At 36.5% G+C, this 144179-nt stretch overlaps 8 protein-coding genes, 1 long non-coding RNA gene and 2 pseudogenes across 14 annotated transcripts; 5 read left to right on the top strand and 6 right to left on the bottom strand.

Annotated features, from left to right (window-relative positions):
• Positions 1-40869: 40869 nt before the first annotated feature.
• LOC122038915 lies at positions 40870-56326 on the bottom strand (annotated as a pseudogene).
• Positions 56327-69557: 13231 nt separating this feature from the next.
• LOC122038916 (phosphoglucan phosphatase LSF2, chloroplastic-like) lies at positions 69558-72103 on the top strand. Its single transcript, XM_042598889.1, has 4 exons — positions 69558-69901; positions 70472-70677; positions 71314-71484; positions 71706-72103. Exons 1-4 carry the CDS (start codon positions 69643-69645, stop codon positions 71907-71909), a joined length of 840 nt encoding a protein of 279 aa, XP_042454823.1. The 5' UTR covers positions 69558-69642; the 3' UTR covers positions 71910-72103.
• A 347-nt stretch (positions 72104-72450) lies between these two features.
• On the top strand, positions 72451-74744 carry LOC122038917 (probable protein phosphatase 2C 73). The gene is made up of 5 exons (XM_042598890.1): positions 72451-72835; positions 73330-73614; positions 73732-73849; positions 73957-74180; positions 74257-74744. The coding sequence occupies exons 1-5, from the start codon at positions 72584-72586 to the stop codon at positions 74689-74691; spliced, it is 1314 nt and encodes a 437-aa protein (XP_042454824.1). The 5' UTR covers positions 72451-72583; the 3' UTR covers positions 74692-74744.
• LOC122038919 lies at positions 73152-74388 on the bottom strand. 3 transcript variants are annotated; one of them, XR_006127966.1, is made up of 4 exons: positions 74248-74388; positions 74014-74128; positions 73721-73810; positions 73152-73594 (listed from the first exon to the last, which is right to left on the bottom strand). It is a non-coding gene; the product is annotated as an uncharacterized LOC122038919 (long non-coding RNA). The 3 variants fall into 3 exon arrangements; XR_006127967.1 differs by lacking the exon at positions 73721-73810 and having other exon boundaries at positions 73152-73577; XR_006127965.1 differs by lacking the exon at positions 73721-73810.
• Positions 74745-75163: 419 nt separating the features above from the next.
• LOC122038918 lies at positions 75164-76159 on the bottom strand (annotated as a pseudogene).
• Positions 76160-77160: 1001 nt separating this feature from the next.
• Positions 77161-78959, bottom strand: LOC122038920 (ran-binding protein 1 homolog b-like). Its single transcript, XM_042598891.1, has 4 exons — positions 78728-78959; positions 78488-78639; positions 78277-78402; positions 77161-77606 (listed from the first exon to the last, which is right to left on the bottom strand). Exons 1-4 carry the CDS (start codon positions 78877-78879, stop codon positions 77416-77418), a joined length of 621 nt encoding a protein of 206 aa, XP_042454825.1. The 5' UTR covers positions 78880-78959; the 3' UTR covers positions 77161-77415.
• An 8305-nt stretch (positions 78960-87264) lies between these two features.
• Positions 87265-89922, bottom strand: LOC122038921 (metal tolerance protein 1-like). Its single transcript, XM_042598892.1, has 2 exons — positions 89660-89922; positions 87265-88612 (listed from the first exon to the last, which is right to left on the bottom strand). The coding sequence occupies exon 2, from the start codon at positions 88610-88612 to the stop codon at positions 87326-87328; it is 1287 nt and encodes a 428-aa protein (XP_042454826.1). The 5' UTR covers positions 89660-89922; the 3' UTR covers positions 87265-87325.
• A 216-nt stretch (positions 89923-90138) lies between these two features.
• On the bottom strand, positions 90139-95128 carry LOC122038922 (internal alternative NAD(P)H-ubiquinone oxidoreductase A1, mitochondrial-like). The gene is made up of 8 exons (XM_042598893.1): positions 94712-95128; positions 94326-94548; positions 91558-91718; positions 91354-91419; positions 91099-91262; positions 90841-90955; positions 90594-90773; positions 90139-90371 (listed from the first exon to the last, which is right to left on the bottom strand). Exons 1-8 carry the CDS (start codon positions 95126-95128, stop codon positions 90219-90221), a joined length of 1479 nt encoding a protein of 492 aa, XP_042454827.1. The 3' UTR covers positions 90139-90218.
• A 2616-nt stretch (positions 95129-97744) lies between these two features.
• Positions 97745-114930, top strand: LOC122038923 (protein CTR9 homolog). Of its 2 annotated transcripts, none has more exons than XM_042598894.1 (24): positions 97745-98036; positions 99715-99781; positions 99905-100099; positions 100936-101036; positions 102640-102726; positions 102805-102921; positions 103011-103074; positions 103225-103439; positions 103558-103642; positions 107755-107855; positions 107976-108068; positions 108698-108769; positions 109790-109882; positions 109999-110250; positions 111205-111285; positions 111357-111515; positions 111698-111793; positions 112434-112535; positions 112636-112743; positions 112812-113036; positions 113495-113761; positions 113851-113922; positions 114238-114534; positions 114690-114930. In XM_042598894.1, the coding sequence occupies exons 1-24, from the start codon at positions 97893-97895 to the stop codon at positions 114843-114845; spliced, it is 3249 nt and encodes a 1082-aa protein (XP_042454828.1). In that variant the 5' UTR covers positions 97745-97892; the 3' UTR covers positions 114846-114930. The 2 variants fall into 2 exon arrangements, with proteins under 2 accessions (XP_042454828.1, XP_042454829.1); XM_042598895.1 differs by having other exon boundaries at positions 108701-108769.
• Positions 114931-121493: 6563 nt separating this feature from the next.
• Positions 121494-132398, top strand: LOC122038925. 3 transcript variants are annotated; one of them, XM_042598898.1, is made up of 5 exons: positions 121494-121648; positions 121743-121906; positions 123647-123989; positions 124951-125044; positions 132286-132398. In XM_042598898.1, the coding sequence occupies exons 2-4, from the start codon at positions 121743-121745 to the stop codon at positions 125014-125016; spliced, it is 573 nt and encodes a 190-aa protein (XP_042454832.1). In that variant the 5' UTR covers positions 121494-121648; the 3' UTR covers positions 125017-125044; positions 132286-132398. The 3 variants fall into 3 exon arrangements, with proteins under 3 accessions (XP_042454832.1, XP_042454831.1, XP_042454833.1); XM_042598897.1 differs by lacking the exon at positions 132286-132398 and having other exon boundaries at positions 124951-125225; XM_042598899.1 differs by lacking the exon at positions 132286-132398 and having other exon boundaries at positions 124842-124955.
• On the top strand, positions 132286-135954 carry LOC122038924. Its single transcript, XM_042598896.1, has 4 exons — positions 132286-132398; positions 132493-132659; positions 134448-134790; positions 135760-135954. The coding sequence occupies exons 2-4, from the start codon at positions 132493-132495 to the stop codon at positions 135823-135825; spliced, it is 576 nt and encodes a 191-aa protein (XP_042454830.1). The 5' UTR covers positions 132286-132398; the 3' UTR covers positions 135826-135954.
• Positions 135955-144179: the final 8225 nt, after the last annotated feature.

Consider the following 144179-nt stretch of genomic DNA (forward strand, 5'->3'; position numbering starts at 1 on the left):
CTCCCTAAATGGATGATTGCATATGCAATCTCTATACATTATCAAATATCAAAACTCAAACATCAAGACTCAAGCCTGAGCCAATTCAAGCTAAATCAATCTGATCAACTTTGACTTAGAAAAATTACACCAACAACTTCCATTTATTTTTTTGTATTATGAGAACTCAATGAGTTGTTCCTATGAGACAAAGCAGAAGAGACTATTAAGACAGTGAGTTGTGAAATTTTATGTTCAACATTAGAACAAGATTCTCTTTTCATGTTTTTTCCTCCCTAATTAGCATTTTAACTAGATTATATATACATAGTTCACAATCAATCTCCACTTTCCCAAGTACTTTTAACACAGCAGTTATTGTTTCCTTAACATTTGCGTCAACAAACATGATTATCAGAGAGAATACATGTTTTAATACCAACCAACCTCTTATTATATCCATTTAATAACATACTATTAACACCAAGGAAAAGAAAGAGATTATACACAAGTCTCTTGCCAATACAAATAGTGTAAATATACAAAATTGTAAAAGATCAGTTATATATGGCTGGTTACCTCAGGGCCATCCAATATGGTGTCCCAAATACCAGTTTATTATTATTATTATTATAAAGGTTATATGTGAATGCTGGAATGTTATGCACAATGGCCAATGGCAAATGTATTTTCAATCTGAGCAATATAGACAGCCACCAATGGTTCAGGGAATGTTATGCTGGAATGTTATTATAATCATAACACAAGAAGTCATATGACCACTATAATAAAGCAAGAGACATATTCTATGAAATCACAAGCAAACCTGAGCAATATAGACAGCCACCAATGGTTCAGGGAATGGTCCCAATTTATTAGGTTTGATGATGTTAGCGAGAGAACCATTTTCCACATACCTGCAAGAACTCCATCAAGTGAATGTGGGTGTGACTAAAAAACTCTACTATAATAGACACTGTACATATGAAAAGGAGGTTATATGTCTTGATGGACCCAAGATATTTCACGATGTTTTGTGATTGAGATTCTATAAGTAAAAAAAAAAAAACTTGAACAAGATCACTTGCAACAAGATTCTAACGAACCAATTTAGTATCAAAATGAAATTGTAGGCTAACTAAGAAGATTTATAAAGCTTATTTGAGTCTACATTATGAATTTGGACAAACATTTTGGATCTTGAAACACATCAAGTTAAATGGACAAATCTCTCAAATAAGTCAGGCTGTGACATATAGTATGGAATGGACTAGATCCTAAGCTTGATGAGATCATCCAATGAGAAAGGATTATCTATAATGCTAACATTGTTATTAGGTCTTGCATGCCACCAACCAGGGAAGAAGATACAATGGCATAAAAAACTTGTTCAAGGATATGGAATAATATAGAGGAATGACAGATAGTGACATAATATATTCAGTTTTGGTCTATATATATATATATATAGTCAGTATGGTATGGTATGTTTCAAAATGCTGAGGAGTGTGTTGCTGCACTTAAAGCTAAAGGCATACAAATTGTCTGCTAACCTTTCCTAGTATTAGCAAATGCATATGCACCGTAGGTGCGATGAATGTCAATCATTTGTTTAAATTTGTCAGTTTACATGAAAAGAAATTGTTAGCCTGTTAGTGCTGTTAATGCTTTATCTTTCTTGGTTTTTGCATGATCTTTTGAATCTTACTATGCTTGGGGAACAAAAAAAAATTGAAAAACTTATTGTACTATGTAGATAATTAGTTCAAACATGGTGAGGGAGTTGGCGTGGAGGGTTCATGATCCTAGGAATGCATTTTATGTTCCTATCCTGTTCTACCGTCCAATGGCTCCATCACAATAACAACATCATTTCTCATCCCAGCTATTTGATTGAGTTCCGATGGATAGGGTTGTGCAATTGGTTTAAAACCAAATCGAGCGAAATGATTAAAATGAAATTGAATAAATCAAAAAAATTTTAACCGACCAAACTTTTAAAAAAAATTGAACCGACAAATATCAATGAATTTAGTTTTCAACCGAAATAATCAAATTTTGGTTAAAATTTAAATAATCAAAGTTCGGTTAAACTATTTTTATTAACCATGATAATTCTTAAACTATTTTAAAAATTAAACTAGTATGGTTAAACTATTTTAAATAACTGAATATTGAAAGTTCGATTAAACTATTTTAAAATTTTAAATATGATTAAATTGGTTTAATTGAATTTTGATTTTTAAAACCAACTGATTAAATTTATATAACTGATATTTTAAGGGGAAAAAATCTGAATTAACTGAATTGAACTTTTAAATTCAGCTGGTTATTTCAATTTAACTGACTTTTACTCCTTAGCTATGGGTGATCAACAATCACTGGGATAGGGTTTAGGGCAGATCTAGAAATTCAAGAAAAGACAGTTATCTAATTATAATTCTATATCATCAAACCATATATCTCTCAAATTGTAAAGAAATTAATTTATCAAAAAAAAACTGAGAGAGTTATATCCATATATATAGGTAGAGGGCATTATCTGATAAAACTACTTCAAGCACTAACAACCCCTCACAATAAAATATTATACTTGGAACTAAGGGTGAGCAAAAGTTCAATTAAAATATCAGTTATATCGGTTTATCAATTTGCTTTCGATTTTGAAAATCAAAATTTAGTTAAACCAATATTTTCAATTTAACCAAACTTTAAAATAGTTATTTAAATTTTTAAAATAATTTAACTAAACTTTAACCATTCGGTTATTTAAAATAGTTTAACCGAACTAGCTTAATTTTTAAAATAGTGTAAAAATTATCATGGTTAATAATAACAGCTTAACAGAATTTTGGTATATGTTTTGGTATGGGAAGTATGCGATTTAATAGTTTAGTATACAGTATATCGTATCGATATCAGAATTTGAATATAAATAGTATAAAATTTATATTATACAGAAAATCAATATGCTATCAGTATGATTTTTTTATAAATCGAAGTTTTTGATACAAAATATAATATAAAGTTTCGATATCGATATATATGACTGGAGTAAAATATTGAAAGCTTTGGTCAAAGTTGTATATCCCTTTACAATTCATACATGTATATTTTTATTACTACTTTAATTGTATTAATAAAAAGTTTAAATTATTTTATGTTTTTATAGAATATTTATTTATATTTAATGTTGATCAACAAATTAACATAATCTTTAAAATTTTACTTGAGACACGAAGGAGAAAGAAAATAAAAAAAATATGAAAAATTTCTTGTGAAGTTTTTCTTATATTTACTTCTATAAATTGCTTTTTTCTATTTAATTGATTCCCTTTCAATTGGTTGAATTTCTTTCAACGTGATCAGGATTGTTCCTCACGCAACAATCCATCTCCATATAATAATGCTGGGTGAAGATGGATACCACCCTCTTGTCATTGGATTGTAACTTTTACTTCTAATTTTTCATTGACAAAAGTCAATCAGCTATTTGATGAAGATCCGATCACTTTATGGCCGCCGACATTGGGAAAGCATACATCAGCAAAGGGGGCATCTGTGCTTGGCGACGTACACTTAAGCCCCAATTCTTGCATGGGGTTATGAATTTGGCATGGTTGAACAGAGTTAAGCGGCCGGAGATGAGACTGAGGAGTTCATTGGGGAGCATCGGTCAATTTGGTTCTGCGGACCAATCAAATGATTCGAAGAGTTCACCGAGGATCATCGACCAATCTAATTCCATGGACTGGTCCAAAGGTTCCACCAAGGAAGCTAGCTCATTTAAGTTCTACTCTGTTTGTCTAGAGCTCGTTAGGTACGGTATATTAGTATTGAAACCTCATATCATATATTGTACTAAAAATTTCACTATAAAAAAATTCATACTGATATTATATTAAAATTTCGATATATTGATACTTCAATATACAAAAAAATATTATATTTATCAAAATTCCTGGATGAATTAGTCAAAAAAAAAAAATGTGATTTCCAATTAGGTGAAGGTAAGTTTACTTGTAAGAGCATCCATTTCAGTTTCCCTATCAATATCTCTAAAATTTAAGGTAAATCATCAACTTTATTAAATTTAGAGAATCTCTTTTTAATGCATGGTACACCAGCTACTCTATAATTACCATATCTTTATTTATTTATTATTATTTCTCTCTCCTCTATACTTTTTTATTATTCATTTAATGTTTAGGGTAGCGTTTTCATTCCCTAAATTTAGGGAGTTACTGTTCATAAAATCTAAATTTAGGAAACTAATAGGGTATCTGATAAAGGGATTTTTTAAGGTAAAATGTAAAATTTAAGGTAAAATGTATATTTAGAGTATCTGATGTGAATACTCTAAGATGTGGTGCTAGTCTATCTTTTGTATCTATTTGCATGAAATATGTGGATTCTTATGTATTATTCTTTAATACTAAATTGTTTTGGTATGGGAGGTATGCAATTTAATAGTTCGGTATAAGGTATATCGTATCGATATCAGAATTTGAATATAAATAGTATAGAATTTATATTATACAGAAAATCAGTATGATATCAATATGATTTTTTTATATATCGAAGTTTTTGATACAAAATATATTATGAAGTTTCGATATCAATATATGACTGGAGCAAAATATTGAATCCTTTGGTCAAAGTTGTATATCCCTTTACAATCCACCCATTGACATTGACATGTATATTTTTATTACTACTTTAATTGTATTAATAAAAAAAAATAAATTATTTTATGTTTTTATAGAATGTTTATTTATATTTAATGTTGATCAACAATTTAACATAATCTTTAAAATTTTATTTGAGAGGAAGGAGAAAGAAAACAAAAATTATGAAAAATTTCTTATTGTGAAGTTTTTCTTATTTACTTCTATAAATTGTTTTTTTTTTCTATATAATTGATTGACAAATGGATTTATGAATCTGATAATTAATTATTTTTTAATTATTTTGTATTCATCCAAATCAAATTGAAAATAATTCCCTTTCAATTGCAGTTGAATTTTTTTTCAAGGTGATCAGTATTGTTCCTCACGCCAACAATCCATCTCCATATAATAATTTTGGGTGAAGATGGATACCACCCTCTTGTCATTGGATTGTAACTCATTACTTCTAATTTTTCATTGACAAAAGTCAACCAGCTAAAGATCCGATCACATTATGGCCATCGATATTGGGAAAGCATACGTTAGCAAATTAAAGGGGTCATCTGTGACGGGTCGAGGGCGAAGGTGTCAATGGCGAAGAGGTGATGAGTGAATTGATCGGAAGAAATACGCGAGACCACAAGCCAAGCAGGCAGGCTAAGATCTTAGCGGTGTACACTTAAGCCCCAATTCTTGCATAGGGTTATAAATTTGGCATGGTTGAACAGAGTTAAGCGGCCGGAGATGAGACCAAAGAGTTCATTGGAGAGCATCGACCAGTTTGGTTCTACGGACCAATCAAATGATTCGAGGAGTTCATCGACCAGTCTAATTCCATGGACTGATCCAAAGGTCACCAAGGAAGCTAGCTCATTTAAGTTCTGCTCTTTTTATCTAGAGCTCGTTAGGTACGGTATATTAGTATCGAAACCTCATACCATATATCGCACTAAAAATTTTACTATACAAAAAATTCATACTGATATTATATTAAAATTTTGATATACCGATATTTTAATATACCAAAAATATTATATTTATCAAAATTCCTGGCTGAATTAGTCTAAAAATGTGATTTCCAATTAGGTGATGGTAAGTTTACATGTAAGATGCGGTGATAGTCTATCATTTGTATCTATTTGCATGAAATATGTGGATTCTTATGTATTATATTCTTTTGTTTGATGTGACTTTCTCTACATCTAGATGCAGAGCAACTTGAAGATAGACAATTGTTGAGTCTGCTTCTTTTTCATATGTTTTCTTTTCTAGATTCATCTCGTTGAGCTTTAAATTATGTTTTGATGGAGGAATCAAGGGAGGGAAGAAGAGAAGAAGAGAAGAAGAGAAAGGATAAATCATGTTAATTTGGAACCTTTAATAAGAGTGGGTGAGAGAATTAAACTAAATAATTATGTACTATGAAATTTAATTATCACAAGTAAGGTTTCATATATGAAGTAGTCGGGCTGACTGTTCAAGTTTGACCTAATTTGTTTTTGTAAGGATGTTAGATTATATCGTATCTTGTTTGGAAGAAATCTTAGTTACTTAAATAATAACTAATTAATTAACATTGTAACAATGTAACTTTGGAGTATTTGAACATCTGATAAATAACGGTTGAATTTTTGTAAGATAATTTTGTTCTCTTTCGCTTGATCCTTAACCTCTTAGAATGTGAAACCTAAGGAATTATATTACATCAACTTATAAAGAGTTACAACTTGAGATGTCAGAAAATTTTCATTCTTGAAATTATCGTATACATGAGGATTTCATCTTTATTTGGTTGATTTGTACTGCTGTAATTCTTACATATATTTTACTGAAAAAAATAAAAAAGTCTCATCAGTTCTATGGATAGATTCTGATTTGTAGAGTATTTTTTTAGGGAGTTTGATAATAAGCCAATGTCTATAATGATAACTTCTGTGTTACTCATGTTGTCTTAAACTCGATCATCAATGTTTCTCCGAGTGACATTTTTTTTTTGCCTCTCCCTCGTGTCGGTGAATGTTAGCCGTGTTGGTGCTGCTTCACCGGTGTCACTCCTGACAGATATTACCAAATTTGATTTCCAAATCACCTACACATATGGCTTGCTAGAGGCATTAGTAGAAAATATATAGACATGGACCATGTGCCTTCAGGCTCTTGAAAATTTAAATCGAACACAATCCAAGCTTTAATTTTATCTACCTGAAAATTTGTGTCCAGCTACTTTAATCACTTCAAAATTATCCATGTTTACTGCTGAATATTTTTTAGTCTTCCCCGTGAATTAAGCCTTATGAATTAATAGATAATTTTCTTTTTAAATAACCCTATATATATATATATATATACTGCACAGTCATGTACTATGCGGACGTACAGGATATCAATCGGTTTTCTTTTAATATTTTAAATTAAAAAAATAAATATTTCTTTATATAAATTTCTAATACATTAATATATCCCTTTAACATATTACAATACTCAATAAATACTTAAATTTATTTTATTTTAATTTTTTTTAAACCAAACACTATAATATAATTGGAAAGTCTGAACTCTATAGATAAAATCTAAAAAAAATAACTTAAAAACTATAACCCAAAGTTTGAACCCTAGAAATAAAATTTACAAAAAAATATTTTATTAATTTTTTTATTCAAAAATTAAAAAATTGAAAAAATAAAACGAGTGATATCCTGCGCGCGCATAGTCGCGCCTGTACGGGCAAACAGGATATCAAAATTATATATATATATATATATATATATATATATATATATATATATATATATATATTATTTAACAAATATTTATTTATTAGTTAATGTGTTTGTTTTTAAATAATAATTAAAATTGTTGAGGGATTACTGAGTTAAACTAAAATAATCACTTTCTTCTTTCCGTATTATCATAAAAAAAACATAATTAAAATAATTTATTTCTTTAATTTTGATACTTTCAATCTTATAAATGGATTGTTAATTTATTTTTTGAAATAAAATTTTTTTATATAAATACGATATGCAGTTTGATAAATTCAATTTTATCAAATAAAAACCCTATAAATCAGAGTATGTGAAATTTGAGAAGAAAAATCAATATTATTGAGAAAAATGTAGAAAGAAATCTTGAGATAACCCTAGAACAAGATTATAAAGTCCGAGCCTTATCGCAGCCACATGAACATCAACATCTCTCTTAGATTCTCCTCCCATGGCTGACAGCGGCGACAGGACTGGTCACCTGGTCTCCCGCAGCAGATGATTTTAGTTCCACAGGCAGAGCCCTGGCTCATGCTTAACGACAATCTCGCGGCAATCCATCCGCCATCACTATGCCTTTGACGAGTGAAGGAGTACACCCTCCTCGTCTGTATCATTTCCTATTTGATCCCTTTGAATTTCATATTCGAAATTGTGAACGGATTTATTCATTAAAAAGAATCGATTATATACATTTCTTATGTACCCATATATTTGAATCAGATTTCGGATCAATCTATATTGATTAGCTATTTCCATAATGTTGTTGCTAGCAAATACCCTTATTTTTCGTTTTGGATCTTCCAAATCATTTCCACAGTAGATCCAGGCCGATTTTTTGTTGGACAATTTGTTGTCGGAGATATTAGGGAATTAACTGAATTGAAATTATATAAAATCAATTTTAACTTATCTGTCGAGATGACCTGAGCTGGTAATCTCAGGCTGCTAGCGAGGGTTGATTTTTGCTAATTGCTGAGTGCAGACAGAGCACCGAGTTTGAGCAGCAAAGTCTGAGCGGGCGAAGTGGTCAAACGGGCGAAGGGACCAAGGCCTGCGATGGTCGCAGTTTCCTTGAAACAGATTCACCCTACCTCCAACTGTGCTTCGAGGTTTTCTCAGATCGTCTGTCTCCCAGGATACAATGACAAAACCACGAACGCAACCAAGCACTGGTTGTTCGTAGCGAACCGAGAATGCACCTAAGTGCTATCACGAGTAGTTCAGCCGAGCGGATGCACGACTAAGAGAAGAATCAGAGAACGGAGGTGGAGGAATTCTCTTGCTTTCGTTTTCTTTCGCTTTCACTTTCTTACACTTCTTTTCTTTGCTCAAGATCCAGCCTCCTTATATAGGAGCTCGCACTTTGCTTACAACAAATTATCAAATTATAATCATTTAATGTAGCAAAAAGATATTCAAGTGGCAATATGTTGGTTTATTCTTTTGTGCAAATTTTGCCTTGGCCGGTCCAGCATTCGACATGCGCAGGTCGTGCTCGCACACGAGTCAACCTTCGTTCAATATAATCCGAGCCCTGAATTTGCACCCACCCCTACGCAAGAGAGTCTCTCCCCATGCATATGTTTACAACATCAATGCATGTGTCATAATTTAAACCAACAATAAAATTAAGAGACTTCTAATGTGGGACTAAATACATACACAATAGAGTTTTTTCGTCTCCACCTCTTTATTTCATTCACATTTCCGACAATTTTTTCTGATCATTCGATAAAAAAATTCATTCTCTTCATAAAAAAGAGGAGGTAAAACCAATAAAGATTTCTTTTTCGATTTATCTCCGGAGTTGAATACTTGATTCTTTTTCGCCAATCCCGATCACCAGCATGCAGATCGACCTCCCTCGCATCCTCCCCTCCGAGGACACCCACACCATCAGCGACACTGCAAAGCGCCTAATCGGTTTCCTGATGCTGAAACTAGTGAACGAAGAGCAAGTTCGGCGTGGAATCAATGATAGCAATTGGTATATGGAACAATATCACCTCAAAGCAATTCCATCTACTCATCCTTACATGAGAATCTTTTTTACCCGCTACGATAATGAGCAATGGTTCGATCTAAGGAACCCCATTTCAATTGAAAATATGGTCTTCCATAAAGGTAAAATGTATATGAACACACTTTCAGAAGTGTGTGTTTGTGATCTAGATGACGCCCAAATGGCGAAATGCCTAGATTTGGAGCAGTATGGAGCAATACATCGTGATGGTCTGCACAGACTACTCGAGGGTTTTGATTTCGTCGAGAAGCAGTGAGCGTGGACTATGAGCAGTCTGGCGTGGATGTTGACCGTGTGGACTCGAGGACTCCAGGAACTGTCTGCCTATATACACTAAGAGTGCGTTTGGTTCAAGTTATCATATATAACTTTGGTTATGTGATTATCAGGTAATCAAACATAACCAAATATTGTTTGGCAACCTAGGTAATGCAACAAAAACTTATTTGTTTTAAGGTTTTAATGAATACCCTAGTTTAATATTTTACCGTATTACCCTCCGTTACAAAACCAACTATACATATTATTATTATTATTATTATTATTATTATTATTATTATTTATTTTTTATGTTTTTTTACTTTTCTTTTTCCTGTATTTTTTTTTTACTTTTTTATGTGTTTTTTTATTTTTTAATGTTTTTATATTTTTTTTTATTTTTTACATTTTTTTAATTTTAATTTTAATTTATTTATTTTATTTTTAAAATTTTTTAAACTTTTTAAATTTTTATAAATTTTTTATTTTTTTAAAATTTAAAATTTAAAATTTTTTTATTTTTTTTAATTTATATTTTTAATTTTTTTTTAAATTATTTATTTAAAAACAATAAATTTTAAAATATTATTTATTTTTTTTACATTTTTTAATATTTTTTTACATTTTTTCTCTTTTTTTCATGTTTTTTCTTATCGGAGGATATTTTTGGTAAAAAAATTTGTTAACCTCGGAATCAAGAAAAACTTTAGTTTTATAAGGTTTTCCGATTCCGGACTACATGACCTTTTTGCTGATGTATCGGGCATGGAACATTACTCGGGAATCATCGAATACCTAAACCAAACAAGATTTTTGTTGATAATCTTAGATGGATAACCAAGGTTATCAAAAATAACCCCGAACTAAATGTACAGTACATGAAATGGGAGAGCAAGAGAATAGTCAATAAATAAACGAGGAGTCCTAGGCAAGGTTATTCTAACGATCGAGTCAATACAAAAAAAGGAGAACGAAAGTAGATGCGTGAGTCGACATGTGCGCATACCTCCACTAATGGAGAAGAACATATAATGTGTATGTAATCTCCACATTAAATTAGACTTCAAATCACCTATCTAATCAATGTGCTTATCTCATATCCTACTGAGGGGTATGACGTATCTCTACCAAGATACATATCCTTTGATCTCTTGACAAGCTCAAGTGTAGCATTAATAGTGAAGTGACCTTTCAAGGTAGGGAGCCCATTGGGTTCATGGGCTAGGAAGCCCATCGGACCAACGGGCTAAGCATCCACTTGGCCCGTTGGTGGGGTGATGGGTGAGGCACAGGGAGTCCCTTTGGGAGTTTTTCTGATCAACGGTAGTCGGTCGGGAACTATCCGATCAACGGTAGTTGATCGGGAGAGGATGGGGAGTTGAGCCCTGTGGATGTTTAGTTGAATCGAAAAGTGGATCCCTAGGGAGCCTGTTTGAGCGGGAAAAGACAAGTGTGGAGCCTTGTGGATGTTCGGCATAACTAGTTATGGTTTAGAAGTAGGCCCCTAGGGAGCTTGTCCAATTGGCGGTAGTCAATTTGGAGAGGACGAGGCACGGAGCCCCATAGATGTTCGATAGAATCAGGAAGTGGATCCTTATGGAGCCTGTTACATGGATGTGACTGACTGGAAAACGGGGTCCGAAATAGTTTTGAAGGGACCTACTGACAACTTGACGGGCTTCGAATTCCGCTCTAGACAACTTGATTTTATTTAGAGAAGCTTTCAACATTGTCTCGACTGCTTAAGAAGAAAGAATTTTCAATTAGAAATTACAAGTATAGTGCGTAGTCTGAAACTCACCAAAAGAATTATGTAAAGGAGCGGGAATGGGATGTAGGAGATCGGTGACCGGCTAGAAGGGGATTGAATAACGAAGTTACCCCCAAGTCGATTACTTCTCTACAAAAGGTTAATGCGTAGCGGAATATACTAAAGCAATGAAAAATAATAATGTAAGAATACAAATGCTAACAAACTCGATATAACATGGTTCGGAGATTGCTTGCTCCTACTCCACGGCTTATCCTTGGGGTGGACGATCCCTTAATCCTTGGGTGGATTCGTCCTCGGCAATCTCCGGCTAAAGCTTTCTCCTTCTCGGTGGAGCAAACCTCTCACAAAGGTCTTTTCCTCTTTACAAGATGAAACTTAGGTTTGGAGAGGAAGAAAAGATTTGGAAGCTTTGGCCAAAGACTTGGGAGTTATTCAACAAGCATAAGTAACCTCCTTCATGTTAGGATGTATACTAAAAGTCTAGCTTTTGGTATAAACATTTATCTAGAAAAAACAATCACATTGGTCAAATGTCTACATTTATGATAAATGTAGTTGTTCAATTAATTTATATTGTCGATAACATGGTGTGTGGTGTCACACACAGAGGATCATGTTATCAGTACCTTATAAATTATAAACAGTAGCTCACGACCATGATGGAAAGGAATAAACCATTGGAAGATCGTAGTGTAATTAGGTATTAGTTTATCTTAACTATATAATTACACTAGTACACTTAGAGTGTATTGAGTAGAACCATTAGAGGTCGTTTCTTTTATACTGACTTTGTAAAGGAACAAAGACCTCAGTTATTATGGAAGTGTGTGCTCTCAATCCTAATATAATAACAAGCACATATATTTGATATTTATTTCTTTAATTTATCAATGGGTGAGATTTAGTTCGATAAATCAATAAGCCCGATAAGTTGGGAAATGATATCACTTATAGTGTGTGCTGTTGATTATAGAAGGAAACTGTGTCCTAGTGATCTAGGTTGAGAATGTCCCCAAGAGGAGCTCATAAGGATTGTCATGTTAAACCCTGCAGGTGGACTTAGTCCGACATGACGATGAAGGAACAAAGACCTCAGTTATTATGGAAGTGTGTGCTCTCAATCCTAATATAATAACAAGCACATATATTTGATATTTATTTCTTTAATTTATCAATGGGTGAGATTTAGTGAGTTGTCAGTAACTTACTTAATTAGTGGACATTCGACATCTTAAACACAGGGAGACTAACACACTCATAATAAGAAGGAGCCCAAAATGTAATTTGGGATTGGTGCGGTAGTTCAATAATAGTTCTCTAGTGGAATGAATTATTATTGATAAAATTAAGTTGTGTGTTCGGGGCGAACACAGGATGTTTAATTTTATCGGGAGACCAAAACCAATTCCTCCTCTCGGTCCCTATCGTAGCCTCTTATTTATAGAGTACTATACCCAACTATACCCACCTTCTATACCCACCTAAAGGGGGCCGGCCAAGCTAGCTTGGGAATCAAGCTAGGGCCGGCCTAAGCTTGGTTTATGGGTGGCCGGCCCTAGCTTGAACCCAAGCTAGAGGGGGCCGGCCATAATGAAATTAAAAAGAATTTTTATTTTTATTTTTATTTTTATTATGTGGAAGATATAATTTATTAAAGAGAATTTAAATTAAAATATCTCTCTTAAAAGGATCTACAAAAGATTAAAGAAAGAGATTAGATCTCTTTCCTTATTTGTAGATTGGAAAGATATTTTATTTTCTCTTTGAAAATTATTCATATGTTAAAAAAATTAAAATTATAGAAATTTCTTTTTATCAACCATGAAGGGATTTTTGAAAAGAATTTTTTTTTTTAATTTCTGGAAACAAATTAGGAAGTTTTAATTTGTTGATTGAAACTTGTCTAATTTGTATCTCTATGATGTGGCCGGCCATTATAAGTTTAATTGGGAAATTTTATTTTATTTTCTCAATTAATTCATGTCAAGGAAAATTAAGGAAATTTTATTGTAATTAAATTTCCTAATTTACCAAGGCTAAGGAATATAAAAGAGGGGGTTGGGGGTGCTTTCATAAGGCATAACCTCTATTATTTTTCTCCCTCTCTTATTCTTTGGTGTGGCCGGCTATCCTCTCTTCCCCTCTTCCTCTTTGTGGTGGCTGAAACTCTCCTTGGCTTGGAGCTCTTGTGGTGGCTGGATACTACTTGGAGAAGAAGAAGAAGAAGGAGAGAAAGCTTGCATCCCTTGGAGCTTGGTTGGTGTTTTTTCTTTATCCTTGGTGAAGCTCTTTTGTTTTGGCCGAACCTAGCTAGGAGGAGAAGAAGGTGCATTGGTGGTTTCTCATCTCGGAAGATCGTTGCCCACACAACGTCCGAGGTTAGAAGAGGAATACGGTAGAAGATCAAGAGGTTTTTCTAAAAGGTATAACTAGTATTTTTCCTTTCCGCATCATACTAGTTATTTTTGGAAATAATACCAAATACAAGAGGCTTACGATTCTAATATTTCGAATTTATTTTCGATGTAGTGTTCTTATGTTTATTTCTTTTCCTTGTGATTTGATTGTTCCTTTCGGTTAACCTAAAGTTATTTTAGGAAATTAAATATTAGATTTCCATAAAAGGTTTTGTCTAGTCGGTGGTGGTTGCTCCCATATCCAAGAAGGTCATGTGTCTCGTCACGTCAGTACTGGGAACCAATTATGGAAATTAATATTTAATGGAATTAATAACTTAAGGTGATTTGGGTCGAACGTGTTAAGTTCCGCAGGAGATCCAAGTCAAAACCTAAAAAAACAAATAGATTAAGTTTTGGATCAAACGTGTTAAGTTCCGCAGGCGATCCAAAATTTAATTTAAAAGAACACATGGTAGCTAGGAAAAGGTTCAGACCTTTGTACAAAATTTTTGTACAGTGGAACCTCTAGGTTTTCCGAGTAGCAACCAATAATTGGTATCAGAGCTAGGGTTTTGCCTCTGTGTATTTGGTATTAGTTTAATTATACACATGTCATACATAATTTAGGCAGGTTAATAGTAGGATGTGCTAACTTTGTGGATGCAGGATCTAACTATTATAGCTTATAGTTATTATGTGTGTGATTGGACCCTTGGACATGTCAAGGGCATTTATTGTGTGTACATGATTGTATTATAAAATACAGAAGTAGCTGTATTTAGTTTTATTAGGATTTTATTTTTTGATCTAGTTACATGTACATTCCTTTTATGGAATATAGGATCGATGGATGTAAATTTTATTTTATGTTCGATCTAGTTTACATGTACATTCCATCGAGAAATATAGGATCGAAAAATGTAAAATTCTATTTATATCGCGGATCGAATCTTGCAAGGCGTGGAACCTTTTGAGGATCAGAGGCGCAGCAGAACAAGGAGCAAGATGGATGCGACAACTAGACCCGGTGGCGGTGGCCAAAGATGGCAGCAGCTAGGGTTGGCGACACACGGAGGACAACAATAGATAAAAGTCATAATAGTTGAAAATTAGTTTTTCTATTTATTGCTTTTTATGCTGTGTTGTGTGTGCTTGTTAGTATGCATGCTAAGTAGGCTAGCATAGTCAAAATTCATCACTTTAAATAACCAAGTGGGGGAGGGATTTATTTTAAATAAATTTCACGGTCTCCATTACTGGTTTATAAGTGATGCAACAAGCTTGCGCGTTGGCTCTGAGTGCCTTCCTCCATATCGGATGAGCTTGTTTGCGGATCACTAGCTTAAACTTCCATTTTGGATGACTATAGGAAGTTAATTAAGAGCGTGTGATCTTCCCCATCGGAAGGGACACAATCTTATTAACGGACTTAGTGTCAAGTAATGGTATACACTTAGGCACGTCTAATAGTATCCTCCCCATCGGAGTCACTGCTATTATTTGTGTGACCGAAGAAAACCAACTATTGATTTGTCAAATAAATAAGTTGACAAGATAATAAAATTAAAAACCCCTCTTACAAATGTTTGATTTTGTATACGTCCACACTATCGTGGCATACAAAATTCACGGTGTTTGAGGTAATTTTATTTGTCATAAAGATTTATTGACAAGATAATTAATGGGTAAACCCCTCCTCTAACAAATGTTTAAATTTTGTATACGTCCACACTATCGTGGCATGCAAAATTCACGGTGTTTGAGGTGTTGGTGAATTTAAATAATATTGTTTGAGGAATCAATGTTATTTTAAATTCAAAAGTTTTGACCAAATATTTGATTAAAGAAAGATCAACTATTAATTTTATTCGTCATAAAGAAAAGTTGACGAGATAATAAAATTAATGGATAAAATCTCCTCTTTGATTTTGTATACGTCCACACGATCGTGGCATACAAAATTCATAGGGATTTTAAAGAATTGATCTTGACCAAATATTTTTGTGATTCTTAGGATTTAAAATGTTTGTCAATCCCCTAGTTGTTATACTATAGAAAAGACTTAGTAGTCCCAATTGTAATGATTGGAAATAGGACTTGGACATTAAGATAGACTGTCTTCTTAGAACTAAGAACAATTTAGGTGTATTTAATTCATTAGTTGAAACATGTCTAGTGTTATCTACCAGAACCTGGAGTGTAGATACAGATGCCATTAATCATGTCTGCAATTCATTGCAGGGTTCCAGGAAACCCGACAACTAAATGAAAATAAAAAAACACCGTCCACATGGGCACTACTGCAAAAGTAGCAGCTGTTGCAGTGGGAGAGGTTTATTCTCTAATAGGAATAAAATTTGGATTATTAGAAATTGTCTTTACATACTAAGTTTAGAAAGAACCTGATTTCAGTTTCTAAACTATTATAGAATAGATACTGTGTTTATTTTGATAACAAAGTTGTTATCAAGAAAAATAGGGAAGTTATCTATTCTGGTATGTTGGTTGACAATTTATAATCCAATAACTCTCACGATGCAACAAATGGAAATTAGTAACACATCTTCTAACTTTAAGAGAAAGCAACCTTCGGAAATGGACCAGTTATATCTTTGGCATCTAAGGCTAGGTTATATTAACTTAAGTAGGATTTATTGGTAGCTGATGAACTTTTGAGTTCATTAGTAGTGGAAATCTTTCCAACCTGCGAGTCTTACTTGGAAGGAAAAATAACCAAGAAGCTTTTAAGTCTAAGGGGTATGGAGCCAAAGATATGTTGGAATTGTTTCATTCTGATTTGTGTGATCCTATGACTATCCAGACAAGAGGTAGTATCGAATATTTCATCTATTTTATAGACAACTATTCAAGATACAAATAATTTACTTAATGTGCCGCAAGACTAAGTGCTTTGATTAGTTCAAAGAGTACAAGGCTGATGCGGAGAAACATCAAAGTAAAAGTATCAAGACACTACGGTGAGATTGTAGTGGCAAGTACCTCTTGGGAGAATTTAGGAGTCACTTATCAAAAGTAGGGATTCAATCCCAACTAGCTGCACCTAGTACACCCTTACAGAATGGTGTAGAAAAAGGAAGGTATAGGACTCTTATGGAAATAAGTAGATTGATGATGAGTTATTTGGAAAATTACCAAATTCATTTTAAGGATATACTCTGGAAATGGAAGTGAACATAGTACCTTCCAAAGTCAGAACTCTCTACTCATACAGAATTGCTAAATAGGCATAAGCCTATTTTGAAGCATATTCGGATTCGGGTAGTCCAGCACATATGATGAAGAGAGATAATGATAAGTTGGACAGGAATTCACTTGTTTGTGGGTTATCCTAGAGAAATGAAAATAGGTTTATAGTCTTAAAAATCAGAAGGTCATTGTTAGCATCAATAACCGATTTTTAGAAAAGGACTATGTAATAAACCATGTGCCCATAAGTAAATTTGTTCTCACGGAAATAATAAAAGACATGTCTAATCTAGTACCAACTATACAAGATGAGATACCACAAGGAAACTGCAACACGTATCACAAATGATACACAATTGCAGAAAGTGCCTCGTCGTAGTGGGAGGGTTGTTAGGCAACCTAAAAAGATTCATGTTTTGGGAGAGTGTTTGGACTCGATCTCTAGAGGACATGAACCTGATCTCCGGACATATGACGAAGCACTCCAAGATAAAGATGCAGCATCTTGGCAAAGAGTAATGAATAATAGAATTAGAATATATGTATTTTAATAAAATCTGGAAACTTGTAGAACCACCAAATAGTGTAAAAGCCTTTGGGTGTAAGGTCCATAATAGGAAAAGAGGGATAGACAGGAAGGTAGAAACTTTCAAAGCAAGGCTTGATGAAAAAGGAAACTTTTTCACTGGTAGTCATGCTTAAGTCTAGCTCAATCAGTCTATGGACTGAGGCAAAGCTTCAAGGTCTTGGAACATCCGGTTTATTAAAGTAATCCAGACCTATGGATTTATTTAAGTAACCGGATAAGTCTTATGTATACAAAATGTATGATGGAAACGTGGTGGTATTTCTTGTACTATACGTAGATAACATTTTTGATAGTTGGAAACAATATCAAAATGTTGTCAGAAGTAAGGGTATGGTTGTCCAAACAATTCGATATGAAGGACATGGGAGAATGAATATATTCTTGGGATCAAAGTAATAAGGGATCGCAAGAAAAGAATATTTTACTTATCTCAAGCTTCATATATCGGAAAAAATCCTTGCTCGTTTTAAGCATGCAACACTCCAAGAAAGGTTTCTTACCTTTTTAGCATGGAGTAACTTTATCTAAAGAAATGTCTCCGTAGACATCAAAGGAGATAGAGGAAATGAAGGTAGTTCTTAATGCTTCGGCTGTTGGAAGCCTAATGTATGCTATGCATGAGATCAGAAATCTGTTTTGCCAAGGGCATAGTTAGTAGATATCAAAGTAACCCTGGACAAGGACATTAGACTGCAGTAAAGCATATATTGAAGTACCTTAGAGGCACTAGAGATTATATGCTAGCTTACAAGGCAGTTAATTTGGACCCTGTGGGTTGCACGGATTTTGACTTCCAGTCGGATAGGGACAATAGTAAGTCAACCTCGGGGTTTTGTGTTTACTTTAGGAGGTAAAGTCATAACTATGGAAGAGTGATAAGCATAGGTGTTTTTCTGGACTCCACCATAGAAACTGAGTATATGGCAAACCTCTGAGGTAGCCATAAAAGCTGAATGACTCAATAACCTCAAGATAGACTTAGATATGATTTCTGATTTGCCCAAAGATTATTACAATTTATTGTAATAATATTGGTGCAGTAGCAAACTCGAAGAAACCATAAGTCTATAAGGCAAGTAAACACAATAGAGCGCAAGTACCACCCAATACGAGAAATCGTATAAACGAGGAGAAGTTGTTGCTACCTAGATTACATTAGGTGATGGCCTATAGATCCTTTCACTAAGGTCCTTAAGGCAAGAGCTTTTGATGGGCATGTTGAAGGGTTGGGAATCAGATGTATGGCAGCAGATATAGCAGCTTAGTCTTTTAGTATAAGTGGGAGATTGTTAGGATGTATACTAAAAACCTAGCTTTTGGTATAAACATTTATCTAAAAATAAGAATCACATTGGTCAAATGTCTACATTTATGATAAATGTAGTTGTTCAATTAATTTATATTGTAGATAACATGGCGTGTGGTGTCACACACAGAGGATCATGTTATCAGTACCTTATAAATTATAAACAGTAGCTCACGACCATGATGGAAAGGAACAAACCATTGGAAGGTCGTAGTGTAATTAGGTATTAGTTTATCTTAACTATATAATTACACTAGTACACTTAGAGTGTATTGAGTAGGACCATTAGAGGTCGTTTCTTTTATACTGACTTTATAAAGGAACAAAGACCTCAGTTATTATGGAAGTGTGTGCTCTCAATCCTAATATAATAACAAGCACATGTATTTGATATTTATTTCTTTAATTTATCAATGGGTGAGATTTAGTTCGATAAATCAATAAGCCCGATAAGTTGGGAAATGATATCACTTATAGTGTGTGTTGTTGATTATAGAAGGAAACTGTGTCCTAGTGATCTAGGTTGAGAATGTCCCCAAGAGGAGCTCATAAGGATTGTCATGTTAAACCCTGCAGGTGGACTTAGTCCGACATGACGATGAAGTTGAGTGGTACTACTCTTGGAGCTAGATATTAATTAAGTGAGTTGTCAGTAACTTACTTAATTAGTGGACATTCGACATCTTAAACACAGGGAGACTAACACACTCATAATAATAAGGAGCCCAAAATGTAATTTGGTATTAGTGCAGTAGTTCAATAATAGTTCTCTAGTGGAATGAATTATTATTGATAAAATTAAGTTGTGTGTTCGGGGCGAACACAGGATGCTTAATTTTATCGGGAGACCAAAACCAATTCCTCCTCTCGGTCCCTATCGTAGCCTCTTATTTATAGAGTACTATACCCTCCTATACCCACCTTCTATACCCACCTAAAGGGGGCCGACCAAGCTAGCTTGGGAATCAAGCTAGGGCTGGCCTAAGCTTAGTTTATGGGTGGCCGACCCTAGCTTGAACCCAAGCTAGAGGGGGCCGGCCATAATGAAATTAAATAGAATTTTAATTTTTATTTTTATTATGTGGAAAATATAATTTATTAAAGAGAATTTAAATTAAAATATCTCTCTTAAAATGATCTACAAAAGATTAAAGAAAGAGATTAGATCTCTTTCCTTATTTGTAGATTGGAAAGATATTTTATTTTCTCTTTGAAAATTATTCACATGTTAAAAAATTTAAAATTATAGAAATTTCTTTTTATCAACCATGAAGGGATTTTTGAAAAGAAATTTTATTTTTAAAATTTCCGAAAACAAATTAGGAAGTTTTAATTTGTTGATTGAAACTTGTCTAATTTGTCTCTCTATGATGTGGCCGGCCATTATAAGTTTAATTGGGAAATTTTATTTTATTTTCTCAATTAATTCATGTCAAGGAAAATTAAGGAAATTTTATTGTAATTAAATTTCCTAATTTACCAAGGCTAAGGAATATAAAAGAGGGGGTTGGGGTGCTTTCATAAGGCACAACCTCTATTATTTTTCTCCCTCTCTTATTCTTTGGTGTGGCCGGCTATCCTCTCTTCCCCTCTTCCTCTTTGTGGTGGCCGAAACTCTCCTTGGCTTGGAGCTCTTGTGGTGGCCGGATACTACTTGGAGAAGAAGAAGAAGAAGGAGAGAAAGCTTGCATCCCTTGGAGCTTGGTTGGTGTTTTTTCTTTATCCTTGGTGAAGCTCTTTTGTTTTGGCCGAACCTAGCTAGGAGGAGAAGAAGGTGCATTGGTGGTTTCTCATCTCGGAAGATCGTTGCCCACACAACGTCCGAGGTTAGAAGAGGAATACGGTAGAAGATCAAGAGTTTTTCTAAAAGGTATAACTAGTATTTTTCCTTTCCGCATCATACTAGTTATTTTTGGAAATAATACCAAATACAAGAGGCTTACGATTCTAATATTTCGAATTTATTTTCGATGTAGTGTTCTTATGTTTATTTCTTTTCCTTGTGATTTGATTGTTCCTTTCGGTTAACCTAAAGTTATTTTAGGAAATTAAATATTAGCTTTCCATAAAAGGTTTTGTCTAGTCGGTGGTGGTTGCTCCCATATCCAAGAAGGCCATGTGCCTCGCCACGTCAGTACTGGGAACCAATTATGGAAATTAATATTTAATGGAATTAATAACTTAAGGTGATTTGGGTCGAACGTGTTAAGTTCCGCAGGAGATCCAAGTCAAAACCTAAAAGAACAAATATATTAAGTTTTGGATCAAACGTGTTAAGTTCCGCAGGCGATCCAAAATTTAATTTAAAAGAACACATGGTAGCTAGAAAAAGGTTCAGACCTTTGTACAAAATTTTTGTACAGTGGAACCTCTAGGTTTTCCGAGTAGCAACCAACAATTGGTATCAGAGCTAGGGTTTTGCCTCTGTGTATTTGGTATTAGTTTAATTATGCACATGTCATACATAATTTAGGCAGGTTAATAGTAGGATGTGCTAACTTTGTGGATGCAGGATCCAACTATTATAGCTTATAGTTATTATGTGTGTGATTGGACCCTTGGACATGTCAAGGGCATTTAATGTGTGTACATGATTGTATTATAAAATACAGCAGGAGTTGTATTTAGTTTTATTATGATTTTATTTTTTGATCTAGTTACATGTACATTCCTTTTATGGAATATACGATCGATGGATGTAAATTTTATTTTATGTTCGATCTAGTTTACATGTACATTCCTTCAAAGAATATAGGATCAAAAAATGTAAAATTCTATTTATGTCGCGGATCAAATCTTGCAAGGCATGGAACCTTTTGAGGATCAGAGGCGCAGCAGAACAAGGAGCAAGATGGATGCGACAACTAGACCCGGTGGCGGTGGCCAAAGATGGCAGGCGCCTTCATCAAGTCTGAAGGCGCCTTCAAGCTTGAGGCGCCTCCAAGGTGGAGGCGCCTCCAGTTCTGGCTTGAGGCGCCTTAAGCTCTATTTCCAGCATCCTTTCGCTTTGCTTTGACTTCCGATGTTCCGATCTTTTGGGTGATTACGGCCAACCGGAATAGGGCTCACCCGAACTCAATTCCCGACCTTCTCCTCGAGCAGTCTTCGTCCCTGACTTAACGTCCCTCGAACGCCACACACTTTCTTCTCGCCCACCGGTGTACTCTTCCGCAGCTCTCTCGTCCTTCAGACGCACCAAGCCCGTCGGCTCCCTTCCCATGTCGTCCTTCTCGCTAGCTGCGTCTTCCGCTCGACTTCCTGTGCTCCTAAGCTCCTGCACACTCAGACACAGGGATCAAACACAAAGCAGGACCTAACCAACTTGGTTGATCACATCAAAACTACCACGGGGTCCATCAATCTCCCCCTTTTTGATGTGCATCAACCCAAGTTCAAGTTAGGGTAAAGATAGACAAAAAGTAATTTTTAAAAGAAAATTACTAAACTAACATATTTTAGCATAAATTTACAATAAATAAAATTACAACTACTTAATAAAGAGTTAACCAGAATTTTTCAAAAATCTCTCCCCCTAAACTTGTACTTCTCTCTCTCCCCTTTGATCACAGCAAAAACGGGATAATAAGATAAAAATGATAAAAATATTTAGCAAATTTTAAGTTAGAAAACAGAATTTTTAGATTTTTTTTAAAAATAATTTCTAAGTCAAAATTAAGTTTTAGAATTTTCAAGATAATTTCTAAGTCAAAATTAATTTTTAGAATTTTCTAAAAAAAATTTAAGTAAAAATTTCTAAGGAAATGTTAAAAAACTTTTCAAAGCATTATTTAATTCTAATTTTAATGATTTTATCAGAAAATTAATTAAACATTTTTATTTCGATATTTCGGCTTCCAGGTCGTGGCGAGACACTAGGCCTTCTTAGTTATTGGAGCAACAACCACTTCCTTAGACAAAACTTCCATAAAGAAACTCAAAGTTTAATTTTCTCACTGTAAGCTTTTAACTAAAAGAGCAATTTAAACTAGCAAAGATTTTGGAACCCAATAAAGGTTCCTTCCTACAGGGTTGATCAAAAACTTAGGGGGTACATATCCTTTAGGTATTCTTTTAAGTTGGCCCTGATGTTTTCTTATATACCAGTTCAATTTTCCATAAATTCTTAATTTTGAGTTTGGAAATTTATTTAAGCATGCATCATTATCTCTCAATTTCTTAATTTCAACTTTTAATTTTTCATTTTCTAATGTTAGATTATCATACATTTCTAGTGGACATGCATTTGCTAAGTTCAATTTCAATTTAGAATTTTCTTTTTCTAATTTGAATAAGTCTTTAGAAAGACACTTAATAAAGCGAAAAGACTGAGTCGGGGTTAGATTGCGTACTTTACTTACCTGACTCGGTGATGCTCCCCCTTCATCGTCGCTTTCTTCGCCTAAAGTTCCTCCCCCTTCATCTATGCTCATTTCTGAGCTTGACTCTTCTTCCAGCTGATGGCTTGCCACTAGCGCTAGCCCCGAGAATTCTTCAAGGTCTGATTCGGAGGATGAGTCTGACCATGTTGCCTTCAGGTTCTTGTCCTTGGAGAATTCTGGCTTCTTGTACTTGACCTTTTCCTTTTCTTTCTGCTTTTTCTTTAATTTCGGACAGTCATCCTTGATGTACCCTTCTTCGTTGCAGTTGTAGCACCGAACCGTTCTTCTTTTTCGCTCATGTTTCTGCGATCTAAATTTGTTAGATTTAAAAAACTTATTAAATCGTCTTACCATTAATGCAGTTTCGGATTCGTCGATCGAGGCTTTGGAGTCATAATCGTTTGTTCTGGCCTTCGAGGCAATGTTCTGACTTGCTTTCTCCACTTTAATGGGCTTTGCAATCCGAGATTCGTGAAGTTCAAATGTAGAAAATAAAATTTCAAAAGTACTTACCTCGAAATCCTTAGAGATGTGCTACGCATCTACTAAGGAGGCTCACTCTGGAGTTCTGGGGAAGGCGTTGAGTGCGTACCGGATTGAGTCCCGGTTCGTTACTTCTCCAAGATTGGTTAGTTGCGTGATCAGCTCTTTGATCCTTGCTTGGAGTTGCACTACCTTCTCGCTTTGGTTCATCCGGAGGTTCGTTAATTGGGTCCGGAGGATGTCGCGCCTCGCTAGCTTAGCTTCCGAAGTACCTTCGTGAAGCTCCAAGAATTTTTCCCAGAGGTCTTTCGCGAAGTCATAGCTTCCGATTCGACTTACCTCTTGTGGTGGTAGCACGCTAAGTAGGTGGAATTATGCCTTTCCGTTTGCGACAAAATCAGCTTGCTCCTTCTTGCTCCATGTGTTTTCTTCTTTATCTTTTGGAACTGCATAGTCATATTTCATAATTAAACAAATGTCAAATTCTGTCTTGAAAAATACCTCCATCCGGCGTTTCCACGTCGCGAAGTCTCCGTCGAACTTCGGGGGATGAATATTTGCTCCGGCCATCATCTTGATCGTTGTGCTTCAGTCGGTGGTTAGTCCTTCTGAGGCGGTCTGGCTCTGATACCAATTGAGGGTGCAACGGAGGCCTGCAAGTGGGGGGTGAATTGTCTGCACAAAAAAAAAAATTATACCCTCCTCAGATCTTTCAACTCGAAAGTGCAATAGCAATAATAAAATAACTAAAACAATAAAGCTAAACAAAAGGACAGAGAAGACAGGGAGTTAACCTGGTTACAATCAAGAAGGTTGTTAATCCAAGGCGATGAAAAGCGCGCACTAGAAAAATCTCCTTCTCTGAAGGCGGAGAAGCCTTTTACACTCTAACAGCTCAGAACTATTGCAAGGAATTGATTACAGAGTTGCTGGAACAATTGATACTGACTTCCTAGCTCCAGGGGCCTTTCAGGGGCCTTTAAATAGCCTCTGGAAATCTAATCTCGAGGGTCCAAGACGCCTCCAACAGGGGTCCAAGGCACCTCCATCGAGTGGGCGGATAAAACTTTATCCGCAGTGCAAACGGTCACTTTTGACCAGTTGAAGGCGCCTTCACCAAGTCTGAAGGCGCCTTCAAGCTTGAGGCGCCTCCAAGGCAGATTGAGGTACCTCCAAGTTGGAGGCGCCTCCAATACTGGTTTGAAGCGCCTTAAGCTCTATGTCCAGCATCCTTTTGCCTTGCTTTGACTTCCGACGTTCCGATCTTTTGGGTGATTACGGCCAACCGGAATATGGCTCACCCGAACTCAATTCCCGGCCTTCTCCTCGAGCAGTCTTCCTCCCTAGCTTAACGTCCCTTGAACGCCGCGCACGTTCTTCTCGCCCACCGGTGTACTCTTCCGCAGCTCTCTCGTCCTTCGGACGCACTGAGGCCGTCGGCTCCCTTCCCGTGCCGTCCTTCTCTCTAGCTGCGTCTTCCGCTCGACTTCCTGCGCTCCTAAACTTCTGCACACTCCGACATAGGGATCAAACACAAAGCAGGACCTAACCAACTTGGTTGATCACATCAAAACTACCACGGGGTCCAACAGAAAGAAGAACAGTATCAAAAGTCAAAGTAAGAAGAGGACGGAAATCAACAGGAGAACTAAGCTAGGATGTGAAACGAATGCAATGTCTCCCAAACCTAATTTATAAAAGTAGGCAACGCACAAAAACCCTTGGATCAGATGAAGGGAATTTGGAGACCGTTCAATGAAACATAAATTACGGGGAAACATAATAATCATTACATGAGGATATGTGCGCAGTTCTCCAAGCACCAAGGTCACTTTATATTAATGTGATATAATCTCGAAAGTAAGGGTATCTCTAAAAGCTCAAAAATCGAGAACAATAAAACACGCTCCGCATTTAATAGGCGTGGTCATAATTAAAGTCCATATCTCAAAAGAGCTGCTCTCGAAGATTTGTCCTGACCACGTGTCATAAAGGTATGGGAGAAAAGTTACAGTCACATCAATCCAATCAGTCGGATTAGTACCTCCTTCGACGAGTCTAAAAAGGGAGATTAGTGATCTAGTGGTATTCTTTAGAGGTCGCGTGGCCAATAAAAACAATAATTGTGCCAAGGGGGCGGTCAAGTCAACAAGAGAAAAGGCCTGATTTCCGACTCCTGACTATCTCACAATTTTCGGCTATCATATGGCTCACGGTCCCCGGCTATCATCTAGCTCCCAACTCCTGACTACCATCTGGCTCACAACCCTGGCTGTCATCTGGCTCCCTACTTCTGTTTGGCTCAAAGCCCCGACTACCGGTTGGTTCTTGATTCCTTGAGGCTATCCAGGGTAGTTGTTGTAGAAAGAGTAGTGTTGGCCTCACTCACATTATGGCTATAATGGTGGGAGAACATGGGCAGTTATTTTGGAAATAAATGGACAGTAATGACCCTTCAACTGAGGAGGATATGGTAATGTTTGAGGAAAATATGGAGACATGAAAAGAATGATTCATTCCTATAAAAGGGGGAGATACAAGGAAAAATTATGCACACATACATCTAGAAAAAATCCTAATTTCGGGGGCACCTCTTCCTCATCTTTTCGAAGCAAGCTGACTTGGGTGTTAGAGTGACAATGTCGGAAGCCCTCCTAGCAATCTTCCTAACCTGTCTCATAGTGCAAATGTTAATTCCACTGATGTAAGAGGAAGGACACCACTTCACTTAATCATTATTTTCTTATAGGCAGACACTCTTTAGCCAAACTACTACTGACAAGGTGAGTTGCCCAATTCATATACTTTGAATTCATGACAGCATCTTATTTGGTGCGACAAATTAGTGAAAATTAGTGAATTCCTTTGTTAAATATTTTGAGACCTCAGTCTATATCCATCTTAGGAGAATTTTGGGAATCTCTATGAAGGCAGTTTTTAATTATGCATAAACTCTGCACCATTCCTCCCTTTTTGCCTTTCTCTGCATTTTCTCACTAAAAAATTGCACAAGAGGTTATCATTACTGATCTCAAGTTCCAGAAATATTTTCTACAGAAAATTATAATAAGATGCGATATTGTATTATTTTCTTAACTTGGATACATCGACGTACCTCAGCTGCATGTGTTAGATGAATAAATATAGTGCCTCTGTTTGCTATTACTGATTCTTATAGAGGGGGAAAAAATGGCTTTAAATTCTGTTCACCTGGCTAACTGTTTTATTAAAATGCAGGGGAGCTGACCCAAACGTGACAGATGAAGATGGTAAAATTTTTAGTTAATTTGATTTATTTTTGGTCGATTATTTGTTTCCTAAGACATTTTTTTATGTTTTTTTTTATTTTCTTAAAGTAGAAGTCAGATAATATATTCCTAATTGCTTTCTTCTTTTGTAAGGAAAGTCTGCCAATATATTTGAAATATAGTGGTTCTCTTTTCTGATATTGTCTGCAATCAATGCATAAATATTCTTGATAGAGATTTGATCCTGTTCTGATTACCATATAGTCAAAGAATTATGAAGATTTGTTGGAATGTAAATAATAATTATAAAAAATAACAAAATTTATTGGTATTTCTTCTCAATTTGGCCTGTTCTATCATTTTCTTAATCTCAACCCATTGACTCTAGAAGAAATCAGAACAATAATATATTGTATGTTTATCAGTGTTCTAAAAGATGCCTAGGTGGTGGGCAACGATCCACCGCCCCGCCTTTTGCAGAGAGGCATCGCCTAATCTGCTTGCCAGGGTCGCCTAGGCAGGGGCTACCAATTAAATTTTTTTTATTCTGATTTTAAGTTTTTTTTAAAGAAAAAACTTAAATCCCTAAATCGATTCCTCACATTTAAATTCCTAAAATTTGCATCTCCTCATGTTTCTCACGCTTCCTCATGGCCCGCTTCTACCCAATACCTGTCCCCCGAGGCTTTGACTACCGGCAACAAGAGGCACACTCTCAAGAGGATCACGTCGCTCTTGCCGCAGGCTCCTCCTCTCTTCTACCCAACGCCCTTCCCTCTACGAAGGCTTCAACAACTACTACACCAACCATTTCCCTCTACGCCTTCAACAACCATGATTTCGGTGGAGATTAGACATCTTTCTCCTCGTCTCAACACCACCTCTCCAACTACTTGATTTCCGTTTAACCATTTTTTGTTTTCGAGCTCGACGAGTTGATGCATTCGCTTATTTCATTCTAAAATCAACGAAATCCCCATGTTGTCTTTGAGTGGGGTGATGTAGTTCACTCTTTGATTTGAGTTTGGAGGTTTGAATTGATAATTGATAATTGATTTTTTGAATACTTAAGAACCATGCTTGACTCAAATGATTTTTTAAAATTGATATTTATACTTTTTGACTTAGTGCAGTAAAATATTGAGTACTATATCTTCTGAAATATCTAATTTAATATCGAAAATTTATACATTTTTGAAACGTAATTCGAATGATGTTGGATGGGAATTTGTAAACTTGGTGAATCCTAAAAAATTGGATAAGTTGAAATGTAAGTTGTGTGGAAAAATTACTAGCGGTGGAATTTATAGGATCAAACAACATGTTGTTAATATCAAGAAAAATATTGTCCCATATAAAAGTATTCGGATGAGGATAAAGTGACGTATAAGAATGTCATGGAAGAAGCAAGAACAAAAAAAAAAACAAAAGAATATGAATGAAATGAAGGTGAGAGTAGAAGTTGTTCTTGAAGAATATGAGGAAGGAGTCTTGGGACAAGAAAAAATCCGCCTACTCTTGGCTCTATAGACCGATTTGCATTCGTCATTGATCTCGATTCTTCATTGAATGAAATAAGAAGACAAAATAAATAAATAAATATATATATATATATATATATATATATATATATATATATATATATATATATATATATATATTTATTGATGCACTTTGGAGGCAAAGGACATATAGTGTGCACTAATTTTAACTCAATGGGTGTATAAGTCCGATATTCCTTTTTATATCATTAACAATGAGAGCTTCAAAAGGTTTGCAAATGCAGTTGGTTAATTTAGCCTGGGTTATCATCATCCAACTCATTACCTATTAAGGCAACCCTTATTGAAGGAAGAGGTAGATAGAACTAAAAGTCTATTAAAGAAGCAAGAAGAATAATAGGCTTTGAATGGTTGCTTAATTTTCACCGATGCTTGAACCGACCGGTAAAGAAAAAGTATCATGAATTTGTATGTTAATTGTAAAAAAACACAACTTTCCTTTCTTCTAAGAAAACATTTGATGAAGCACACATCAGGAATTATATATTTGAATATGTAAACAAGTGCATTGAAGAAGTTGGGTCCCAAAGTATAGTTCAAGTGATAATGGACAATGCTTCAAATAATATGGCGGCAAAAGATCTATTGAAGGAGAAGAGGCCACATAGATTTTGAACTTCATGTCAACTCACATCGAGAATCTTATACTTCAAGGAATTGAAAATCAACCTAAGTTTAAAAGGGTGATTGAAAAAGTAAAGGGTTTGACAATTTTTATTTATGCACATCACAAGATGAGAAAGTTTATCAAAAAAGGGTCATAGTGAGGTCAGGAGTAACATGATTTGCAACCACTTTTCTAATTTTGCAAAGTTTGATAAAGAAGAAAAGTGAATTAAGAGTTATGATTGCTAGTGAAGAATGGAATGTATGCAAATATTCAAAGAGTGCAAACGGGAAAGTGGCATATAATACTGTTTTGAGTGTCTCTTTTTAGAATGGGGTAAGTTTTTACTTGAAGGTGTTTGCTCGTTTAGTTAAGGTGCTTCGTCTTATTGATGGGATAAGAAGTCATCTATGAGTTTTGTGTACGGAGAAATACTTAGAGCGAGAGAGGAAATTAAAGTGACATTCAAAAATCAAGAGCTTCACTATCATCCATTTATTGATATTATTGATGAAAAATGCGTAATCAGCTTTATAGTCCACTATATTTGGTGACCTACCTCTTGAACTTTTATTACTGCTTCAATGATTGGAGCATAGGAAGTGAAGAAGTGGTTACGAATGAATTTTTCAATTGTGTTGAAGCATTCTTTCCCAATGATATGTTGGTGTGGGAAGCATCCGACGATCGAACCTGTATTTTTATTATGTCAAAGGGTTCAAAGTTAAGTTGTCTTGTTATCTAACATATTTGAATGAGTTTTCAGGAAAGTCATAAGTGTACTTAGGTAAAAGTCATACCTGCGGTTAGACAAGTGGAAAACTCGAGGGGGTGGTAACCCTAGGTCCTAGGGGGTGGTAACCTTAGATCCTAGGGGGTGGTAACCCTAGGTGGAAAGTCTTGGCGGGTTGAAGGCTTCGGACAAAAACCCTAGAGTCGGGGACTCTAAGTGGAAAGTCCTGGTGGTCGCGGACCAGGTAAAAAGACTGGACAGGTCATGGAGCGAACGTTCAGCAGAAAGTCCTGGAGCCTCGGGAGCTGAGCAAAAGTCTAGTCGGACTGGAAGATTGGTTGGCAACAGGTAAACTCTCCTGAGAGGAGTAGGTGAGGACGTGTTCCCCGAAGAGGGAATAGTAGGCGTCGGTTAGACCTAGAGTTTCGACGAAACTCAAAGTCAGAACCGGACAGTCAAAGGTTGTCATAATTTCATATTATATATATTATTTTTTGCCTCGACTAACTTTATTTAACAGAAAATAAATGTGCTGGAGAAAGCTGGTCCGGGTGCTTGGAAGGGGTCGGGGCGCCCGGAACCCAAAAGTTATCGCTAAGCTGATGTGGCTCGTGTGGAGTGGCCGAGCCACATGGTCCAGGCGCCCGAAGGGGTTCCTTGCGCCCGGAATGGCTTATAAAAGCAGCCTCGACTAGAAGCTTTAATACAACACAATGAACGACTGTCGCTTCTCTGAATTGCTCAAAAATCGCTTCCACGACACCCGGAAGCTCCGACGACGATTCTTCTAGAAGATTTCCTCATACAGAGCTATCGGTATTATTTTCATTTAAAAGTTCCTTGTACTACAATTGTATTACTTATGTACTCATTCAAATTGATTAGTCATTGCCCATTGAAAGCACTCTTACGTGCGGTCTTTGGAGTAGGAGTCGCCACAGGCTCCAAACTAAGTAAAAAACTTGGTGTTTGCGTTGTGTTTTATTTTCCGCTGCGTGTTTTACTTTGAGTTTTCTGAAATGAACGAAATAGCCACGAGTGTTATTCACCCCCTCTAGCGCTTTCAATCCAACAATTAGTATCAGAGCGGGGTCGCTCTGAATCGGTACAACTACCGTTCGAGCAATTTTTGTTTTTTCTTCCGTTTTTTCAAAAAAAAAAAATATTACGCCTTTCGTTTTTCCCTCCAAAACTATTTTTAAAAAATTCATTTTCATCTTTTCACTATTGGACAATATTAGCGAAATATCGCATTTTTAAAAATTTGTAATAATATTTTTTAAAATATTTTTATTAATTTTTTTTAAAAAAATTACTATTTCTATTTTTCTCCAGCACTATTAATCCAAGACCAAGTCATGGAATATTTGATTCTTTTTCTTTTTGTGTGTGAGAGTTTCCTCTTAAATGACCTATCAAGAAGGCTATAGCACAGCCCACCCGTCGCTCTTCACCGGCGAAGACTTCGGCTACTGGAAGAGCTGAATGGAGTCCTACCTCCAAACCCAATTTGAGATGTGGATGATCATCAAAACCGGCATCTCACTCACACTCGATGGCATGAGAAAACCAGTATCATGCGAGAACTGGGACGCAAGTATAATAAAGAAAGTCGAGGTCAACGCCAAAACAACATGTACTCTTCAATGTGGTCTAACAAAGGAAGAGCTGAACTGAGTTGGTCCATTCTCAAGCGCGAAAGAACTATGGGAGAAGCTAATCGAGCTGCACGAAGACACCTTCGATACGAGACATAATAAGGTACGCACTCAATGCCTTTCCGAGGAATACTTTGTGGGCATCCATGGTAGATGCTTACAAATTATCCAAGAATCTTTCATCAATTAAGTTAGATGAGTTATTTCAGAATTGGAATTGCACGAACTAACTAATGCACATCCAGCCAAGAAAGGATTGCTTTGGTTGCAGGTACAAGCGGAACCCGGGAACCAAAAGCAAAGCGCAAAATCGAACCCAAGTCCGAAGATGAATCAGACTCAGAAGATGATGACGACGAGATCACAACTGAGATCGTCAACCTAGTACACAAGCTCTACAAAAAGAAGAAAGGATTCATGAAGAAAGACATCAAGAAGGCAATTCAGTCCAAGACAGTGCAAGCCAGTCCAAAAGTAAAATTTAAAGTTACCTGCTACGGCTGCAACCAAAAAGGACACATCAAAGCCAACTGTCCGAACCAGAAGGAAGCAAAGAAGCAGAGGAAGAAGAAAGCACTACAAGCAGCATGGGATGAGTCTTCTTCAAAAGACTCCGACGAAGAACTCAAACAGACAAGCTTCCTCGCATTGACGGCCTGGGAACAACTCGAAGAATCAAAAATCAAGAGCGAATCGGAAATCGAGTCCGAGCAAAGCCACGGATTCGTATCTGTTTCCGAAGGGCCTAAACCCACTGTAAGTATTTCTCAATTAAGTAAACTGCATAATTTAGTTAATTACCTTATGCATAAATTAGCCAAATCCAACCTCCGAGTTAAGTCACTCCAAAAGGAGGTAACAATCCTTAAGGAGGAGACTAAATTGAGCCCTTTGACTGAGTCAAATCAAATTGGAAGTTCAACTCAAGTCCAATAACTTGAGGAAGAAAATTCCAATTTGAAAACTCAAGTTAAAGAACTGAAAGATACGTTGGAACGGTTCACATTAGGTTCCAAGAATCTTGATCTGATTTTTGGAAAACAGTGAGCTATGTACAACCGATTCAGACTTGGGTTTAATGCTAAACGGAAATACAAGTCTTATTTATCCCTTGTAAATATAGCAAATAGAAAAACAGTCCAAGCATGGGTCCCCAAGTCAAACTTGGTTAATCAAGTTGGACTTGGACAATATTGGGTGCCCAAGGATCAAGCCCACTACCTTGATAGACCTTATTGATGCTATGATCCAGGAGGAGCCAATAGAAAGACTATTTTTATTAATAAATAGATTTGTTTGATGATTGCCTTTACTACTTTTTTATACATGCTTAGATTAGGCTAGATAAGGACCTAGGCGTGATTTACACTTGACTAGTTAGACCTAAGGGTTTCAAAAAGAAAATTAAATATCCAATTTTTTTGAAAGGCTTTGTCTAGAAGTGGTGGATGATCCCATACCCAATAAAGCCTGGTGCCTCAGTACAGCCGGGAAGTCAATCTTTGAAATGAATATTTAATTGACTGATTATAAAACTTGAGTCTAACACAATTGTAAATCAATCTTTAAATTGAAATTTAAATTTAATATTAAATTAATCATCTCACAAAACTATTAAGGTTCCCTGATTGAAAATCTAGAAAAATGGTAAGATGAAGTTAGGTTAAAATATAAAGTAGTTAACCAAACCCAAATTAATTCAATTAAGTTAACTTAATTAATTTTAAAATCTTATTTAAAATCATAATTACTTTCAAATTTCAAAATGTTAATTACTTTCAAATCATAATTAAATTATAATTATTTTTAAATCATAATTCTAATTATTTTCAAAATCTTAATTAATCTTAAAAGGATAATTAATTTCAATTAACTCTTAATCAAAGTAAATTATATTCAAATGATAATTATTTTTAAATATTATCTAAAAAGTTTTAAAATTACCCAAATATAAATGTTTTCAAATTCAAACCTAATTCTGAAACTTAAATACCTTTTTCAACATTTTGAAATCCTCAAATTCAAACTTAATAATTTTTAAAATCCAAATTTAACTTAAATTATGTTTAAAATATACTTCAATATCATAAATCTTTTTCAAAGTTAAATCAACTTAACTCCGTTTCACACAAACTCATAAGTTGAACATGCTTGATAACATAGAATAAGTAAGATGGAAAATCAGGAAAATAAATAATAATCTTTATGTTTTTTGATTTACATGCTTGGACTCTAGGATTCTCAAACCAAATTTATTTAATTAAATTTTTTTGGGCATTAATTAAGGGGGAGTGAAAAATGAAATTTAATTTTAAAACTATTTTTGAAAAGACTAAAATTAAGTATTTGGTAAAGTATTTTTCAAAGAAAACTTTTACTTAGCTAAGTTTTTAATATTTTTAAATGCTAAGTATTTATCAAAATCTAAGTACTTCACTAAGCTTTTGTCATTTTTTTTTAAAAAAAAAACTAAGTACTTAACTAAATTTTGATCAAATTTTTTTGAAACTAAGCTTTTATCGAATTTTTTTTCAAGAAATTCTGTTTAAAATTAAATATTTTATCAAAATCTTTTTAAAGTTAAAGTTTTTTTAAGCTAAGTTTTTATCACAATATTTTTAAAGCTAAAAGTATTTTTGTTATCAAAAGTTTTTTAAAAAAGCTAAGTACTTAACTTAGTTTTTATCAATTTTTTTAAACTAAACTTTAATCAAAATCCTTTTTATGCTAAGTTTTTTTAACTAAGTCTTTTTCTAAACCTTTATAAAGCTAAGTTCTTATCAACTTCATTTGAAAGCTAAGTATTTGACAAAATAATTATTTTCAAAGCTAAAAATTAGCTAAGTTATTCTTTTGGAAAAAGCTAAGTATTTTTAAAGCACTTATTTTCAAAAGCTACGTTTAGCTAAGTTTTTTTTTTTGGCTGACTCACTTTCAAATGCTTAAAAAATTAGCTAAGTTTTAAGTGCTACCCTTCAGGGGGAGCTTAAAGTTAAAAAAATAAATATTTTTCTATGTAAAATAAACTTCTCTCTACTTATTATTTTTTATTTATGTCAAAGGGGGAGAGAAAAGTCAAAGTTAAGAATTTAAACATAATTTTTATGAAAGGGGGAGCATAAGGAAGTTTTTTTCCAAATCATTGTATTTATGCTCATGCTTAAACTCATTTATTATTTTATTATGCTTTACTTAACTTTGAATCGTGTTTCCATAATAAAAAATGGAGAGATTGTTGGTGCGGGAAGCATCCGATGATCGAACCTATGTTTTGATTATATCAAAGAGTCCAAAGTTAAGTTATCTTGTTATCTAACGTATTTGAATGAGTTTTCAGGAAAGTCTTAAGTGTACTTAGGTAAAAATCTTAGCTGCGGTTAGGCAGATGGAAAACCCTAGGTACTAAGGAGTGGTAACCCTAGGCGGAAAGTCTTGATGGGTCGAAGGCTTCGGACAAAAACCCTATAGAGTCAGGGACTCTAGGTGGAAAGTCCTAGTGGTCACGGACCAGGTGAAAAGACTGGATGGGTCGTGGAGCGAACGTCCAACAGGAAGTCCTGGAACCTTGGGCGCTAAGCAAAAGTCCAGTCGGTCTGGAGGACCGGCTGGCAATAGGTAAACTCTTCTAAAAGGAGTATACGAGGACGCATTCCTCGAAGAGGGAACAGTAGGCGTCGATTCGACATAGAGTTTCGATGAAACTCAAAGTCAGAATCGGACAGTCAGAGGCTGCCATAATTTCATATTATATATATTATTTTTTGTCTACACTAACTTTATTTTGCAGAAAATAAAAGTGCTAGAGAAAGCTGGTCCGGGCGCCTGGAGTCGGTCCAGGCGCCCGGAACCCAAAAGTTATCGCCAAGCTGATGTGGCGCGCGCGGAGTGACCGAGCCACGTGGTCCAGGTGCCCAAAGGGGTTCCGGGCGCCCGGAATGGCTTATAAAAGCAGTCTCGACCAGAAGTTTCATTACAACACAACGAACGACTTCCGCTTCTTCGAGCTACTCAGAAATCACTTTCACGACGCCCGAAAGCTCCGATGATGATTCTTCTAGAAGATTTTCTCATACAAAGTTATCGGTATTGTTTTCATTTAAAAGTTCCTTGTACTATAATTGTAATACTTCTGTACTCATTCGAATTGATTAGTGATTGCCCATCGAAAGCACTCTTACGTACGAGCCTTGGAGTAGGAGTCACCACATGCTCCGAACCAAGTAAAAAACTTGGTGTTTGCGTTGTGTTTTATTTTCTGCTGCGTGTTTTACTTTGAGTTTTCCTAAACGAACGAAATAGCCACGAGCGCTATTCACCTCCCCTCCCCCCCCCCCCCCCCTCCCCCCTCTCTCTTTAGCGCTTTCAATCCAACATGATATTGATAGTCAAAGTAAGATAATAAATGTGGAGTTGTTGAAGTATATCAACAAAGCAAGGGGATTTGGAAGAGCATTGGTAATGGTGGAATGCATAAAAAATGATAAGAAATATAATACGGGTAACAACTAAGTAATAATTGCTTCCTTTATTTTGTAATTTTTATTGCCTGTTTCTTGATTTTGCTTATCATTATTGTTTGATTTATTTTTATTTAATTGGATGGAAGTATCTTTTTGGAAAAATTTTTATGCAATTTGCATTAACAGTCTAACTCAAGTTTTGATGAATGAAAAGCGAGTTAAGTTAGGTGTTTTCATGATCTAATGCATTAACCGAGCATGCAGAAATTGACGAATCTAGGGAACCAGATACTAGGATGAAACCCAACTAGGTCTGAGGACCTGATAGTTTGTGCGAAGCCTAGATAGGTCAAAGGGTCAACCTGATATCTGGCGGGAAGTCCGGCTAGGTTTGTAGGGCATGATAGCTGGCAGAAGTCCAGTTAGGTCTATAGACCTAACAACTAACGAGAAGATCTGGTGGATCGAGAGACTAGTCGATAGACTACAAGTTGGTAAGTGAAGGTAAGTCATTGGGAAAAGTGACTCGGTGAGGATATGTCCCGGTTGAGGGGACAGTAGGTGTTGATCCAATTTAGGTCCATTTTGGATCTCTAAACTGAGACATTAACTAGTTCCTGTCCTTGAAGGACATGAACTAATTATTACTGCTTATTATTATTTGTCCTAACTTTGTTTTATATGTTAAATGTTTTAGTATTGAATTGACACATTTTGCAGGGCAAATGAAGCATAACGTGCCTTGGGTGAATAGTACCCAAGGCGCCTTCAAGAGCTTTGAAGGCACTTGAGCATTATTCATGGAAGGTGCCTTCAAAGGCTTGGAAGGCGTCTTCCATTGGATACAATCAGACTTCATCAATGATAAGGAGCGAGCTATACTGGATCAGATTTTGCACATTGGATGCGCCTTTAATGTTATGGAAGGCACCTTCCATGATCAATAAAAGAGCATCTTGACCAAGGCTTAACACACATCACTTTTACTATCTACTGTGCATCCATTTGAAGTTTTGATTGCTCCGACTTACTGCTGCTACTTCTAAGAAGTCGGTCTACCACCAAGCTACTTTTTTGAGTCATCTGATCATCTCCGGTAGACCAACAGCAACACACCAAGCACTCTAACTTATTGGAAACATTTTATTAGTGTTGCATTCTTTATACTACTGCTTTAAAAGGTAAGTGTAGGCTGTTACACTATTCCTATCTTTTGTATTCGATTACCTATTTCAACGGTTTCGGAAGAGGCATTTAGTGGACTACCCATCAATAGGTTCGCGGGACTTTAGTCTTTGAGTAGGAGTCACCGAAGGCTCTGAACTAAGTAAAACCGACTAAGTTTTTCTTGTGTGTTCTTTTAAGTTTAATATTTCCACTATAATTTTATTTTAAGTTTTTAAAATTACTCTGGTTTCAAAGAACACGTGAGTCACCCCTCTCACGTGCTCACGATCCAACATAATGTACCTAAGTTGTAAAAGATGGCTAAAAGAATCCTTTCTTTAACAACAAGTTCTTTTATTTGTGAAAGAAATTGAAGTACTTTTGAGGAGGTAAGTACTTAATTACTTATTATGTATAATGTACTACTAATTATTAAATGTCTAAATATGTATTCATATTAATATTTTGTTTAAATGTAAATCCATATAAAGAAAAGAAATAGACTAGATACTGAAAGGTTGAATAATTTAGTCTATATTCAATTTAATGCTAAGATCATAAATAAAAAAAAAACAAAAAAAAAGAGTTGATGTGCTATTTGTTAGTGAAGCAACTATAACATAAGGATGGATTGTTGATGGTAGAGATGAGGATGATACAACAAATATTGAAGATGTAAGAAAACTTATGAAGAGGATTTTGTATTGGATAAAGAAGAGGAAGATGCTATGGATTTTGAGTTTCAATCTGATACAAAGGAAGTGTTAGTGAAATATAGAGATAGAGGAAGAATTAGGGAGATAGGATTATACGAGTTATTTTGTATATTTTTATTATTTTCATTGTATGTTGATTAAATTATTAATTTTAGATATTATAAAATATTTTAGATATTTTTATAATTATTTAAAATTAAAAAAAATGCCTGGACAATTGGCGATGGATGACCGTCTGCCTAGCACTTTTTAGAACATTGATATTTCTCATAAAATTTTAGTAGTTATTGTATCAATTCAAAGGACCAACCGATGCAAAGTTAACCAAAGAGTTTAAGTGTTTTTCGAATGATTCCAACAATCACTTCTTCTATATATAGAGTTATCAAGAAAATGAGAAACAAAAATCACTATGAGAGATTATGGAAAAAAGTAAAAAACAATTAATATAAAAGAACACCTTAATGTGTAGAATTCTACCTGTATCTTCTTAGTGTAGTCCAATCTCGAACTTCTTATAGTATTTAGATTCTAAATTCACGAGAAAAAAATATGAATGTGATGCTTCTTATAGTATATTTATGAACTGGCCTTCGAATGACTTTTGATAAAAAGACACAGACAAAGATAAAACAAGTGAATTTAAGCAATAACGGCGTGAGAATCGAACGCATCAAATTAGAGCGTGCAATAACGGCAAAAAATCATCAGGTCAATCTATAATCGTGAATTCTGTTCTTAGTTGCAGATTCCATTCTTCGACTTTAAAATCCGTAGAAATTGAATCCAAATGGAGATGAAGTGGTCGGGCATCCGGCTCACTTTGAGGAACTACAACGCGCTCATCGGTGGATTTTTGCGGAAATGTCAGCTGTTGATGGCCAATCGCATGCTTGTTGAGATGAGCAAGGAGGGTGTGGAGTGGAATCGACAGACAGAACTGCTTCATATATCCTCTTGGATTCCTATGTCAGTCAATTCTCGCTCTCTGGAGGACACCTGGTGGATGGGTTCTCGGAGTGATGAAGGCAAAACGAATTCGATTGGATTCCTCTGCGTATATCGAAATCATTAAGCTTAATTTATATGGACAATGACATACGGAAGAAGGCAATGAATCTGGTAATGAAGATGCGTGAGCTTGGCATTGTGCCCGTGAGAATGTACAATGATATATATGATCAATACCTTACCTTCTGAGAGTATGATCAATTGGATGAAACAGTCCAGGTATTTGACAAAAGGTACAGTAGGGACTGAAGCTAGACATCACAACTTGGAACATGTTGATTAGGTTGCATTGCAAGGCTGGAGACTTGAAACACGCACTTGGATTCTTTACTGAAATGCAAAAGCAAGGGTTATACCTGATCCTAAGATCTTTCTCACTATCATTAGTTGTTTAGGAGAGCAGGAAAGAAGATGGGATGACATAAAAAACTTGTTTAAGGGTATGAAATAATATAGAGAAATGGCAGAGAGTGACATAATATATTCAGTTTTTGGTATGGTATGTTTCAAAATGCTGAGTAGTGTGTTGGAGCACTTAAAGCTGAAGGCATACAAATTGTCTAGCATTTTTTGGAGCACTTAATAATCTCATGCTTTCTATTAGTCAAATTGTCTGAAATTTTGATGCTTTCTGCAATTTGTATTGCTTTTGAAATTCCATGTCATTTTCGACTTTTGGATCTCTCAGATAGTTATCATTTTCTCTATAGCTTTCTTGCCTGATTGTTTCCATCTAGCATCCTCCAAATACTTGAACCTTGTACAAAATTTAGCACCATTTGTGGATTTTACATTTATGGATGGTTGAATTTGATATTATGTAGGTTCAGAATTGTAATTATTAGGGAACTTCCTCCTTTGCATTACTTGAAATCATTGTCTATAATGTCACCCTCTTGCAGGTGAAAACTAAGCTCAGGGGCCATCAGAACAAGATAACCAGTCTTTCATTTTCTGCTTCATTAAATGTTCTCGAGTCCGCTGGAGCTGATGCTCAGGTGTGCAGATAAAATGTCATGTTCACTTGTCGGTTCAAAGTTCTATTTTAAAGTTGTATCTTCTAACATCTTCACTTCTAGTGTATCTTCTAACACCTTCAGTTGTTGGTCATATTCAGCATTGTGTTTGGAGTATAGATGCCCGGGAGATGAAAAAGGCGTGCTTTATCCACAAGGGCACGGAACTAGGATATTGGTTCAGTCTTAGCAAATTGTGGGTATCATCGACAGACATGTTGCGGATAGCGCCTCCCTCAATTTAGTTCCGAGGACAGGCCTGAGGCCGAAGCTCTTCGATTCGCAAGCCATGACATTGTTGCATGGCAGGACAGCGGTCAACTCCAACTCACAAATCACAACGAAGTCATAAGCCAAACATACATTGAGCCATTGGAGTCCAAATATTGGTATACTATCAGTCCAAATATTTGGACCCCAATGGCTCAATGTATGTTTGGTTTATGACTTCGTTGTGATTTGTGAGTTGGAGTTGGCCGCTGTCCTGCCATGCAACAATGCCATGGCTTGCGAATCGAAGAGCTTCGGCCTCAAGCCTGTCCTCGGAACTAAACTGAGGGAGGCGCTATCCGCAACGTGTCTGTCGATGATACCCACAATTTGCTAAGACTGAACCAATATCCTAGTTTCGTGCCCTTGTGGATAAAGCACGCCTTTTTCATCTCCCGGGCATCTATACTCCAAACACAATGCTGAATATGACCAACAACTGAAGGTGTTAGAAGATACACTAGAAGTGAAGATGTTAGAAGATACAACTTTAAAATAGGACTTTGAACCGACAAGTGGAATATGGACAGTTTTATCTGCACACCTGAGCATCGGCTGGCCCCGAGCTTAGTTTTCACCGCAAGAGGGTGACATTATAGACAATGATTTCAAGTAATGCAAAGGAGGAAGTTCCCTAATAATTACAATTCTGAACCTACATAATATCAAATTCAACCATCCATAAATGTAAAATCCACAAATGGTGCTAAATTTTGTACAAGGTTCAAGTATTTGGAGGATGCTAGAGGGAAACAATCAGGCAAGAAAGCTATAGAGAAAATGATAACTATATGAGAGATCCAAAAGTCGAAAATGATATGAAATTTCAAAAACAATACAAACTGCAGAAAGCATCAAAATCCAGATAATTTGACTAATAGAAAGCATGAGATTATTAACCTGCTCAATCTGAACATTATAGATCAAAAACTACAATCTTCCATTCCAACAGCAATGATGTCATTATCTCCAGGATTAAATACTAAAGACGTGGCTGCCGGTGGGGGTTGGCATAAAGTGGTCATAACCTGCAAGATATGTTTCCATTTAGTTTCTCCAAGAAATAAAAAGATGTTACCACTCCTTTCATTGGTCATAAAAATACCATTTGATGGCTGCCAAAGCTGAGGAGAAACAGATGCAATTGACTGAACAAGCAAAACAAACAATCATCACTAGGCTTATAGCAAATAGATAATTTCTTACAACTGTTTCTTTCTGACCTCACCCGGTGGATTTGGTTCATCGCGTGGCCACTTCCAGAACTTATGCACAGCATTGGAACCAAGTGCTAACAAAGTATGCCCAGAATTGGTGTTTATCAATCTCACAACCTGGAAGAGAACACAACTGAATAAGTTGCCCGGCACCTAATTGGAATATGAAAGATAAGTAGAAAAATAATGATAACCATTGTAATACTGGACAGCATTAAAGAGAACACATTATCAAGACTAGAGAAGATGGATAAGTAGAAGAATAACAACAAGATGATGAACAAACTAGCATATAAGGCAGCAAAATGAGGAATTTTCAAATAAATTTCATGCGACATAAAAACATACTTTGCTCACTGCTGATGTTGAATTGGGCAACCGGAAAGCTTTAAGATGCCAAATATCCACAAGCCGAGCTAGCTTCCAGTTTCTGTGTTTTTTGGCTTTTTTAGATAACCTTGGCTCGACATCAGCAGCACTAGTACTATCCATAACAGTCTGCAGATTTTGCTCATGCCATATAAAATTTTATAGACCATGGAAGTGTGGTTTGTCAAAAAATTTCCATTCTAGCAGCCTACCACTGAAATTTGAAACACAATATTCACTTTGAGCAGTTGCTGAATATTACCTTCACGTTGGAATCAGATTGTTCATCAGCACTACGTGAAAACTCAAACTTCTTTAAAACCTGTTGTCTGACAGCATTTGCCAGGATTTTGATCCCATTATCACTAGTTGTAACAGCAAGTAATGAACCATCTTTCTGGGATCTCGGTCGAGGAAATGCCTGCCATGGAGAAAGAGTAGCGTACAAACTAAAAGTTTGAATTGCAAGAAACATACAAGAAAAGCTAATGTAGATTAAGCTACTAACAGGAAGTCCGCCATCTGCATCAGTAGTAGTCAGTATATTAGTGTTATCCATATCCCAAAGGGTCATAGACTCATAGTGCCATCTTTTGATTTTACCATCAATTGAAGTTGAGAAGATAAACTTCACAGAGAGAAATAATGAAACAATATAAGCAGATGGATTTGGATAAATAAACTATAATTAAAAATTTTGCATCGCAAAAATCACAAAAAGAAACAGTATATAACAGAGCAAATACATACATGGATGGCGTCCTTGAAGTGAGGACAAACAGAATAGACAGGGGCTTCATGACCTTCAAATGTATACAGTTTCTGTCCAGTTGAAGCATCCCACGCCTATTCATCATGCCACAGAAGCTATTAAGAACATACAATTCTTTGATCAACAACATGGTTTAACTCACTTTAATTGCCTTGCATCACCACAAGTAATGATCGAGGGAGTGTTCTTGTGATAGGAAAAGGCAATGCCATTAACACCACCTACATGAGCATCAATCTGCAGAACACGATGCTATCAGCATCATCATATGGTCGCCAAACACCATAACTATTAACTGACCTCCAATTGTTGTTGTAGTACTCCATCTAGATCACAAGCAAATGTCTGAACTAGATGCTTTGAAAATGCAACACCCATAAGTATCACAGAAGAATAACAAGAATTTTAGATTAATGTTGTGACAATATATCCACCCAACCAATGGCCCTATTTGAACTTGATCAAAATAATCCAACTATTTTTTTTTTGCTTCGGCATACCGAGAATGAAACCTTCAGGATTCCACAAGCATCGGTTGATAGATACGGTAGCATCTTGTATGAGTGTTGCCTGCAAGTAGGAAAAAAAAAGTGACGACAAGTATGAAAAACACTATGAGATTTAAGAAAAATGGCATGTTCATGTTCTTAGTCAGATCAAAAAGCGTTCAGGGCTGGGTTTTCAGCTTGATGAATACCAGCAAAGGCAAAGAACAAGTTCTAATATCCCATACTTTGAATTTCCTTTGTGCTAACCTTATTTCACATTCAACGTCCCAAACCCCAATGTCACCAACATTTGTTCCAACTGAAAGAATATTGAAAGGATATATATATAAAAAAGATGAGCATCAAATGAGAAGCTCAAAGTTAAAGGAACGGAAGATGAAGCTACCTAGAAGAATTGCATCGTGGATAGGGTGAAAATCCAAGCTCGTCACCTTTGAACCTTGATTAAAAGTTCGTACCACTGTCCTGGGAATGTCATCTTGAGAATAGATATTGTGTTGATGAGTTACACCAGAGAATGACACCTAAATGATAAAACTATATATTAAATTCCTAGAAAAAAAAAGCATTCAACTTTACAGATAAAGGATCCCAGCCCTAACAACTGTAAGAATTATATCTTTTGTACCTCATCTACTTGGCTTGTTTCAATTTCTTTCATTGGACATTTAGAATCTGCAATGTGATAATCAATTCCAAGAGCACCTGTGGGAAGACACGGGTGGTTCACAAATGCAGCTGCAATATCACATGCATGGTTTGATTTCAGCACCAGTCACTACACTTTTTGATCGCATGAGGCATGAGCATCAAACAACCTATACCTGCATTCAGAGGCTGCACCAAACCTGAGGGGCCAGGGATTACCACAGGCTGTGGCAATGAAGGGTTAGCATTGGTCATCCACCCAGCAATGGAACTTGCAGGGGCCAGGGGGAGAAACAACTGATTGAAAGGGATAAACAATGGAAAGAACCATAATGATCAGCAATCATATTAGAAAGGAAAATACTATACACAAGCGGATGAACATAATCCACTTACACTATGAACATCCATTGGAGGAAACGCCCCGGTCTTGGTAACTTACCCAACAAGTTGAGCGTTGGTAGGAGGAGGTGGCCGTGGTTCATTTGTAAGGGCAGCACATGAATGATCAGTAAACAGTGTTTTAATTTCAGGGTTGGGATGTGGATTATTGCAAAGCTTGTGCTGCCAATTGAGACTAAATGACGGGCATAAGTCAATAAATAATACACTATTACAATGCATTTCACAGAATATGAAACTTAAAATGGGAAAATAAATAAGATGCAGCAGTTCCCATAACCAATATATTGGATAGCACCAGAATAGTATATACATTTTAAGCACCCATCAACTTGTGACAATTTAAGGAGGGAAAGAAAAATGATGGGTCCTATTAACAAGTTCAATGCATGAAGAATAGCAAAGATGTCAAACATCAAATAAGAAAATGCTTTCATTGGTAGAGTCCAATTCTATTGAAAAATCCATGGAAACCAAACAAACAATACATACACATAAGAAATATTGAGTGGATCATATACATTAGCAATCTTTGGATATATCAGCTAATCAAAGTAATCGTGCAATAAGGATAAAGTAACTTTACACCTTTGGATGATTAATAATCTCAAGCGAGAAGTTATAAAAATTAGAAATGTTAACTTATCATGAATCAAAAGATTAGCTTTGATAAGTTCCTTAACTTCCATAAGCATCGTAGTTCTCGCTGACTTTATATCGTCATACTTAGAAAACTACTCATTCTGCCTCTATTGATTTTTAAAATGGAAAACAACATGAATGACAAATTAAGTTTTAAATAAAATCATATAAGCTATCCATCTCTATAATATGTTACCTGTCCAAAGACAACAACATGGTGATTTGTTTGTCGAAAGATTCAAAATCTTTCAAATTCTTAACAAAAATATTAACGACTTTTACCCTGTCATGACTGAAGACGAAATTTAAAAATGCTCTAAAAAGTTCCAGCTAAATCCGGACATCATGACCAAAAATGAAACAATGAAACTTTCGACAAGCAAATCACCATCTACATATTATTTAAACTAGGGGTGATTCATTGTTTCATTTTTGGCCATGATGTCTGGATTTAGCTAGAACTTTTTAGAGCATTTTTGTATTTCATCTTCAGCCATGACAGGCTAAAAATCGCTGATATTCTTGTTAAGGATTTGAAAGATTTTGAATCTTTCGACAAGCAAATCATAATGCTGCTTTCTCTGGATAAGTAACATATTCTAGAGATGGATAGCTTATGTAATTTTACTTAAAACTTGATTTATCATTCATGTCGTTTTCCATTTTAAAAATCAATACAGGCAGAATGAGCAGTTTTTGAAGTGTGACGATACAAAATTAGCGAGAACTACGATACTTATAGAAGTTAAGGAACTCATCAAAGCTAATCCTTTGATTCACGACAAGTTAACATTTCCAACTTTTACAACTTCTCTCTTGTGATCATTAATCATCCAAAGGTGCAAAGTTATTTTCTTCTTATTGCACGGTTACTTTGATTAGCTGATATATCCAAAGATTGGTAAACTATCGTGAAACCACTTAGATATTTTTCAACTTCATCCCATTCCCCTCCTTGAACAAGATCCTCGAAGTGCTTCATGTTGAACTAGAAGCCGGAATCCTGCCCCAGCCTACAAGATAACCAGACATTTAATTAAAAGACCAAAAGAAATTAAGAACTCCAGGTGATGTGCGCGAACATACCTGTGAAGAGTTTTCTTGAATTCCGCATCATCAAGAAATTGAAGTATAGGAAAACAAGCTCCCTCCTTAGAGAAGAAGACATTTCGGCGTCCATATAGACGAAGGACGCAGCTCTCCTCCGAACACAAAGCGCCGCAGATATCCAATCGCTGGAGAAAAACCCTAGATGCTCGTGCTTCGGGAACACAGCGAAGCGCCAGAGAGAGAAAGAAATTAGAAATAATCTAATTTTAATCCCGCCACGTTTTATAATTATTATGGTTAACGGATCTTTAAAATAAAATCCGTTAAATTTTATATTATTTTTAAAATATTTTAATAAATTAATAATTTAAATAAGGCCCACTTCAGAGCTTGTGTTAGTTTGTTCAACATCTCCACTCCATCAGTCTTTGCTGCGGTTGCTGTTGGACGTTATACTTGGCAGACGAAAGGGTTCGTCCCTTTCGCCGCCGCAAATGGCAGTTTGCTGGAAACGCCAAGGAGACGAAGGGGCGTCCTTTCCCCTTCGTCTTCCTCAGCCTTCTTATAAAAGGCGTCCAAGGCAATAAGATTGGAGAAAGGTTGATGCGAAGGTGTTCAGAGAAGAGAGAGCTGTGAGGTGACTTGGTCGAGCAAAGGAAGAACATCCAGAGCGGGATTTGGTTTGTGGAAGAGTCCGAGAAGGTTCCGTGTGGTGATCTTCTCGGCGACAGCAGCAGCGACGTCTCCGGCGGTTCATCGGCGACTTCATCAACCGGCGTTTTTATTGCGGTTCTTCGGGAGATCAATGTGAGTGTTTATGGTTTCGCATCGTTTTATTTTATCTTTGTATTGTTTTAGTTTTCATGCTCTCAAAACTACCAACAATGGTATCAGAGCATGCATAGTTTTGAAAGCATGGAAATCGACGCGAAAAAGCTCGCGTTTTTCTTCTTCTGTCGCGAAGAAGACGATATTGTTCATCAATTGAATCGATTGATCAATCGATTCAATTGGGATGAATCGATTGAAATTGTATTCCAATCGATTCAAAATCGTAACAGAGAAAAAAAAATTCACAGAATCAATTCAACACTATGGATGAATCGATTAAAAGATACTGTGCATGTGCTGAATCGATTCATTAATCGATTGAAAATTTCAATCGATTGAAGAGAAATTAAAATCACGTACAGTGCTGTTTGACGAAGAAAAAAAATGAACTCAATCGATTCATGAATCGATTAAATGCATGAATAGTTTTTTTTTTTTTCTCGAAGCACAGTATATCATGCACATGAATCGATTCAAGAGAAGGTATAAATCGATTCCAGAGTGAAAATAAAAAAAAAAAAAAGGCATGAACAGTATGTTTAATGAAGCACTGTGAAAAAAAAACAAAATCGTGTAAGAAAGAAAAAAAATGTATGCATGTTGATTTTAATTTTCCTTCTTCACGATATGAACAATTAAATATTTTTATTAATTAAATACATATAGATATGTATTATTAATTAATAAATATATTTAATTAATTTATGGTTCAATTTATCGAAAATAGAACCCTACCAACTTGATCGATCAAACCCCGGTCTGGTTTAAATTATTAGTTAATTTAAGTAGACCAATTTGATTCAATAATATCTAAAGCTAGTTCAAATTATTTGTTGGTTTAACCAGCTTAGTTTATTATTGAATTAATTAGGGTGATATTGATTATTGAAGTTGAGCTGATCAAATATGACCGGATTAGTTCCGTTGTGTCAAAATTTGATCAGAAACATTGGATTTGTTCTAATGAGTCAGACTTAATCCAATGGGCAATTGGACGAGTCAAACGAACCTGAGTTTGATTAATAAGTCTGTGATTGACTCAAATGGGCTTAAACGAGAACAGAACATAGGTCCAATTAGATTAGTTCTAATAAGGACAATAGACTAGGTTTAACATCCAGACTCCTGATTGACCGGTCTAATGGGTCAGTCCACTTAAACTCCTAAAAATCGAGAAGATTTGTTTTTCTTGATTTATAATGATGGTATGCCTGTATAAATTGAATTAAACTGGTTTTGTACTGGTTAGTCGGTTTTGTACTGACTTATTTAAATTCAATTTTTCAGATGGCACGGACGATTACCACATTGACTCGTCGCGAAGTGCGGCGAAACCAGCTCCGAGAGGAGATTCAGGAGATAGAGTATAAGTCTGCTTATGGAGTTGACGGACATGTTAGACGGCTAGATAGATTATTTTGGAAACTTGAACAAGAAGAGTTTCCAGTCCTGGACAGTTATAGGATCTGGGCATTGATGCATTCATTGCCAGAGTATCCCAAGATAATAGCAGACTATGTATGGGGGCGTCATCAAGGGCGTGTCACATATTCAGTACTGTGTGAGGAACTACTTCACCATATGGGTGAAGAAGAGCCTGAAGAGTCTGAAGAGAACCAGGAGATGCTCAAGGAAGATCCAGAAATGGATCTAATGGAGAATCCTGAAGCTACCCCATCTGAGATTATCCCAAATGAGTCCAGGTTAAAAGGGATAGTGTTGGCTGCTATACTAGTGTTTGTCCTAGTGGGAGCAGTGCTGGCCTATCTAGTTTATTAGTGTTCTGTTACTGTCGTTATGTACGAACAGTGTTAGCTCATCTAGTTTTTGAGTCATGTAATAATTTCTGTTGTTTTGTACGAACAGAATTATGTAATAAAAGTTATGTTATATGTTAACTAACTTGGAAATGATTAGTTCATTTCATGATATGATTAGTTCATATAAATATGATTAGTTCATATAAATATGATTTGTTCATATAAATATGATTTGTTCATATAAAATGATTTGTTCATTAGTTGGGATATGTGTAATATAATTGATTAGTGTTGATTAGATTAGAACATACAAATGATGAGTGGAAACAATGTTATCACTTGATTTTGTAAACTAACTCTAATTTACACTGAGTCAATAAATAGTTGCACATATATGAATTACACTGAAATAATAAATAATTTGTTTATTTATGTAGATCATGGCAACTAAAAACATCATAGCTGAACTCAATAAGGGTGAGAAATTATATGGGGATAACTACAAAATCTGGCACCTCAAGATACAATATGTTCTTGAGGAACAAGAAGTTCTGGAGGCTATAAACCAAATTATGGAGGAACCGGTTGATGGTTCTTCAGATCAGCACAGACGTGACCTTGATGCCTATAAAGCATGGAAAAGGAAGGACTCCATTGCTAAGGGCATATTGATTAGTTCAATGATAGATGACCTAGTATTTGAGTATGAGCCATTACCATCGGCTCATGCCGTCTGGGTAGCCCTTAGAGAGAAGTACAGTGGAATCAGTCTGAGTAAGCTCCGTCAGCTAACTATCAAGTTTGATAGTTGTAAGAAGCGCTCGAATGTTACCATGGCCCAACATCTCAGGGAGATGGGTAACACTGATTCGAGAGTCAAGACCGCAGTTATACGTTGTCGATGAACAACGAGTTCAGTAGCTATCCGTTCCCTTCCGATTCTTGGGAACGATGAAATAGAACCCGACCCATAGTGAGAGTATTAAGACTTTCACGATGTCTCACGCCGTGGAACTTGAGGCGAGAGGATTGAATCATGATTTCGGTCAAGCTTTGTGGTCAAGGTTCTGGTTAAGAATAAGAACAAGTGGTTCAAGAAAGGAAAGGGAAAAGGAAAGGAGGTTAATGTTGTTGCTGCGAAAAACCAAATCAAGAAGAAAGGAAAGAAAAATGGACAAAACCTAGGAGCAAGTTGACCGCTTAACCGTGGCAAGAAGGGTCATTTTGCTCGGATTATATCGAGCCTAAAAAGGTAAAAACAATTTTGTCTTCTTTCCACGAGCAATATAGTGTTGTTAGCTGATTCGTATCCTTTGTGGATTGTAGATTCAGGAGCAACGAATCACGTAGCTCGTGATCGAGCTACATATGTGGAGTACCGTCGGGTACCAGCTGGCAACCAATGGATATATGTAGGAAACAATGCAAGAATAGAAGTCAAAGGAATTGGCACTTGCAAGCTCAACCTACGTGGTGGAGGCACCTTGTTTTTACATGATGTCTTGTACGCTCCTGAGATTCGACGGAATCTGGTTTCCGTTATTTGTCTTCTTGATTTAGGTTACAATGTAAATTTTTATAGCCGTTGTGTGGAACTTCGAATTAACTCTGTGTTAATTGGATATGGTTATGTAACAAATGATTTTATGGTTCTTGATGTAGAACCAAATAATAATAGTTGTTTTTCAAACATTGCTCTTACTAGTAATGCTGATGTTAATGATGAAATTTGGCATGCTAGATTGGGACATATAGGACAAGAACGAATGAATAGATTAGCTAAGGAGGGCCTATTAGGCACTCATGCTAAGATTAACTTGTCTGTATGTGAGCATTGTCTTGCTGGAAAGACGACTAGGAAACCGTTTGGTAAGGCTATTAGGGCTGAATCACCATTGCAATTAATTCATTCGGATATTTGTGGTCCAATGAATGTGAAGGCTAGAAATGGGAGTTCTTATTTCATTACATTTATCGATGACTTCACACGTTTTGGTCATGTGTATTTGATTTCTCACAAATCTGAAGCATTAGATTGCTTTATTCATTACTCGAATGAAGTTGAGAATCAATTGGAACGTAAGGTTAAGACTTTGCGCATTGATCGTGGAGGTGAATATTTGTCTGATCAGTTCAAGACAATGTGTATTGAGAAAGGGATTATTAGACAACTGACTATCCCTGAAACTCCACAGCAAAATGGGGTTGCTGAAAGAAGAAATAGGACTTTTCTTGAAATGGTTAGGTCTATGATAGCGCAGACTAATTTGCCAATCTCTTATTGGGGAGATGCATTATTAGTTGCGACCTATATACTTAACAAAGTGCCTTCAAAGTCAGTTCCATCTACTCCATATGAACGTTGGACAGGCAGAAAGCCAGATTTGAGTAATCTGAGACCTTGGGGGTCAGCTGCCTACGTTCATGATAAGACTCACGAATATGGAAAATTAGGACCTAGAGGTAAGAAGTGTATCTTTATAAGGTACTCTGAAACTTTTAAGGGTTATGTTTTTATTGGTGAGCGACAAGATGGAACCATCTCTGAAATAGAATCAAGAGATGCTACTTTTCTAGAAACTGAGTTTCCAACACAAGGTGAAGTTGATAAGACAATTCCTCTATATGAGATAGAGGAGGAGGATAATGTTCCTTTATCAACAGATCAAGAAATGCCTGAATCTAGTCAACTGAGTGGGAGTAATTTCCCACTGAATGAGTCAGTTTCTCAACAAGTAATCGTCAGATTATTCCTCGGAGAAGGTTTGATATTGAGAACGAGGTATTAATGGTTCTCCCAGTTGACGATGAGGAACCTCGAACAGTTGAGGAAGCTATGAGCAGCTCAGTTAGAAAAGAATGGAAAGTTGCAATGGATGAAGAAATGGAGTCAATGAGAAAGAATCAAGTTTGGGATTTAGTCGATCTTCCTCCGCCAAGGGCTATTGGGAATAAGTGGATTCTCAAAGTAAAGAGGAAAGCAGATGGATCGATTAATCGATACAAAGCTCGATTGGTTGCAAAAGGATATACCCAAATGGAGGGTATTGACTTTGAAGAGACATTCTCCCCAGTTGTGAAGTTTGTGTCAATACGTGTCATCCTAGCTATAGTAGCACACTATGACATGGAATTACATCAGATGGATGTAAAAACGGCTTTCCTTAATGGTAATCTTGACGAAGAAATCTATATGGTACAACCAGAAGGTTATATTGCTGAAGGCCAAGAGAAAAGAGTATGTAGACTTCGAAAGTCTATATATGGGCTAAAGCAAGCGTCAAGACAATGGAACATAAGATTTAATGAAGTAATATTATCTTATGGTTTCGAAATGATCAATGAAGATCATTGTGTTTACCTAAGAAAGGAAAAAGGAAAGCTTGTCATTTTATCATTATATGTTGATGATATGCTAATAGCTGGAAGTGACATAAAGAGTGTGATAGAAGTTAAAAGTTGGCTTTCATCACAATTTGACATAATAGATATGGGAGAAGCAGAGTACATCTTAGGAGTGAAGATCGTTAGAGACCGATCAAAGAAGCTTTTGGGTTTGTCTCAAGAAGCTTATATCACTAAGATGCTGCAACACTTCAATATGTCATATTGTAATATTGAACAGACGCCTATTGCAAAAGGTACTGTCTTAAGCAAAAGTATGTATCCCAAGACTCCTGAGGAAATAGCCGAAATGAAGAAGAAACCATATGCCAGTGCTATTGGTAGTTTGATGTACACTATGTTGTGTACTCGTCCCGATATAAGTTATGCTGTTGACTTAGTTAGTCGTTTCCAGTCAAACCCGGGATCGAGACACTGGAAAGCGGTGAAGAGGATATTCAGATATCTTAAAGGAACAGCTGATTATTGCCTCTGTTTCCAAGGATCATATATGAGCCTAAGTGGCTACTCAGATGCAGATTGGGCAGGGGACCTTGATGACAGAAAATCCACATCTGGCTATGTCTTCTTGCTGAATGATGGCGCCATCTCATGGAACAGCAAGAAGCAGGCTTGTGTAGCCTTGTGCAGTAGCTGTGCAAGAGGCTGTCTGGATAAGAAGGTTCCTGAAATATCTGAAGATTGCTGAGGACAGTGGGAGCCCTGTTACAGTGTACTGTGACAGTCAAGCTGCGATAGCTTTTTCCAAGGATCCCAAATATCACAACAAAGGCAAGCATATAGAAATTTAGTATAATTTTGTAATTGATATTGCTGACAAGAAAAAGATTATTCTTGAGTACATCCCTACACGGAATATGCTTGTTGATCCTTTTACTAAGTCATTGACTAAAGAGTCATTTCATGGACATGTGAAGTCTTTGGGACTTCGGAGAATGTAACAATTGTAAAGACATTTTGATAAATGAAAAATTTCATGATCTATTCAGTGTATATGTCTTGGTTACATTCGAATAAAAGTCTCGATAAGCATGTTGGCAGATTGGGATTGGTCCACTCACATGGACAATCATCTCTATTTGTTGAGTATGAATAGAGGTAAGACCGTTGCTTATGGGACAGCTTATGTAGCTGTGAATAGAGACATACTCATAAGTTAAGGTCGTCTTGATATTTGTGTCAAGATGAGATCATTTGTGTAATGATTGGAGTAAATGCACCCACCATTTACTGAATCTGCTTGAGGACAGATTAGAATTCATATGTTGAATTCAAGATTAGACATTGGGAATGTCTAAATCGAAATCTGTACGATGTTAAATTTGGGAAAAACATGTGCTCTTTTTTAGTAAAGAGAATAACATCGTAGTATGTGATTCATACCACATGTGCTATGGCGACAAGAAGGGTAGTAGAAGAATGGATCTCTGCTTCTCTACTATGTGAGACCCTTGAGATTATAAGTTAATCTCGATTTTACCTTAAGTGACTATTTAGCTGTCTACTTGAAGTTCTGATCAGTGTCTGCTACTTTAGCATGTTTCCTATTGGCTATGGATGATTCGGTGTATGGAGCATAACTAGGAAAGCGACTAATTAGAATGAATGGATTCTAGCTAAAAAGGAAGATTAAGATTGATTTACATCTGTGACATTTATTCACTGGTACCGATTACATTTTTAGTTCAGTACATAAAATGTAATTGTGAATAATTTGTTTGATTGGAGATGTTGAACATGCTCTTGACATATGGTCAATATGAGGGATTAGAGATGTTCATGATGATGTAAATAATTTAATCTGGGGTAAAGGCAAGTCATTTATGTCTATGATTTGTTCTATGGACATTTATGTCTCTGATTTATTCTATGGAGCAGCTAAGTAAGGTGTGACAATCTTCTTAGCAATTGAATGCTCACTGTGCTTGCTGTCGCACGAACCATTTTCCCTAATGTATGGAATGGATGTTCTAATCTGGTCTTCGTGACTTGATTCTCATAAAGTCTGTGTGACTTATTTGGTCTTTGTGACTAAATTTTGCTCTGGTCTTCGTGACTTGATCCTCATAAAGTCTTCGTGACTTATTTGGTCTTTGTGACTAATTTCGCTCCAGTCTTCGTAACTTGATCACCTTGTAGTCTATGTGACTGACATGGTCTATGTGACCATATGGATTGACTTGGACGAGTGGGAGATGTTGGACGTTATACTTGGCAGACGAAAGGGTTCGTCCCTTTCGCCGCCGCAAACGGCAGTTTGCTGGAAACGCCAAGGAGACGAAGGGGCGTCCTTTCCCCTTCGTCTTCCTCAGCCTTCTTATAAAAGGCGTCCAAGGCAATAAGATTGGAGAAAGGTTGATGCGAAGGTGTTCAGAGAAGAGAGAGCTGTGAGGTGACTTGGTCGAGCAAAGGAAGAACATCCAGAGCGGGATTTGGTTTGTGGAAGAGTCCGAGAAGGTTCCGTGTGGTGATCTTCTCGGCGACAGCAGCAGCGACGTCTCCGGCGGTTCATCGGCGACTTCATCAACCGGCGTTTTTGATTGCGGTTCTTCGGGAGATCAATGTGAGTATTTATGGTTTCGCATCGTTTTATTTTATCTTTGTATTGTTTTAGTTTTCATGCTCTCAAAACTACCAACAGTTGCCTCTTGCTCTGCTATCTTGAGTGAATCGACCACTTTTGCCATCTCAATCTTGAGGGAAGCAATTTCATCATCTGACTTCTTGATAGCATTGATGAAATTGAGCTCCTTTGCTTCCCACTCAGTGTTTGAATTGCTTTTTTCAGTTTCAAATCTTTCGACAGTTTTCTTGAGGCACACAATTTCATAATTTGCTTCATCGAGCATGGCTTCATACCTTTCTTCAGCATTCTTGATTTCTGAATTCAACTGCTCAATCTGAACCTTGAGCTCTTCAATTTCAGATTGCTCTGTCAAAAGCTTTTCTTGATTTTCTCTGGCTTCAGTAGACATTTCATGCAATGCTGCAGCTAAACCGTCCATTGCTTTTTTGACGTTCTCTCCATCTTTGCAGGCATTGAGCTCGGAAATCAGTTTAGTCTTCTCCATCAACAGAAAACAGACACTCTATTTCTGAAGCAGAAACATTGCATTTGTCCAGTGCTTGTGACCTCTCATTCTTCCAGCTTTGTAAGCTCAACTTTTAATAGGTAACTGTCTTCCCAAGTCTACTGTTTCTTGATGTGATCTGCCTCGTTGAGATTATTTTGGTAGCTAGACACCTCAATTTCCATTGATTCGATCTTCCCTTTAAGAAGCCAACTGCTCCCTTGCTTTCTTCAAGTCTTCCTCAACAACTACCAACTTCAACTGCAGCTCTGAGTCTTTCAATGTCCTCTTTTGTTTCTACAATCAAAATCTTAAAGTTTTAGCAGCCAATAAGAATCAGCAATCTAAAGAAGCCATAATTACTTACTTCAGGAGTTGTATTGTTCTTGATTGGTGTTGGTGGCATCGACTCTGCCGACTTTGGTGATCGCTCAACTGAAGAACGCAGCTTTGGCACCGGCGAGGATAGTTTCTGCACAGGGGGGGAGGATAGCTTTGCCACAGGAAATGATCCAGAGTCCAACTTGGAAAAACCATTTCTAGGTTTTTGTAACCTTGGGAGTTGTTGGCACTTGGCGGTATAGCTTTGCCATTTGAGGACTCAAGGAGCTGGATCTGCTTAAACCAGGATAACCTTAGCCTTTTAGCATCTAGATATCATAACAAACCTAATAAGTAAACAATGCAAGATGATCCAGCAAAAGAATCATTCTAAATCCTAGAAGAACATTTGTACGAATCAGCAAACAGCAATTATATTCTACCCTTCGAAACAGAATAGGGTCTCAAGAGAAAGAAAAGCACCAAGCCATGGATGATTAAAGCAAAAAGGGCAATGCCATGATAAACAACAAAACAACCATAAATTCCTCTAAACATTCAAAGTACTAAGCTTACCATTGACAGATCGAACACATTGAACCAAGAACAATCGTTACAAAAGCCATTGCCATAGATCTATCATCTACGCAAAATACACAAAATCAATTTCAGCAGGAAGGAGAAAAAAAAACTTATTTTTTAGGAGAACTGCGCCATCTTTAGATCAACACTGAAGCTAAATGTCAAGAAAACCCCGAAAAAAACAAAGAAAAGCAGCAGCTCCAAGGATAACAAGGGGATCATAACAAGTGTTCTTCCAGAGATGGTGGAAGGAGGGTGCTTACTTGGATTTCGAGGGCAACTTCGCATCCCGCGAAGATGGAGGCGAAGCTGGGAAGTGCCACCAAATGTAGTCACCTAGTAGCAAAGACAGGGTGGAGCAATGCCGGCAGCGGACCTGAGCACAGAGCACGAGCCAAAAGGCAAACGCAAAAAAGGCAAAAGCACACAGCCGCTAGCAGAACTGCGCAGGTTAGCAATTATACCGTTGTTTCAACCTCACACATCCAACATGTATAAATTCCCCTCTAAACTTTAATTTTTTAAAAAAAAAAAATACCCCTCTGTAGGTTCAAAATTATTAGTAATACAATTTTTATGGTTGCAGATCGATTTTTATAAATAGTCATGTCAGTGCCTTAGGTGACAGACCAAATCATATTTCGGACAGATCATCAGGAAAAATCTGAAAATGTGAATGGCGCATCACTCCTCGATCAGCTTCTAGGGTTGTCTTTTTCCGGAAAGAAATTAATACTTAGTACGCCACGGTTAAAAATTAATCCGTGGACATTTGATTAATTACGAAAGTACTTTGCCGTGCCATGCGGCCCGAGGGCATGAATGTTGAATTGCTGTGGTAAAAAATGAATATGTTCGTCTTAATATCTCTGTCAATTTGCAGGGTCAATCTTGGAGGAGGACAACATTGGGCAATAGCCCTGGGCTCAGAATTTGGAAGGACCCAAATTTTTTTTTAGTATTATATATTATAGGTATGTAGTTGGGGTCCTGTATAGTTAGGCCCAAATTCATATTTCAGAATTTTTTGATATTGTCTTTTCCTTTTATCCTTTTAGGTTGCAATTTGTAAAGTGGTAAAGGATTTGGGGCTGTCATGATACAATTGGAAGGTATAATCTTATTTTTTGAAAAGTATAGGAATGATGATTTTGTTGCAAGTTTGACTATTACTAAAAGTCTTACATCATATATGAACACAGAGCCAATATTTACAACAAAGCATTATATTTTTAGGAAAGAATAATTTAATGAAAGAGAGGACAATGAAGTTTCATTGTCAGAGTCCTTTAGAATTGATTATTTTGTTATTGTTATAGACATGATGATAGATTTGAACAAATGAAAACTTTTGAAAATATATTTAATTTTTTATTTAATTCAAAAATATTAAGAACTTTGGACAATGATGAATTACGAAAATGTTGTGTCAATATAAAATCTACTCTAACTCATAACAATTCATCAGATGTTAAGTTAGATGATTTATTTACTGAATTAAAAAATATTACAAATGACTTTATCAAATTTAGTAATGTCTACAATTAATATTCTTGAATTTGTTCAAAGTATAAATTGTTATTCAAATATTGTAATTATTTATAGAATCTAGTTGACTATGCCTGTCAAGGGTAGCATCGGTTGAAAGGAGTTTTTTAAAATTAAAATTATCGAAAACATATATGAGATCGTCAATGTCGCAAGAAAAATTAAATGGATTGACAATTTTATGTATTGAGAAAGACATTTTCGAAAATCTTGAAATTGATAATATTATAGACGATTTTGCAAATAGAAATACTAGAAGAAATCGTTATAAATGAATTGTATATTATTAAAAATTTATTTTAGACCTTATTTTATTTTTTTCGCCCCGGGCCTCCTGAGTCGAAGGACCGGGGTTGTCAATTCGTCCCAAGGTCAATACGGAGAAGGTAAATTATAGACGATTATTAATCTTTGGAATAATGAATTAATGTTGAATTGTTGATCTTATGAGAAGAGGACAAATAAAATAATATATCAAAACAATAAGTTACGTAAGCATCTCAATATAATCTGATGAAGATCTAAATCAGAATATTTGTAAGTAGGAGACTAAGATTTAGATGAAGGCTCTTGATCATATTTTCTTTCCATTCTTGAACTCCTAGCATTAGCAGTTTCAGGACAAAACATACATACGTTAATTGACTCAAATGTCAATTTGATCAAACTAAAAAGAAGGAACTGATACCATAATTACAATCACGGGAGAAAGTCATAGCATCTGATACCATAATCAGTACCTACTGATAAACAAGAATTGAATTTAAGCGAATATCCTTGGGAAGAAATATTTATACAAAATGAGGTTGCAGCTAATCAAAACAAGAAGATAGTAGTGTTGGGATATGTCTCGTGTTATGCGCAGAAATAAAAACATAATAATTCCTGATTATTATATTACATACATTATACGTGATTATTATATTACATACATTATACGTATTTGAGGATATAACTGTCTCGGGTTATAGTGCAGTGGTATAATATTTAGGTTGTCATTCAATCATCTACGATTGAATCCCTAGTTATACTGAATTTGTAGAATTTTTTTTTCAAATGGGACATATAAGTAAAGGATGCTGGGCTTCTGAATACCCGCCACGAGTGCTTCCCGAATTATCCTGATGACCGGTAGAAAACTTCTGTAGGGTCGGACCGATCATCCAAGGTTCGATATTACCTACCTTGGTTAATCATTTTTTTTCATTAAGGATACTATTGGTTAATCTAAACGCATGAAAGACGAATTAATTAAAGTGATAAAAATTTACAACGATCTCCCGCAGATCTGTAATCGGCAATGGTGAAACTCACTGTCGGAAGTGTGATCACGGATCAGAAAGCCCTCCACAATTCCACGAACCAAATCCCACCGTCTCAGATGTCCTTCTCTAGTTCTCATTGCCTTCGTTTTCTACTTCGTTGTTATTCTTAAATGATCCTTGACTCTCCCCTTTATATAGGGAAATAGCCCAAGGGTATAATGGAAAATATGAAATTTTTCATTATAAGTAGTGGGAAACGTGGGTCATGTTTTCACGTTTCTCACTTTCTCATTTTCTACATCTCACACTCGTCCAAGATAAACAGTGTGTTAATTTCATATCCTTAATATGAATATCAACGATTTTTAATCTATCATGGCTGAAGACAAAATACAAAAATATTCTAAAAGGTTCCAGCTAAATCCGAACACCATGACCAAGGATGAAATAATGAACACCGTGACCAAAGATGAGACGACGACCGAACTTTACCTATCAAGTGCTTCGAGGTACCTCTGTTTACTTATTTCGAAGAAGATTTTCATGGAATACCTATTGTCTTGAACTTTAGTGAAACCACTTAGATAATTTTTCAGCTTCATCCCATTCCCCGGTCTGAACAAGATCCCCGAAGTGTTTCATGTTGAAATAGAAGAGGACTCCTGCTCCAGCCTACCAGATAACCAGACATTTAATCGAAAGACCAACAGAAGTTAAGAACTCTAGAAGATGTGCGCGAACATGCGTGTGAAGAGTTTTCTTGAATTTAGCATCGTCACGGGTGAGCAAAAATTGGATTAAATCAATAAATCGATTACATCAATCGAATTTAAAAATTCAGTTCGATTTATTTAAAAATTCAATTTTTTATTTGATTCGGATTTGATTTTAAATTTTTTTATTCAGTTAAATCGAATAGACTGAATACATCGAATTTTTGAATCAAATCAAATTTTTAAACCATAAATTTTAGATCGAACCCAATTTTTATTAAACCAAATCAAATTTTTAGAAAAAATTGATTTATTCGATTCGATTTGTTTGATTTTATTGAAAATTCGGTTCAATTCAATTTAGTTTTTATCGAAAATCGGTTCGATTCAGTTTGTTCGAAAAAAAATTGGTTCAGTTCAGTTAATTTAGTTCGGTTCAGTTCAATTTTAACCGAATACTTACCCCTAATTAGGAAAACAAACTACCTACTCAAAGAAACATTTCGGCGTCCATAGAGGAAGTGTGAAGCTCTCCGAGCACAAAGCCTCCTTAGAATACGCCGCAGAGATCCAATCGAGAATAACCCTAGATGCTCGTCGCAAGAACTCAGCGAACTCAGCAGAGCGCCGGAGAAAGAAAGAAATTAGAAATAATCAAATTTTAATCCTGCCTCATTTTATAACTATTATTAACGGATCTTTACAAATAAAATCCGTTAAATTTCATTCGATTTTTAAAATACTTTAATAAACTAAAAAAATAATAATTTAAATAAGGTCCACTTCAATGCTTGTGTTAGTTTATTTAACATCTTACCTCCATCTGCCTTTGTTACGGGTGCTTTTTGACAAGGGTTAGCATTCGGTTAATTTGATTAATTTGATATTAATTTTGTATAAATTCTTTTTATTATTATTTTAAACAAATTTAGTTAATTTGGTGTTAATTGAAATAACTAATTTGATTAATTCAATTTTAGTAAAATTTTGATTTGATTCGGTTAGTCAACACTAAATTAGTTTTTGGTTAATTCGATTAATTTATGAACCGAATTAACCGAATGTTCATCCCTATTTCTTGTAGCCGTTCGGATCTTTTAGTGCTCTATCCTTGGTACATTTTTGATTTTCTATATGATTTCAACGTGGTTTCACTTGATGAATTCATTAAAAAAAATGAAAATATAAAATACCTCAATTTCACGCCTAAATTATATATTTTTAATATTTTTAATCTTATAAATATATTTAATGAGGATTTTTTTTTAAGAAACCCTTAAATAGACATCTATTAGGGGACTAAGGGATCCGAAGTGTTCTGGTAAGATTATTTTTTTAAGACTTTAATGTTTTCTTAAAAAATAAATATTAAAAATATTATTAGAGATATTTCATTTTATTAGTAGAATTTAAAAGGATAATTTTCGATACTAGATTATTTTCAAAACTCTATCTTTTCCAAACCTTACTTTTTTATTAATAAAATTTTAAAATTAAAAATTTATGTTAAATTTTTTAAGCATAATTTATTAAAATATAATATATATCATATTTTTAATAAAATAAATAAAATTAAAATTTTCTAAAATAATATTAAAAATACTAATTAATTTGACAATGAGTAATAAATTATTACAATACTATTAATATATATTTTAATTATTAATTTTTAAAAAATTATTGATCAATTTTAACTTCGATAAAGGTAAGTTGACACCATAATAAAATTATTATTGTGTGACCAAGAAATAACAATTTTAATTACAGATATCGTCACTACGGATAATAGATCTTTACCAGGATCCCATATTGATAAGAGCTTCATACATCACGTTATTTTTCTTTATCAAATTTAACTTTAATAAATTTTTAATCAAATTTAGTTATCTAAAAATATTTAGTTGGTAAACAGGTGAATTATTTTAAAAAATAAAAAAAGGAGAATATTCATAATAACTTATACAGGATGACAGAAGATAAAAAAACACATAAAATATAAAAATAAATAATACTATAATATTTAAAATGTTTTACTTTTCTAAAATATTTTTTAAAAATATCAATTACTATAAGTAATAAATATTTTTAATTTATTAACCGAACTTAATTTTGATCAATAAATTAATTTTTTTATCAATAAAAAATAAGAAAAATAAAATCACATTTTAATAAAAATAAAAATAAATTACGAATCAAACATAACTTTAATTATAAAAAATTAACCCTCCCGTGTAAAAGGTTATTGTACTAGAAAAAATATTTCGCATGATTTATTCTCTTCTAAAGAGTGTGAGGTCGTTCTGAAGAAGTTGCTAAGATAACGGCTTTATCTTTTGCTTACAATAAAAAAAAATTAAAATCATCAATTAAATCTAATTGCGATGAGTAAACAAAATTTAATTTGATGAGTAAAAAATTAAAATTACATGAAATATAAGGCCTGTGCCTTGGGCCCTTGAGCTGGGCCTGGCCTCTTGCTCTGCTAGCTTGAGTGAATCAACCACTTTTGCCATCTCAACCTGGAGCGAAGCAATTTTCATCATCTGACTTCTTGATGGCATTGATGAAATTGAGCTCCTTTGCTTCCCACTCGGTGCTTGAATTGCTTTTTTCGGTTTCAAATATTTCAACAGTCTTCTTGAGGCACACAATTTCATATTGTGCTTCATCGAGCATGGCTTCATACCTTTCCTCAGCATTCTTGATTTCTGAATTCAATTGCTCAATCTGAACCTTGTGCTCTGTCAAAAGCTTTTCTTAATTTTCTCTGGCTTCAGTAGACATTTCATGCAATGCTGCAGCTAAACCTTCCATTGCTTTTTTGACGTTCTCTCCTTCATCTTTGCAGGCATTGAGCTCGGCAATGAGTTCAGTCTTCTACATCAACAGACAACAGACACTCGATTTCTGAAGCAGAAACATTGCATTTGTCCAGTAGTGAGTGTGACCTCCCTTCTTCCAGCTTTGTAAGCTCAACTTTTAATAGGTAAACTGTCTTCCCAAGCTTACTGTTTCTTGCTGTGATAAACCCAGCTTCCTATCTGTCCATAGAAGCCAACTACTCCCTTGCTTTCTTAAAGTCTTCCTCAACAACTACCAACTTCAACTGCAGCTCTGAGTCTTTCAATGTCCTCTTTGGTTTCTACTATCAAAATCTTAGAGTTTTAGCAGCCAATAAGCATCAGCAATCTGAAGAAGCCATAAACATAGTCTATGATTCTTATTTTACTTACTTCAGGAGTCGTATTGTTCTTGATTGGTATTGGCGGCTTCCACTCTGCCTTCTTTGGTGATTGCTCAATTGAAGAACGCAGCTTTAGCACCGGCGAGGGTAGTTTCTGCACAGGGGTAGAGGATAGCTTTGCCACAGGAGATGGCGATCCAGAGTCCAACTTGGAAAAACCATTTCTAGTTGTTTTTGTAACCTTGGGAGTTATTGGCGGTGTAGCCTTTGTCATTTGAGGCCTCGAGGAACTGGATCTGCTTAAACCAGAATAGCCTTAGCCTTTTAACATCCAGAAAACTTAACCTTCGGGATAATCTTAAATATATTAATTATTATAAGCTCATATGTTATAATGAAATCTAATATAGATCTTTTTGTTCTTTATTTCTTGTCTCAAAATTATAACCTTGTGCACTCTGATATTTTCTTTATTTTTTATTTTTACATCTTCATTTAAATCTCTTCCTATTTAAATCATTTGGTTTGTCAAAAAAAATTATATTGCCTTATATAAATTCTCCCAAACATCTCGTTGGATGAAAATACCTCTTTCAGCTACTTTATTTCCTCATTTTACACTAATAGCTAAGTAAATTCACCTTTAATGTATCTTATTGAATAAGATTACTTATTTTCCTTTTTCTAAAATTCCTATACTTCTACATTATACCATCAAAATTTTTTATTTAAAGGCATCTATCCTTTTGACTCACCGATTATGTTTTAGCTAGTGTTATCAAATTTGACGTCATTTTATCTTATGTCATATTCAAGTTGTCATTTATTTTTATTAATATTTATTCTTTTATCCTCTCCTTAAAAGTATTTTATTTTTTATCATTTAACTTTCACTACTTCTTGATCATAGGAGTTATTCGCATTTTCCTTTGATACTATAGTTGAGGCATTGTATTTAATAGTCTAATCTTGTTGGTGTGATCGACCTTTAGTCGAGGTTGACTGAATTGAACAAACTCGAGTTGACTCAAATTGGATTTCGATGTTTGAGTAATATGTAGATAGTAAAGTGAAATGGCGAGTAGGTCAATATTGACCGGATATTTGATAATGTCGGAAGTCCATCATGAGGTTGGCATGAGGCGAGAAAAGTCCAAGTGGGTCACGATTGATCAGACACTTGGTAATCGGAAGATCAACAGGAATTTGGCACGAAGATGAGATGTCCAAGTGGATCACGGTTAACCAAACACTTGGTGGTCGAAAGTCCAATAGGCAGTTGACATGAAAAGGAAAGTCCAAGTGGGTTATTAAAGATCGAACACTTTGTATGAGAAGTGAAGTCCAGTTAGTCATGACAGATCAGACAGTTGGCATGAGAAATAAAATCCAAATGGGGTCATGGAGGACCGAACAATTAATTATGATGGAAGTCCTAGTAGGTCAAAGTTAACTAAATGTCACACAATAAGGAAGTCTTGACAAGTCAAGATTGATTGGATGTCAGACAATGATGAAGTCCAAATATGTCAAAGTTGATCGGATGCTAGGCAACAGGAAATTTCAACGGGTCAAGGTTGACCTGATATTAAGCACAAAAAATCTTAGTAAGTTGAGATTAACCGGACACTAAGCAATATTCAAATTCAAGCAAGGTTGAAACATGAGTATTAGTTGATTGATCGGGTATATTGATGAACTCTAAACCTCGAAATTAGAGTTTGAGGTGTTTTTAGAGTTTTGCTATAGTAATTAGGGTTTCTAATACAGTAACTAGGTTTGCTACAATGGTTAGGGTTCGCTATAAACTCCAAACCCCAAAAATAGGGTTTGCTATAGCAATTTTAGGATTTGCTACCGTAAATAGGCTTAGAGTTTCCTGCTATAGTACTTTTGCTACTGTAGTTTTCGATTGGCGACTTTTAGCAATCGATTGGTAGCAACGTAACAGCAAACATAACACTGCAAAATTGATTGGCCAGTTCGACTAGAGGCAAGTAATAGATTGATGATTTCTATCAATCAATTGCTAAGGTAAAACAAAAATCGTTCTGTAAGTTTAAATGGTTGGATTCGATGGTAATCTATTGGTGAAGGTAAGCAATTGATTGTTAGGCGAAAATTAGTCAAAATACAATCCTATAAAAAGTGTTTCGAGATCATTTGAAAGCTAATTCTTGAGGATTTTAGAGTGAAGTATTGTTATATTTTCGAATCAACAAAGACAATTTCAAACAACAAGAAAGCATCCAAATAAGTTGTTCATTAAAAAATTGTTTTTTGATTTCATTTACATTTATATTTATTTTTCTTGGTATCTTCTTGTAAGAACCTTTGGTAAAAGGTTTTTCTACCTTTTTCTTGTAATGCTCTTGTAAGAACTTATGGTAAAAGGTTTTTTTTTTTTTTTTTTTTTTTACCGTTGAAAGGATTCGAAAAGGAGAAAATAATACCAAGTAAAATATTAACATTGTGCCTGTGGTATCAAGTTTGAGTCAAGTTTTCTACTACACATTTAAACGATGAGCTCAAGATCAAGATAAAACAAACGAAGCTATTCACCCCCTAGCTCACATGTTTCATCTTTTTTCAAAAACCTATTAGTCCATTATAAGTTTATATGTTATCGTGAAATGTAATATAATTTTTTTTTAAAATAATAACTACCATTCATTTTACCATATTCCTTATTTCTTACTCTATTTTTATTGAGATATTCTCTTATTAAAATCATTTAGTTTGTCAAAAAAAAATTTTATACAACTCATAGTGTCTTTATATAATTCTAAGTAGGTTATAATCGGACACCTGATATATTGGATAGGAAGAAAAAATATAAGGGGGCGTTTGGTTTAGGGTAATAGGAGTGGGGAATGGGAATGAGAATCATTGATTCCCATTGTTAATGTTTGGATTATAGGAATAGGAATACAAATAAGGGAATGAATCATTGAAATTGGGTAATGACTCATTCCCATGTACCTCCCCTTCAATGAGTCATTACCCTATTTTCATCAATCAAAATATTCCCTTATTCCAAAAATACCCTTGACTTAAAACTAAAATTTTCTCCATTAATATCAAATATCAAAATATATTTATTTATTTATTTTTTCTTTCATATCACTTATCTCTCCTTATTCTCTCTCATTATATTTTCTCTCTCATCATAGTTTCTCTCTCATCATTTTATCACACATTTTCTCTCTCCTTAATCTCTCCTATCACACTCTCTTTCCTCTTTTTTTCTCATTACATTTTCTCTCTCATCATACTTTCTCTCTTCTCAATCTCTTCCATCGCACTTTCTTCCTTCTTTTGTTCCTCATCACACTTTCTCTCTCATCACACTTTCTCTCTCCTCAATCTCTCCCATCACACTCTCTTTTCTCTTTTTTCTCATCACACTTTCTCTCTCATCATACTTTCTCTCTCCTCAATCTCTCTTATCACACTTCCTCCTTTTTTCCTCAACACACTTTCTCTCTCATCATACTTTCTCTCTCCTCAATCTCTCCCATCAGACTCTCTTTTCTCATCACACTTTCTCTCTCATCATACGTTCTCTCTTCTCAATCTCTCTTATCACACTTCCTCCTTTTTTCCTCAACACACTTTCTCTCTCATCATACTTTCTCTCTCCTCAATCTCTCTTGCCACACTTACTCCTTTTTTCCTCAACACACTTTCTCTCTCATCATACTTTCTCTCTCCTCAATCTCTCCCATCATATTCACTGTTCTTTTTTCTCTCACCATACTTTCTCTCTCCTCAATCTCTCTCATCACACTCTCTCTCCTCATTTTTTCTCACTATATTTTCTCTCTCTTCATCCTCTCCTATCATACTTTCTCTCACATCATATTGTCTCTCATCATGCTCTCTCCAATCACACTCTCTTTTTTCATTTTTTCTCATCACACTTTCTCTCTCTTCATTCTTTCTTATCACACTTTCTCTCTCATAATTCTCTTTCATCATATTTTTCTCTCACATTCATCTTTCTCTTACATCTAATTTTTTCTCTTATTTTCCTTTAAGGGTAAAAAAGGAAACTTTGATTTATTCCGATAGAAGATATACAACTAACCAAACATTGCTTTTAAGAGTGATATCCATGCTCATACCCATTCCCATTCCACAATACAATGATTCCCATTCCGATTCCTATTCCTAGGAAAGAACCAAACGCCCCCTAAGATCAGATATGGTCAAGTTCCTTAATATTATCGGGTCAGATATGGTTATCGGGTACCTATTGTCGGAATATTAGAATAAAATTGAGTCGCTGATTATCAGGAAGCTGATGTGCCAAATTTATTAAAATAATAACAAATATTTTTTAAAAATAAAAAATAATAATCCAATGAGCGGAATATTAGAAATCTTAATGTTGTTAATGACATTAGAACGGTTATGGGATTTATTTTATGTTCAATTCGGCCCCAGAAAATGTCACTGTGAAAATAAAATAAAATTTAATTATCAGAATTAAAAATTCCCCTCTGTGATCAACTGTGGCTCCCATTGCAAGAGCCAATGGCGATGAGAGGAATCTTTAAGGGTGGAATTTTTAGCTGGATTTGTAATTATTTTATTTTCAATTTTTTATTTAATTATTCCTTACTAATTATTTCCAAGGAAATTAATTAATAATTAATTAACCAAACTCAAATACATTTTTTTTTTAAAAAAAAATGCATACTATTACTAATTAACTTTTTAAAGATATATTTTCTTTATGAAATATTACGTTAGTTGGTTGGCATTAAATATTTTTCTTTGAAATCCAATACTAAGATCCTGGCGTTCCAAATTAGTAATCGGATAAGATACAAGTAGACGGTTGAATGGAATAAAAAAAATTATTAATATATAAGATATTTGATCCTATAATGAATAAGAAAATAAATAAAAATATTATCTTATACATTTTTATACGAGCGACCATAAATAAAAATATTATAAGATAATATAATATTATCTTATATTATCTTATATATTATCTTATATGAACAAACATGTTCAAAATTTATTTTTTTTAATTTCTCTTATTTGTATAAAATAATTTTTCTCTATTTCTTCTTATATTAAAATGAAATTCTCTTTTTTCTCTCTAGTAATTGCATACAACAATTATTGTAATATTTATTTTTAAAAATCAGTATCACAGTTTAATTATACTAACTACCACTATAGAGATAGTGCTGGTCTTTAAAAATAAGCATCCGATATCCTTGGTGTTGTTTTTTAAAAAACACATTATTATTAATTTTTAAAAAAGAGTATTGATGTATAGAGAAAGCACGAAAGTGTTTTTTAAAAATCAGTATTAAAATCATACTGATCTTTAAAAATCAACATCAAATTAAAATGATATTAATTTTTAAAAATCAACACCAAATTAAAAATCACATCATCTTATGCTTTTTTTAAAAAATACTTTTGTATTGATTTTTAAAAAATCAATGATATAGAGAGAGGGCTCATGTGTTACCAGCTTTTTTTAGAAAAAAAAAATACCTTGGTGACATTGATGATTTTTATAAATCAACAACTTAGTAGGTGTTTTTAAAAAAACAATATCATCTCGATGCTAGTACTTTAAAGACCATTATTGGTGATGATTTTTAAAAATTAATATTATACTAGTGTTGATGAGTATATAATATTTAAGTTGGGATAAAAATCAGTGATTATTATATATAAAGTTTTATTTTATTTTCAGAGGAATGAGAAAATAATTATTGTTGACCAAGCAAATAGCCACTTATCATCTGTTTATTTGGGGAGTGAAAAATAAAATTAAAGAAAAGTTTTTATCACTTATTTTATTGAAATTTTCAAATGGAAGAAAAACATAATCCATCTACGACTAATTTTGGAATCAAAATCATCTTAAAATCAGACGGAAAACAGCAGATAGAAAAAAATGACTTATGTATCGCTTTTCATTCATAAAATTACACCATATACTAAAAAATAATGACATGTGTATCCTTTTTAACTTACAAAATTATACCATATACTAAAAAAATAATGCATGTACCATTTTTTATTTATAAAATTAAGTTGCATGTATCTATCTTCCTCTATTAAGATAAATAAAAATACAAAGGAAGAGATTTCTTCACCTTTTCTATTCTCTTCCTCTAAGAATAATTTTTTTCCATAAATTTCTTTCTTGATTTTTATCCGCGAGTAAACATAGCATTAAGTTTTGACCGGGGCATGTGTCCATGTCTAGGGTTGTAAATGAACCAAATATTCATGAACAAGTTTGGTGTTTGACTTGGTAAGAGCTTGTTTATGTTCATTCAATATATATAAGATTAATTAAACAAACAAACCTGAACAGCTCGTTAAACTAAATAAACAAGTTGAACACATATGTGTTAAGCTTATTAACGTTCATAAATAACATTCGTGAATAATGTTCATGAACACAAACCATATTCATTAATCAAATTCTTTTCAATATGCTAAATAAACAATAAAATAAAATAAATAAATAAATTTAAATTATCAAGTTCAATAACCAATTAAACAACTAAAAGTTTCATAAACAATCAAATAACCTTGAATTGAGAGCTTGATAACATCTAAATGAACAAAGCTCAAGCCAAACTTGAATTGAGAGCTTAATAACATCTAAATGAACCAAGCTCAAGTCATGCTTCAAACAAATTCAAACACATAAAAAATAAATCAAGCTAAGCTTGAACACTGATTTAAAAAGTTTAGTTCATTTTAAGTTCAACTCCGCTCAACTTAGTTATCTTAAAAAATAAATTTGAACACCCTAAAACTTAGCCCGGCTTATTTACCGTCCTACCCATGTTTATACACACGTGGGCAATTATTCCTTTTCTCCACGACAATTTGGAGTGGCGTTTTAAAAAGTTCCCCTGTAAAATATATTTATTTTTAATTTTGTTTAGGTGCAGTATAAGCAATATTGTTCTTGGGTCTCATTCACACTGCTCATCTCCTCCTTGGTCAAACATGTCGGCAACGGCCTTTGAGTCATCGACATTCAAGAGAGCAGAGCGAGGCGAGGCGAAGGCGAAGCGATGAGAACCGTCGCTAATGGATGCTCCTATTTGGTGCTTCCTTCTTCGCGGATATCTTTCCTGCGCGTTTCCTTCCTCCACAGAGGTCGATTCGGGAGCTTCGGTAGCCGCTCGTGGAAGACTCCGCCCTCCGTCTACTGCACGATCTCCAAAAGCGACACGGTGGAGGAGGACCGACGACGCCTGCGCCAGGTCGAGGACTATAATACCGCCATGAAGCGCATGATGAGGAACCCCTACGAGTATCACCACGATCTCGGTAAAATTAGACTTCTGTGCTCTCTCTGTCTTTCTCGTGCGAAATCAATAGGTTATTTGTCGATTAGGTTTAGTTTTCTCTTTCACATTTCCGTAAAAATCGGATCTTGGTTGAACATTTTGTCATCGGTAGAGAGCATCCACAGAATATGCAGCTCTACTTCCCTCTTTTTGCTTTGATCTCCTGTGCAGCTTTAGAATCCCCTTAGGCATCATTAAGCATGGTTGCTTGTGGATAAGATGCCCGATGGCATGATTCAGGAAAATCTCAATCATATTTCTCCGGACGATTGTCGATAGACCGTCAAAGACATGAGCATCTGAACTGAAATGGGAGCTTACCGACTATGGCCTAGTAATTTTAGTTAGCCGATCTGTTATTTTATATTTTGTTTCATTTTTAGTTTATGGACTAAGCAAGTTTAGAATGAAGTAATAGATCGTTTGAAAGATTAGTGAAACTTGCAATCTAGTATACAAAAGACAGAAATCCATGCTGCGATGATGATATTTGATCAAAGCAATGTTATTTGGTGCAAACATATCAGATAATCAATACTTTGGTTCGTAGGCATGAACTATACTGTCATTAATGATAGTTTAATTGTGGGCTCCCAGCCTCAAAAGCCTGAGGACATTGATCACCTAAAAGAGGCAGAAAAAGTTGCATACATCTTGTGCTTGCAGCAAGACAAAGACATTGAATATTGGGGAATAAATTTTCAAGCTATTCTTACCAGATGCAAAGAAGTCGGTATTCGCCACATGAGAAGGCCGGTAAGCTATTCTCTCTGACTGCCTTTGACAATTTTCTGGTGTCTGGAAGAACATATCTTATATCTGGAACTATTTTGATGCTTAGTTTGTTGTATTAATACCCTTTTTTGCCTTTTCACTGAACTGTGTGATTCATGTGTCATGGTTATTGTCTATACTGAACTTTTGAGGACAAAATTCATTTGTTTTGGAAACTATACAATAAAGGAGCCTAATAGGTGTGCTAGGCATTACCCTTGGAATATCTTATTCTTAAAGAACAGCCTGATTGATGTATTTGAGTTAATAAATCTAATTGAATTTGAAGTTAATGCACAACAATAAGGTCTCTGGTCTAATGTACAAGCTGTTCACCTTCAGACCTTATTGTTCTTACATTTATTTTTAAATATTAATTAGAAGTTAAAACCTTTTCAAGTATGTATTGTATTTGGTCTAATGATCTTACTTTCTACAATTGGACAATGGACAGTGGTTTGTGAGTCATCAAATACTAAGAATCATGGATAGTTTGTTTGGCTATTAAATGGTCAATTCATCTATGTTTCATAAAAGCATACTCTATAAGTCATACAAATAACATGATTACCTCAAAAATATTTCTTCGCTAACACTGTTGGCAAACTGCAAATACAGGCAACAGACTTTGATCCAGATTCATTGAGGAGTCAATTGCCAAAAGCAGTCTCTTCACTGGAATGGGCAATATCCAAGGGAAAAGGGAGAGTTTATGTCCATTGTACTGCCGGACTCGGAAGGGCACCTGCAGTGGCAATTGCTTATTTGTTTTGGTTCTGCGACATGAATGTAAGTTCAGCCGCATCTCCCTTTATTATGATTGAATCTGAATTTTTTCGGGTAAACCGAAAAACATAGCTTTACATTTTCCGATAGGATATGTTATCGAGATCAAGCTTATTTACATCTCATTGGCAACCCTACGCAGAGTTGCATTTCCTTTCCAGCATTTAGAATGACTGTATTAGGTACCAATAAGCATCTTTATTTGCTTCAAATCGATTGGGCAGCTCAAGATGGCCTATGACAATGTTACTTCAAAACGACCCTGTGGCCCTAACAAGCGAGCGATCAGAGGAGCAACCTACGACCTGGCTAAGAATGATCCTTGGAAAGAGCCATTTGAGACCTTACCTGAGCAAGCTTTTGAGGACGTTGCTGACTGGGAAAGAAAGCTAATTCAAGACACAGTTCGGGGGCTTCGTGGAACTTGAAGCAAAAATCAATACTCATATGATTTTGTAAACTTCACAGAGATGAAGTATATCAAAATAATGCCTTATGGGTGCCAGAATAAATAAATTTAATCGCTTCATTTGGTACTCAAATCAAAGTCTCAAATTTACTTTGATCTTTCTTTTGTAAGAAAAACAATATTCATATGACTGTTTCCATATTCATTTTCTTATATCCCTTAGTCAATTTTTTTATGTGCTTATCAATATTTAATTGAGTCTTCTATATATATATATATATATATTAGCAAAAATCAAATAGAACTTTCCATTCTTTTCTCTCCAAACTTCACCAAGAGAAAAAATTATCTATCATCAAAATTAGTGACAAAACTCAGATACCTGGATTATTAAAAAGATTAAAAAAAAAAGGGACAAAGACAAAATAGATATCAGTCTCATGCAGCGCTGGTGATGTGCATCATCACCTCTACGGTTCCTAATAATACCACACATCTCGTGGCTCATATTTAAGTCACCCAACAACCTCCATTTCTTCATTTACTATTCCTGCCACCATCGCCATTCTCGTCCTCTCTTTCTCCTCCCTTCCCCTTCCTCTTCCCAGCCCTGCCTTTCTCTTTCGGTCCAACCATCGTCGCCGCTCGCTGCTGGTCGCCTACTCCTCCGGCCACCTCCGGCATTGCTTTGGTATGGGAGCCTGTTGCAGCAGGAATGACGACGTCCTGGAATTGGCGACGCGCAGAGCGTTCATGGAGGAGGAGGAGCAAGAGGAGGGCGAAGATGCGGGATCCTGTTTGTTCGGTACGGAGGAGCAGGGCGACGGCGAGGAGGGAGGGGGAGACTCCGCCCGGGTGAGGCTGCGGGGATCCTCCATGGCCGTCGCCATGTATTCTCAGCAAGGATGGAAAGGCGTCAACCAGGACTCCATGACCGTTTGGGAGGTAAATATTCATTTTTATTAATTATTTAGAATCATTCATCTTCTTCTTATTATAAACTTTTTTAAAAAAAAGTAAATTATGAGGAAATTAGTATTCACATTTAAATTTTGTGTTAAATGTATACCAATTTACCCTAAACGCCATCAATTCTCAAAGGGTAGAGAGGCCTTGTTGGTTGTGTTTCAATTCTAATGCAATCCTCGAGTTCGTCTGGGTCGAACCCGATCCATTGTCACTAGGGTTTCTCGCGAATAATTGGTCGCTAATCGGCCTTTTACTGGAGTGGAACTTACATTATTGTTTCTAAAATGAGTTGAATCGCTTGCATTGTTAAAATTGAAAGAAATAGTGATTCTAACATTGGATTCGACCAGTTCAATCATCAGTTAACCGACAAAGTGACCGAGACCAAATTGAACCGATTGAATTAGTGAAAGAATCATGATTCATACCTGTGATCTGTCCATTAGCTCATTTTTCTTCAAACTCCACAGGGTTTTGCCGGCGACAAAGACACTATCTTCTCTGGCACGTTTGATGGCCACGGCCCGTACGGGCACAAGGTCTCCCGTCACGTCCGCGACACACTGCCCTCCAAGCTGCAATCCCAACTGAAGCGGTTGATGAACGATGACTCCAACCTCGACACCGAGACATGGTTTCCCAAATGGAAAGCCATTTTTGTGAACGCCTTTGAAGAAGTGGACAAAGAGCTACACGCCCACCCAATGATCGATTGCATCTGCAGTGGATCCACAGCTGTAACCATAATCAAACAGGTATTTAAAATCTAAAAACAAACAAGCAAACAAACAAACAAACAAATTCAGAGAAAATAGTTTTTCTTTTCATTTGCTATTCAGATATAGAGAGATTAAAGCTAACTTTGGTTTCAGAGAGAGCACTTGGTGATTGCTAACTTGGGAGATTCTAGAGCAGTAATCTGCACCAGGGACAACAAGAACCATATAGTTCCTGTCCAACTCACAGTTGATCAGAAACCAAACATACCAAGTGAGAGTTGATAACAATAACTATGATATCTTAATATTAGCATAAACTTTCATTAATTTTGATCATTAGTATAGTGATGTGTTTGCATGGGATGTTGTGGTGAGCAGGTGAAGCAGAGAGGATCAGGCATTGCAGAGGAAGAATTTTTGCGCTGCAGGAAGAACCTGATGTGCACAGGCTTTGGCTGCCTGATGAGGACTGCCCGGGCCTCGCCATGGCAAGAGCTTTTGGTGACTTCTGCCTCAAGGATTTTGGGCTCATCTCCACCCCTCAGATTTCCTACAGGAAGTTGACTGACAATGATGAGTTTGTTGTCCTAGCATCTGATGGTGTAAGTGAATATTACATTTCGAGAGTAGATAATGAAAGGAAGTATCGACATAAGGTGAGGAGTTTACCTTCTTCAGGTCTGGGATGTGCTACCAAACAAGGAAGTGATCAAAATAGTATCATCTGCCAGCAAGAGATCTGACGCACCTAAGCTGGTGATTGAGAAGGCAGTTCGTGCATGGCGAATCAAGCACCCAACTTCAAAGGTCGACGACTGCACCGTGGTATGCGTGTTCCTTAAGGTTCCTCCTCCAACATCAGCATCCAACAAGTCAACGAGACGAAGCAGGAGCTTGAGCACAGCATCATCCGACATATCCTGCACAAGCTTTAGGACAGCCAGAAGCAGTGAAGTGTCTGAGGTGGAGTTGGAAGCCGGGTCGGAGGAGTATTGGAATGCACTTGAAGGGGTGAGCCGGTCCAACTCGATGCTGAAGCTGCCAAGGTTTACCAAAGCTTTGAGCTGGCACAGGAAATCTTTCAAGGTAGAAGAAGATACTTGTGCGCACTAAGATTGGATTTTTAGAAGATTGATCTAAATGCATTGGTTCAAGATTGGAATTCATTTATTTGCCAAGTTCAATTACCTCAATCTAAGCGGGATATCTTCCTTGTGAGTTCTTCCATGTCACTGGAATATCATCAATAGAATATTACACAGAAAGATTGCATTAATCCACTGCTTCAAATTGTCTTAAACAGAATCATATGCAAATAATATGCATCTAGAATGAGGAAAAATCCATCACCAAATCTAATGGCAAATCTTTAGTCTCCAGGACAAATCGAATCTACAAATCGACTAGAATCAACTTGTGAGTAACGACTAGTAGGTACTTATCCATCTGCATCACTGTCTCATGAGAAAAAAAGAAAGTAATACATCAAATGATTCACGAATGAGACACAATAGGTCTTTCTTTGCATTTCTCTGGAACAAAATGCACCAAAATATTTTATGCATAACCATAAACAAGAACACCACGAACTGAAGCTGAGAGTGATAGATTTAATTGGAACATTAATAATAGTACATACAAAGTCTGAGCACACTGCATCAATTGTAGAAATGTAATCAATCATTTGAAAGCATATAATGTTATTGACACAGAGTTTGGGTAAGGACTATAAAAGCCGAGATTTATTGTTGATGCAAGGCATGCAGACACTGAGCATATTCTTGTGCTTGATTTGCCTAACAAATGAAGAAAAGAAAATGCAATCAGAACAAATCAAAGGTGGAACCTTAAAAGTAGTTTAACAGTGGCTTGCCTTTGAGTCATAAAACTTCAAAAAGAAACGGGACTTTGGAATGGACATGTTATTCTCTAAAATGTCAGCAATTCCCGCGCTTAGTTTCTTATTCACATCAGAATTCAGCCCTCCAATGGAAACTAATTCACCATAAGCAGCTGGCTGCTGTGTTCCACCAAACGAACTTAAGCACAACCATTACATACTGTAAACAAAAATAATAATAATAATAATCATAATAATAATAACAAAGCAGAAGATATAACTTATAAGTATGCTTATGCATCAACAAGATAGTTACCCATTTTCTCATGAAAAGATGAGCCTTTCCAAATTATGAAACCGAATGAAATATAACAACTGAATCGACAAAGGATTACTTGTTTTCTTTCCCGGCGGCAGCAAAACTAATACAAAATCCTCCCATGTATGTAAATAAAAAACAGTTTTCAAATTGAAAAAAAAAAAGGAATCATTTTTGGCATTAGAAAAACAAATAATAGATAAATAAAGCAGTGTATAGCGAATATGGAGCAGAAATCGAGTAGCGAGAGTAAGGGAGCTGGGACGAACCGTTTCGGGCTTGCCGATGATGTCGGAAATGGCCTTCGTCGTCTCGGAGAGGACGGTGGAGGTGTCGACCTCCTCCAACCTTACGTTGGTGAAGAGATTTAGGCACGGCATCTTCTTCTCCCCCTTCTCTTCGTCTCCATTGTGAAACCCTCGCGGGATAAGAACCGCAATTGGGCCGGAGAAGATTAAATTTATGGGCCCGAAGGGAGTAAATTTCGGTCCAATTATGTCACGAAAAGAGACAAGGGTGGGCAGACAGGCCCAATATGAATTTATTAGTGTGAATATCATAATTTCGGTATAGTTACAAATTCATCCCTTCTAATTTACAGATATTCATGTAACCCTTTCAGAAAAAATCAATTTAATCCTTATTTTATTTATTTCTCTCTACAATTTTTTTTTTTTTACCAAATCTACATTTAGGGGTAAAGAGGCAACCCGCTCGTAAGCTATTTGATCTCGGTTCGAAAAAAAAATTTATTTAAATTAGTTCGATTAAGTTAATAAATCAAACTCGAGTCTTGTTTCGAACTCGAAAATATTATCAAAGAGAGCTCATGCTTAACAGTATTTAATTCATGAACTCGCGAAAATATTCCTTTAGAACCTCACAAACGTGTTCAAATTAAACTCGTTTAATTTTATATGGACTTTTTTTTTAAAACGAACTCGAACTATTTAATTTTATTACTAGCTGAACTTGAGCTTGAGAACTAAAATCTGAATCAAACTCAAGTCGAGTTTAGGAATAACAAACCAAACCTGAACTCGAGCATTTTATCATTGCGCCCAGTTCAATTACACCCCTATCTACATTTTAATCTACCGAATGAATTATTTATATTTACTAAGACTATATTATATTTTTCCATAGTTTATTATCTTTAATTTTCTATCATCAAAATAAAATATGATATCGCTCATGTCAAATGATCTAGTATCACCATCACCGGCCTTACGATAAAAGACAAGAAATATTTTACCCTAACACAACAGTCCAAATCAAAGGATACATTTTGCATCCGTTAAAAATTAATTTTGCGTCCGTTAAAAATTAATCCCAAGAGACCACCCAGATTAGTGCCATCTGCTTAATTTTCTGTCATACATCATACTCAAGGAAGAGATCTTTGTCTATAATATCCAGAATATAAATTCAAGTAGTCTCATATTTAATATTTAAGTGGTATAAAAACAGTTTACAATTAAAATAAAAAAAACCGATTAAACTGAATCAAAATAGTAATTTTTTGGAAGCCAAACTAAAAATAATCCCAAGTTTGTATAACAGCAGAACCAAAGGAATTCAACCACAGGCATATTTACCAAACCATGAACTAAACCACTCCCACTTCATACACTGACAAAGATCTTGCGCCTCTGGACTCCAGTCAATCCTTGGAAGGTTATTCAGTTTTGGTCTCTGTTTCTGATTTTTCTTCTGGCTTAGCAAGAGCAACCTTTTCGGCTTCTGTTTCATCCACGCTTAGTTTGCCCAAGAGGCCAGCTGCATCACTTGCATCCTTGCTATCTTTCTCTTCAACTTTTCCAGAGGATTCAGCAATGGTTTCAACCATCTCCATGAATTTCTTGCGGTCTGCAGTTGATAAACAAGGTTACAAGGATAGATATGCGTGTCATAATGGTCATCAAGAAACAAGAACAAAAAAACAACATTAACAACATAAGGAGATACCAAATTTGATATCGAAGTTTGCAAATCAGGTGTTTCTTTGATACATAGCAGCTAGCTAAAGTCTGATCAATTCTTTGTCAAGCAGATAGTCTTTACTACTAATCCCAAGCATTAAGAAAGTTGAATTCTTATTTTTCCATTCTAATGTTAGGAGTCGAACACAAACATCACCTATGCGTTGCGAGAAGATAAAACCATGAGAAAATGAACAAGAGAAAAGTCACAATATTTTGCCAATATTGCCTGTGTAGCTAGGAAACAAAGAAAGCAATCTTATTATGCCTCCATCAACAAAGTGATCACTCACATACAATATGAGATTGGTTTCTTCTCCCCCTAGATAACAGTCTATAACATATACAAGATGTTATAGACTGAATTGATTGAGGATCAAGTTGGGGCAATAGAACATCTAATTGATCCACAAATGGTGGTTTAGGTCAAGTTAAGAAAGCCACAAACAGGCACAAAGGCTCTAGTGATAGAAGCTCTAGCACTAGATGGTGCAGGATGTAGTTGTGACGCAATTGAACAACAACAGAAGAAGTAACTCGTTGATAAAAATGCTCACTTTCCACAGAGCCGAACCGAATGCTGAACAACTCATCTTTCAACTCCCCATCGGCGAAATCCGACGCGTGCCACACGCAAGATTTATCATTCCCAGCATGCTCCTGAATTTTGATGGTCGGAACAACTGAAAGAGAGGAGGGTTTTTTGTTAGAACAATGAGACCTGATATGTCAAGAACATCCAACTAAAGTTGTGTACAAGAGCTTCACCGAGATGGTTGGCGCAAATCTTAAGGGTTTTGGCCTGGCGCATGACCAACCTCACTTTTCCAGTCTCCCGGTGCTTCAAGAGCTTCACGTTTCCAGTTCCCCGTTCCTTCCACTGGTTCCCGTCTCTATCGAACCGGTAAAGCTTCGCCTTTCTGATTCAGGCAGCACCGCGTGGAAGAGCATATCAATCAAACGAATTTAAAAAGACAAGTAGAGAGAGCTCGGAAAGAAAATTTTTACATGTCGAGGAGGACGTCCTCTTCCTCCTCCCCGGTGGTGACGGCCACCTCCGACAAGTTGACGATGGGGGCGATCTGAGCGCCGGTGTCTTCGTCCTCGCCGGCCGCCGCCGCCGCCGCCTCCGCCTCGCGATCAGGTGAGCTGCTCGCCATGGAATTCCGATCGTGCAGGAGAACCAAACCAATGACAAAATTTTCTTAGGGTTTTGGTTTTACATAGAAAACTCCGAGCGGCGCATGGAGTATAAATTCATGTGCGGAGCTAGCTAAGCCGTCGGATTTATCCTAAAAACACCCTTGATCCGTACGATAAACGAGTTCCGTATAGGACTCGATTGGACGGGCCATAAATTTGGCTGGCCGATAGGTCGCATGTGCCAAGACGTAAGTCGAACGATAATCGACTTGAATTCAAATATAATAATGATGCTCTAGGACGGACTATAATGAACGTTTGGCATGAGCATAGTAAGTTTTAACCCTAATAAATAAAAAAATAAAAGACGTTCAAAATGAATAAAAAATAGCATATTAGCATTATTTTTCTAAAAAAGTCAAATAAACACCCTGTAAAAATAATGAGTCCCTTATCTTAAAAATATCCCTAAATTCAACACTATTATAGAAAATTATCTTTTACAATATGTCAAAGATTATCAGTAGTTGTTCGTTATAAAAGTTATATACGCTCATCGTGATTAAATTTTATCCGTTTAAAATGTTACTAGTATTATGAAATCTCCATCATTTGGTTTGCTCATTAATATTGTTCTAATTAGATTATCATTTAAAAATCAAAATATTATAAAATCATACCAGTAGAAGCTAGTTGCTAGCTTTTATAATTATAAAATATAGTTACTAATTTTTAGATTGAATAATCAGATATTGTAAGGGTATTTAGGACAACTCATTTTAAAAGGACATAAATCGGTTGCTCATTTGACTTTAATAAAATATGGAATGTTCATTTAATGTGATAAAAGGTAATTCATTCGTCTCCGACGTCTCTGTTAAACATGCTTAGACACACTGAGTTTTAACTCCAATATCTCATGATAACATCCCATACCTTAACCATCACACTGTGCCGAAGGGATTGAAGCGTTCATTTAATGAAAATACAAATGATGGACATCCATTTAATTTTTGCCCATGTATAAAATACCATGATATCACCCCACAGGGGCGTAGCTACATGGGACTGAGGGGGTGCGACCGCCCCCTCTGAAATTTTGGGGAAAAAATTAATACAGTGATTTTTTAAAATAAAAAGATTTAATCATAAACTCTATAAATTTTAGGATTTTTTTTCATAAAATGTTCAATTAAAACAAACAAGAACCCAAACTTTTTTTCTCTCTTTCAGCCAACCCTTTTTTTCTCTCTCAATATTTTTTCTCTCTCTCTCATTCTCATACTTTTTCCCCTCTCCCTTCCTGTGTTTTCTTCCTCCTCCTAATCCCCTATCCTTTTTTCTCTCCGGTGGTCTTTTTCATTTCATAATCCCCTTATTATTTTTTTCCTAGTCTTAATTTTACCCTCAAAATTCTTTGTCGTACATTGATGTCGTTGCCATTCACGTTGTTATCGCCGCTATCACTAGCACCGTTGTCATTTGCTGCAGCGCTGCCATCGTCGCTTTGCCGACGCTCCACAGCAAACGTGTTTTGATTGAGGTAAAGTTTTCTTGCTTTATCTCTTTTGATTACGAATTTAAGTGTTGGAAAAATATATCGTGTTAATTTTTCATATATTTATAATTTATTTTCTAGTTAAGTATGTCAAATATTTATAGATATTGAGATCTTCTATGTATTTAATGTTTGATTTGTTATATGAAGGTGATCAATTTGAGGAACGAACCGAGAAAAAATGAATTTATTTCGAGAAGTCATGGATTGACCTAGAAATAACAAAAAGCACAGAGTCAATATTCGCCCGCGAAACTTTAGATTACGATCGTTCAAAATTTAATTAATTAAATCATATCATTTATTATTTCTCATCATATAATTCGTCACTAATTAGTGACTAAAATAAATTATGGTCAGTAATTTAACGAAAAAAAATTAAATTTCGTTGTCAATTCTATCTCTATACTTATTTAACCTATTTAATTAGCTACGAAAAGTTAATTCACTCGCTATTTTAGCAACAAAATAAGTTTTCGTCTCTATTGTAGCAACTCAATTAAGTTTCCGTTACCAATTAACTTTCTAATTGAGGTTTTTATTCTCGATTTTTCTTTCCAGCGCCCTAAAATCTTCCTCTCTGACCTTCTCTCTGATCTCTGACACGCTCCTCTCCTCTCCTCTTTGATCTCCAGCACTGGCATGCATCTCGTTGGTATGTACAATCTTTTCCCGTTCCCTCTCCTCTCTTAGTGACTGCTTAGCGGTGGCCTCATAGCGAGGTCTCGCTTTGGCCATAGTGTCACAGTGAAGTATTTCCTTGATTGTGGCCTTGCAATGAGGTGATGAGATTAGGCGTGACCTCAGTAATATGCCGTGATTAGCTTGAATCCGCCCCCCTCCCCCAATACAAATTCTAACTACTCCACTGTCACTCCATGGACATAGGGGTGAGCAAAAGTTCGGTCAAACCGAATAAACCGACCGAACCGATCGATTTTTTAAATTCGGTTCGGTTATTTCGATATTTCGGTTAATTCGGTTAAATAATTCGGTTTATTCGATTTTTTCGGTTCGGGTTCGGTTTTCAAGTTGTCTATTCGGTTAAACCGAAAAAACCGAATTATTTATTTCTTTTACTCCAATTCCAAACTAGATTTAAAACCTGGTCACTGTGGTCAGTGTAGTCATGGACTCAGGTCAGTGGACTGGACCGGTTGGACCTGATAAATGGCTAGGGTTAAAAATTTCAACCTAAATCACTAAATCCCCAAACTTCTCATTCACTCGCCGCCACTGCGTCTCCGCCCACTCGCGACTCTCCCCCCTTCCCCACCGCGTTACCCAAAATCCCTAATGCTCGATCCCTGACTCCAGCCGTCTCTCGCCGTTGATCACCTGCGCTGCTGTGCGACGGTGGAAGCTGCAACTCCGCCTCTCCGCCTTGCTCAGCAGTCAACCCTCTCTCGTCTCTCCTTTTGTCGCTTGTCCAACGCTGCAACTTCTCTCCGTCGGTCCTCCCCTGGCTAGCCGAGCACCTGCGAGGCTGCTGTGAGGCTGCTGCGACTGCGAGGCTGCGACTCAGCATCTCCGACTCCGTCTATCCTCCTTGTTCAACCCTCCCTCCTCTCGTCACTCTCACCAGTCACCACTCGAGTGCTCATTGCTCCAAGGGGAGTCTCGCTCGGAGCCTAGGATCGTCTGCAACCTGCATAAATTAGAGGTATAAGTTATTTGCAAGAAAATCATTAAGTCACGGTTAGTTTGTGTTCAATTAATCGTTCCTGTCATCCTGTGTATGGATTTTGGCTTCCTGTTTTTTGTTTTTGTTTTCAGAATACACAAATTATTAGTTTTAATTCTTCCTTTGCATTGATCTTGTACTGACATATGATTTTTTATTGAACTCAAGTAGTTAACAGTGTCTAGATATCCTGATAAGCATTATCATGCTTAGTTATAGTTGAGTTTAATATTTGTCAGTCTTTTAGTTTTAGTTAATTATATTTTAAACAGTGTTATTACACTTGCAATTTTGAACAGTGTCTGTGAAGACTGTGAATCTGTGATCAGTATTTATCTGGTATCAATGCAAGGAGATTTATCAAATATGGATGTTAATAATAGTTGTTCAATACAAGAATCTGAAATTGGTCCTTCAGCGGAAACAAAAACTACGGCAGATTGTAAAAGAAAGGTAACTAAGAGAAAAGCAATGAAACCAAGAAGTGAAGTATGAGATCATTTTATAAAGTTTACTAATGATGCATCAGATATGAAAGCCAAATGCAAATATTGTGATAAAGAATTTTTTTGTGATCCATATAGAAATGGGACAACAAGCTTGAGATCTCATATTACCTCATGTAGAAAACATCCTCATGTTATTGAAACAACTCAAGCACAGCTAAGTTTACAACAAAGTTCAAAAGAGAGTGAGGTGTGTTTAACTTCTTGGAAATTTGATCAAGATGCATCTAGAAAAGCATTGGCTAGAATGATCATAATGGATGAACTTCCTTTCAAATTTGTAGAAAGAGAAGGATTTAAAACATTTATGGCTATGGTATGTCCAAAGTTTCGAATTCCTTCAAGATGGACGGTTGCACGTGATTGTGTTGAATTATATGTAGTTGAAAGGGAAAAATTGAAAAAATTGTTGCATGATTCAGCACAAAGAGTTTGTTTGACCACTGATACATGGACATCGATTCAGAAAATCAATTATATGTGTCTAACAACCCATTTCATTGATAAAAATTGGAATTTACAGAAAAGAATTATCAATTTTTGTCCCATTACAAGTCATAAAGGTGAGGCTATTAGTTTAGCCATTGAAAATTGTTTGAGGGGTTGGGGAATTAACAAAATCTTTACTATTACAGTTGATAATGCAAGTTCAAATGATGTTGCTATCAATAGTTTCAAAAAAAAGATGACTAATTGGGATTCCACTATTCTAAAGGGAGAATATGTCCATATGAGATGTGTAGCTCATATAATCAATTTGATTGTTACTGATGACTTAAAAGATATAAATCAATCTGTGATGAAGGTAAGGAATGCAATCAAATATGTTAAGCAATCCCCCTCTAGATTAAGCAAGTTCAAAGAATGTGTAGAGATTGAAAAAATTGAAAGCAAGAACTCATTATGTTTAGATGTACCAACCAGATGGAACTCAACTTTCTTGATGTTGAACACAGCTCAAAAATTTGAAAGAGCTTTTGATAGGTTTGATGAACAAGATCCATGTTTTAAATTAGATCTTCAATATACAGAATGACATGTTCTTTTGAATGAGAATGAAGAGATGATACTTGAATCAGATGGTAAACCTAAAAGAGAATTGAAGACTTTTGATGGGAAACCAACAAGTGCAGATTGGAATAATGTTAGACTTTTTGCATCTCTACTGCAAGTTTTTTATGAACTAACATTAAAAGTTTCAGGATCTTTGTATGTCACATCCAATACTTTTGCACACGAGATTAGTTATATCCATACCATCTTGAAGGAGTGGCAACAAAGTGATGATATTGACGTGTATTCAATGGGAATTAGAATGAAAAACAAATTTGACAAGTATTGGGGAGATCCGGAGAAAGTGAATAAGTTGCTTTATATTGCGGTGGTGCTTGATCCAAGGCATAAATTAGATTTCGTAGAATTTATGTTGATTGAATTATATGGAGATGAGAAGGGTGCAAAAGTAGGAAAGATAATAAAGGACACTTTATTTGCTTTGTACAAAAATTATAAGGAAAAAATGGAGCCTCAATGTGGTACTTCAATAGTTTCATCTATTCCAAAATCAGTTGACAATGATAATACTTCAACAAATATGAGTGATTTGAAAAGACAATCAATCATAGCGAAGTATAAGAAACAAAAGGCACAAGTTTTTGGTGATGGCAATATGTCAGAATTAGACAATTATCTTAATGAAATAGTTGAAGAATATTGTGATACTTTTGACATTTTGGGATGGTGGAAGCAAAATTGTCACAGATTTCCTATTCTTTCTCAAATTGCTCGTGATGTATTAGCTATTCCGATATCGACAGTTGCTTCAGAATCCGCTTTCAGTACTAGTGGTCGGGTACTTGATTGTTTTAGGAGTTCATTGACTCCTAAGGTGGTAGAAAGTCTTATTTGTACTCAAGATTGGCTTCGGTTAAGTTTGCAACCACTCAACGAGTCAACATTGAATAAATTTTAGAGGATATGGAAAAACTTGAAAACGGTAAGTTTTTATTTTTTTAAAAAAATATAATTAATTTTTTGTTTATAATTATAAACTTTATTTACTTAACTTGCATGTTTTTACCAGATTTCTCAAAAATCATAATGGACTCGTCTTCTTCATCAACACCGGTGACACAATGATCAATGGTATGTTTAAATATTGTATTTTATTTAAATTGACCTCGATACTAAGAACATGAAGCTATATGATGATACTAAGAACATGAAGCTATATGGATACAACAAGTGTTGTTGTTTCTAATTTGCTCACTTTCTAATTTGTTCACTTTTTGTGATGTTGTTATTCCTCAATTTTTTGGTGTTTGCAGCTATATAAAACTACTTGCGGAAAGAAAAAGGTATGTCAAATTTAAAAAAAAAAAACACAGTCAAATCCCTATCAAAAGCTCTGGTGCTCATTTGTGTCGTTCATTGTTGGCAACCTTGCCATCCAAGCTAGCAAATAGCAATCTAGCTCAATAGGACTTGATCAATTAATGTTGACTACTTTTATGGTAATTTTGGCTATGTTTTCTGTCTTGGAAATTGGAATTGGTTACTCTATTTAAAAAATTCTAGCATCTCAAACTTTTCTAGTGAAATATGAATTCTTTCTATATTTTCTGTCTTGTGCAATTTGATACTTTGATCTAGTTGAATTTATGCAGTTTGATACTTTGATCTGTATAATGCAGGTTTATTTGGAAAGGATTGCTAAGGAGTAAGGACACAGCTATGTTGAGGTTGACCTTGCTGTTTTCTATTTTGATGTTGCTCTCTGCTGTTATGATGTATACGTGAAAGCTGCCAGCCTGCTACCTGCCATCCAAATTATGAACTTTTATCTCGATGTAACCAAACAATTGTGTGAAGTTTCTTGTATGTCTCAAACAAGTAAATTTTGCTGTTTTTGTGGTGTTTTCTTATTGACAGTTTTCTTTAGAGCTTTCTTTTGTGACAACTCAATTATGTGATCTAGTGAAATGTATGTTTGGTTTCATCTGAACTGAGGATATGTGTTGGTTTCATTCATGTGACTTGTTTGCTTCACTTTTTATATAATTAATGAGTTGTTCAAATTTTAGAAATGGTATGTGAACCTTGTATGTCTATTTGCTTATCCCAGCTCATCTGCTGTTAATTGAATTATGAGTTGTTCAAATTTTAGAAATGGTACTAGTTGTTCAAATTTTTGTGGTGTTTGCTTCACTTTTTAGTTGTTGTTGCTGAGATTGAGTAAATTGAATTATGTGGTGTTTTATATTGAATTCTATTTGCCGAGATGGAGGAAATTGAATTATACTTTGCTGCTAATTGTTGTTGCTTATCTTGGCTCACGTATGATTAATTGTGATGGCATATTGTGAGATACTGATCAGTCAAGAGGACGATGCCGGGAGACTGCAATGAGTCCACAAGCTGTATTAGACCAATATAACATAGATATGAAAGAAAGACCGATAGAAATCTCAATCTTGTGCACTCTACATTGGACTCTAAAATAGATAAAGGGCTCACTCTCCACTCTTTCGGAGGCCTCTTCTCAATTAGAAAAGAACTGAACGTAAGAGATCAAAAAGTGAAATGAGCTACACCCCATTAGGCCGATTCCTACTGAGTAGAGCCAGAGCAAGAGCACACATAGGGAATTGATGGTAAAAAGATTGAAAGCAAAAAAGAGAAGTTAGAATTTGGAATACTATCTTTTAATGCACAGTACAGTTCATGTTGGAAACATTCGGCTAAATCGGTTTATTCGGTAAAAAAACGAATAAACCGATTTTATTTCGGTTCGGTTTTTTCGGATTTTTTTGTGAAAATCGGTCGGTTCGATTTGTTTAAAAAAATTCGGTTAATTCAGTATTCGATTTATTCGGTTCGGTTTTAACCGAATGCTCAGCCCTACATGGACATGGTGCAGCAGTTAAGGCACATCGAAGCTAAATTGAAGCTAAAGTGAATGTCATGATTCAATTCCCAGTTGGAACATGTGCTGGCTCTAAATTTAATGGAAAAATTGGGCTGGGTGGTCGTGTACTGAAGCAGGGGCGGATCCGGGGGGAGTGGACAGCGAAGACCGTGGGCATCAATTGTCGACAACTTACCAGCTTTCATGATTTACCATGAAAAACTTACTTTTATAAAATCGGATCAATCGTCTCTCAGATTAATTAGGTCATAAGAACTGAACACTTAGAATTATCAAAAAAATAAAAAAAATAAATACATGACCATAAGAGTCCTCCGAGACAATAGTACAGGTTAATCAGATATATAAAGATCAAAAACCAGTAACGTTGCAATACTCTCAAATTTATATCGATGATCAATGAAACATTTCGGGACCGAATCAATCATCCCTAAAACTAATGGCCGACGAAAGGAATACCCGGTGCTTACTAATAAAAAAAAACCCATAATATTGCATCCTCCCTGCAAGCAGTCGCGTCTCATTCAGTTAAACTGAATCAAAGAATAGGTAGCATTGGAATCAATAAAAAAACATACACTCTGTATGAACTCTCGTCAATTAGGGATCCTGTGAAAAAATAACAACAATAGAAATACCAAAAAAACCGAACATTTGGAAAGAGATAACCATTTGAAGCAATATTTGACAAAAAGAAAAAAAGAAAAAAAAGGAAAAAAAAAAACATGAAGCAATAGACAGATGACCATTACTGGCAAATGGTTTAGAAACAAGGAGTTGCCTAAAACTACATAGATTGCCTTTCTATTTGGATGGTTACATGGCTAATATTGTACTCTCGATTGATGAATCCGATCACCATGTCGAGAATAAGTTCAGCATCCGCCTCTGGTGCGATCATCACATGACAAGCAAGAAGAACCTTCCCTACTGTGATAGCCCAAATGTGCAGTTCATGAATTGCAACAACACCATCCAGCTGGCAAAGCCCTTCTTCAAGTTTGGTCGCATTGATTTGCCGCGGCGTGCTCTCCATCAGGACCTCGAGTATGTCCCTTAACATCTTGATGGTCGTTATCAGAACGATGACCGAGAAGAAAAGTGTGCACACCATGTCGATTAACTTCCACTCAGGCTTCCACCATATGATGGCACCACCAATCATCACGCCTACACTCTGAATGGAGTCGCCGAGGACATGAAGATAGGCGCTATGCACGTTGATATTTCTTGTTTTGCCTTTGACATGCTTTGAGCTGACTAGGGATTTTTCTGACTCGTGCCGCAGAGGATCGAGTTCATCACTGTCTCCTGCATTTGCTCTGGGACTCTGGCGAATTACATTGCCACCTTCACAGCTATGATCATGTCCCGTCTCCTGTCTATAATCGTGATTGTCATCATCATGGTTTGAGTGAGTGCCAGAGTGGCTGTGGCCATGCTCGTCGTGGTCATGGTCGTGGCCGTGCTCGTTGTTGCTGTCCTCATGCCCACCATGACTATGGTTATGCATGCCATGTCCATGCTCATGTCCAAGCAAGACAGCCATAATGATATTAACAAGCAAACCAAATGTAGCTACACTAAACATCAAGAGGCCTTGTACTTCACCAGTATCATGGATAAGTCTGGCAATAGCTTCGTAGAGTAGGATACCAGTCAAGAGCCATATAAGTTGGATCGACACTAGAGCTCCGAGGATTTCTATTCGAAAGAATCCATATGACTGGCGCGGGGTTGCTTCCCACCCTGACGCCCAAATGGAGAACAGGGAGATGGCAAATGCTGCAACATCTGAAAGGAGATGTGTGGCATCTGTAAGAATTGCGAGACTGTTTGCTTTAATTCCTCCAACCACTTCTACAGCCATGAAAATGGCACATAAGATGACGGCAATCAGAAGCTTGCGCATAGACGCAAATCTTTCTTTAGCATCTCTGGAGTCTGATGTGGAATCAGAGAAGCCACATGCAGTGCCACCGCATATCTTTTTACGGGCTATGCTAGATTCATCCCCCGACTTATCTATGCTTATGCCAATGATCTGTGAAGAATGAGAAGCTTGTGGTTCCATCTAAAATAGAAAGGAAAAGGACTCTTAGCATAGTAAGCTAAAAAAGGTTTAAGGAAATAAATAGAGTATAATAACATCTATACAAGAGAACCACAAATGTTAGCTGTTAGAACTGTTGTTCTAAGAATCATCTCTTAGATTAAAAAATGAGCTATTCCGAGAGAAAAATGAACTAAATATTTTTTTTGTTTATTTTCTCCATATGCAAAGGGCATCAAAATCAACACTTAGTTGAAGCATAACATTGCACAACAGAATATTTCAATGCAAGAACAGTGAAACAATAAGTTTCAGAAAGAAGAAAAAGGATAACTAACCAATTTTCTGAAGCATATTTCTTGGTTTTCTTCTCTTTTGGATCTCACTGATAGCAATATATTTTAGGCGAGTTAATTGCTCTTTAAGAATCAAGTTCTCTCAATTTGGATAATCTAATGGATCCCTTGAGCTGTTATTTCTTCTCACCGTTTTATTTTTTTGTAAAAGAACTTGAATAAAGGAAACCTAACCTAACTGAAAAATTCATGCGCAGTTAAGGAAGAAAAGGGAGGCCAAAATGTTTGCACAAGTAATATTTGAAGAAGGATCATCCAGATGAATGAAGTGCGATTTTCCTTTTGAAATATTAGCTAATCACCATTGCATGAACAGAATTCAAGATTATGTCTAAACTAATAAAAAAAGAGTATAAACACTAGAAGCGATTTGATTAGTTCAAAATAAAATCCCAATTTAGGGTTTCAGAAGGTGGCAAACCGGAAATTTTCAAACTGAGCAAAGCATAAATGGATAAAACTATATAGTAAACAAAAACCCTAGAAAGAAAATTACGAACCCAGAAGCGAATCGATTTGTTCAAGGTAAACTCCCGAGTCTAGGGTTTCAGAAGGAGTCAAAAATGAAACTTCACGAACGAATCGTACTATAATAAACAAAATCCCGAGAAAGAAAGTTCTTCCCCGCCCGAACTACAGAACAATCGGAAGAAAGCGAAGGGCAAATACAACCAAAAAAAGACGTAGAAAGAGAAAAAGGAAGAAAACTAACATCTTTTCCCCCAAGTCCGGGCCTTTCCACGACGGATCAAATATTATTCGATCCCTCGAGCGAGAAACAGATGAAGCATGAAGGTTGGCGAAGAGGATAGTCAACGGGGGCGCCGTCGATGCGATCGTGCCCCAGACTCGATTTGTCGAAAATGAAAACGGCATTTACTTTTTATTGACGCGGATTCGGAGATATTTTTAGAAATTCCCAGCCCCATTAGGGCATCCGAAAATATCTGCAGCAAATATTTCTCTAAATATCTCCTCCTCGAAAGGGAAGAGATTAAGGATATTTAAAAATCACCCGGTAAAAATTTTAGCGATGCAGCAGGTGAGCTGGATGCATGGGTGGGCCCATGGCAACAATAACTTTTTAAATATTAAATAATTATTCAAATATATAGATAAGTATTAATTAAAAATATTTATGAATAAATCTAAAATAAAATATATTAAATTGAAAAAATGGGAAATATAATTAAGATAAATATTTAATATGAGATTTGAATTAGTATTACAACACTTAGTTTTGATACATTATCAACCCTGGATTACTGACCTTAGATTCGGCTTATATCACGGCCAAACACAATCGTCGTAATCCAGTTAACTGCGACATAGAATCTGTTCCTCCAACTTATGACTCGAGTTAGATACGCAGATCTCCAGACGAAGAAGCTGATGAAACCTGTCAGAGAGATCCCTTTTGCCTCCTGGAGATAATTAAAGACCCTGGAATCATTTTGGTTTGAACAAAGATAGAAACTTTCAAGGCATTAGAGGAGATGAGATCCTCTGTCCCGAAAATAATATATCCCCGTGTCTCCTCGTCGATTGGACAGTTATGATATTTTCATGATGTACATTACATCCTGGAGATATGATTTAATTCGTCCGATCGGCGAGAGAACACAGCAGAGGATGAAGGCTTATACCTTGCTTTGTCTGAGATCGACAAGAGCTTTGTATCGACCAACAGTTGCCATGCTCCCTAAATGCTTATAGACAAAAGGATCGCCAAGGTCTACATTTGCTGCAGTGTTTGCGTAGCTTCCGCCGGCTTTACCCATTCGGTTCAACAGGGCGCAAAGATACTTCCCCTGTCTTTCTGCAACCTGCTTTTTCATGCACAACCTTCCTTGAGTTTCCAATTCAGATTACAAGAACAATGATGTAGCTGACCTGTGCCAATGCTGGCAATGTTGTTCTCCCCGTGCCTTCGAGAAAACCACTACAGTCACCGATTGCAAACACATCCTGCACGGAAGGAACGCGTAACCACTCGTCAACACCAATCCTGTGGAAGTTTTAGAGCCTTAAGTGTCTCTGCTAGATCAGCCATGCAAGATGGCATTTTTTCCGGTAGAAAAGAGAGGAATTCCTTGAGGACTTTTTGCAGTCCGAAGCAAAATTGTAAATAATGAGCTACTGATGAAATACCTTCCCTCTGGTGATTTTGGGAATCCTAAAGATTTAACTAGTGAAGAAGGACCGACACCAGTGGACCATACAAGAAGTCCATAGGGAACCTCTGTGCCATCGCTTAGAACTACTTTTTCAGGTTGAACATCTTTCACAAGTCCACGTACAAGGCGAACTCCTGACTGCACGTATAGCAGCAGAGGTTAGTTATATAACTCAGAAAGGACTTGTAACTAAAAACAAAACCCATAACAGGCATTTATATTGACTCACTTTGGTCAATTGATTTGTAGCATATTGTCTGAGACGGACATCAAAGGATGACAATATTTCATTTGCCTACCGAGACACAGAAAACTCCAGATGTTAGATACAGTGCAGCTTATAGTGAGCCCCTAAAGCTTTAAAATTGAGATATTGCAATGCCAAAACCAAAGTTAAGCCAGAAGACTGAAACAAAGATGAACAATCAGAAACCTCAATTAAGGTGACATTAATATAATCCTTAACATGCGAGTATCGTTCATGGACATCTTTGATGATGAAATCACTGAGTTCACCACTGAACTCGACACCTGTAGGACCACCTCCAATAACAAGGCAGTGCAACAGTCTCTTCTTTTCATCCTCTGAGATACCTGTTTGTATGCAAGTTTCAGGTAATAATTTCAGTTGGAAAGGCTAATGAACGGATACGATAACATGAATGCAACATTACATAGAATAATTACCAGAATGAAGGGATCAATTCAAAGCATGGACTTTAATGAATGCAAGCCAGGTAAAAAAATTCACATGAAACTAGTGTACTGAAGTTCTTTTAGTGATAACAACAGTTTCATTCGAATCTTTAGCCGACACCACTAGCGACTAACTCATAGTGCACTGTAGAAAAGCTTGATCACAGTATACTTAGTTCAACATGTTGGTTCTAGGTTTGGGATACAATAAGAAAGAAACTAATGTGTATTTGGTTGATAGGAGTAGCTATTTTATTCTTTATGAATTTGTATAGAATAAACATGCCTACGTTTTGTTTTAGAAATAAATTCAGATTAACAATTTTCATGAAATAGTGATTTCTTATTCATAAGAATTTTTTTTTTAATGTTACAGAATATAGTTATTATTACTACTCTGTTCAACCGTTAGAAATTAAAATCTATTATGGACGACGAGCAAAGTAGGTTAATTGGGTCATTTGGGTTGGGTGATCTGAGCAAGCTAGACATGTCATGTGAAGACGTGTAAGACAAACCAATAGTCTCAAATGATTCAGATCACAAGGGAGGAGGGGGAGCAGTCATGCAAAAGAAGCCAACTTGAATGGGTTGACCGCATTGGATGAGCCAACTCGAGTAGGTTAGTCCAAACAAGCCAAACTACCTATCATGATGGACAAACTCAATAAACCCATCGCGCCTAACAAACTGTCTAACAAACCAGATAGATGGACCAACAATGCTGGACGGGTTATGATAGTTTATCTTGTTGAACACATCATACGAGCCAAATGTGACAAAATGACTAGGAGGGTGTATAGTGCGAGACTTACTAAATGAATCAATAATGACAATTGGCAATCTAGATGATCCTATCTAAAACTGGAGGAGATAGCACGCTAAGCAGGTGGCGATGTTGTTGACCAAAAGGAGACTTTGCACAGAAGAAAGAAGATTATGGGTTGGAGCATAAAAGGGTTTTAAGTGTCTTTCTCCTCTCTGCGCATACTCAAAAGAATCAACAAAATGTTAGAGCAAAAGTCAGGGAAGGAGTCTCTGGTATAGGCCCTCCGATGCTTAAGTCAATAGATGACCGAACGAAAAGTGGAGATAAACTATGGTAAAATTGAGCAAGCCTCAATGAAGAGTAATCTGGTGCTCTAGTATGTAAGGCATGTAACGTACCTCTGCAGTGGAAAGAATTTCTTTTTATATCACCTCCCATAACCTCCGCAATAATGAGACGATAACAAATATTCGGTGTCAGAAGATGTCGAATAATAAAAGGTGTATAGTTTGAAATTTGTATAGTTATCCTTCGAGAAATTTCTGTCTTATGTTATATGGATATGAACAGTCTTATGTAATCTCCATAATAATGATAGAAGTTGTATAGTAATTTTCGTAAGAAGGTCTCATTTAATGCGTATGTTGTAATTGAAAAATATTCTTTGATGGATAGCTTTTATTCTGACAATCTGTTATAATTCTCTGACAATGTTATTTCCTAGAATATAGGTCGGACGGACACTTGGAATAACAGGGTATCCTGACCGTCTCTATGTCCAACCAACTCTGTAATGAGAATAACTTTATGTATTTTGCCCTTTGAAGAGGGAGTTGAGTCCCATAAGTCCGGTCGACAATATGCTCGTAGGCTTATACTGAAGATTTGCTAAGTAATAAGGAGATAAGTCTCGCAGATCTGGTCAGCTCTAGGACCAACCAACTATATGATAAGAGATTGATTGTTGGATAACAAGAAGTTCGGACTCGTAGGTACCACCAGCCTTGCGACGATTTGATTTATACTGAAGGTTGTACTGCACTGTAGTATAACCTCTGTATAAAAGTAATTAATATTCCAAAAATGGAGAACTGAACCCCATATGCTCAATTGACTTTAGGGTCATCCGGGTTTAATCTATATGTCTTGATACTAAATGGAGATATAGGTCTATTGAGTCCGTCCAGATATAGAGACGTTAGACCCTATATTGAGAGCGGATACTAAGCTTAAATACGCCCAGTTGGCCTTTGGGTCGGCCGAGTATATAATAGAGTTATGCGGTACGGGTCATGATTTCGGTCAACCTTTACGCCGACCAGTTGTTCACAAGTGGAGCACTGGATCTTTCAAGCAAGACCGACCCTTAAGCCGACCGTCATAAGGCCTTAGCGTCGGGTGACGGGCTAAGCCCTGATGAGGGTGATGTGCTGATTGCCACCTCATCTTGACTTTAACTATCACCTTAATTTAACTGTCATCTTACATTAACTTTGACTTCCTAGTCACTTCTAAGTCTGCAACATCTCATATCACTAGACAAATAATTATTTTAGGTGAATAAATACTTTATCATTATAAAAGGCTATTCTATATAACATTCTCACAAATCAAACATTAAAATTCTATTATATCAAGCAAGCCAATGAATTTCTGTTCCTATTAGATTCTTTGCCAATTCCAAATATGCTTATTGCATGTGAATTGCTACTTTGACTCAGCTAGTAATAGTGTACCGGGCACATCGGAAAGCATTAGATTGAGGAGAAGTCTTCTCCGAATCTCTTGGGCATGATGAACTTCCCTCAAAAAAATGGCATGCTCCTTCACACCTCGTATACCAAAAGTTGAAGCCTCTGCTCCAGTTGCAATAACCAATTTATCGTATGACACCTTAAACTTCCATGGTTCATGAGCATCTCTGGCAGTCCCGTGATCAGAAACAGTTTCACAATGTACCTTACGACGAAACACACACAAGAAATCAGCGACTCAACAGCTTTGGCTTTTGGTATGTCGAAAGCAAGAATCGACAGTGATTTTTGTTTTTGTTTTTGTTTTTGATAATGTGCGTGAAAGCAGGCTAAGCCTCCATTTTAGGAACAGAAGTTAGGGCACACACCGTGTGGGAATCGGGGTCGATGGCCGTACAGCGGGCGAGGAAGAAGTTGGAGCCAGGGGCGGTGGAGATGGACGGCTGGATACGGCCGATGGGCTCTGCGACTGAGCGGAACTCGAGCGTGCCGACGCAAGTCGAGGCCAAGAGCGGGGTGAAGACCATGTGGTTCCTCGGCGAGACGCAGACGATGTCGTACATCCCGGCGTCGACGCCCTTCATCAGACGGCACCCGGCCCATCCGGACCCCACCACAAGCAGCCTCGGCTTCTCTTCGCCTGCCAGTGTCGGCCCGAGTCCGGCGCTGGCGGCGGAGCTGAAGCCTGGGGAAGTGGAGATAGAGTGGGGGAATGTGTTCCGAGAGGAGGAGGAGGAGGAGGAGATGGAGCGGGAAATGCGTGCGAGAGTTCGAAGCCAAGACATGGCGGCGGAGGCGGTCGCCGGGAAAATGGCACGGAGCAGGGGATGGACGTCGGAGTTGGATGAGATTAAAAAGTACAATGACCGTTGGATGGTGAATGGACGGATGAGATAGGATAAGCCAGGGATAATAGAGAACCACAGGTGAAGGATGAGTGGATCGACGTCTTCCTTGCCGTTGGTGGATATGTTGTATCCCAATCGAATATCGCCACGTCATCATTTAAGAGTCCATCTGGTCAACAATCATGAAGTCGTCAACGGTCACGAAATCCCTTGATCGAGGGTCTAGATCGTCTAATCAATAATTCCTCGTCTTTTCTATAATTTGTACCTTGGATCAAGGTCAAAATCATGTTAAAAATAACTGCAATCTCTCTTGAATTCATCTTTTCATCTAGATCATAATTTTTGTCAAATCTGATGGTCGGAGGCCACTGGTGATAGGTAGATTGTATGATGCCGAGTAGGGGATGGCCTGGCCACCATCAACGGCTGAACTCAATCAAAAACTATAACTTAGGTAGGAAAGTGAACGCAGAGGAGATCGCAACCAATTTTAATCGGATTCCCGTTGCGATCTGATGTGTAAATTTTGGAAGAGACCAAGAAGGATCAGGGATTACGAACCTAAGTATTTGGAGTCCCATGCGGAAAGGAATGCAGACCAAAGGATTTGGACTCCGAGCGTTGAGCCAGGCGGCTTGGGCAGACTGTATGATGCTGAGCAGGGGACGACTTGCCCACCGCTAGCGGCCTTCAGCCGCCTGACATGATCAAAACTATAACCTAGATGGGAAAGTGAACCCAGGGGAGATCACATCCAATTTTGGTCGGATTCCGACCGCGATTCGATATGCAAATTGTGGAAGAGATCGAGAAGGGACCAGGGATTGTTGACTAGAAGATCTGGACTCTCTGGATTCATCTTTACACATAAGTTATAGTTTTGGGTCGAGTCAGGAGGCCAGAGGTCGTTGGCGGGGGGTGACATCGGATCGTAATCATAATCCAACCACAATTGGTTGCGATCTCTCCTATGATTACCTTTCCATTTAGGTTGTAGTTTGGGTCGAGGTAGACGGTCGGTCACCCACCCACAGCGGCGCCCTCCGGCCACCTGTTCCAACCCAAACTACAACCTAGGTTAGAAGGTAAACTGAGAGGGATCACTACTAATTACGGATGAATCAGATTGTGACCACGATCCCGTCGAAATTGGGTTGTGGATCATCCCCTGTCCACAAAAAGTGTACCAAAGGGCAGATCCTCTCATCCACTTTTTCATGGTCCCCTTCACAATTATAATTGGAGCACGTCTAAAATCCGACCGTAATTAATTACGATATCTCTCTGAGTTCACATTTCTACCCAAGTTATAATTGGAGTGGGACAGGTTGCTCTAGATTGCTCCCTGCTCAGTGCTATCGGCTTCCGACCATCTGTCCAAATCTAATTATAATCTAAATGGGAATATGAATTCAGAAAGAGATAATAGTCTATCACGATTAAATTTTAAATTTACAACTATGATTCAGCTGTAATTTAAAAAGGGACCATAAAAAAAATAAAATAAAAAATAATAATTTCAGTTAATTTCATTGACTATAGGTGACTGGTCCACCCTATGAAAATTTTTCATTGGCCACTAGGGGAAATCGGAAAGTACACGTGACAGTCAATCCATAAACTTAATATCCTTTAGTTACACCCCTATTTAAATTTTTTTTTTTTATAAATACATCATAACTAAATTCAAATTATAAATATCTAAATAATAATGTGAATATACTATCGGGCACCATAGCCCGGAGACAAAAGAGACCATAAACGACCATGAAAAAACGGACGATCCGCACATCATCTGGATGAAAATTTAACACTCTTTGCATCGTAATCCGGTGCATAGAGGACGGTTTGACGTTTGCTGTGAAACCCATGATCGAATAATAAAACGTCAAAAATGATATTTTATTTATTTTATTAAATCATAAAAATTATTTTTACTAATGTTAACATTTTTTTATTCGTATATATAAGGGAATATCTATTATTTTTAGTACATTATTTAGTTATTAGAGGAGATTTAGTATTATTTTTAATTGAAGAATTATGTGAAAGAAAATCTTACAGTGAAAACATAAAATTTTTTGGATTCACATTAAAATTTTCATTGTACAACTTTAAGCTATGTTTGAAGTATGTTTTTTTAAAGGGCAATGACGGATTAGACAATTTAAGCGGTTAATCAAATTTTTAAGGATTGAATTCTAATTACAGCGCATTATAAAAAAATATTTCCAAGTAAGAAATAGGATAACAACTATAAGAATAATTGTTTAGATGATGAATGATTCTTGATTTATTCTGATTAGTAACTAATGAAAAACTATATATCATCTTCCGGAATTGGTCTATTCGACTGAATATACATGTCTATATTTTTAACAAATATTTGTTATTATTTAATAATATACAAATTAATAAAAGTGTATATATATATATATATATATATATATAAAATTATAGATTTTTTTGAAAAAAATCAAAATTGAAAACAGAACAATGACATATCCAAAATAGACCTCTAATTTAAACATAATTGCCTTACAAATTCATCGTGTTTTAAGAGAACGAACAGAAAGCAAAGACAGAACCCTAGAGAGAAGGCAGGCGTGACTAGGAAATCAGTGGGAGTGGTACCGCCGACGATACTTCATCGGAGGGATCACTTTGCTAGGGCGGAAGGTCGGAAGGGAGTGCTGCGATGGGTGGCGTGGTTTACATCCCGGTGCAGAACTCCGAGGAGGAGGTCAGGGTGGCGCTCGACCAGCTTCCTCGAGATGCCACTGATATGATCGACATCCTTAAGGCTGAGCAGGCCCCGCTCCAATTTTGGCTTATCATTGCGGTTGGTCGCTCCCTTCGTCATCCCCTTCCCCTGTACATTGCGATCATTGGTCTCTGTTTTCCGCCTCTTATCCCATCTGCTAAGTTTACGGCTGAATTCATCCCTCAAATACTTTATTTTTATACTATTTCTGTGTGTTTCTCTAGACACAAGGGGTCTTGTACTGTTAGTTTCTGTTTTTTTAAATAAATATTTTCCTTCGGTTGAAGCATTCGCAATTAGGCTTTCCATAGAGTTAGACGTCGAGCGTGCTTACCCCTTTTTCAAAATTGTTTTTTTTTTCTCGTCCGCGTTGGTTTCTATAATGCTGTTCAACTTTAGTTGGGAACAAACTTGGAAACCAGACCTTGTCCTGTTTTCCCCTAATATGCTGTTGTTTGTTTTTTCTGTATACCAGCTTAAGTTCAGTTGTTTTTGAGTTAGATAACAAAATTAGGATTCAACTAGCTGATTAAATCGAAGCTCTTAGAACCAAAAAGAATGACAGCAAACCATTTTCTTTTTCAATGATGGCAAACAATAAAAATCATGGTTATCTGTTTGAAAAATGTCGATGGAAGGAGTGGTTCTTTACGTGTCTCACATATTTGACTTAAATCCAATTGGCAGATAGATAAAGCCTCCGATGATAGGTAGTAATACTACTACCAACAATTGTATGAAAGAGATAATATCTTGGTTGAAAATGAAGCATTGGTTTCTTTCTGTAAAAGTGTGCAAGAATTTAGCATAAAATTGCAAATTGATATAACTTACTACATATGACCAGAACATCGTTGAATTTTAATTTAATTGAAAATCACAAATGCCATTGATGGATACAAAAATGATTGCTAGAGTGCGAAGAACGTAAGTCATACACAATGCTCAACTGGTAGGTTGTAGAGCTTATACATGGTTACATTGTGTAGATTAAAAACAAGTCAATTTTGTCTGTTTCTATTTATTAAGAATGTATGTATAAATGGGTTTTTTAATAGCTTGAACTTTTGGAATAAATGTTCTTCCATTTGATCTTAATATGATGTTAGGGCAAGTGATTCTGTTTGTTTGAATCCTTGTTCATGTCAGTAATGTGTCCCTAGATTAGTTGAGTTAATTCAGGTGTTGAGTTTGGGCTAGTCTAATCTAGTCCACTTGCTAACAAGTGAACAGAGAGTTATAATCATTTCCCTAAGTTTCTACTGTCAATTACTCAATTTTATGAGTCATGTCTTGCATGGAAAACCTAAAAAGCACTGGATTAATTGGTTAACTAATTCAGTCCTCTAACACTATTCAAAACAAAGGAAACCATCATGGTTGTATCATATCCAAAAAACATGATGTACATTGTTTGGTTACCACCAGGAATTACATATGGTGGCAGTTAAATCTAAAATAAAGAAAAATTATGAGCATTCTTTATATATTATTAGTAAGTATTCTGAAAATTTGTCCAGGAGAAAATTAGCATCCTTAAGCTAAATTTTAAAATTTTAAAATTTTCTTTGCTTCCTGAGAAAAGCAAATATGAACTGTATGTGTATCAGACGTGCTTCTATTAAAAATTGATGAAGATTCACTTTTACACAGAATGGGAATATAATGGATCCAAGATCTTGAGTTGAATGTGAAAATTTTAGCATCAAATGTCGTTCTTCTATAGTTTTACTTAATTTTCTCTTATTTGACACAGAGAGAATACTTTAAGCAAGGAAAAGTTGATCAGTTTCGGCAGATTTTAGAGGAGGGATCAAGCCCTGGTATATATTGCACATCCCTTCACTCCATGTAACTGAACTGTGTTTTTCATGATTTACTATCATGAATTGAAGTTTAAGCTTTCAATGTCTGTTTGGTGCTTTAAATTGTTTTTCTTTGGGCAGAAATTGATGAATACTATGCCGATGTCAAGTATGAAAGGATAGCCATTCTCAATGCATTGGCTGCATATTTCACCTATTCGGGAAAGATTGAGTCAAAGCAGCGAGACAAGGAAGATAATTTTGTTTTGGCGACCCAGTATTACAACAGAGCATCACGAATTGATCCTCATGAACTCAGTACTTGGATTGGGAAAGGTTTGTGCTTTTACTGAGCTTGCATCTACTAAATTATACACTTAACTTGAGTAGTTATTATAACAAAATTTTACTCCTATTATTTAATGATTGAATTAATCATTGTAAGTAACCACTAGGTCAATAAATATTTATATATGAATGCCAGCAATACAATTAACAAACATCTACCATATATCAATGCATGTTAACAAACTTTCATAATTCATATAGATTTTACATACTATCCTAAGAAATAGCTACAATTTTCCTTTTTTGTCTATTTTGCAAAACCAATTTAATCAACATCAACTTGAAGATTGGTTTAGACTGTATGAGCCTACGCAGCCATAAGTGGATGTCATGCAGTGTCTACATAATGGCTCAGGTGGAGGCTCTTTAAAAGTGATGTTTTTCACATAGTTTATGTTGGCTATTTGGGCCTAACACAGAACTCCAGCTTATCCATTTGTGCTCAAACAAGAAACAACATTGGTGGAAGTTATGTAAGGACATGGTTTTCTTGTCGAAGATTATAATTAGTTACTTTCAGACTTGGGTATGAGTATTAACATGGACATGGATCTAAGTGTCCAACATGACTATTTCTAAACATTTTACTTGTGATTAATAGGATTGTCATGTTCCACTCGATGTTGGTATTTGAGTCTTGGAGCAATACAAAGGTAGTATATTAAGAGTACAAGTATCAGAGATTAAAGCATGATTTGGTTTGATTAAATGTGATTGCTTGGTTCGCCCCTACTTACATGATGATATTGTCTGCAAAAATATGTTGGCTATGTCACCGATATATATATCAATTCATTACTAACATTACTGAGATCCTTATACAGGTCAACTTTATGTGGCAAAAGGTGAATTCGCTACAGCATCTGAATCATTCAGAATTGCATTGGTTGAAGATCCCAATTGTGTTCCCGCATTGCTTGGTCAGGTACTTGTGGACAGTTCCTATGTTTCTGAAACATCAAGTGTTATTTTTCCAATGGTATTTCCATCCTACGCAGTAAGAGAACAATGTGATAAATAATAAAGGAAAGAGGAGAATGGAAAAAGAAATCAATTTAAGTTGTTGCAGAAAGGATTCCATGAAATCAATAGAAACATGGTTATCATAATTGGACATTTGCGGTTCAAATCGACTGATCCAATTCAATTTGTGTGTAAGTCAATTCAAACCTCATGTCTTAATCAGAATCAACAAATCAGATACGATTTGAAAGATGCAAATTTATGATAGAGTTCATGGTGAGTAAAAAAAAATATGACCTAGTAATTTACAACAACAATAACTAAGCTTTGTTCCACTAGGTGGGGTCGGCTATAATATGACCTAGTGATTTAAGGTGAAAAAATTTCCTTTCAGGTTTTGTATTTGACGAAGGCTCATGTTTGAACATTTGCCTGCTTGCGTCCCATCCTCTTATCTCATTGGGGACAATTCATAGGTGATGTCTTCTTCCTTAGCTGGCTGGTGTCTTCTTCTGGTGAACTCGGAGTGATCAAGTGTTGTCCTTAGTGAAAGTATTTTTTGACCATCACACTTAAATGTTGACCACAGAGCATCATCAACTCTAGACATCTTTGTTCGAGACTACTGCTTCATTGGCTTCTTCCTTGAGTTTGAGACATTGCTCGACAATCGACAGTCTTCCTCATCTGTCTTCAACAACCCTCTGTATTCCGTCAGTAAATGAATCTGAATGTCCTCACTCCTGCAACGTGCCTTCTACCAGCATCTCATCAACCCTGCGTCCTCAATATAACCAAAATACCAGAAAATTGAATTCCATATTACTTGTTGGGTGAGGTGGCATGCTGCTGTTCTTTTGATTAATACCAGAATCCAGATTCAGGTTCATCCTTTAAACATTAATTCATCCTTTTGAAGTGGCAAAGAGAGCACTAAAAGCTTAACTGCAGCCTTCACAAATCAAGAACTATGATCCTCCAGTTTGCCATTCTTTTGTTAATCTTGTAGTGTACAACCAATATAGCTACTTCGTTACCAACTTATCAGATTCCATGAACCAAGACTCCTTTCTTCAAGGTCTATGGTCCTAATTGATGGCACATTTTTAATTTTTCTCTTTAGCTCAATTGCTTTAGAGATTGATTTATTAAACTTTATAATTATATTATCATATTAAATAAGATATTCATACAAATTCTAGTCAGATAGATTTTTTGTTGATCTAATATGAACTTTACGATTTGTAAAAGGACCAAAATGATTCACGAATTGAATCTTGATTTGATGACTTTGATTAAAATCCTTAGGTCATACTCTTAGAAAAATTCATGTGTCATATTTCACATATTAAACTTTCTCGCTTAAATATTAGAATGATTGATTGCATTGGTGTAACTACAGCTTTTAAAAAAATGGTGTTAACATGCTTTTGAAAAGATATCTCTGAATCTTCTATTGATTTTTTTTTTTTAGTTCACACATGTAATAATGATCTTGAAAATATTGGATCTTTTTATAGCCCATATGTATCATGAAAGTTTTAATATTATATTTTGTCTTTCAGGCTTGCGTTGATTTTAATATTGCTGAGAGAGAAGAGCACTACAAGAAGGCCATGGATTCATATAGAAGTTCATTAGACAACTATAAGGTTTGTTTACCAAATCAACGATGAATTTCTACTCTCAATCTTTGGTATCTACTGGTAATATCATTTGATGTTGGCCAGAGAGCCCTGCAAATTAACCCTAATTGCCCAGCTTCTGTAAGACTTGGTATTGGTTTCTGCCGTTACAAACTTGGTCAGTTTGAAAAAGCTCGGCAAGCTTTTCAACGAGTCTTACAGGTATGTTGTTAAGTTATTATTAGTTTTTGCATTTTAGCATCATCTTGCATTTACTCACTTGTGCTATTTTCTTTTCTTGAAATATGCAGTTGGATCCAGAAAATATTGAAGCTTTAGTAGCTCTGGGAGTAATGGATCTGCAAACAAATGAAGGTCTGGTAACTCCACTTAATACTTATTCAAGTTTTGATTTTTTTTTTCCTGCTGATTATACCTTAGAGATGGTTGCATATATACCGGTCAGCTATACAACAGTGAATTAATATGTGGCTAACATCTATTTTTTGCTTTAACTAATTTTAGCTGGCGGCATTCGAAAAGGAATGGAGAAGATGCAAAAAACATTTGAAATTCATCCTTATTGTCCAGTGGCCCTAAATTACTTGGCCAATCATTTCTTTTTCACCGGTCAACATTTTCTGGTTGAGCAGTTAACTGAGACAGCTCTCGTTGTTAGCAATCATGGGCTAATGAAGGCACATTCTTTCTACAACCTGGCAAGATCATACCATAGCAAGGTGCAACAGCTCTACACATTGTGAAACATTATTGGCTAATTATTCTGTTCAAACTATTCATAGTTACACTTCTCACCCTTCCACTACGATTCATTTTTTTTAAACAATGGCAATGTAGGGGGACTATGAAAAAGCTTTGCGGTTCTACATGTTATCTGTTAAAGAAATCAATAAACCACAAGAATTTGTTTTGCCATATTATGGTACGTCAACTACTTTTTTTATCCAATTCATCTTCATCATCATAATCATTATCGTCATCATTGTCATCAAAATATGTTAGTTTTAACTAATTAGGGTTGTCTACATGGATCCTTTCCCTCTAATGAATATTCAAATCTCTATTGATTTTTTCATTGATTAGAACTATGTGTTGGACTCCGTGATTGTTTTGATGTGATCAACCAAGTTAGGTTAGGTCCTGTTTGGTTTTAATCATTGTGTCTAAGTGTGTAGGAGCTTAGGGGCACAGAAAATTGAGCAGAAGACGCAACTAGCGAGAAGGATGACACGGGAAGGAAGCCGACGGGCTCGGTGCATCCGAGGGACGAAAGGGCTGCGGAAGAGTACACCGGTGGACGAGAAAAACGTATGCGACGTTCGAGGGACGAGAAGCCGGAGCGGAAGCCTGCTCGAGGAGAAAGTCGAAAATTGGGTTCGGGCAGTAACGAAGCAGAGAGAGGCTGTTGAAGGCGCCTTCTATGGGAATAGAAGGCGCCTCAGAGGCGCACCTCCGCCACCTTCAGGTGGAAGACACCCTCCATAAGCATGGAGGGCACCTTCCATGAGTATGGAAGACGCATTCGGCCAGTCAAACTAGCCGTTTGCAGTGGATAAAGCTTTATCCACTGCGCCACGCTGGAGACGCCTTCTAAGCCCTTTGGAGGCGCCCTCAAGCTTCGGATGAAATTTCCCAGGGGCTATAAAAAGATCCCTGAACCTAGGAAATCGACAACAATTGCTGTAATCAATTTCCTATTCTTTTATGAGCTTTTCATAGATTGTAAGAGACTTCTCCACCTACACGAAGGAGATATTTATAGTGGAGCTTTGCAACTGTCTTGGATTAACAACCACCTAGGTTGTAACTAAGTTAAACCTGTTAGCCTCTTTTAATTGTATTAATTGTTCATTTGTGTTTATAATTATTGTGATAGTACTACTAATCTTAGTTGGAAAAACAGAGAAAGGTTTTGTTTTGTTTTTACAGATGTTGCGCCCTTTTACCGGTCCCGCTGCGCCAATAAGTGGTATCAGAGCCCAACCGCCTCAGAAGGACTAATCGTCGACTAAAGCATCAAGATCAAGATGATGGCTGGTACAAGCATTCACCTACCAAAATTGGAGGGAGACTTCGCACAATAGAAACGTCGGATGAAGGTATTCTTCAAAACAAATTTCGAAATTCTATTAATAATGAAATATGGTTTTATAGTTCCAAAAGACAAAGAAGAATATCAGTGGACGAAGAAGGAACAAGCCGCCTTTGTAGCGAACGGTAAAACAGAGTTTCATCTGCTCAACATTCTTCCGCCCTAGGAGGCCAATCGAATCGGCAGCTACGACTCCGCCAAAGATATCTGGGAGAAGTTTCTAGAACTTCACGAAGGTACCTTGGAAGCAAAGTTAGCAAGGCGAGACATTCTCCGAACCCAGCTAACAAACCTAAGGATGAACAATGGAGAAAAGGTAGCCCAACTCCAAGCACGAATCAAGGAACTGATTATTCAGTTAAACAATCTCGGAGAATCGGTAACAAACCGAGATTCAATCCGGTATGCGCTCAATGCCTTCTTGAGAATTTCAGAATGGGCGTCCTTAGTTGATGCATACTACATCTCTAAGGATCTTGAGGTAAGTACGCTAGAGAATTTGTTTTCCACTTTTGAACTTCACGAATCACGAATTGCAGATCCTAAAGAAATAGAAAAGACAAATCTCAATGTTGCCTTAAAAGCAAAGATGGAAGATCAAGACTCCGAAGCATCCATCGATGAAATCGAAGCGACTCTTATGGTAAAAAAGTTCAATAAATTTATTAAATCTAATAAAATTTAAATCGCAGACGAGAAAGCATCTTCGAAATAGAAGGGTCGTCCGATGCTACAATTGCAACGAAGAAGGACACATCAAAGATGACTGTCTGAAATCGAAGAACAAAGACAAGGAAAAGAATAAGAAGCTAGCTCGACCCAAACATAATCTCAAAGCCACGTGGGACGGGTCGTCATCCTCCGAATATGAAATCGAAGCATACGCCGGACTAGCCTTAACGACAATCCATCAAGAAGAAGATGAGACAAGGTCAGAGATGAGCATAGATGAAAGGGGAGGATTATCGGAAGAAAGCAGCGATGAAGGGGGAACATTAGAACTTAAGGTAAGTGAGGTACGCGCTCTTTCACCCGAGCATTCTTTTCAGTTCATTAAAGCACTTTCGAAAGATTTAGTAAAATTGGAAAAAGAGAACGTTGATTTAAAAAGATAGTTAGATAATTTAAAATCACAAAATGATAATTTAAAAATTCAAATCAAAAGCTTGAATGACCATGCATGCTTGAAATTGAATAGTTGTCAAAAACCAAAGTATGGAAAGTATAGTAGATTAAATTAGTATATTAGACATCACCAAGGACAACTTACAAGAATTCCCAGAAGATATATATCCCCCAAATTCATAATTAATCCAGTAGGAAGGAACCTATATTGGGTTCTAAAATCTTATTTAGATTAAACTTTTTTTTTGGATTTAAGGTTTTTAGAAAAATTAAATGTTTAAATTCTTTAAAAGGCTTTGTCTAGAAGTAGTTGATGATCCAATAACCAAGAAGGTCTAGTGCCTCGTCAGAAGTCAATTACTGAATAGAATATTTAATTGACAAACTGATAAGCTTGTGAAATTAATTAAGATAATGCTTTAAAATTTTATGTCAATTATTTGAAAATCTTCACAAACTTAGTAATTGTTTGAAATTTTTTTTACTTGTTTTATTAAGTCAAGTTTTTTTTTCCCTAAAACTTAATTTAAAAAATTTTCAATTTTTTTTACCCTCTTTTTAATGTGATCAAAGGGGGAGGAATAGGTACAAGTTTAGGGGGAGTAGGGGGAGTTAGGATTTTATCAAAATTCTGAATTTTTGCTAACTCTATTTTATAAGTCTGAATTTTGTTAAGTCAGTTTATTTCATATTTAGTGTTGTAATTTCTTTTATTGCAAACTTTATACTTAAATTGTTTTATTTGCAAATTCTTTTATTACTACTTGTTTGTTATTATCCTAACTTGAACTTGATTTGATGCACATCAAAAAGGAGGAGATTGTTGGACCCCGTGATTGTTTTGATGTGTTCAACCAAGTTAGGTTAGGTCCTGTTTGGTTTTGATCCCTGTGTCTAAGTGTGCAGGAATTTAGGAACACAGGAAGTTGAGTAGAAGACGTAGCTAGCGAGAACGATGGCACGGGAAGGGTGCCGACGGACTCGGTGCATCCGAGGAACGAAAGGGCTGCAGAAGAGTACACCGGTGGATGAGAAAAATATCGAGGAACGAGAAGTCGGAGCGGAAGCCTGCTCGAGGAGAAGATCGAAAATTGAGTTCGGGTGAACCCTATTTCGGTTGACCGCAATCACCCAGGCAATCGGAGCAACAACATAGCAGAGAGAGGCTGTAAAGGTTGTTGAAGGCGCCTTCTATGGGAATAGAAGGCGCCTTCGAGGCGCGCTTGCGCCTGCGCCACCTTCAGGTGGAAGGCGCCCTCCATAAGCATGGAAGGCGCCCTCCATGAGTATAGAAGGCGCCTTCAGCTAGTCAAACTAGCCGTTTGCAGTGGATAAAGCTTTATCTACTACGCCACGCTAGAGGTGCCTTCCAAGCCCTTTGGAGGCGCTCTCAAGCTTCGGATGAGATTTCCCAAGGGCTATAAAAAGACCCCTGGATCTAGGAAATCAACAACAACTGTTGTAATCAATTTCCTAGTCTTTTCTGAGCTTTTCATAGATTGTAAGAGGTTTCTCCGCTTACACGAAGGAGATATTTCTAGTGGAGCTTTGCAACCATCTTGGTTTAACAACCACCTAGGTTGTAACCAAGTTAAACCTGTTAGTCTCTTTTAATTGTATTAGTTGTTCATTTGAGTTTATAATTATTGTGATAGTGTTACTAATCTTAGTTGGAAAAACATAGAAAGGTTTTGTTTTTTTTTTACAGACATTGCGCCTTCTTACCGGCCCCGCTGCGTCAACACTATGATCTTCTATTTTCATTTATCCATGTGGCTTTTATGAGTTCCTCTACGTTCCTTGCTTTATTGGAACAGGTCTTGGTCAAGTCCAACTGAAGCTGGGGGATTTTAGAAGTTCTCTTTCAAGCTTTGAAAAGGTCTTGGAGGTCTATCCTGAGAATTGTGAAAGTCTTAAGGTGAGTGAAATTCAAACTCTATGCACCTTATTATCAACTTGGTGCTGCTACATTGTCTGTGAGTTCATATTTGTGTCTGTATCATTGTCTTTCCTCATTTGGTTTTTCTTCTACTTGCAGGCTATTGGACATATATATTCTCAATTAGGTGAGATTGACAAAGCTGTAGACACATTTCGTAAGGCTACTAGAATTGATCCGAAAGACTCTGGGGTACATGTTTTGTGAATTATCTCTTTGTTTTTAATGATTCATTGTGGTATCATCAACTCAGTGTAATGGACTGCTTAGGAGCATAGCTTGTAAATTCATTTTCATTTTCTTGCTACTCCTAGCCTATTCCCTGCATGGTGATATATGAATCATTGTCCTTACTTTTGATACTATAATTACCGTTTGTTTTTTCCATGGATTTGACACTTAATCATTAAACTTATGTCCAAATGCCATTCATTTTTTTGATAGAATTTATTGAATTATTGAATTCTTTATTTAAACCTAATCTAGAAGCCATTAATATATCTTTCTATAAATTGAGTAATCACTTCCACATAGTAAATGATCATATCATGGGCCAACTGTATCCTGTGATTGTTTCTCAGCTAAGCATTCATCACTTTACTGATGCATATATATCAGGTCTTAAGTCTTAGTTATGCTATTTGTTAATCATATGCTATAGTGTCAACTATTGTTTTATGTATTGATCAGGTTGTTAACAATTGTTTAACTTTTATTTTTAGGAAGGAATTAGTTCGTCTTTTTCTGCTCATGGCGATTATGTCTTCTGTTTAGCAGTTCATTTTTTGACAATTGTGAATTTTTATAACTTAATCTTGTAGCAGGCATTCATGGAACTCGCGGAGTTGTTAATATCATCTGATACTGGCGCTGCATTGGATGCCCTCAAAACGGTATGGGTTCACTTAATTTGAAAATAAGCACTATTTCATCAAGCCAGAGAAACAATTTTACATGTGTACTGCTATTATTCTTTTAGCTGAACAATTGTATGCTATTAGGTACTTTTTTTTTCCTTCTAGGTGTCTTTCTTTCATTAAACAAATAATGTTATCCCTCTCCTGTATCATATGGTTATTCCATTTTGTAGGAGGCTTAGTTTCTGAGTAATTTGCAAAGGAAATCTGATAATTATTTGGATTTGAAGTGTCTTATCATTATACTATGTTCCACCTTAGTGGAGCACAACTAGATACATGAATTTCGTTTTCTTTATTAGTTACATTATGTGTATCAGAGATTGGTTTAAAAAGAAAAGATGTTAAGCAGTCTCAGTTAGTTTATTAAGGTTTGGTGATAATGAAGATTAAGCTGCCATGCTTAACATATGAAATGAGTTTGAATGATTTAGTAGTGAAGTTTGTGTTGCAAATGCTCTCTGTAATAAATTGACACTGGACCAAATTGAATGAATTATATCTGCTATTCAATGTTTGATTGTAATTCAGGGCAAGGTTACAACTCTGCATGACAATATCTGTCTATCCAAGCAACTACTAATGCTTCTTCATGTTTGCCTCTTCATGATCTTTTTAATTGCCCTTCCATGCCAGTAACTCTTTGCAGTGGTACTCAAAATCTCTAGATTTGGTGAATGTCATATGAGCATAATGGTTGGTTTCTTTTCATATTGTTGCTTGTATGGTTGTTTTATCTATTGCATGTCTCATCATTTGACAACTTTGTACCATTTTCTTAAATCATCATTCAACTATTACTTTAGTGATAGTAAATAGTTATCTTTGTCAGTCAAACAACTTGCAGCATCATGTAGATTTCTCAGTATGTTTTATGCTTATTCACTTTGTTTCCATAGGTATTACAAAAGTTACTTTCTTCATTCTCCATTTTATGCTTGCTTAACCTTTACCAGAAGACAGATTTGTTGATCTTAAACTGTCATGACGTCACAGGCTCGCAATCTTCTCAAAAAGGGAGGCCAAGATGTACAGATTGAATTGTTGAACAATATTGGAGTTCTATATTTTGACAAGGGAGAATTTGAGGTTTGTAAAATTAATTAAATATTTTTATGCATCTTAGTCCACAAAAAAAAAATCCTACACGATCAGGTCTCCCTTAAATGCAAAGTAGCAGTAACGTTTTCTCCCTCTTCTCTCAGTTGGCTGAACAAACTTTTAAGGAAGCATTGGGTGATGGCATCTGGCTTTCGTTGTTGTCTGGTAGTATAGTCTCTAGTGCACAATCCCTCAATTACAGGGATTTTAGTCTATTCCAACAGCTTGAAGAAGATGGTTTATCCTTTGAACTACCTTGGGATAAAGTTTCCACACTCTTCAACTATGCCAGATTGCTCGAACAAGTAAACGGGACTGAAAAGGCAAGCAATTTCTATCGACTAATTCTGTTCAAGGTTCGTACCTTCTTAACCCATCCTTCTATTCACTTTTTCTAGTTTTTTTTCTCCTGTTCGTGGACAAGCAGTCTTTTCACAATGAGTTGGTAGACTGTCCTTGAACAAGCCTATCTTTTACACCATAGTGAGTATCTTTGTTGAAGGACTAAGTTTGACTGTGTAAATATGAACTTCCTGCTCATGTGAATCTGGTTTTTATGTATTTTTCCATTATTAAATGAGAGAGTAGTGCAGGTACATTGAAATTTTATTTCCTGCTCCATTGTGACCAATGCTTTTGGATCATTGGAGCTACTGGCACCTGTCTTCTGTAACTTTCAGCAGGGTGTATTATTGGTGCAGTGGTTCCTTATACAGTGTCATTAGTTTGTGTCATAGTATGTCATGGTTTCGTGCTAAAGGTGTGACGCCGGGCGGGATAACAACTATTGAATCGGTTGATTCGCACACGAATACTAGAAACAATCTTCTAAAACTTGTTCATTTAGAAGAATACTGTGAAAGGAAATATGAAATAAACAGCACTGCTGAAAATATTATTAAATCCAAAAACTTCCCCTACATTAACCAAATAAGACACTTATATAGACTCCAAATCCTAAGACCCAAATAAAGTATAGAAATCCTAATATATGGACCACAATTCCTATCTTGTAAAGAAAGGGAAAAAAAATTCTAAAAGAAAGGAAAAATTATTAATAGACCCACAATCGTAAAGTTCCTAAACGGACTCAAATCCAAAAACATACAAAAGATAGAAATTATCAAAAATGCCTAAAAAATCAAAAATATCTTAAAAACCAAAAGAATGAAAATTACCAAAAATAATAATTTAAATCTTCGGATCCTCTTGCATCAAGGTGGGACCAAGATCGGCCATATTGCCATTGCAATGTTTGTTTCATCAGATTGGTGTTGCGTATGGTTATTTACCTATTTTTCTACTTCCAGTATCCAGATTACGTGGATGCATATTTGAGGCTGGCAGCCATGGCAAAAGCACAAAATAACATTCAACTGAGTATTGAATTGGTACCTTATTAATTTAGCTCATTTGATATTTACATGGTCAAACCATTTAATTGAGTGTTTGTTTGTACTAGATAAATGATGCTCTCAGAGTAGATGACAGATGCTCCAATGCTCTAAATATGCTCGGTGATCTGGAACTTAAGATTGATGACTGGATAAAAGCAAAAGAAACATTACGAGCTGCTAAAGATGCAACTGATGGAAAAGATTCTTATTCTACTCTTGCCTTGGTATGTTATTTGTTTTTTGTTGTCCATTGACTAGACTATAGTTTCTAATAACTTGCATGATTATTCTCATATTGCTTGTCTTGTATTCATAGGAATTTGTTTGTTTGTCAAGATGGCTATTGTTAATTTTTGTTTAATGCACTGAAGAACTTTTTAAATTGTCCTTTTGATAATTTTACTAGGGAAATTGGAACTACTTTGCAGCTGTACGGAATGAGAAAAGAGGTCCAAAGTTAGAAGCACAACACTTGGAAAAGGCCAAGGAGTTGTACACTAAAGTAAAATTTCTTACTCCATGTGTCTTTCGCACTTTGTAGCTGAACTTTGCAATCTACTTATCTGTTTAGTTCTGTATCATCTCAGTCTTATGCTCAATCTTCTTTTTTTCTTACCATTCAAGTCATATTCAGGCTATCAAATGTGAGCCAAACTGTTATTTATTTATCTCTTTTATTATTATTTTCTTTTAGTTTGGTTTGTCAGTTTGGGTTTTAGAGACTGAAACCAGAGAAAATGAGGAAAGTGATATAGCAGCGAAAGTGTTCCTGTGCTGGAGCTTATTATTTGCAGATTAAATTGCTACTCTAGATTGGGGACTATGAGACGTAGTAAATTTTAAGTTCACCCTTCCAAAGGATCTTGATTGGGGTCTTCCTCATTTCAAATTCTATCAAGAGCGTATTGAAATATTTTATCTATTTTACTCACTATTTTATTGCTCTGGGGTGCTAATCAATTATCCTGGCAAGCATGAAATAATGAACTGTTTCTGTAGCTGACAGGCATCTCGAGACCATAAGAATACTGAGTTCTGAATCCATATCCAAACCATCTTAAACAAATTCACATTGCACGTTCTTTTCTTGAGTTCCCCTGATAATGCTTCATTCACCTTGTGCACTAAATTTCTGTTTACAGGTTTTGATGCAACACACTAGTAACTTGTATGCAGCCAATGGTTCTGCTATTGTATTGGCTGAGAAAGGTCAATTTGATGTTGCAAAAGATATATTCACACAGGTTAATTGAATGCTGTTATTGATTTTTTAAATTATTTTAAATTTATTTTTGAGTTCACATAGCAGTGAGTTGAAATGCAAAGTTTTTTGTTGGATTGTAGGTCCAAGAAGCAGCCTCTGGAACTATTTTTGTTCAAATGCCGGATGTGTGGGTCAATTTGGCTCATGTCTACTTTGCTCAAGGTCATTTTGCATTGGCAGCAAAAATGGTAACATATTACTAATTTTCTTTAACTTTATTTGTTTGTAAATATAGCCTGACGAGATTTTTTTTTAGTATCAAAACTGTTTGCGAAAGTTCTATTACAACACCGACACCCAGGTTCTTCTTTACTTGGCACGAACTCAGTATGAGGCCGAACAATGGCAAGAATGCAAGAGAACTCTCCTGAGAGCCATTCATTTGGCACCCTCAAATTACACACTCCGGTTTGATGCAGGAGTTGCAATGCAAAAATTTTCAGCTTCAACACTCCAAAAGTCTAAAAGGACTGCTGATGAGGTCTATACAAAATATCTCTTTCCTTTCTCTAGGTTTAATGACTTTGCCTAAAGATCCTCAACAATACTCTTCACATCTCATAGCATCTCGCAGCAGGATTTACATTTTAATTGTAGAGAAGTGATCTATGTGGGAATGTTAAATTTATTAGTAGTCTCCTAGGAATACTAGGCCATACAAGGGAACGATATATGCCATGAACCAAAGGCTCTCTAAGTGGCACGCTTGGTTTACTTTCTATTTAATGTAAATTCATTGTTCATGTTTGATTGGTTGGTTTTGTGCTAAATTTATTTCATACTATTTTTCTTTTTATTGGTGTTTGGTTTACTACTGAAAGAATATCACATGCCGGATATGTCTATCTAATGGGCTTAGCATGTTTAAAGTTGTAACATTAATATGGTGAATAGCTTTTGATCTAATGGTGGTCTTTATATGTTGTTAATCTCCATCAGGTGCGCTCCACTGTCTGTGAATTGAAGAATGCAGTCCGTGTATTTAGTCACTTAGCTGCAGTTTCAAGCCACCATGTCTATGGATTTGATGAGAAGAAACGTGAAACACATGTTGAATACTGCAAACACTTGCTTGAAGTTGCTAAGGTTCATTGTGAAGCAGCAGAAGCTGAAGAACAACAGAATCGTCAAAGACTGGAAGCTGCTCGGCAAATTTCTTTGGCAGAGGAAGCTCAACGCAAGGCTGAAGAACAGAGGAAATATCTGGTAAATTATTTTTTATTATGAATTTTGATCTCTGGATTTAATTTTAGCTTAAGCACTGATTTTGGAATATTTGAAATCTGATAAACTAGATGGAGAAGAGAAAGCAAGAAGATGAGCTTAAGCAAGTCATGCAACAGGAGGAAGATTTTGAACGCATTAAGGTATAAATTTGAGCTTCACAAGTATTTATGAATTTTCCGGTAAGATATTTCCTCCACTTTTGGTGTTTTGGTCCAGTCATGCCAGTCATGGAATTCAATATTTCCATCCACAGAGAAACTAATTATTAAGAATGATGTTCTTGTTCTTGCAAATGCATTTTTTTTTCTATTTCTATCTGAGCAAAGGGCCTTTTGCTGATAAGGATTACAAGTTGTTCTCGAGGATCTTTGCTTTATGAATTATTGAGAATACCAAAGTCCCTGATTTAATAAACTGTTGCTATTTTGTAAACATCAGTTTTCCATCTTAACCAGGAGCAATTGAAGAATTCCACCAATACTTCTGCTAAACGACGGGAGAGAGAGAGATCCCATGGTGAGGATGAAGAAGCTGGTGATAGGAAGAGGAGAAGAGGTGGTGGTGGTGGTAGAAAGAGGAAGGAGAAAAAGACTAAAACTCGATTTGAGGAGGAAGCTGAAATGGAGTATGAACATGATGATAATGAGGAAGACACAGATACCTTCAATTATTATGATGATGATGGAGCAGGCAAAGCACATAATGACCTTACTGCTGCTGGTCTTGAAGATTCTGATGTCGAAGATGATCAGGTAAATCAATTTCCCTCTGTAATAGAAATATTATCTTGATTTGTATGCCAGTACCTAGTCTTCCAGTTACAGTTAAAGTCTCTGAGTAAATAATATTTGTCATTCCCCAAATGATTTTATGGTAACAAATTTGTGTTCACTATTGGGTCTCTTAGGGTATCAATTCTTCAATTAATCGAAAGAGAAGAGCCTTATCAGAATCTGATGACGATGATGAGCCACTGGAGAGACCCAGGGGTATTGAAACTGATGATGAAGCTGATGGAACTAAAGGAAAAGGTGGTTCTGGCGATGAGGAGGATAATGACTAAATATGGTTATATTCTTCCAACTGGTAGTAAAATACTGAAAGCAAAGAAAGAGTTTTGCTGCTAACCATCTCATCACCCTAAGACTGTAAGTCATAATTTAGTAATGATACAATTTTTGTAGGAAACAAAAAAACTTTGACTTTTACCTGCTTCAAGATTTAAATCGTATACTCAAACTTGATCCATTGAAACAGGAAATTAGGATTCTAACAAGCTAGAAAAGCATGCGACTTTTACCTGCTTCAAAATTTAAACCATATACTCAAACTTGATCCATTGAAACAGGAAATTAGGATTCTAACCAGCTAGAAAAGCATGCGACTTTTACCTGCTTCAAAATTTATATCATTTGCTCAAACTTGATTGATAGAAACAGGAAATTAGGACTCTAACAAAGCTAGAAAAGCATGCTTGCTACAAAATCTGATATTGAACTTGCTACTGTTTTGGGGAGCTTACACTTTTTATTTTGAAATTTCTACTTTCATATTTTCACCATTTTTCTCATATGTAAAGTTCATTTACACATAAATATTTACATGTGTAATATATTCTATTATAGTAGGATAAAGTCCAACTTATTCATCCAATTCAGTAGTTACTATTTTCCAATTGTTAGAATAGATAGTACAAGTTATACCGTAAGAAAATTATCATTATGCTAGAGTAGTTAGGTATAATTCTTGTTGTGCAAAGAGAGGACAATACCTCTCAACCTTTCTGAACCGCGGAAGAAAAGGAAGAGAGAAAAGAGATCGCGCGGAACAACAAGACAAAGACGCACAAAAGAGAGCAAACACCAGGAAGGAGAAGAAGAAGAGAAAGAAAAAGAGTTACCGTGGTTCGGCGACTTGCCTACTCCACAAAACGGCCGAAGCTTTATTAGAATTCTCTTCTACACAAGAGAATCACATCTAATGATTCTTGTGTTGTCTCTGATCTACAATGGGTTTACAATGATCCCTATAAATACTGCTAAACCCCCAGACCCGGAAAAATCGTAACAGAATTTGTTATGAAAAATATAACAAAATTCTGTTATATAAAATCTTAACAGAATTTTATTACGAAAAATCTTAACAGATTTTTCTTCCATGATATCCCTTCATCCAAATATGAGCCACTCGTCAACAATCTCCACCTTGGCGAATATTCACCCCTTCGAAGAATACGAATATCTGGACAAAACTCCATCTGGATCTCTGGGTCTGGGCTTCCTTCCTCTAGCATCTAGAGATATGGATCAAGTTCAAGCAATGCTTAAACTTCTCTGTGGTCACTGGCTTTGTCAGCATATCTGCAGCATTGTCTGCAGTGTGAACCTTCTCAAGTTGAATTTCCCCGGAAGCAATCAACTCTCTGATCTTGTGAAACCTCACATCAATGTGTTTGGTTCTCGCATGATACACCTGATTCTTCGCCAAATAGATAGCACTCTGACTATCGTATAACAACTTGACTCCACCTTGCTGAACACCCAGTTCTCTGACCAACCCTGTAAGCCATAAAGCTTCCTTCGCTGCTTCAGCTGCTGCCATGTACTCGGATTCCGTAGTAGACAATGCAACAATAGATTGTATCATAGATTTCCAACAAATAGGTCCTCCTGCCACAGTGAATACGTATCCTGTAGTAGACCTCCTGTTATCTAAATCTCCTGCATAGTCTGCATCTACGTACCCAGCAACTAAAGGATCTTCCGGTTGTCTACTGAACATGATGCCATAATTAGTTGTATTTCTCAAGTATTTGAAAATCCATTTCACTGCATCCCAATGTGGTCGACCAGGATTTGAGAGAAACTTGCTTACCATACTAACTGCTTGCGCCAAATCTGGTCTCGTGCAAACCATGACATACATCAGACAACCAACTGCACTGGCATAAGGAACCTTTGACATCTCTTGGATCTCGTCATCCGTCTTTGGACACTGTGTACTGGATAACTTGAAGTGATGCGCCAGGGGTGTGCTCACCGACTTTGCATTCTTCATGTTGAACCTATCCAACACCTTCTCCACATAGCTACGTTGAGACAACCATAATCTCCCTGCAACTCTATTCCTGTGAATCTCCATCCCAAGAATCTTCTTGGCCTCTCCCAAATCTTTCATGTCAAATTCCTTGCTCAGTAGCCTCTTCAATTTGTCAACCTCTCTCATCTTCTTCGCAACAATGAGCATGTCATCTACGTATAGTAGTAAGAAAATCGATGATTCATCTTCAAGGCCCTTCACTAATATGTAGCAGTCGTACTCGCATCTCTTATATCCGTTTTGAATCATGTATGAATCAAAATGTTTGTATCATTGCCTAGGAGATTGTTTCAATCCATAGAGTAATTTCTTCAACTTGCAAACCAACCACTCTTGTCCGAGCTAACTAAATCCCTCGGGTTGTGACATAAAAATCTGCTTCTCCAAATTTCCATGAAGAAATGTCGTCTTCACATATCTATTTATTTTAGCTGCAAATTGTGATGTGCCACCAAAGCCAATACCGCTCTAATTGACGTATGTCTTACCACTGGAGAGAAAATTTCTTCATAGTCAATCCCCTTTCTTTGTGAATACCCCTTTGCTACCAACCGAGCCTTAAACTTCACTTCTTCTCCCTCTGACATTGCTTCTTTCTTCTTGAATATCCACTTGCACCCTATAGCTTTCTCTCCTTCATGAAGTTCCACTAGATCCCACGTTTGGTTCTTATGCAACGACTCCATCTCCTCTGCCATAGCACCCGTCCACCTGTCCTTTTCAGAGCTATGTATTGCCTCCTGAAAAGATGTAGGGTCTCCGCTACTAGTGGTAAGTGCATAAGATACCAAGTCTTCGAATCCGTATCTAGTGGGTGGTTTTACGACTCGTCTCGTTCTACCACTAGCTATAGTGCGATGCTCCATGTGCTCTGAGCTAGAATCATCGAAGTCATGAGTCTCTAGCTCCACCTGCACAATATCTTTCTCTTTGTTGCTTTGTGGTGTTTTCTTTCCTTCTTTCTGAGTACGTTGTAACATAGCTTTCTCGTCAAACACCACATCTCTGCTGATCACCACCTTGTTTGCCTTAGGATCCCAAAGCTTGAAGCCTTTAACTCCTTTCTGATAGCCCAGAAAAATGCATTGCTTTGACTTTGCATCCAGCTTTGATCTTTCCTCACTAGATATGTGCATATAGGCTGGACATCCAAAACTCGAAGATGAGAGTATTCTACTTGATTCCCGTCCATACTTTCTCTGATACTTTGCCTTAGAGTTCCTTGGTGATCTATTAATGAGATAACATGCCATGTTAATCGCTTCCCCGTAAATTCTTTGCAAGCCCTGCATTCGACTGAGACATCTTGCCTTCTCAATGATTGTCTGTTCAACCTTTCCGCTACCCCATTCTGCTGAGGTGTCCTGCGAACCGAGAAGTACCTCATTATCCCATGCTGCTCTGAAACTTTGAATCCGTGTACTCATTATCCGACCTAAGGCATTTGATCTTCCTTCCGGTCTCTACTTCGATTTTCCACAATTTAAACTTTGAAAAGTTTCGACTTGTGACCATAAAGTATACCCATACCTTTCGTGAGAAATCATCAATAAACTCACAAAATACAAGTGTCCTCCACGTGATGCTACACTGGCGGTTCCCCAGAGATCCGTATGTACGTAGTCCGAATCCCTCCGCCTTGTTTGTTGCCGTCTTAAATTGCACTTTGCTCTGTTTCCCAAGAACACGAATTTGAATTCAAGCTTGCACGTTTTGACACCTTAACAAATCTCTCTTGTGAAGTTCTAGCATCCCACGTTCACCCATATGCCCTAGCCGCATATGCCACAAGACAGTACTATCTGATTCAGACTCCACCGAGGCGACTCCACCTACAACTGTAGTCCCTATCAACTTGTAGATGTTTCCTGCTACCTTTTGTCCTTTCATTACCGTCAGAGCTCCCTTGCTGACTTTCATCACCGCGCTCACTGATTTGTAATTACAACCAATACCATCCAGTGTGCCTAGTGAGATCAAATTCTTCCTTAGCTCTGGTATATATCTGACATCACATAAAGTTCTGATCACACCATCAAACATCTTGATTCTGACATTCCCTATGCCGATAACCTTGCATGATGCATCGTTTCCCATCAACACTGAACAAGAATCCACTGCCCTATAGGTGTCAAACCAATCCTTGTTTGGAGTCATGTGATATGAACATGCAGAGTCTAAAATCCATGCATCCGTCAGCTGCTCCGAACTTGACATAACTGATAGCATATCTCCATCACCGCTTTCTGAATTTTCTTCTTCAACTATGTTTGCAGACTTTGCCGAACTACTTTTGTTCTCTGCAACATATTTCTTTATCTCTGGACAATTTCTCTTGATATGACCTTTACCTCCACATTTGTAGCACGTGATCACCTTCTTCCTTCTCGACTTAGAACGAGTCTTGTTGTTGTTGTCATATCCATGTCGAGATTTGCTCCTACCACGCTCTTGATTGCTATTTACCACAAGTCTTTCTCCTTGAGAAATTTCATCACTTGTTTTCTTCCTTTGGTGAAAACCTAGCAACGCACTTGTGATCTCCTCCAATTTGAGAGTTTCCTTACCCCACATCAAAGTAGTAACCAAATTCTCGTACGTAGGAGATGAAGGTAGAGAATTCAACAACATCAGCGCCTTGTCTTCGTCTTCGATCTTCACATCAATCCGCTTCAGATCACTTACAATCTGGTTGAATACGTTGATGTGCTGGCTCAGATCGGTTCCTTCTGTCATCTTCAGCCCGAATAATTTCTGCTTGAGATACAGCTTGTTTGTCAATGATTTTGACATGTACCGGCTTTCCAGCTTTTGCCAAACTGTCATCGGTGACTCCTCGTCCATGACATGGTACATCACGTCATCCGTAAGACAAAGCCTGATTGTTGCTACTGCCTTCGCCTGAAGTTCTTCCTAATCTGATTTCTCAATGCTTTCCGGTTTTCTTTCTCCTAGCGCCTTTACCATGCCTTGTTGCACCAACAAGTCCTTGACCCTTCTCTGCCATAATCCAAAGTTTCCGGTTCCATCAAACTTCACCATATCAAACTTCGCAGAAGTCGTCCCCGACATGTTGAAGAAATCTGCCAAAAACCTGGAGCTCTGATACCAATTGTTGTGCAAAGAGAGGGCAATACCTCTCAACCTTTCTGAACCGCGGAAGAAGAGGAAGAGAGAAAAGAGATCGCGCGGAACAACAAGACAAAGACGCACAAAAGAGAGCAAACACCAGGAAAGAGAAGAAGAAGAGAAAGAAAAAAGGTTACCGTGGTTCGGCGACTTGCCTACTCCACAAAACGGCCGAAGCTTTATTAGAATTCTCTTCTACACAAGAGAATCACATCTAATGATTCTTGTGTTGTCTCTGATCTACAATGGGTTTACAATGATCCCTATAAATACTGCTAAACCCCCAAACCCGGAAAAATCGTAACAGAATTTGTTATGAAAAATATAACAAAATTCTGTTATATAAAATCTTAACAGAATTTTATTACGAAAAATCTTAACAGATTTTTCTTCCATGATATCCCTTCATCCAAATATGAGTCACTCGTCAACAATTCTAATTCGAGAAAAGAAATCGAAATGATATGAACATGTTTAGACAATTTATGGATAATTAAACAAGTTGAATCAATGAAGATATAAGAGCTAAAATAGATAATTTTATTAGTTAATATCATAAAATGATTATTTAGTTGATTAGAACATTATCAATGATAGTGTGGCTTCAACTTCATCATTCCTAAATAGTTGGTAGTTAACCATCAGTGCAGTCTCACCTTGAATTAATTCCATATTTTAAAACACGAGTTAGCATTTTCCTCTAATTTGATTTTGCAACTTGGAAGTTTTTCCTGCGGTTAGTGTTATTAAATGTCCTACCAAAACTAATAAATCTCATTTTGTGCAGAAGACAGGAAAAGAAAATTGAGCCTGGAGAGCTGCTGAATACATGCAGACAGATGAGATTGTTATTATTATTATTATTATTATTATTAATTTTGAAGTCAATATTAATGTTTGTATCGTGAAAATGTTGTGTTGATCAATTGCATATAATAACTTGGTTTCGAATTTTTTTTGTGTAGATTATGGTTCTCTCTTTTCAGTTAGAATAAATAGGAAAATGGAAACAGATTTATAGCATAAAAAATTGAAATGATCATATCCTTGTTAAGCACTTCGGTGATTTGTTGCAAATTGACTTGCAATATCAAAGCCTATTTGGTTGAATCATTTTCAATTTTTTTTTAAAAAATTTGAAATGGTCAATTAAAAGGTGAGGATTTTTTTTTTTTAAAAAAAACATGATTTCATATATAGAAAATTTGAAATTCTAAAATAGAAAAAAATTGAGAAGAGGTTTATTTCTTTTCCCAACAGTTTCTTAAATCACTTATTAGTTTATGATTTTTTTTTTCTTACGAGCGGTCTAGTATTCTTAATTTAATTTATCTATTAAACAAATTTTATTTATTAATTCTAAGACTCCATCTCTCATCTTCTTGTATCATTGGCCAGGTCACATGCTCTTTTCTTCTATATTATCAAATTATATAAAGTTAATAGTATTTTATTATTTTTATTAATTTAATTAAATCCCGTAAGAATATTGTATAAAATTTATGTTTTAAAAATAAAATATCAGCATGAGATAGCACGTGCTCGCACGCGCAACACCAGGTAATTTCGATCTCCTCGTCTCCCATCACTCGCTTCCGCCTCCGTTCCTCCCTGTGCTCCTGCTCGAAGAGATCGAAGGTCTCATCGTCGTCTCATTGCTTTCCTCTTGTGAGGTTTGATTTGTTTCATGTGGTTCGATCTGTGCAAATCATTCTGATTTATGGACTTCCAGATGTCTACTTTATCGCCGTCTTCGCCCACGATCATCACGCTGAAGCCCATCGAGGCGACTCCGGAGAGCTTCGCCCCCTTCGGCCAGGTTATTCCCGCTTCATCCGATAGAGATAGATTCGGCCCTCAGGACGCGCAGTTGGAGCTCCATCGCGGCGTTCCCAGGTACGTCCGATTTATAGCTGTTTGAGCTAAAAGTTTCTGCTGGATGATCGTTTCTGGTTGTTTCCGTGGATTTTTATTTTTCTGATTTTTTATTTTTATTTATGGAAGCTTGAATGATTGTTTGACGTGATCAGCTGATAACTGTAGTTTCAGATCAAGAAGTTCATTCTTTTGGATCCGGCATACAAAACAGGAAAACGAAGATAAGTGGATTAGCTTGAGAAAATAAATTTGAAAATCTAGGCTATGTTCCGTGATAGCCTCATACCAACATAAATAAGGGTTCTCTGATGTCTTTTGCTCTCTAAACTAATTTATGAACAGGTTGCTAGTTCTTTTAATACTATTATACCTTACATATCCTGTCCAATTTCTGCTACTCAGGGAGGAAATAAAAAATCTATCAACATAAAATCTACCCAGTAGATTCTAATTATTGTTGTTTTTATTTCTCTGTCTATGCCCCTTCATAGAGAACATCCTATGAGTTGTAATCCATGCACCTATAACTCTAGCAGCTATTCAGGAATCATGTTCATCCATCGGATGTTTTTGTTCACAAATGATCAACCTTGTGTTGAGGGAGGATCTGGTTAATATAATGAGGCAGACAAATCCACAATACAATTCTCAATCAGGAAAAGTGGCCAATTTTGAGTCCTTTGCACTCGCTGTATGGCTGAACAAAAACCTCCAACTCGTGGAGAGCCAAAGTTTGTATTAACTTTATGAATGCAGATCTAGATCTATAAATCATCTAGGGGATATGATTTAAATATATTAAGGTCCAGATCTATACCATTAGCGGAGATTCAAATGCATTTATTGAGTGGTTTCCTAACAGGCATAAGATGAATGACATTAGTGAATTTGATTTGCTAGCACGAAACTGAGGCATTGGCTTAAGAAATATCATTCCTACCAAATGGACGTAATTGTGACTGTTGTCATAAATGTGACTGACTACATAAAACATCTATATATTGTGTTTAGTAGGTGATTTGGTGTTAAAGGACCTAGTTGGCTATGTATAATCTCAGGCTAGACCCTCAATGTACATCAATGGACTTGAGCTGGATATTTGACATGTGATCATTTTGTGTTAACCTAAATCAAAAGAAAACTTATGACAAGGTTCTGGAGATCATGATGATTCTGAAGTGCATTATCATTTAAAGGAGGAAAAAAACTAAAGTTCCTCAAGCCTGTTAACAGTGATTTGGTTAACCTAATAACGTCACACAAAAAGGTATTAAAAAAAGAACAAAAGGGATTTTGGCAGTGATGGTTAATATTGGTTACAAACTAGTGCCTGTAGGTACATTAAGTTTGTAATTTTGTAATAATAGTATAGAAAAAAAAATATTGTGAAGATGGAGAATAAAGCTAATTCATGTTTTTGAAGAATAAAACTATCTTTTTCTTAAATATCAAAGTAATAGTAGCCTGTAAACGTTATGTTTAGTACCATATTGTTATCTTTGAGTTTTGATTCAAATCTTTAATGTGTACAATAACACACTTGCCTTTATATCTAACTCTATTTTATGCACTACCAGTATGATTATGTTGCTTTTTGCTGTTTTTGGATCTATTTCTTGATACTACTTTTGTATCTATCTGAAAATAATTGGTATCACACATCAGCAATCTTCCAGCCACTCGAAGTAATATCTTCATACTATTCCTCCCTTTTCTTTTTCATTTGACTAAAAATGATAACTTAAATGTTGTTGACAGGTTATACATCATGAAACTAGAAGATCGACATCTTAAATTTGCTTCCATCACTCATCATGCAAGCGTTACACAGTGTCTTGGCTCTATTGGTGGTGACGAGTGGTATCTAGGCATTGCTAAGCCATCTATACTGAAGGAAAGTGAAATTGGAAATGAGGATGGAAGAAAACCTATTAAGGCTCTCTGTGGACATTACTACATTCCCCCTAATCCTAATGAAGTTTGTGTTTTCCGATTTTCTGGTCCTAAATTTGTGAAACTTAATGTTGGGACATGGCACGCAGGGCCCTTGTTCAAGAAGAGGACAATGGACTTTTACAATCTTGAGCTAAGTGACACAAATGTGAGTATCTGTATTTGGTTGTACTGAAGTTTTATGAAATGGTGCGATAAGCTATTCTGAAGATTCTTATATTTTGATAATTTCTTGATATTATGTCTATGTTTGTTTAGTTCAATTCTTGCTACAAGGATAAAAGGTTTTCTTTTGCAATGGTGAAAAGTGCTTCTTATGCTGTGTTTCTCTCTGTTTGTGCGATCATAATTCCTCATTTCCTATTGTTCCATCTCCAGTTTGTAGTTTATCAGAGATGGAAATGAAATTCTTTCTATCAGAACAAAATAAATATGAGTTTAGACTTTCAGTGGACCTATTAAAGGAGGGATGACAAATACTGTTGATGTGTACTGGAAGGGCAAGTGCATATCTTAGCACATTTTCTTTTAGCCTTCATGGCTACAGATTTAGGTTTATCAAGTATGTTTCAGATCTGAAATTATATCAAAGTACATAAAATATCTCGATCCATTATATTCTTTGTATATTGGTTCATACCTTGGCGGCGCTATCTGGTACCAAGATTATCATATTTTTCTTCAAAACTATCTCAGTTACCTGATCTTTTTTTCCAATTTCATAGATGTTATTAGTTTGACATTCAAATTCTTAAGAAAAATAACACAGGAAGCAAAACAACATAGATTTTATGTGATGAACTGCTGCCTGTTAGGAATTGTGAATTTTGATATTTTAGGAATAGTTGCCTCATGGCTAGTTGCCCCATTGCCATGAACTAGTGCACTTCATTTAACTGTAGATAATCTTTCTGCACTGGCATGGAAAATATGCCATGTTCCCAGAATCTTGCCAACAAATTCCAAGGTTTTTTAATTTTCTGTACTTTTTTTGCTTTAGGATTAGCGATGCAAGTTGAGAAGTTGGTCTTCCTTTTTTGCTAATCAGTTAAGGGCATTGCCAACCTTGTCTTGCTTGTTTCTTCATGATGAAAGATGGCTTTATGCAGATTTTGGATCACACAACACATAATTTTCGGAAGAACGATAACGTGGTATTCGAGATTGAAGATTGAGGAGTTTTTTTTCATGGAGTACTACTTTGTAAGTCCCATTATCTGTGTGATATATTCTATCAATTTTTGTAATGAAACAAAATTCAAATTTTGACTCGATAGTGTTTCAATTTTTGTAATGAAACATAAATATTTACACCCTAGTCTGTATGTCATAATTTTAGTATTGATACAATTTTTGTAGGAAACAAAGTTTTTTTTGACTTTTACCTGCTTCAAAATTTAAACTATATACTCAAACTTGATCCATTGAAACAAGAAATTAGGATTCTAACCAGCTAGAAAAGCATGCGACTTTTACCTGCTTCAAAATTTAAATCATTTGCTCAAACTTGATTGATAGAAACAGGAAATTAGGACTCTAACAAAGCTAGAAAAACATGCTTGCTACAAAATCTGATATTGAACTTGCTACTGTTTTGGGGAGCTAACACTTTTTATTTTGAAATTTCTACATTCATATTTTCACCATTTTTCTCATATGTAAAGTTCATTTACACATAAATATTTACATGTGTAATATATTCTATTATAGTTGAACAAGTTACTAGGATAAAGTCCAACTTATGCATCCAATTGTTAGAATAGATAGTATAAGTTATACCGTAAGAAAATTATCATTATGCTAGAGTAGTTAGGTATAATTCTAATTCGAGAAAATAAATCAAAATGATATGAACATGTTTAGACAATTTATGGATAGTTAAACAAGTTGAATCGATGAAGATATAAGAGCTAAAATAGATAGTTTTATAAGTTAATATCATAAAATGATTATTTAGTTGATCAGAACATTATCAATGATAGAAAATTATAATTTACCTCCCCTTAGACTTATACTTTTCTTTCTCTCCCTTCGATCATATAAAAAATTGGGGTACTAAGAAAACTCTAAAGGAATAATTTGGAAAACTTTGAAAAGTTATTTCGATATTAGTAAGAATTTGCAATAATTTATTAAAAAAAATTCGAAGTAAAAAAAAATTTTAAAAAATTTCTAAGTTAAAAAATTTGTTAGTTTAGATAATTTTGAAAATATTCTAAAAAATTTTTGCAAGCATAAATATTTTTGAGGACTTTTCTTAAAAAAAATTTAAAGTAATAAAATTTTTCTAAGTTAAGAATTACGGTTAAAAAGAATTTTTAAGTAATTTTCAGAAAAAATATTTGACAAACAACTTTTTAAAGTATTATTTAATCTCAATTTTAATACTTTATCAGTTAGTTAATTAAACATTTTATTTCAATATTTTGGCTTTCAGGTAATGGCGAAGTACTAGACATTCTTGGTTATTTGAGCAACAACCACTTTCTTAGACAAAGTCTTATAAAGAAATTTAACGTTTAATTTTCTTGCTGAAAAGCGCTAAGTCTAATTCAAGATTTTTAGATTAAGCAAGACTTTGGAACCCAATATAGATTCAAGCCAACTGGATTAACTAAGAATTTCTTGAGGATATATCTCTTTGGAATATTCCTAATTTATCCCTTGTGATATCTATAATACCAATTTAAATTAGTGAATTTTCTATTACTTGCATTCGATGAACATGCATGACTTTTTAAGTTATCTACTTGTATTTTTAAATTATTATTTTCTAATTTTAATTTGTCTAATTGTTCTAATATGTAAGATTTAGCAAGAATTATTTTTAAATTTTTAATTTTTTTTTCTAACTTACAGCAATCCTTAGTTAATAATTTAACAAACTTAAATAATTTATCAGGTGGGTGAGATCGTACCTGACATACCTTGTCGATTTCGTTATCCGTAGCTCACCCTGAGCTGCTACTTTCTTCCGATGTAGCTCCCCTGAACTGCTGCTTTCTTCCGACGTAGCTCCCCCTTCATCGATGATCTCGATGTTCATTTTGGACGAGCTCGAATCGTGGTCCTCGTCTTGATGACTTGCCATTAGTGCAAGTTCGGAGAAGGTCTCGACTTCCGATTCGGACAACGTATCGTCCCACGTCGCTTTTAGTGTCTTGTGTTTTTAGACAGACTTCTTTCCTTTGTCTCTGTCCTTGTTCCTTAGCTTGGGTCAGTTGTCCTTGACGTGCCCTTCTTCGTTGCAGTGGTAGCATCGGATCGTCCTTTTCTTTCTACCCTGCGGATGGTTAGTTTTTTTTAGATTTACAAAGTTTCTTAAAACGTCTTACCATTATAACCATTTCTTCATTGTCGAGAGAAGACTCTGACTCATGTTTGTCTCTCGATGCTTTGAGGGTAGGGATGGCAATGGGTCGGGTTCGGGTCGGATTCTATATCCTCCGTACCCATACCCATCGGGTATAGGATATCCAATGGGTATACCCATACCCATTAAAGGACCGGATATATTCTATACGTGTAATTTTTCTTCTTTCTATCGAGCTATTATCATTCAACAAAAACATATTAAAAATTAACATCCTATTAAAAAATATATATATAATTAAAAAAATAGATTAAACATCTATATAGGCCTACTAATATCAACAAAAAATAGTAAGTTGATTTTAGAAAAAGAAAATTTTCTTTAATATATGTATATATATTATTTAATCGGGTATTCGGGTCGGGTATCGGGTATTGATAGTTCCTCCATACCCTCCTCCATTCGGGTCGGATGTCGGATCCTCCATCGGGTTCGGGTGGAATTGCCATCCCTATTTGAGGGCGATGTTGTACTTGGGTTCTTTCGTACCTGCACATCTTGATTCATGTACTTCAAACGTCGAAAACAATTCTTCTAAGGTAATCTTTTCTAAGTCCTTAGAAATATAGAAGATATCTACTAGTGATGCCCATTTCGTATTTCTAGGAAATGAATTGAGTGCGTACCTTAGTGAATATCGGTTACTTACATTTTCTCCGAGATTCAAAAGTCCGATGACGAGCTCCTTAATTCTCAAGTGCAGATGTGCAACTTGTTAGAGTGTATACTAAAAGGCTAGCCTTTTGTAAATATTTTATTTTGAAATAAAGAATCACATTGGTCAAATGTATACATTTATATGCTAAGTGTAGTTGTTCAATTAATTTATATTATACATAACATGGTGTGTGGTGTCATACACAAAAAATTATGTTATCAATTCCTTATAAATTATAAACAGTAGTTCACGACTAAGATGGAAAGGAACAAACCATTGGAATAGTCGTAGTGTAATTTGATATTAGTTTATCTTAACTATAAAATTACACTAGTACACTCTGAGTGTATTGAGCAGGACCATTAAAGGTAAGTTCTTTTTATACTGACTGAATAAAAGAACAAGACCTTTGTTATTATAGAAGTATATGCTTTTAATCCTGATATAATAACAAATACATATATCTAGTATTTATTTCTTTGACTTATCAATGGATGAGATTTAGTTCGATAAATCAAGAGGTCCGATAAGTTGGGAAATGATATTATTTATAGTGTGTGTTGTTGATTATAGAAGAAAACTGTATCCTAGTAATCTAGGTTGATGATGTCCCCAAGAGGAGCTCATAAGAATTGTCATGTAAACACTGCAGGTGGACTTAGTCCGACATGATAATGAAGTTGAGTGATACTACTCTGGGAGCTAAATATTAATTAAGTGAGTTGTTAGTAACTCATTTATTTAGTGGACATTTTATATCTTAAACATAGGGAGACTAATACACTCATAATAAGAAGGAGCCCAAAATGTAATTTGAGATTGGTGCGATAGTTCAATAATAATTCTTTAGTGGTATGAATTATTATTGATGAAATTAAGTTGGGTGTTCGGGGCGATCACGGGAAGCTTAATTTCATCGGGAGACCAAAACCAATTCCTCCTCTCGGCCCTTATCATAGCCTCTTGTTTATAAAATAATATATCCACTCATACCCACCTTCTTACCCATCCTTATGTGGTCGGCCAAGCCAAGCTTGGAGACTAAGCAAGGGTCGGCCAAGACATGGCTTGGATGAGTTGAAGTGTGACCGACCCTAGCTTGAGTCCGGCCACAATAAAATTAAAAGGATTTTATTTTTAAAAATTTTTCTTATGTGGATTTCATGATTTTAAAAGAGAGTTTAAAATTTAAATATTTATTTTTATAGATTTCTACAAAAGATTAAGTGAAAGGTTTGATATCTTTCCTTATTTGTAGTTGAAAGGAAGATTTTAATTTTTGATAAAACTTTCCGTTTTAACCATCCTCATGATTTAAAAGAGAGTTTTAAAATTAAATATTTTCTTTTATAGTTTCTACAAAAGATTAAGAAAAGATTTGATATCTTTCCTTATTTGTAGATTGAGAGGAAGATTTTAATTTTAAAGATAACTTTTCTTTTTAGAAATTATCCACATATTTTAATAGAGAGATTTTAATTTATAAAAATTTCCTTTTATAACCAACCATGAAGGGAAAAATTAATAAAGAAATTTTTATTTTAAAAATTTACGGAAAGAAATAAGGAAGTTTTAATTTTGTGTTTAAAACTTTCCTTCCTTGGATGATTGAGAGGTGGCCGGCCACATTAAGTTTGAAAGGGTTTTTTTTATTATTATTAAACTTTCCTTTCATTGGAATATAAAAGAGAGGGTAGAGGTGCCTTACCTCACAACTTATGTTCTAATTTTCCTCTCTTCTATTTCTTTGGTTGGTGGCTGACCCTTCTCATCCTCTTCCTCTTCTCCTTTTCTTCTTCATTGGTGGCCGGTGGCATCAACTCTCAAAGAGCTTGTTGGTGGACGGATTTTGCTTGGAGAAGGAGAGAAAGGAGGTTTTGTTTCTAGCATCCCTTGGAGCTTGGTGGTGTGGTCAAACCTCATCTATTCTTGGAATTCTTATGGTGGTCGAAACTCACAAGTAGAAGAAGGAAGCTTGGGTGGTTCTCGTCTCGGTAGATCGTCGCTCACACGATGTCCGAGATAAGAAGAGGAATACGGTAGAAGATCAAGAGGTTGTTGTTTACAAAGAAAGGTATAATTAGTAATTATTTTTCGTATCATACTAGTTTTCTTTGTATAGTTTTTGAAATACCAAACACAAGAGGCATATGATTCTAAGTTTCGAATTTGTGATTCGAGTTTGTTTTTCGAATTTGTGATTCGATTGTTCTATTTGGTTAAACCTAGGGTTATATAAGGAAATTAAATATTAGATTTCTTTAAAAGACTTTGTCTAGGCGGTGGTGGATGATCTCATACCCAAGAAGATCTAGTACCTCGCCATGCAGTCCTGGAAGCCAATTTTAGAAATTAATATTTAATTGAATTTGTAACATAGGTAGATTTGGATCAATAATGTTAAGTATCGTTTGCGATCCAATATCGTTTGCGATACAAGTCTAAACCACTAAGAACAGATAAGTTAAATTTGGAATCAATAATATAATTATTAAGTTCCGTTTGTGATTCCTAATTTAATTTCTAAAGAACACAATAGGTTGTTAGTAAAGGTTCAGGACTTGTACAAAATTATTGTACAGGGGAATCAGTATGATATTCCGTGTAGCAACCAACACAACTGTCTTGTCTTCTTCAAGTCGCAGGCTGGTGAGCTGGTTGCGAAGTAAATCCCGTCTTGCGAGCTTGGCTTCTGACGTCTCTTCGTGCAGTTCAAGGAACTTCTCCCACAGTTCCTTTGCTGAGTCATAGTTGCCGATCCGGTTGACTTCTTGTGGCGGAAGGACGCTCAGCAGATGGAATTCTGCTTTGCCATTTGACACGTAGTCGGTCTGCTCCTTTTTCGTCCATTGATATTTTATTTTTCCTTCTGGTGCTACAAAACCGAACTCCATTATTAATAATAAATCAAAATCAGTTTTAAAAAAATACTTGCATTTGCTTTTTCTAGCTGGCGAACTCCCCCTCGAACTTGTGGGTATATGCTTAGTCCGGCCATTTGTTCGGTGCTTCGATCGATGGTTAGTCCTCTTGAAGTGTCCTCGCTCTGATACCACTTATTGGAGACCGTTAGGCCGGCTAAAAGGGGAGTTGGATAACCTGCACAAATAAAAAACAAACTACCATTCTCGGGCTTTTAATTCAACACTTGGATAAATTAAATAAGTAGAAAAATAATAAAAAGAAGAGGCGTCGGATTTGACTTGGTTACAACTGGGAAGATTATTAATCCAAGGAATGTGTCGCACTAGTATCTCCTTCAGACGGAGAAGCCTCTTACAGCAATGATGTACAAAAAATAGAAGCTCAACTACAAATGAAAGTATACAAGTGTTAGATTGTTAATTGCTTGAATGAATGAAAAGCTTCTGGACCAAGACTGTATTTATAACCTTGGTCAGGGCGTCTGGAAGGGTTCCAGGCACCTGGGAGGGGATACATTTTTATCCCCTTCTCAACGGATCGCGTTTGATCGCGATCCGGTTAAAATTCAATCCCGGGTGCCCGGATCACTAAAGTCAATAAAGTTGACTTTTGGTCCGGGCCCTCTGCTCCAGTGTTGCTCGCCTCGGTCCGGATCTTCCATTCCGGCTCGTTCGCTTGGGTGATTTCAGTCAACCGAAATAAGGCTCACGTACCTCAGACGCACCATAATCTTCCGCAGCGCCTCGTACCTCATACGCTTGGGTGATTCTAGTCCTTCTCGTCCGCTCGCGTAATCTTCCGCAGCGTCTCGTACCTCAGACGCACCGAGTCCGTCGGCTCCCTCCCGTGCCGTCCTTCTAGCTAGCTGTTTCTTTTGCTCGACTTCTTGTGCTCCTAAGCTCTTGCACACTTAGACACAAAGTTAAAATACTACAGGACTTAACTTAACTAGTCGATCATATCAAAATAATTTTGGGGTTCCAACACTTATTAAGCACTTCGGTAATTTGTTGCAAAATGACTTGCAATATCAAAGCATATTTGGTTGAATCATTTTCATTTTTTTAAAAATTTGAAATGGTCAATTAAAAGGTGAGGTTTTTTTTTTTTAAAAAAAACATGATTTCATATATAGAGATTTTGAAATTCTAAAATTGAAAAAAATTAAGAGGTGTAAAATCACTTATTAGTTTATAATTTTTAATTCTAAATGTTTTTTTTAGTTACTATTAGATACGACTAATTTTAAGGATGATTTTTTTTTTCAGAGTGGTCTAGTATTCTTAATTCAATTATCTATTAAAAAAATTTTATTTATTAATTCAAAACTCCATCTCTCATCTTGTTATATCATTGACCAGGCCACATGCTCTTTTCTTCTATATTATCAAATTATATAATGTTAATAGTATTTTATTATTTTTATTAATTTAATTAAATCCCGTACGAATATTGTATACAATTTATGTTTTAAAAATTAAATATCAGCATGAGATAGCACGTGCTAGCACGCGCAACACCAAGTAATTTTGATATCCTCGTCTCCCATCACTCGCTTCCGCCTCCGCTCCTCCCTGTGCTCCTGCTCGAAGAGATCGAAGGTCTCATCGTCTTCTCATTGCTTTCCTCTTGTGAGGTTTGATTTGTTTCATGTGGTTCGATCTGTGCAAATCATTCTGATTTATGGACTTCCAGATGCATTCTACTTTATCGCCGTCTTCGCCCACGATCATCCCGCTGAAGCCCATCGAGGCGACTCCGGAGAACTTCGCCCCCTTCGGCCAGGTTATCACCGCTTCATCCGATGGAGATAGATTCGGCCCTCAGGACGCGCAGTTGGAGCTCCATCGCGGCGTTCCCAGGTAGGTCCGATTTATAGCTGTTTGAGCTAAAAGTTTCTGCTGGATGATCGATTCTGGTTGTTTCCGTGGATTTTTATTTTTCTGATTTTTTACTTTTTTTTTATGGAAGCTTGAATGATTGTTTGACGTGACCAGCTGACAACTGTAGTTTCAGATCAAGAAGTTCATTCTTTGGATCCGGCATACAAAACAGGAAAACGAAGATAAGTGGATTAACTTGAGAAAATAAATTTGAAAATCTAGGCTATGTTCCGTGATAGCCTCATACCAACATAAATAAGGGTTCTCTGATGTCTTTTGTCCTCTAAACTAATTTATGAACAGGATGCTAGTTCTTTTAATACTATTATACCTTACATATCCAGTCCAATTTCTGCTACTCAGGGAGGAAATAAAAAATCAATCAACATAAAATCTACCCAGTAGATTCTAATTATTGTTGTTTTTATTTCTCTGTCTATGCCCCTTCATAGAGAACATCCTATGAGTTGTAATCCATGCACCTATAAGTGTAGCAGCTATTCAGGAATCATGTTCATCCATCGGATGTTTTTGTTCACAAATTATCAACCTTGTGTCGATGGAGGATCTGGTTAATAACTTAATATAATGAGGCAGACAAATCCACAATACAATTCTCAATCAGGAAAAGGGGCCAATTTTGAGCCCTTTGCACTCGCTGTATGGCTGAACAAAAACCTCCAACTCCAACTCGTGGAGAGTCAAGGTTTGTATTAACTTTATGAATGCAGATCTAGATCTATAAATCATCTAGGGGATATGATTTAAATTTATTAAGGTCCAGATATATACAATTGGCAGAGATTCAAATGCATTTATTGAGTGGTTTCCTAACAGGCATAAGATGAATGACATTAGTGAATTTGATTTGCTAGCACGAAACTGAGGCAATTGGCTTAAGAAATATCATGCCTACCAAATGGACGTAATTGTGACTGTTGTCATAAATGTGACTGACTACTTAAAACATCTATATATTGTGTTTAGTAGGTGATTTGGTGTTAAAGGACCTAGTTGGCTATGTATAATCTCAGGCTAGACCCTCAATGTACATCAGTGGACTTGAGCTGGATATTTGACATGTGATCATTTTGTGTTAACCTAAATCAAAAGAAAACTTATGACAAGGTTCTGGAGATCATGATGATTCTGAAGTGCATTATCATGTAAAGGAGGAAAAAAACTAAAGTTCCTCAAGCCTGTTAACAGTGATTTGGTAACCTAATAACGTCACCCAAAAAGGTATTAAAAAAAGAACAAAAGAGATTTTGGCAGTGATGGCTAATATTGGTTACAAACTAGTGCTTGTAGGTACATTAAGTTTGTAATTTTGTAATAATAGTATAGAAAAAAAATATTGTGAAGATGGAGAATAAAGCTAATTCATGTTTTTGAAGAATAAAACTAACTTTTTCTTAAATATCAAAGTAATAGTAGCCTGTAAATGGTATGTTTAGTACCATATTGTTGTCTTTGAGTTTTGATTCAAATCGTTAATGTGTACAAAAACACACTTGCCTTTATACCTAACTCTATTTTATGCACTACCAGTATGATTTGACATGTGATCATTTTGTGTCCTCTAACCAAATCATATTGCTTTTTGCTGTTTTTTGATCTATTTCATGATACTACTTTTGTATCTATCTGAAAATAATTGGTATCACACATCAGCAATCTTCCAGCCACTCGAAGTAATATCTTCATACTATTCCTCCCTTTTCTTTTTCATTTGATTAAAAATGATAACTTAAATGTTGTTGACAGGTTATACATCATGAAACTAGAAGATCAACATCTTAAATTTGCTTCCATCACTCATCATGCAAGCGTTACACAGTGTCTTGGCTCAATTGGTGGTGATGAGTGGTATCTAGGCATTGCTAAGCCATCTATACTGAAGGAAAGTGAAATTGGAAATGAGGATGGAAGAAAACCTATTAAGGCTCTCTGTGAACATTACTACATTCCCCCTAATCCTAATGAAGTTTGTGTTTTCCGATTTTCTGGTCCTAAATTTGTGAAACTTAATGTTGGGACATGGCACGCAGGGCCCTTGTTCAAGAAGAGGACAATGGACTTTTACAATCTTGAGCTAAGTGACACAAATGTGAGTATCTGTATTTGGTTGTACTGAAGTTTTATGAAATGGTGCAATAAGCTATTCTGAAGATTCTTATATTTTGATAATTTCTTGATATTATGTCTATGTTTGTTTAGTTCAATTCTTGCTACAAGGATAGAACGTTTTCTTTTGCAATGGTGAAAAGTGGTTCTTATGCTGTGTTTCTCTCTGTTTGTGCGATCATAATTCCTCATTTCCTATCGATCCATCTCCAGTTTGTAGTTTATCAGAGATGGAAATGAAATTCTTTCTATCAGAACAAAATAAATATTAGTTTAGACTTTCAGTGGACCTATTAAAGGAGGGAAGACAAATACTGATGTACTGGAAGGGCAAGTGCATATCTTAGCACATTTTCTTTTAGCCTTCAAGGCTACAGATTTAGGTATTTCAAGTATGTTTAAGATTTGAAATTATATCAAAGTATATAAAATATCTCAATCCATGATATTCTTTGTATATTGGTTCATACCTTTGCAGCGCTATCTGGTACCAAGATTATCATATTTTTCTTCAAAACTATCTCAGTTACCTGATTTTTTTTTTTTTTTTTCCAATTTCATGGATGTTATTAGTTTGACATTCAAATTCTTAAGAAAAATAACACAGGAAGCAAAACAACATAGATTTTGTGTGATGAACTGCACAGCTGCCTGTTAGGAATTGTGAAGTTTGATATTTTAGGAATAGTTGCCTCATGGCTAGTTGCCCCATTGCCATGAACTAGTGCACTTCATTTAACTGTAGATAATCTTTGTGCACTGGCATGGAAAATATGCCATGTTCCCAGAATCTTTCCAACAAATTCCAAGGTTTTTTAATTTTCTGTACTTTTTTTGCTTTAGGATTAGCGATGCAAGTTGAGAAGTTGGTCTTCCTTTTTTGCTAATCAGTTAAGGGCATTGCCAACCTTATCTTGTTTGTTTCTTGATGATGAAAGATGGTTTTATGCAGGTTGTGGATCACACAACACATAATTTTCGGAAGAACGATAACGTGGTATTCGAGATTGAAGATTGAGGAGTTTTTTTTTCATGGAGTACTACTTTCTTAAGTCCCATTATCTGTATTGCTTATATGTATGAAGGAATCTTTAACTTGCCAACTTAATCATGTGTCGGTTCAAATAAATGCTCAGATTACACTGGACGCTGGTAGTTGTATTCTTGATTCTGTTGTATGCTTTGTGTTCATGCTGGCAGTAGTCGATCCTCCTTGCATGCACACTGACTGGGGAAAATGCAACTTGTGTTTTTAGCATGGATGGTGAAGCTTTAGCATCATGTGTATGGTGCTGCTTGGACTCACCAGAAGGATTGTGTTTTCAAAACTCAAGCTGCGCCTAATGTTCTTTTTAATTCCTTGCCTAAATTTTTTTTTGGCTAATAATTGATTAAAGTTTAACCTTTGAAAGCTTGGCAGCTGGTTATGCTTTCCGAGAAAGATGCAGCTTGTGATCATTAGTGTTGGTGAGTAATATAGCTTCTTAATTAGATTTATCTTCTTAATTAGATCCATTTAGAACCCTTCATGTCATTAGTTTGACTATCATCTCTCATCATTAGAAACAAAGAAATTCTTGGATTCTATTTTAATCATTCATGTAGTAATTGTGCTCTTCTAATCCCATGTTCCAATGCGCATTAAACGTGCATCCTTTTTTGACCTATTGCAGGTTCTGAAGGTCAGACGCAACCCTTCGACTCGCCATTTGAATCTCATCTGATCTATCCTTAAAAGATAGCAACACTATCTTCACTTCATATTAGATCTATTTTTAAATACAGCATATATCAATTTTTCTAATTTTTCTTTACTCGAAATGGAACTATTCCCTAATAAATACATAATTTAAGAATGTCTAGAGTGATACAAAAGTTTTTTATCTGATTTAAAATTTAAAATAAAATTTTTGAATAAGATATATCTAGTACATATTTATATTTTCGCCACTTGCAAGTGTAGAAACCTTATAATTTGTTAACAAATAATAATAAAAATTTAATTTCACCTATTTTCATAAATATGGAAGGGAAAAAAACGAATTAAGAGTTTTTAATTATATTCTATTTCTTTTATTTCTATGCTTTTTTTTTGTGTCTGCTTTTCTAAGATTATTCTAAAAGACTGGAGAGCGCTTTAAGTAATTTGTTCTGAATTTTTTTTAATCATACATCGAAATCATAGATTTGTCCCTCCAAAGAATTCATGCCATTAAATATCTATGATGATTGTTTCATATTAATATATTTTTAGCCTCAAGCTTGTTCTAAAGCATTCTGTTCGTTCGTTTATATGTAGATATATATATATATATATTTAATGGTTCGGCTCCACAATATTGAGTTCATATAGCCAACTATAAAGTGAAATTGTGACCTTTCTAGGATAGCCCTCAACGATATGAAAAGGAGATAAATTATAAAAAACTTTGTTCAACAGCGACATATAAAAGAGGGATTAAGACAACCTACGGATATTTCACACCCATAGAAATTGTTGCTAAATTTATTTGGAACACTATCTTCGTATGAATCAACTGCATAAATTTTACTTCTACGCATTGTTTGAGAGAAGGTGAGGGAAAGGGAAAGGGAAAGGGAGGGGAGGGTAAAGAAAGAGGAGGGTAAAGAAGGAGAAGGGAAACTTATAACTCTATTTGAGAGGAAGTGAGTTACGAAAAGAAAAGGTAAAGAAGTGTAAATTTTAACCTTTCTTACCCATAAAATGAAAAAATTTCTTAGACCATCTCCAACCACAAAACCTATTTTAGTGCACTTTAACACCAATTTGGTATCATTTGAGCACCAAAAATTTTTCTAACTCCAACCAATGCACACCATTTCCTACATAAAAAGAATATTCTATTTTTCCATCTTATAATTTATTATAAACATACATATTAATTTGTTAAATATTTTTATTACCATAATAATTATTATTAAAACTAAAAATTTTATTGTCCATAATAACTAATTTTTATGATATTATGTTTTTAGTTACAAGAAAATTAAAATTAATATTTTGTAATTTTGTTAAAAATAATTTAATAAACATACTAATATTTAATATTTAAAGATAATATACAATCATAAACAATTTAGATAATTTTTTAAAAAAATATTTTCACAAAACAAATAACACTTCATTAATAATACAAACAACACTTCATTAATAATACATCATTATGAACCTTAATTATCAGAATTACCAAATTGTTCCCACAAATACTTAATTAATGCATTTCTAAGGGCAAAGTGAGCATTTTTATTTTTGATTCCTTCATATCTGGCAAGAAACTCTTGAAATCGGTATTGTCATCTACTGTTGTATCAACATCTGTAGTTGACGAGACTTCACCTTGATCAACAATTGAGGTATTCATATCGCACACATCTTCAATTATCATATTATGCATAATAATACATGAAGACATTATTGTTAGGACCTTCAGATGGCTAGAGAGGGAGGGGGTGTGAATAGCCTCCACTAAAAACTCAATTAATTCCCCACAAAAATTTGTTAGCACAGCGGAAATAAGCAAAAGGAAAACTGATGCAAGGAAAAGAAACAACCCACCACTAACACAACAAGGATGTACGAGGTTCAGGATAACTTACCTCTACTCCTCGGCGTGTCCGTAAGGTGGACGATCCCTTGATCTTTCGGTAGATCACACCCCGGACAAATTCCGGCTAAGTATTTCTCCTTCTCGGTGGAGTAATCTCTCCACAAAGTCTCAGACAAGATTTGAAATGAAGCACAAGACTTACAGAGTTTAGTGGCTAACAGGAATGAACAATAAACTTACAGCTACGATGAAAGCAAAGCGCAAAGACAGAAGAAGTTCCTCAGCCAAGAGCTCAAACACACAGCACTCTTGCTTGATTGACAGAGAGTTTTTCAAAATCCTTACTCCAACCTCTCTTCTTCCTTCTTCTTATTCCTCAGCTTTCTCACTGTCTTCAGCCAGAGTCAAATCACTGTCACCTGTATCGAATCACTGCAACCAACTCAGGCGTTGCCAATCACTCTTTCTCCTCATATGGTTCTCTGAATTCACACCAATACCATCCATGGTCTTCACTGGTGTCTCTGAGCTTGAACCAATAAGCAAGAGTCAAGCTGTTGCCAACTGATCGCAGCCAGTGAACGTTGACGCTCCAATTGCACAATTTGCAGCGAAACACAGCAGAAAGAGCACTTGGTCTTATTCTTCTGATGGAGATTAATTTGAATTCAAGCATTGGCACGACACCTGCAATCTGTAACTCAAAAAGCTTACAGCAGATGGTTAGATCAAATGAGTCAGAAATCGCAGAGAAACAGCAGAAGACAAACGACATCGTTGTGGATCGGTCAACAGACCGATCCATAGCTCTCTGGACCGATCAGGACACATCCTGATCGGTCTGGGATGATGCTGATCGGTCTGTGGACTGATCAGCCTATAGGTGGGTCGGTCCACAGACCGATCCCCCTATAGTTCTGAATCACATCGCTTTTTAACTGATCGGTCACCAGACCGATCAGATAACCCACAGAGAGCTACTGTGTGGTTACTGATCGGTCACGAGACCGATCAGATAACCCACAGAGAGCTACTGTGTGGTTACTAATCGGTCACGAGACCGATCAGATAACCCAGGTATCACTCAGCCAGCCAAAGTATCACTGGATCGGTCAACAGACCGATCCAATGCCTCTGTTGGTTTTAGAGCTTCCCAGCCCTGAACCCTAACGTCTTCCTGGTCCAGAGAACGAGTTACCGAGCCCTCTCTGACCTAGTCTGGAGAACAAGCTACCGAGCCCTCTCCGACTTCCACGTCCGGGTCAGAGAACGAGCTACCGAGCCCTCTCTGACCTAGTCCGGAGAACGAGCTGCCGAGTCCTCTCCGTCTTCGTCTGGTCCAGAGAACGAGCTACCGAGCCCTCTCTGACCTAGTCCGGAGAACGAGCTACCGAGCCCTCTCCGACTTCCACGTCCGGGTCAGAGAACGAGCTACCGAGCCCTCTCCGACCTCGTGTGCCAAGTATCCGTACTTGGACTTTTCCTCTCCACATGATCAACCTCGATCATTAATCAGTCTAAGTTTAATTAATATCCGATACAAACTTAAATCAGTGTCAACATCAAAACAACAGTCAGGTCAGACTATATTAACAATCTCTCCCTTTTTGTTGTTTGACAACACGATTTAAGTTTAGATCAGAAATGTTCATATTTCCCTAATTTTAGGGGAATCAAGATCCTCCCCCTAAGACCAAACTTTCATTTATCTCTAAACTTAGTTATCTTCTCCTCCTTTGTCAAACACCGAAAAGGTGCAAATTAGGTAAGAAAACGTGAAAGGACTCCCCCTTAACCCATACTGTCTTTTTCTTAATCCACCTAGAACACCCTCTAAGTGTATTATAAGACAGTAATAAAGAAATAATAGACATACAAGACATGGCATATGAACAGCATATTAATAGCCAATAGGAAGTGAAACAAGAAAATGAGCAGCATAAATATATGAAATCAGCAAGTATCCAGGTCAGACATAAGTACCCAACAAACAACATCCAAAACATAGATAATCAAAATGACAGCATAGAACAATGTGTATCAATCAACCTCCTCATCATGAGGGGTGATCCGGTGGTAAGGCCCGGGACCCCCTAACGAGGGGTCAATGCCACGTGGAGGTCAGAGGGCCAAGTGGTCCGTCGAAGAAGGGTGAGCCGACCGGACGCATGAAAAAAGGGCAGGCCGATCGGCCTGCCCGTGCACGTCTGATAGTGAAAGACGCCCTGACAGGGGTCGGGGTTCCGACGCTCAATGAAGTAGTAAATGACCGAGCGGAAGGCCTAGGAAAAGGCAGGACATAATGGGAGCGCCGGCCGGCTGGCGCGGGGAATTAGGTCCATCCGGACGACGCTCTTCGCACCGGTCGGTCGGACGGACGTCCCGGCCGGGCGGTGGGTGAAGGATAGGAACATCTTCTGACAGCCGTCAAGTCCTATGGCTAGGCCATACTCTAAGTCTGACAACAAGGTGTTCTGTTGTCCCATCGAAGACATGATTGAGCTGTAGTAGTATGGTGTCAGGTAAGCTCTCTGACAGGTACATACCGAGGTATGGGCTGCGGACACGTATGCGCCTCGGTGGACGTGCATTAGTTCTTTCACCGCTCTATATAAAGAGCCTCTTCCTTCGCCGGAGGTACGCGTTCTTTGATATTCGGAGCCACCTTTTGCTGTCCGCTTACCTGACTTGAGCGTCGGAGGGTCGCCGTCGGGAACCCCTTCCCGGCCCGACTTATGTGCAGGTTCGCCGGAGATTCGTGCGACCTGACGGAGGCCTGCACCATCAACTAGGAGTGCACCACGTGCCCAGCGTTCTTTGGTTCGACGATTCGAACAGGATCAATTTGGCGCCGTCTGTGGGAACGCTCCTGCATCCGATCGGCAGCCATGGACGAGGCTGGACGACAACACAGGTGACACTCTCGAACGAGGAACTTGACGCTCTGATTGAGATAAGGGTCGCCAAGCTCATGGAGCAAAAACAAAAAGCCACAGCCGAACGGCCGGAGCAGCAAGCAACATCGGCATCTGGTGGTCGAGCGGAAGCACCACCGACCACCGTTGCATTTCATCGAGCCCTATTCCGCACCCCTGAAGCCGTACCAGCTCATAGGGATAGGGGATCTTCTTCGGAGGAAATGCCTAGGAGAGATGACAGAAAGGGGAAAGCCCCCCGAGCGGACGCATCTCCCGAGCGGATCAATCGTCAATTTTCAGAGGCTATTCTACGAGACCCTCTGCCAAAGCACTACGCGCCTTCGACGATCGGCGAGTACAATGGGACAACCGACCCAGATGATCATCTGGGTAAGTTCGATAACACAGCTACTCTCCATCAATACACAGATGGAGTAAAATGCCGAGTTTTTCTTACCACTCTCTCGGGATCGGCCCAACGGTGGTTTCGGAGATTGCCGGACGGATCCATCACGAACTTCAAAGATTTCCGAACGGCCTTCCTCCACCATTTTGCGAGCAGTCGACACTACCAGAAAACGAGCGTGAGCCTGTTCGCCATCAAGCAAGAAGCCCGTGAATCGGTTCGGGCTTACATCTAGCGGTTCAACCAAGTGGCGATGGACATTCCAACGGCCACCTCGGAAACCATGATGAATGCCTTCACACAAGGCCTGGTGGATGGGGATTTCTTCCGATCGCTCATCCGAAAGCCGCCCCGAGACTATGATCACATGCTACACCGGGCGAACGAATACATCAACGTGGAAGCACAAGCTGCCGGAGGAAAAGAAACTCCAACCGAGCGGGCTCCTCCGGTCGAGCGAAAGCCGCACTGCTCATCAGCCGCCCAGAGGACCAAGGGCCGAAGTAATCCGATCCCCATGCCGGGTCCCACGTGCAAGAGGTAGCCGCCGCCCGGCCCAAAAAGAAATGGACCCGATGTTTTGCTCCTTCCACCGGACGAATACGCACAACACAAGGGATTGTCGAAGTCTTCCTTCGTGTCTCATCCTGCGCCCGGAATGGGACGACGGTCTCCCTCGATCGGCGAAGCGGAGAACTCATGGCCGATCGGATGCGGTGATAGGCCGACAGACTCCGATCGGCATCGTTCCCAAGGAAGGAGAATCGCCGGGCGTCCAGAGAGTCTCGACCATCCGCTCGGAAGAGGAAAATAGAAGCAATACTTCCCGAGATGAGTATTGCTGGCGGGCCGGCCGGAGGAGACTCCAACCGAGCTAGAAAGGCGGCGTCCGGCAGCTCCATGCGGTCGGCTGTAGCCAAGAACGGGCGAAGGACCGAAATGAGTTTCGGGCCCGGGGACTTGGAAGGAGTTGAAGTACCCCATGACGATGCTCTGCTCATCAAAGCGGTAATAGCCAATTATACTATTCACCGCGTATTTGTTGACACAGGTAGCTCAGTCAACATCATATTCAAGAAGGCGTTCGATCAGTTGCAAATTGATCGAGCCGAGCTGCTACCCATGACAACTCCGCTCTATGGGTTCACTGGTAACGAAGTTCAGCCGGTCGGACAGATCCGGATGGCCATCTCGCTGGGAGAAGAGCCGCTCAGGAGGACAAGAACAACAAACTTCGTGGTAGTCGACTCTCCCTCTTCCTACAATGTCATTTTGGGACGACCGACGCTCAGCGAATTCCGAGCGGTCGTCTCAACCTTTCATCAGAAGATCAAGTTCCCAGTGGAGGACAAAGTGGGAGAGGTACGGGGAGATCAGTTAGCAGCTCGGCGATGCTATATCGAGATGGTCCGAGCAAAAGCCAATTCCGCTCGAAAGGCGCCCCGGATTGAGGTAAACGCCATCACCGAAAAGCCACCCTCTTTGATTTATGAAGAAAAAGAGGAAGTGCAGATTCACCCAACCCGATCGGATGCCACGACTTTTATTGCGTCCGATCTGGAGGAGAAACAGAAAGAGGAGCTGATCCAATGCCTCCGAAGAAATCATGATGTCTTCATCTGGTCGACACATGAGCTGCCCGGAATTTCGCCGAGCATAGCGCAGCACGAGTTGCATGTCCGACCGGACGCTCGGCCAGTGAAGCAAAGAAAGAGGGACTTCAGCGCCGAGCAGAATGCCATCATCCGGGCGGAGGTGGAAAAGCTTTTAAAAGCCGGCCATATACGCGAGGTGCAGTTCCCGAGCTGGCTGGCTAACGTAGTGTTAGTCTCCAAGCCGGGCAACAAGTGGAGAGTGTGCATTGATTTTCAGGATCTCAACAAAGCTTGCCCGAAAGATTTTTATCCTCTGCCCCGGATAGATCAGCTGGTGGACTCTACGGCCGGCTGCGAATTAATCTATATGCTCGACGCCTACCAGGGCTATCACCAAGTGCCGCTCGCCCGTGAAGATCAAGAAAAGGTTAGCTTCGTGACGGCCGACGGCACTTATTGCTATAATGTAATGCCGTTCGGATTGAAGAATGCGGGGGCCACATATCAGCGCTTGATGAATAAAATATTCAGAGAACAGATCGGGCGAAATCTAGAAGTTTATGTGGACGACATTCTCATTAAGTCCGGCCAAGCGACCGATCTCTTCAAAGACATAGAGGAAACCTGCCGAACGCTGCGCAAATATGGAGTCAAGCTAAATCCCCAGAAGTGCCTGTTCGGAGCAAAAGGAGGGCGCTTTCTGGGGTACATAGTGACCGAGCGGGGAATCGAAGCAAATCCCAGCAAGGTGAGAGCTCTACAAGATATGGCGCCTCCAAGAAATACAAGGGAAGTGCAGCGTTTGACCGGTCGGATCACCGCTCTGTCCAGGTTCATCTCCAAAACCGCCGACAGAAGCCTTCCTTTTTTCAAGATCTTACGCA

The sequence above is a fragment of the Zingiber officinale genome, chromosome 1A (assembly GCF_018446385.1).
Source record: "Zingiber officinale cultivar Zhangliang chromosome 1A, Zo_v1.1, whole genome shotgun sequence".
Lineage (NCBI taxonomy): Eukaryota > Viridiplantae > Streptophyta > Magnoliopsida > Zingiberales > Zingiberaceae > Zingiber > Zingiber officinale.

Excerpts from the sequence above, each read along its gene's own strand:
- LOC122038916 (XM_042598889.1), top strand. The coding sequence starts at position 69,643 with ATGAGAACCGTCGCTAATGGATGCTCCTATTTGGTGCTTCCTTCTTCG. Across the intron at positions 69,902-70,471 it reads CGAGTATCACCACGATCTCG|GCATGAACTATACTGTCATT; the intron begins GTAAAATTAGAC and ends TTTGGTTCGTAG. Across the intron at positions 71,485-71,705 it reads TTTGGTTCTGCGACATGAAT|CTCAAGATGGCCTATGACAA; the intron begins GTAAGTTCAGCC and ends TCGATTGGGCAG.
- LOC122038917 (XM_042598890.1), top strand. The coding sequence starts at position 72,584 with ATGGGAGCCTGTTGCAGCAGGAATGACGACGTCCTGGAATTGGCGACG. Across the intron at positions 72,836-73,329 it reads ACTCCATGACCGTTTGGGAG|GGTTTTGCCGGCGACAAAGA; the intron begins GTAAATATTCAT and ends CAAACTCCACAG. Across the intron at positions 74,181-74,256 it reads TTGTCCTAGCATCTGATGGT|GTCTGGGATGTGCTACCAAA; the intron begins GTAAGTGAATAT and ends TACCTTCTTCAG.
- LOC122038920 (XM_042598891.1), bottom strand. The coding sequence starts at position 78,879 with ATGGCGAGCAGCTCACCTGATCGCGAGGCGGAGGCGGCGGCGGCGGCG. Across the intron at positions 78,640-78,727 it reads GAGGACGTCCTCCTCGACAT|AAAGGCGAAGCTTTACCGGT; the intron begins GTAAAAATTTTC and ends TGCCTGAATCAG. Across the intron at positions 77,607-78,276 it reads TCGGTTCGGCTCTGTGGAAA|ACCGCAAGAAATTCATGGAG; the intron begins GTGAGCATTTTT and ends TATCAACTGCAG.
- LOC122038921 (XM_042598892.1), bottom strand. The coding sequence starts at position 88,612 with ATGGAACCACAAGCTTCTCATTCTTCACAGATCATTGGCATAAGCATA.
- LOC122038922 (XM_042598893.1), bottom strand. The coding sequence starts at position 95,128 with ATGTCTTGGCTTCGAACTCTCGCACGCATTTCCCGCTCCATCTCCTCC. Across the intron at positions 90,774-90,840 it reads CATTGCCAGCATTGGCACAG|GTTGCAGAAAGACAGGGGAA; the intron begins GTCAGCTACATC and ends ATGAAAAAGCAG. Across the intron at positions 90,372-90,593 it reads TCGATCTCAGACAAAGCAAG|GAGGCAAAAGGGATCTCTCT; the intron begins GTATAAGCCTTC and ends AATTATCTCCAG.
- LOC122038923 (XM_042598894.1), top strand. The coding sequence starts at position 97,893 with ATGGGTGGCGTGGTTTACATCCCGGTGCAGAACTCCGAGGAGGAGGTC. Across the intron at positions 101,037-102,639 it reads TTCCCGCATTGCTTGGTCAG|GCTTGCGTTGATTTTAATAT; the intron begins GTACTTGTGGAC and ends TTTGTCTTTCAG. Across the intron at positions 103,440-103,557 it reads CAAGATCATACCATAGCAAG|GGGGACTATGAAAAAGCTTT; the intron begins GTGCAACAGCTC and ends ATGGCAATGTAG.
- LOC122038925 (XM_042598898.1), top strand. The coding sequence starts at position 121,743 with ATGTCTACTTTATCGCCGTCTTCGCCCACGATCATCACGCTGAAGCCC. Across the intron at positions 121,907-123,646 it reads CTCCATCGCGGCGTTCCCAG|GTTATACATCATGAAACTAG; the intron begins GTACGTCCGATT and ends TGTTGTTGACAG. Across the intron at positions 123,990-124,950 it reads TTGAGCTAAGTGACACAAAT|ATTTTGGATCACACAACACA; the intron begins GTGAGTATCTGT and ends GGCTTTATGCAG.
- LOC122038924 (XM_042598896.1), top strand. The coding sequence starts at position 132,493 with ATGCATTCTACTTTATCGCCGTCTTCGCCCACGATCATCCCGCTGAAG. Across the intron at positions 132,660-134,447 it reads CTCCATCGCGGCGTTCCCAG|GTTATACATCATGAAACTAG; the intron begins GTAGGTCCGATT and ends TGTTGTTGACAG. Across the intron at positions 134,791-135,759 it reads TTGAGCTAAGTGACACAAAT|GTTGTGGATCACACAACACA; the intron begins GTGAGTATCTGT and ends GGTTTTATGCAG.